Genomic DNA, 123,531 nt, shown 5'->3' with positions numbered 1-123,531 from the left:
CTGGCTCACACATTTTTGTTTTAGCTCAGGAAAAATGGCCCCAGAGCAAACTAATTTCTGCAGCAGTTCACAACTCTAATGCCAGTAGCTCTCAGCTTTATTAGCAATAGCTCACAAAATAGAATTTTTGCTCACAAAACTCTGCAGCGTAAAGTCAACATCACACTTTTAAAATTACTTTCACCTATGTGGCCACAGTGGCATGAGAAAGATTTCCATCTGTCTGCTTTAGCTGTTTGGGTTATTTCCCCATTTTTTGTGGGGGGAAATATTAGAAAGTTTGTGAAATCTTAAGAGTTCAGCAAAATTCTCACAGGGGGTTTGAACAATGGAGCCCAAAAGCAAGTATATGGTTTTTTTTTTTGGGGGGGGGGGGGTTAAAAAAAAGAAAGAGCACAATAAAATTTACAGGTTCCGGTGCTCTGCTCCTGTGAGCTCCTGCCCAAAATGAGCCCATTTGCAGCAATCCATTGGCGCTTTCAAGGCAATCCACAAGGGGAGCTCGTTTGCCATTGCCTGTCTCTGCGTAGCGACCTTGGGCTTCTTTGGTGGTCTCCCATCCAAGTGCTATTCAGGGCGACCCTGCTTAGTTTCCGAGATCTGACGAGACCGACCTAGTCTGGCCCATCTAGGGCAAGGCGGGCCGCACAGCTTTTCATTAAAAAGTGGTACTCCAAACTTGCCAAACTTGCTTAATGTAAGAGCCGCACAGAATAAATGTCAGATGTTTTTTAGAGCCACAAGACATGAACGTCAGATGTCTGAGAGAGGAAGGGAGCGAGGGAGGGAGGGTGGAAATGAGATGAGGGGAGAGGTGGAAAAAAAGCAACTTTAACTTCAAATGCATTTTCCAAGCTGCCAGCTGGCTTGGCTTGGCGAAGTGATTTAAAGAGAGAAATGGGGCGGAGGCTTCAAGAGCAGCACAATATGTGTGAAAGAGCCACACGCGGCTCCCCAGCTGCAATTTTGGCCACCCTTGAAACAGAGCATACCCACAGGCGGCGTTTTGCAAGCACCCAAGAACTCCCCGTACCCCCAACTCAAGGCAACACAATTGGGGTATTCCTCGGCTGCCAAACGCAGCCCCCCAACAACAACAAAAAATCTGAGGTTTTGCAAAAGAAATCTGGAAGCAAGAACAACTCTGGTTGATCGTCAGCTTCAGAAAACCCCCCTAGGCGTTTTTTTCTCTCTCCCACAGGCCGGAGGGAGGGGGGGGCGGCTAGCGTGCAAGCAGAAATCAACAGCCGTTTCCCAGAAATTCTAGTAAGGCTAAACCCCTCCGCCTCCCTTCTTGGCTCTGCGCCTTTAACAGTTTCATTGGCAAAAAAACCTGAACTGTTCCCGGCAAGATCGGAGACTGGGAGGGGGGAGGCGGGGAAGCTTCACCCCCGCCTTACAAAAAACCCCCAAAACCCTGCAATCTTGCTAGGACTTGGGGATGGAAACGCGAAAGGAATTGGGGAGGGAATAGGGATCTGACCCCGGCTGCATTGAGCCAAAAGTCCCAGCCACCCACGCCAAACGCCAAGCCCGGTTCGCCCAGAAAGCCCGCAAGAAGCGAGTCAGGGCGCACGTGTGAACGTCCGCCTGCTCTTCCTAGGAGCTCTTAAGCGCCTTCCACAAATGCCTCCCGGGCGTGCAAGGTCGGGGGACGTGGCAAGAGAAGCATCTGGAGATTGGGGGTCGTGGGGGGGGGGAGATCCTACCCCTAGGAATGGCGACCTGCAGCCTCCGCTCCTTCGGGGACGGGCAGAGGGGCTCTTCGTGGGGAAGCCCCTTCCAGACGACCGCGCGTCTCTGCCGCCGCTTCCTCTTCCATCGGGGCGGTGGGTGGGGAGAGGCGGCGAGGCGGGTCCTGGGCCGGCAGAAGAAGCAGGAAGGCGCCGGCGGAGAGGCCAGGGGGGCGGCCCTTTCCTGCCCAGCCGGCGGGGGCTGGCTTCACACGTGCAAGCAGGGGCGGAGAGCCGCTTGCGCGTGGAGGCGGGGGCGCTTCGGAATGCCCTGCAAGTAGAGAGCCCGCGGGGGTGCAAAGTTGCTGCCTGCTGCTCTGCTCTTCTGTGCGCAGGCGGGGTAGGGTTGCCAATCCCCAGGTGGGGGCAGGGGACTCCCCGGTTTGGAGGCTCTCCCCCCCCCCCTCCAGGGTCATCAGAAAGCGGGGGATGTCTGCTGAGCACTCCGTTACACCCTATGGAGAAAAGATTCCCGTAGAGTATAATGGTGACTTGATGTGCGGGTATCTGCAGCTCTGGAGGGGCTGTTTTTTGAGGTAGAAACACCACATTTTCAGCACAGCATTCAGTGCCCCTCCCCAAAATACCCTCCAAGTTTCAAAAGGATTGGAGCAGGGGTCCAATTCCATGAGCCCCTCAAAGAAGGTTCCCCTATCCTTCATTCTTTCCAATGGAGGGAAGGCATATAAAAGGAGTGTGGTCCCTTTAGACGTGATGGCCAGAACTCCCTTTGGAGTTCAATCGTGCTTGTCACACCCTGGCTGCACCCCCAATGTCTCCTGGCTCCACCCCCAAAGTCCCCCGACATTTCTTGAATTGGACTTGGCAACCCTGAGGCAGGGTTTTTTTTTAACGTGATAGGACAGCAAAAATGGGGACTTCCACTACTCTTCCCAACTTCCAGGTAGGCCCTGGAGATCTCCTGGATTACAACTGATCTCCAGGTGATACCTTGGGGAAAAGTGATTGTTTGGCATGTGGACTCTGTGGCATACCTCATTGTGGTTCTTCCCTTCCCCGAGCACCACTTTCTCAAGGCTCCACCCCCAAATATCCAGGAATTCCCCAGCGCAGAGTTGGCAACTGTAAATCCCCCAACCCACTCATCCATCTGCATTTTTAGGATTACGTTTTTCAAAGTTCTTCAATAATTATTCCTTGCGAAGTCACTCTCTTTGAGTTATTGTGCAGGCTATGAAACATTTTTTTAAATTTTTTTTAATATTGGATTTAGGAAATTGGTTGTTGTAATATTATAATGTTGTGGTGTGAAGACTGGTTATTTACGTTTGCTGGGGTGGCCAACGGTAGCTCTCCAGATGTTTTTTGCCTACAACTCCCATCAGCCCCAGCCAGCATGGCCAATGGCTGGGGCTGATGGGAGCTGTAGGCAAAAAACATCTGGAGAGCTACCCTTGGCCACCCCTGGATATCAGTCATGATTTAATGAATGGTTATATACAGTGAACTTCTCTCACAGACTTCTGCATTTGAGATATATCAAGGCATCTAAATGAGCTTTAGAAAAGAGCATGATTCCGGTAGTACCGTAAAAACTAACAAAGTTTGAGACAGAGGGTGAGCTTTCATGAGTCATCGGTCACTTATTCAGATTCATCATGCTCTCTAGCAAAAGCGCTTGATACTGTATTGACTAGGGATGGCCAAACTTGCTTAACCTAAGAGCCACGCAGAATAAATTTCAGATGTTTGAGAGCTGCAAGACACAAATGTCAGATGTTTGAGAGCCGCAAGACAAGGAAGGAAGGGAGGTAGGCAGGCAGGCAGGCAAATAAATGGGAAGGAGGGAGGGAGAGGTGGAAAGAAAGCAACTTTAAATGCATTCTCCAAGATACCAGCTGGTTTGGCTCGGAGAAGTGATTTAAAGAGAGAAATGCGTTCTCCAAGTCAGCTAATGGGGTGGTGGGAAAGCCGCACAATATGTGTGAAAAAGCCACATGTAGCTCCTGAGCCACAGTTTCGCCACCCCTGGTATTGACTGTAAAACAAAGCAAATTGATAATAAAACTCTTATGTTTAAAAAAAAAATCCCTTGTGTCTGGGGAAACTGCCCCACCCTGTCAAAGGAAGACATAAAAGTTTCCCTCCAGTGGAGCTATCTTTTGTTTATTGTAGGGAGTTCTTAATGCATGGTATAGTTAGAATTGCCAGCCTGTGGGTGGGGCCTGGAGAGCTCCAGAAATTACAACTGGTCTCCAGGCTACAGAAAGTTCGCCTTGAGGACCTGGCCGCTTTGAAAGGTGGGCTCTGGCATGATACCAAATGCCCCGCCTAGGGTTGCCGTCCAATTCAAGAAATATCGGGGGACTTTGGGGGTGAAGCCAGGAGACTTTGGGGGCAGAGCCAGGAAACTTTGGGAGTGGAGACAGGAGCGAGGGCGGGACAAGCATAAATGAACTCTGAAGGGAGTTCTGGCCATCACGATTAAAGGGACCACACACCTTTTTAATGCCTTCCTTCCATAGGAAATAATGAGGGATAGGGGCACCTTCTTTCGGGGCCCATAAAATTGGACCCCCTGGTCCAATCGTTTTGAAACTTGGAGGGTATTTGGGGGAGAGGCACTGGATGCTATGCTGCAAATTTTGGTGCCTCTATCTCAAAAAACAGCTCCCCCAGAGCCCCAGATACCCGTGGATCAATTCTTCATTATTTCCTATGGGAATAAGTCTCCACAGGGAATAATAGAGGGCCTAGCAGACATTCCCCTCCCCTCCCCCTGCTTTCTGATGACCCTGATGCTGGGGGAGGGCCTCTGAACCAGGGGATCCCCTGCCCCACCTGGGGACTGGCAATCCTAGCCCCTCCCCAAATGCCACGCTCCCTAGCTCCATCCCCAAATCGCCAGGAATTTTGCAACCTGGTATTGGCAACCCTAAGTATATTTTTAAAAATGCAACTCTCTCGGAGTGATTCTGTCCACCTGACTGCTTTATTTTGCAGCTTGTATAGAAAAGGCCCAACATCACAGCTGGGGCAGAAACTTCAAGGAGACCTTCAGTGCTTGTGGGCCGTCCTCAACAGGTGGCGAAGGGGTAAAGGAAGAGGAACATGTTACCCCCTTCGCTGTGGCTCCTACTTTGTAGAGTGGCCTGCCTGAAGCTTGTCTTAACAACTGGAGAGCGCTCAGAATTGCAGCTCATCTCCAGATGAAAGAGGTCAGTTCCCCAGGAGCAAATGACTGCTTTAGAGCAGGGGTGTCAAACATGCGGCCTGGGGGACGAATCAGACCCCAGGAGGGCTCCTATCAGCTCCCCTGCAGCAACTGGCTGTCCTCTGCTTCCTTCTCCCCCTCTCTTCTGCATCACAGCTTGCTTTGCCAGGCTTGCACAATTGCACAGGCGCTACAGAGCAAAGCCTCCATTTTCCCTATTGCCTGAGGCTCCTCCAGTTTGGTGTAGTGGTTAAGTGCGTGGACTTATCTGGGAGAACTGGGTCTGATTCCCCATTCCTCCACCTGCAGCTCCTGGAATGGCCTTGGGTCAGCCATAGCTCTTGCAGAGTTGTCCTTGAAAGGGCAGCTGCTGTCAGAGCTCTCTCAGCCCCACCTGCCTCACAGGGTGTATGTTGGGGGTGGTGGTAAAGGAGATTGTAAGCTGCTCTGAGACTCTGAGATTCAGAGTATAGGGTGGGATATAAATCCAATATCTTCTTCATCTTCTTCCTTGGGGAGGAAGGGGGGGAGGAAGGAGATGGCAGCTAAATAAAAAGACAGCACAAGTCTAAAGCTACGTTGGGTGGAAAGGCTTTCCATGAATAAAATTAACACATAAAAATAAGCTGGAGGCACCGGGGATTGCACTGGGTTCTTTCTGCATGCCAAGGGGATGCTATTGCACTGCCCTGTGAAGACAATCAAGGAGTGGGAGGAAGTAGCAGAGCAGGGGTGTCAAAGTTATGGCCTTTGGGATGCAACTGGCCCGACCAGGGCTTTGACCAGTCCCATGCACTTTTCTCCCCTTCCTGTCTTCACCCTTTGAAGCTCTGAGGCTGCTGAACTTCCCAGCTCCTTCTGCCTTCTCTTTTCCTGCTTCATCAGGAAGCTCTTCTAGGCTTGCAAAGCTGCAAAGAAAATATGGCATGGATTTTCCGTTAAGGTCTCTGTACCCAGATAAACTGCTCTGGGATTAAAATGTGCTTTGGTGTAGTGAAGCAGAGAAATAACGAGGTCCGCACACATTGCTGGTATGAAACGAGATATACTTTGGCACCAAAGCAGGACTTAGCTGGCCATAAGCCCCCAAAATGACTAAGTTAAAATCATTCCCCATACAGCCAGTTTTTATTCAGACAGGCGCAGGCTTATCTGACTCAACATTCCCCACCCCCTTGTAACTTCTAGTACTTTTCCATACCTCCTGTCTCCATGCATTATCAGCTTCAGCAGGAAGCTTCTCTGAAGCCCCTTTGTTATCTAATACACACCCAGAGGCCTCAATGAAGTCACTGTCTCTTTATCTAATATATAACCTTGAATTAACACCCACTTGGGCTGTGCGCCCTCTAACAAAGGGTTGCATCAGACATCTTCATTTTACAGGCAGAAGTATGCTTTTATTCATTATTATAGGGGTATTCATTAATTATTCAGGGGTCCCCCTTCTGTAGTGGTTAGTTTGGTGTAGTGGTGTAGTGGGGAGTTTGGTGTAGTGGCTGTGGACTCTTATCTGAGAGAACCGGGTTTGATTCCCCACTCCTCCACTTGCAGCTGCTGGAATGGCCTTGGGTCAGCCATAGCTCTGGCAGAGGTTGTCCTTGAAAGGGCAGCTGCTGTGAGAGCCCTCTCAGAACTGGGTCTGATTCCCCATTCCTCCACCTGCAGCTCCTGGAATGGGCTTGGGTCAGCCATAGCTCTTGCAGAGTTGTCCTTGAAAGTGCAGCTTCTGTCAGAGCCCTCTCAGCCCCATCCACCTCACAGGGTGTCTGTTGTGGGGGAGGAAGATAAAGGAAATTGTGAGCCACTCTGAGATTGGGAGTGGAGGGCGGGATATAAATCCAATATCATCATCATCTTCTTCTTTTATATTGTAACTTCCAATGGCCATGCACAATAAACTGTTCATTAATCTACTCTGGAAGTAGTCTATCTTGGCCCAGAGACCTTAATGGAAAATCCAAAATCCATTCTGTATTTTTTTTTTTTTTTGCAACGTTGCCTGTAACTGCAATGTATTTTAATGGTGTGGAGCTCAGGTAGTTTCACTTTCCAGCGTTTGTATGGCCAGTTGAAGCTGCTGCTTCCTGGAGTTGTCTCTTTGCAAATAAAGGGTTGATGCTTTGAGCCAGGTTGTCTCTGCTGAATGAATCTGAGAACTGGTGCCTAGTGAGTACTCTAATCTGGGAACCCACAGCCAAGGGGGGATATCACACTGAAGAGCCATTGCTCATCTGAGTAAAGTAGGGGGTGGGAGGAGAAGCTTGCATTGCCCAGCCATTTCATGTTTTCCTAGGCTCAGAGCATTTTATATTTTTAGTTTCTGCTGTGATCCTTGTGCATTTTCTTGATGTTATATTTTAGAAATCGCATTGGCAACTCCCACTATTCTCCCACCTTTCCATTTTAAACAAAACATTGGAAGGGTTTTAAGTGTGCATGTATTTTAAGTAAAAAAAACCCCTGCGCGTTTGTCTGAATCCTTTATAAAGTTTATATCTCCGCTACCTGGCATTACATTTTATGACACACACGGCCTGGTCCTACAAAGTCCCATTTATGTTGGATCCAGCCCTCGTAACAAATGGGTTTGACACCCTTGCAGCAAAAAGTTCCCTCTTTCCCTCCTCTGCTCCCAGCCTCCTCTCTTTTGGTGAATGATAACATCCTTGTTGCCAGATGGCGAGCTGAAACTAAAAGGGGGGCTTTTCCCTAGAGGCGCAAGCATCCTGTTTTGCTCTCATCCACAGCCAGTGATCAAAGGCTGGCAATGTCCACCCAGGGCCCCAAAAATTGAGGTTGGCCTTGGAAGCCGGTCAAAAATTTGCAACTGCTGCAAACTTGTAGAAGAAGAAGACTGCAGATTTATACCCCGCCCTTCTCTCTAAAAGAGCCCCGTGGCACAGAGTGATAAAGCTGCAGTACTGCAGTCCGAACTCTCTGCTCACGACCTGATTTAGATCCCGGTGGAAGCTGGGTTTTCAGGTAGCCAGCTCTAGGTTGAATCAGCCTTCCATCCTTCCGAGGTCGGTCAAAGGAGTACCCAGCTTGCTGGGGGGAAAGTGTAGATGACTGGGGAAGGCAATGGCAAACCACCCCGTAAAAAGTCTGCTGTGAAAATGTCGTGATGTGACGTCACCCCAGAGTCGGAAACAACTGGTGCTTGCACAGAGAACCTTTCCTTCTCTCTGAATCAGAGACTCAGAGTGGCTTACAATCTCCCATATCTTCTCCCCCCCACAACAGACAACCTGCGAGGTGGGTGGGGTTGAGAGAGCTCTCCCAGAAGCTGCCCTTTGAGGACAACTCCTGAGATAGTTATAGCTAACCCAAGGCCATTCCAGCAGCTGTAAGTGGAGGAATGGGGAATCAAACCCGGTTCTCCCAGATAAGAGTCCACGCCCTTAACCACAACACCAAACTGGCTCTAGAAGGGCATGGATCGAAAAAGGTGCTTCTGTGCGCAGGATGATTTTTGCCTTTGAAGTCTACGGTTCCCAACTGTGGTATACAGAAATTCCTGGAGATTTTGAGTATGGCCTGGGGAGGGCAGGGGATGAGGAGGGGATGGGCCCCTCATAGGGTATAAACCCACAGAGGTCTCCCTTCCAAGCAGCCATTTCTTCTAGGAAAGATGATCTCTAGAGATCAGTTATAATCCCAGATCTCCAGACCTCACCAGGATGTTGGCAACCCTCCATCACCTCCCTCTCCTGCTCATGTTCCAGTGTCCCCCAAAATGTTACATTGGACAGAAACAGCATTTCAGGTTGGGGGAGAGAAAAAGCCACACTCCATTGGTGGAAATGCTTCTGAAAGATTCTGAAAAGACATCCGTTTCATATCCAAAAGTTTCCTGTACAGTATTGAAGAGCCGTATCGCAAAAATGAGGAGTTTTATTAAGAATCAAGGCACTAATATTACAACAGTATGCCTTTTGTAAAAAAAAAAAAAGTATAACATTTCCACATACCACCAGTGATAAAAAATAGATTAATTGCTTTCTAGTTTATAAATATATTTATATTCATATATTTCAACAATTTTAAAGTAATATTTCATTATTTAAAAAAAAAAAAACCTGCTAACATGCAATAGAATATAAAAGCTCTACAGGGTTTTATTTTACAATTAGTGCCTAATGCTATTTGAATATAAAAATGTAGAAAAAATTCAGTGTATACAAAAACAATTAGCCTCTGTTACATCAAGCAGTTACAAGACGGCGGCTTCAGACGTAACATCAAACTGTGGTTAAGTTTAAAAACAACTGTGGCTTGCCTGATTGTCTGAATGCGTGGACCATGCCATTTAACCAGGGTTAATTAGAGTGTGTCAAATCAGGATCCAAAATTGTGATTGGAAGACTTAACGATGGCTGGTCTTGAGGTATAAAGATGGATGTTTTGGCGCAGTCCTATCCCGTTCTTCAGCGCTGTTCTCATGTGTTTCCACAACTACAAAGTATGCTGGTCAGGGAGATCCAAGGGGGCAGCCATGTTGCTCTGAAGCAGTAGAACAAAGCAGGAGTCAAGTGAACCTTAAGAGAATAAAACTTTGTTGGTCTTAAAGGTGCACTCGACTCTTACTCTGTTATCCTGGTCAGAGTTAAAGCAAACAAAACCTGCATTGGTCAAGGTAGACCGATCACCCAGGAGCCAAATCCAGTTTCACAAACTAATCTGAGTTTCAAATAAACCACGGTTTCACCTTGCGTCTGAAGGGAGCCATGACAGAACTCGGCAGGAAGGGATAACACTTATGAAAAATTGATTTTAGAACGGCAGCCGCTGAGGAATATAGACCATTCCAGTGATCTTTTCCGTAGGGGTTATTTGACCCAGGTTCAATACGGTTGGGAGGTGGATTTCTCTCCCCCAGCACTGTGGGGCATCCGTGACCTTCCTAGGGTTTCCCCAACTTCCCCCTGATCTTACCGAAGCCTGCTGTGCTGCAAAATTTGGGGACAGATCACAGCAAAACTTGGACAGTTGCTGTGTGGGTGGGAGAATCTGGATTAGTCTCACCCAGAGGCAGCCATTTTCCTTACCTCCATCCTCCACCACAGCTAGGGTGGGCTTTTTAAAAATATACAACTGAATAATCATTTGTGTATGAAGGTCTCTGAATTTATTTCATTCATTTGTACCCAGCTTTCTCCTCAACGGGAACCCAAAGCAGCTTAGGTCAGGCTCCTCTTGTCCATTTTATCCTCACAGCAGCCCTGCGAGGTAGGTTAGGCTGAGAGAGTGTGACTGACCCAGCAAGCTTCCAGGGCAGAACAGAGATTCAGACTTGAGTCTTCCAAATACCAGACAGATGCTCTTAACCACCACACCGGCTCACATTTTCCCAGCTTGGATTTTTAAAAGTCTCTGGCCTCTTTCTACATCAAAAGGGGAAGCAGAGACTTACTTTTAAAACATGAAACCTAGACATTTGAGAACAAGATGAGGAGCTGTGTTAGTCTGTTTGTGCGTATAGTCAAAGCGATGGTATTTCCAGTAGCAATGTATGGCTGTGAGAGTTGGACCATAAGGAAGGCCGAGCGCAGAAGGATAGATGCTTTCGAGCTGTGAGAGTTGGACCATAAGGAAGGCCGAGTGCAGAAGATAGATGCTTTCGAGCTGTGAGAGTTGGACCATAAGGAAGGCCGAGTGCAGAAGGATAGATGCTTTCGAGCTGTGAGAGTTGGACCATAAGGAAGGCCGAGTGCAGAAGGATAGATGCTTTCGAGCTGTGAGAGTTGGACCATAAGGAAGGCCGAGTGCAGAAGATAGATGCTTTCGAGCTGTGAGAGTTGGACCATAAGGAAGGCCGAGTGCAGAAGATAGATGCTTTCGAGCTGTGAGAGTTGGACCATAAGGAAGGCCGAGTGCAGAAGATAGATGCTTTTGAGCTGTTAAGAGTTGGACCATAAGGAAGGCCGAGCGCAGAAGGATAGATGCTTTCGAGCTGTGAGAGTTGGACACAAGGAAGGCCGAGCACAGAAGGATAGATGCTTTCGAGCTGTGAGAGTTGGACCATAAGGAAGGCTGAGTGCAGAAGGATAGATGCTTTCGAGCTGTGAGAGTTGGACCATAAGGAAGGCTGAGTGCAGAAGGATAGATGCTTTCGAGCTGTGAGAGTTGGACCATAAGGAAGGCTGAGTGCAGAAGGATAGATGCTTTCGAGCTGTGAGAGTTGGACCATAAGGAAGGCTGAGTGCAGAAGGATAGATGCTTTCGAGCTGTGAGAGTTGGACCATAAGGAAGGCCGAGCACAGAAGGATAGATGCTTTTGAGCTGTTAGAGTTGGACCATAAGGAAGGCCGAGCGCAGAAGGATAGATGCTTTCGAGCTGTGGTGCTGGAGAAGAATCTTGAGAGTCCTTTGGACTTCAAGAAGATCAAATCAGTCAGTCCTAAGGGAAATCAACCCTGACTGTTGCCTGAAAGGTCAGATGCTAAAGCTGAAGCTCAAATACTTTGGCCACCCAATGAGAAGGGAGCACTCCCTGGAGAAGACCCTGATGCTGGGAAAGACAAGGCAAAAGAAGAAGGGGACAGCAAAAGAGGAGATGGCTGGGCAGCGTTACTGATGTACCTATCATGAATTGGAGCAGATTTCAAAGGATGGTGGAAGACGAGGGCCTGGCGTGACTTGGTCCAGGGGGTTGCAAAGAGTCAGACTCGGCTGTGCGGCTGAACAACAGCGAAGCAGCAGACTGTCTGAAGAAGAGAGCGGTGACTCACACAAGCTCCTACCCTACCGCAAATTTTGTTCGTCTTTCAGGTGCTACTGGACTTTTTCCTTTTTTCCTACTGTACAGACAGACTAACGCAGCTACCCCCATCTTCATCTGTAGCAGCAGTAAAGAGCAAGAATCCGGTAGTGAAGACTAAATTCGTGGCAAAGGACATACCTGCCACAAATGTAGTAAAGCTTTAAGGTTGTACTGGACTCTTGCTCTTTTCTAGTGCTGCAGATTTTCAGAATATTCAGCTGCCAATTGAAAAAGTTCAAAAGCTCCCCCTGCTGGTGAGGAGGGGTACGGCTGCTGCTGAGGACCTGAGAGGGGAAACCAGCCATGTGGGCACCATAGAACAAGGGGGGAACCACACGAACCTGTCCCCCCATGTGGAAAACAGCACCAGTAGGATTGTGTTGATTTAAAATAAGACAACAGGCCCCCACGGCCTGGCTTTGCAGTTTGACGCTCTTCCTTGTGTGCGGTCCGTAGAGAAGCATTCTGTACACGCTGCACTGAAACGAATGAAACCTGTGCAAAAGTCACGGTGCAAGACAGCGAACCGGGGCGTTCCATGCCTTCACACTTCATTCAGCATTTTTTTTTTAAAAAAAGAGCACAATGTCTCGCAGCAGGAAAACTGAGAAGCAGAGCTCCTTTACTAAAATTGACTGCAAAAATAGAAAATTTACATTTAAAAAAAATATGTACGGTACACAGGTTTCACAATGGAGGATGGGGAGAGAAAGAGACTTCTCTGAGTCGGGGATATTTCCTTTGTGGGGGAAAAAGGACGACTGGTTCTCCAGGTGGGGGTCGGGACCTCAAAGTGGGTTGGGACTTTTGTAGATCGCTCACGAGGCCAAGCAGAGGAAGAACGGGTAAGATGAAGGAGGTCTGGTGGGAAATGTTGGGCTTGCCTCTACAGAAGGTGCAAAATAGCCAACGGCCTTGATTGTTCAGTAACGCTACCAATACTACATGTGAAAGAGCGAGACAGGATTTGGACAAAGTGCTTTGTGTATCGGGGTTTTAAAACGGGACACAGATTTTTAAGAGGGTCAGGAAAAAGCGTGTGAGATTTGAGGGGGTTATTGCCACGGTTAGAAAGCATGGCTTCCGGGTCAGGGGGGCTTATTGGCCTGTGGAGCAAAGTCGGGGCTACATCTTCAGCAACGACTGTGGTCCATACACATGGATCTATCTGCAGGTTTAAATTACAGATCCACGTGCAGTTAATGTAAGACCATCATTTGTGCAGTTAATCGATTTGAGAATTGACAACACAGGTTTCTAACACAAGGTACTAAAAAGATAAAATAATATCTCGTGTTTGGTTTCCTCTCCCCTCTAGTTTTGTTTAAAGAGTTTACTTTTGTTCTCTCTGGAAACTTTAGCACATTTCCCCCCCCTCCTCCAGTCCATATATCAACATTCAGAGTGTCAGAATTTTAGGTCTCCTGGCGTTCTGGCATTCAGTGAGTCTTCTGTGATAGTTTTATAGTCACTGTTTTCACTTCTGTGTATTCTGCCAGAGCGTATTCACCGCTGCAAGAGAAAAATGGAAAGAATCTTAAGTTGTGGACGTAAGTGTTCCTACAGGTCAAGGGGAGAAGGATAATGAAGCTCCTGGGGCCTCTCTACCCACTGAAGCACGGCTGTCCTGGAGGACTGATCTGTCACCAAACCTGATGCTGAAATACATGTGGAATCCTTGAAAACAAAGGTAGACCCATCGTGATTGTGACAAAGCGACTGTGGACCTCTGCAGTGAATCAAAACTCACTTGGGGTGTTCTAGTGAAACATTACCTGTATAACACTGCCATTGCTGTAAGGCTTTTTTCCTTCTACAATTTTATATCCTGTCAACAAGCCAGAAATGGCAGCACTGTACAAGACGGCTGCCAACTCCATGTTGGGAAATTCCTAGAGATTTGGGGGTAGAGGGTGGGAAGGGCAGGGTTTGGGGGTATAATGCTACAAAGCCCACTCTCCAAAGCGGCCGTTTTCTCCAGGGGAACTGCTCTGCCTGGTGTAATTCCAGCTCTCTGCTTCCCCTAACCACAATTTAGAAAGAAACACACAAAACAGTAACGATTGTGCAATACAAATCGCATTTGCCAAAACACCTTGAATCAAAGATACACGAATGCAGTTACGGAACCGTCCGACGCACAACGTGGCTAGTCTCCACCAGCATTCTGTTGCTGAGGAATACAAACTGGTAGAGGCGTTCCATGAATAAAAATAGAAAATAAGAACTTAAGGAAGCCAGGAAATTTTGGCACTTCAAGTCTACTGTTCCGATGTATATGACAAGACAGTCCCTTGAGGAAGGACAGCACATCCGTAACGAAATTGGACCGGTTCTGTTTTTTTCATTGGGCTCATTATAAACCAGGGGTGGCCAACGGTAGCTCTCCAGATGTTTTTTGCCTACAACTCCCATCAGCCCCAGCCAGCATGCTGGCTGGGGCTGATGGGAGTTGTAGGCAAAAAACATCTGGAGAGCTACCGTCGATCACCCCTGTTATAAACTATTATGAATTCTGGACAGTAGCCACGTTGTACATGGGATGGTTCTGTAACTGGATTCGTGCACTGTTTATCCAAGGTGTTTTGGTGAATGCAGTTTGTATTACACATTGTTACTATTTTGTAAACGGAGAGTGTGTTTCTTTCTAAGTTTCTGTACCTCCGTGGTCCCGCTCATTTCTGACGTCCCGTAACCTCAAGGCTGGTAAGCCTGGCCAGCTACCAACACTGGCAAGCATTTGAAGCAGTGCTTCTGAAAGGCACGCAGCAAAGTCGGTCCACGTTGCCCATCCTGCCAGCCCCCAGAAGGCCTCGGAAGAGGCCTCCCTTCCTCACCAAGACGTTCTGCAGGCAGGGCATCACCACTGAGCAGTAGGCCCTGTCCTCAGAATATACTCAAAGCAGAGAATCCTTGAAGGTTTCATGGTTTTGTACCCTGCTTTCATTTGCAAAGCAGGGTACAAAACAGCATGCCCACTTGTTTCAAATATTCCCTGGTCCCCTGAAGTCAGCCAGAAAGTGTTTTGGAGACAAGAAACTCGAAGTGGCCGTGCTGTCCTAAGATGAACTTAGTTGGATTCAAGTGTCATTTAGGGTCCCCATCGGTGTTCCCTCTAAGCCAGGGGTGTCAAACATGCATCCTGGGGGCCGAATCAGGCCCCTGAAAGGCTCCTATCAGGCCCCCGAGCAACTGGCTGTCAACTGCTTCCTTCTCCCTCTCTCTTGCTTCCTTCTGCATCACAGCTTGTTTTGCAATGCTTGCTCAATTGCACAGGAACTGCAGAGCAAAACCTCTGTTTTCTCCATTGGCTGAGGCTCCTCCCTTGGGGAGGAATAGCTTGTTTTTCCAGGCTCTCTCAATTGCACAACAGAGCTACTAAACCAAGCCCCTCTCCCTTCTATTGGCTGAGGCTCCTCCCTCCTAGTCCTCTGGGGAAGGAGGGAAAGAGCCACAGCCTCCTTTGCCCAGTTCCCTGGATCCCAGGGGAGAAATACAAAGAAAGCATCTTTAAGACCAATGAGCGCTAACATTTTAAGCACAGTTTACGTTTTTAAAAAATATATAATTAATGGTGTTTGTGTCCTTTATAAAGTTTATATCTCTGCTACCTAATCTTAAATAGGTACAACATGGCCTGGCCCGACATGGCCCGGCCCAACAAGGTCTCATTTATGTCAGATCCGGCCTTCATAACAAATAATAATAATAATAATAATAATAATAATAATAATAATAATAATAATAATAATAATAATAATAATAATAATAATAATAATAATAATAATAATAATAATTTTATTTATATCCCACCCTCCCCGCCGAGGCAGGCTCAGGGTGGCTCACAGACATGGAAAATACCATGATTACAACAACACATTATACAGTAAAATCCATTAAATTAATTAATTAATTAATTAATTAAAAACCATTACAATTAAGGTGCTATAATACAAGACCTATTGGATGTATGTCAGATGGCTGGATGTCATTTCAAGATTCAGTCTTGAAGGCCATTTGAAAAAGGATGGTTTTGCAGGCCCTGTGGAACTGATTGTAGTCCCGCATGGCTCGAACCTCCGCTGGTAATTGGTTCCACCAGTGAGGAGCCGTTACTGAGAAGGCCTGCTCTCGGGTTGTTTTCAATTTGGCCTCCCTTGGTCCAGGGATTTTTTAAAAATTTTGGGAGCTAGATCTCAGTGCTCTCTGGGGAATGTATGGAGAGAGGCGGTCCCTAAGGTAGGCAGGTCCTCAGCCATATAGGGCTTTAAAGGTAATAACCAGCACCTTGTAACGGACTTGGAACACAAATGAGTTCGACACCCCTGCTCCAAGTGTTGGTCTGAAGCCACAGAACAAAGTGGGAGTCCAGTAGCACCTTTTAAGACCAATGAAGTTTTATTCAGAACGTAAGCTTTTTTGCGCATGCGCACTTCATCAGACAATGACATTTCATTGTCTGACTAAGTGTACATGCACACGAAAGCTTATATTCTCAATAAAACTTTGTTGGTCTTAAAGTTGCTACTGGACTCCAAATTTCCTCTAAGCTGAGTTAGTGTGAACCAGTTTTTTAGCCTCTGGCTCACACGTTTCTGTTTTGGCTCAGGAAAAATGGCCCCAGAGCAAACTAATTTATGCAGTCGCTCGCAGCTTTAATGGCAGCAGCTCACAAAGTAGAATTTTTGCTCACAAGACTCCGCAGCTTAGAGGCAATTACTAAATGAAAGCCCAACTTACAGTTCTCTGCCGTTTCCTGACATTTTGAAGCCACCAAAGGGAGCTTGTGCGTAGAGGGCAGTGTAACAGTTCACCCTGTGAAAGAAAGAAAAGGGGAGAAACACTTCAGAGTACGAGAAAAACGCCCAATGGGAAGCGATGCCAGTCTGCAGCAGTAAAATAAAGCAGAGAACGCCTGTGGCCATCTTCAAAAAAGATTAACATGCTTGAGTACCACCCTTTCTCAAGGCTACATATCGACTGCCAGTTAAGCTAATCTCTGTGATATATTCAATTTATGCCAGTTTTGATGGGAGGAAGACTCAACCACTCAACTCCTTTAAGATCAGCTTTTCAAATGCTGTAATGCAGGGGTCACGGACATTCGGCATGTAAGCAGATTTAGGGCAAAAAAGTCCAGCTGTTCTTCTCCTGTGCCCCTCCAAAAACTTTCCTTAACTTAATCTGTCTTAACTAGTTTTTTTTTTTAAAAATTAACACACGTTCTAAAAGCACTGTGTATTTAGTTGTAGAGATGTAACCCAGGCCAAGGTTTAAGACTTCATTTTCCACATTCAAGAGTAGCCAGGAAGATAAATTAACCACTACATTAACCATTATGTTGAACTATGTTACCTGAAATCTTATTATTGGGCAAATGGTCTGATCCTATTGATGACTGAATTAAAACTGAGACTGTTCATGTATTACTGTCCATTGCATGATCAGTGATAGCTTCACTCTGGATCTCTGAGTCCACACCTTCTATTAGAACTTGGCAATACAAATTATGGGTCTATTTCATTATGTATAAAATCACGTCCTAGGTTGCACTGCTATCTCAGTCCCTCAAGAAGCTAAACTGATTGCAATTTGATATCTCATTATTACTTACCTTATTGAAAATGAGTTATTCCAAATAACTATATATAACTATATATATACACACACACACACATATATAGTTATAGTTATGTATAGTTATATATAAATGTTATACTTCTATTTTAATTACTACTATTTTAATTAATTTTGCTCTGTTTCTGATCATTTACTTTATGCAAGCAGTGAACTGTGACCCTCCCCTAATGTTTTGATTGGACTGTATATATTATGATTTATTTATTTATTTCCCAGTATTGTGATAATTCTGATGGATGTATTATTGGGTTTTATCCCTTTTATTGTGGCTTATGTTATATTTAAGGTTCTAATTTGTATCCTGTTTTATATTCAATAAAAACTTTGTTCTTTTGACAAAAAAAACCCTGATAATATTTTCTACCTGATTTTGTACTTGACTAATGAAGAGTATAGTATCTGGGAAAACAATAATATGAGAAATATATAGGAATTTTGTTATAAGTTTCTGTCTTATAGCTGTTTTGCTTTAAGAGGTTGAACGGTATTTAGTGGTTACTTTTCTCTTTTCAAACGTTGGTTTGTTAATACTTCACAGACTTTTGTCCCTTATTGCTTCTTACTGTGGCACTCTAGGGTAGCTGATCCCCAGCTGGGGGCAGGGAATCCCCTGGTTTGGAGGCCCTCTCCCTGCTTCAGGGTCTTCAGAAAGTGGGGGAAGGAAGTTTCTGCTGGGTGTGCCATTATTCCCTATGGAGACCTATTTCCATAGGGTATAATGGGGAATTGATCCATAGGTATCTGGGGCTCTGGGGGGGGGGCGGCTTTTATGAGAAAGAGGTACCAAATTTGCAGCATAGCATCCAGTGCCTCTGCTCAAAACACCCTCCAAGTTTCAAAAAGATTGGACCAGGGGTTCCAATTCTAGGAGCCCCAAAAGAAGGTGCCCCTATCCATTATTTCCAATGAATGGAAGGCATTTAAAAAGGTGTGTGGTCCCTTTAAATGTGATGGCCAGAACTCCCTTTGGAGTTCAATTATGCTTGTCACACCCTTGCTTCTGGCTCCACCCCCAATGTCTCCTGGCTCCACCCCCAAAGTCCCCAGATATTTCTTGAATTGGACCTGGCAACCGTAGGTGACAGACATAGGCTTGCTGGCAAAAAGGTGGAAGGCTACGGCTACAGCCATCATCATTCACAGGGTCCAAGCAGAGCAGTCCTTGTTGGACAATCCAATGGAAAGCAGCCCTCCTGGAATTCTCCCAGTAAATCAGGCAGTCGATCCATCCCTGGCCAGTTGTATCACTCTTTAATTGCATACTGGCAAGAACTTAGAATGCCCCCAGACATGCAAACACCTGGCCCACAGGGAAATGATCTCTTTTGCTACTTTATGCTTCTACAAGTGGCAAGTTTGGATCGAAGGCAAGACAGACTGCATCGGCCAGTCTTTTGCAGAGAAAAGGAACGTTACCAGACTGTCCCGGACTGCAACGCCGAAGCTAACGTCAGGGCTCTGTCCAAGTTCTTTGTAAACACGGCGGCGGTGAGTCCGTATTCCGTGTTGTTGGCTCTCTGAATGACTTCTTCGAGGTTTTTAAACTTCATGATGGGTTGCACCGGTCCAAAAATCTGTCAATATCACAAAGGGGAGCAACTGATTAATTACCCGCCTTTTACACTGATTATTTCAGCTCGCGGGTTACCTCATTCCGGATGCCAGTGTGTTTAGCAGACACATGAGCTCAGTAAAAGTTACCCCCCCCCCCCGCTTTGGTTAAGGAAAAGGCATTTGTTAAAATTTGTCACTTAGAAGCGTGTTTTTATTTAGCGCTATTCAAAATACAAAAGGAGAGCAATTAATGAGACACAAATGCTGAGTAATCAAAGCACAGCTATTTAGAGTTTGCAAATACCATGAGCATTACAAAAAAAAAATACACTTTTTTGCAGAGGGACTTCTGCTGTCAAAACAAAATCGGCCAAGTTCTGCATTCTCTCCATGCTGCTGTCGCTAAGCAAGCAATCCATGTTTTAACAAGTTCTTTAATCACAAGCAGGCCTCAAATTCAGCAGGAGCTCACAGGCACACAGCTCCTGAACCTTTCTGATGCTCCCCCCCCCCCCCCGCCTATCTACCTTTGTCCACTGAATAGTAGGTGCAGGCTGCATAAGAATCCCTGGATTAGGAAAATGGGCAGCCAGCCAGCCACCAGGAGCTTTGCCACACCCCCAGCAACCCTTGTTAACCCCTGGAGAAGCCTGTGCCACCCTTTCTCCACTTCTTATGTGATTTTGGGTTGCGGGTGGCTTGCTGGCCTTTTGACTGGGGAGTGGGGAAGCAGCCAAGGAGAGTCCCAGGTGAGCGAGGCCTGCTTGGCCTCGTTAGATCTCTAAGGTAACCCAAGCAGGCCTCACTCGCCCGGGGCTCTCCTTTCTTGCGTTGGGTTGCTTTTGGCTGGGGGGGGGGCAGCATATGCTAATGAGCTCCACCACCTATTTTTCTACAACAACCCCTGATCGCAAGTAATGCACTAGAACGGAAACAGCTGAAGACAAGCCTGGTCTTAACCTTTGCAGAATAAAACGGGGCCACGTTGATAGGGAGCGGTGGGATAACCTGATCTTGTCAGATCTCTGAAGCGGAGCTTTAGAAGCACTCAAAGATTTCAGGTTTTCACAGCTGGCATCATCATTAGGGTTTGTAGAATCTTTCGGGCTCAAGTGCCGTGTTCTGCTGGAGAAAGTTTTTCTTCCAGACGTTTCGTTCTCAGCTGCGGAGAACATTCTCAGCGGCGTTGCAGCCAGAGCAGGCGCTCTGACCTTCTTGGCTGCTGTGCATTGAGTGAGCTACTGTGCATTGAATGGGCTGGCTGGCTGCCCATTCTCCTAAGGGATTCTTATGCAGCCTGCACCTACTATTCAACAACAACAACAACAACAACAAATTTTATTTGTATCCCGCCCTCCCCGCCGGAGCAGGCTCAGGGCGGCTAACAACATGGCTCAGAGCCAAATTATACAGGTGAATAAAACTACATCAAACATCAAACATTTAATTAAAATCTGGTTAGGCTTTAAAATTAAGTTAATTTTTTAAAAGTGCTAGTGCTACATTTACTTATTCTGATGGCGGTTTCCTTCGTAATTTCCATTTCGATCAGGGAAAGCCAGTCTGAAGAGGAAGGTCTTGCAGGCCCTGCGGAACTGTTCTAGGTCCCGCAGGGCCCGCATTTCCTCTGGAAGTTGGTTCCATAGGCTCGGGGCTACAGAGGAGGAGGCCCGGTTACGGGTGCTTTGCAGCTTCACCTCTCTCGGTCCGGGGACAGTCAGCAGGTTTTTCCCGGCTGACCTCAGTGCTCTCTGGGGTTCATATGAGGAGAGACGGTCCCTAAGGTAGACAGGTCCTCGACCATATAGGGCTTTAAAGGTAATGACCAGCACTTTGTAACGGACCCGGTATGTAACTGGCAGCCAGTGCAGTTCGCGCAGCCCAGGCTGTATGTGCTCCCATTTAGGGAGTCCCAGCAACAGTCTAGCCGCTGCGTTCTGCACCAGTTGCAGCTTCCGGGTTCGGCACAGAGGCAGCCCCATGTAGAGGGCATTACAGTAATCCAGTCTCGAGGTGACCGTTGCATGAAGCACCATTGCCAGATCTTGGCGCTCTAGGAAGGGAGCCAACTGCTTTGCCCGCCTTAGATGGAAAAAGGCTGACTTGGCAGTGGCTGCAATCTGGGCCTCCATTGATAATGCAGGCTCCAGTAAAACTCCCAGGCTCTTAACTCGGTGCGCCGCTTTCAACGGCGCCCCGTCGAAGACCGGGAGAAGTATTTCCCCTCCCCGAGCGCCCCGACCCAGACAAAGGACTTCTGTCTTCGCTGGATTCAGTTTCAGCCCGCTCTTCCTCAACCAGGTTGCCAAATCCTGCAGGGCCCGGTCTAAATTCTCTGGGACGCAGTCAGGCCGGCCGTCCATTAGCAGATAGAGTTGGGTGTCATCTGCGTATTGATGGCACCCAAGTCCGTGTCTCCTGGCAATCTGGGCAAGGGGGCGCATGTAGATGTTAAATAACATCGGTGAGAGAACTGCCCCCTGAGGCACTCCGCAATCCAGTGTGCGCCTCTGGGACAGCTCGCCCCCAATTGCCACCCTTTGTCCCCGATCCTCGAGGAAGGAGGCAAGCCATTGTAAGGCAGACCCCCTCACCCCTACATCGGCGAGGCGGCGGGTCAGTAGCCGATGGTCGACCGTGTCGAACGCAGCCGACAGGTCCAACAACATCAGCACCGGCACACCGCCCCGATCCAGGTGCCGTTGGAGATCATCTACCAGGGCGACCAGTACTGTCTCCGTCCCGTAACCCGGGCGAAAGCCGGACTGGCAAGGGTCTAGGATGGAAGCGTCATCCAGAAAGCTCTGCAACTGCGACGCCACTGCCCTCTCTATAATTTTACCTAAAAATGGTAAATTAGAGACCGGTCGGTAGTTTGCCAATTCGACCGGATCCGCTGTACTTTTTTTCAAGAGGGGACGGACCAAAGCCTCTTTTAGAGATGATGGAAAGCGCCCCTCTGTGAGGGATCTATTTATGATGTCCCGTAAAGGACATTCAAGCTCCCTCAGGCAGGACTTAATTAGCCAGGAGGGGCATGGGTCCAAATCGCAAGTTGTAGGGCGTGCAGAGGAGAGAATTCCGTCAACTTCCTCCAGGCTGAGCGGGCTGAAGTGATCCAGGATTAAATCCGAAGACAGGCACGGGGCCTCGGGCTCACATACTGTATCCAAGGTGATGGGCAGGTCCTGGCGGAGCGACGTGATTTTGTCTGCAAAAAATTTCGCAAAAGCCTCACAGCCGATTTCCAATTCTCTAACGTTTGGTCTGCCTTGGGGCAGTGTGGTTAACTGTCCAATTATTTTAAACAATTGTGCTGGGCGCGAATTTGCAGACGCAATCTTGGCCGCGAAATACTTCAGTGGACAAAGGTAGGTAGGCGGGGGGGGGGGAGCATCAGAAAGGTTCAGGAGCTGTGCGCCTGTGAGCTCCTGCTGAATTTGAGGCCTGCTTGTGATTAAAGAACTTGTTAAAACATGGATTGCTTGCTTAGCGACAGCAACATGGAGAGAATGCAGAACTTGGCCGATTTTGTTTTGACAGCAGCACTCAATGCACAGCAGCCAAGAAGGTCAGAGCGCCTGCTCCAGCTGCAATGCCACTGAGGATGTTCTCCGCAGCTGAGAACGAAACGGCTGGAAGGAAAACTTTCTCCAGTAGAACACGCCACTTGAGCCCGAAAGATTCTACAAACCCTAATTTAGAAGCACTGACCGCTGCTTGGATGGGAGGCCACCAAGAGGAAGGCGCTGGCAAACCACCTCTCCTTCTCACTTGCCCTGAAAGCCCCTGTCTGGGGTTGCCGTAAATCGGTTATTTTATTTATGTTAATTTCTAGTCCACCCTATCCTGCGGGTGGGGCTCAGGGCAGATCACAACAGACTTAAATAATAAAAAAGCAGGCAATAAAATCAAATAAATAAAACATTAAGACGATACAATTACTCCATTTCAGGTGGAAGACGACTAATCAGAGCTGGAACCAATGATGTTCCAATAGGCCCAACAGACCAGGGGTGGCAACCTGACAGCACGTACCTATGCCGATAGAGGAACCTATGCTGATTGAGGCCTGCAGCTGCACCCTCCTAATGCTGGGTCACTGACCCCCCTCCCCATCCACTCTAAATGAGCTATGGATCTCAAAGCACATGGGATGGCATGGGAGCACACATGTTGGTTGAGACTTTCCTCTCCAAAGCCAAGGGGAGGAAAGGGGGATTGGACAAATTATTATTTTTTCTTTTTTTGGTATTTTTGTATTTGTGCGTGTACACCTGAAAGTCATGACAACTTCTGGTGACTGGCCCCTACTCGGGAGGGGAGCTGGAGGGAGATGGCTGAATGAAGCCTGTCCCTGCCTCCTGACTGCTGGTATTCCTTGGAGGTCTCCCATCCAAGGACGGGCCAGAGTTGACCCTGCTTAGTTTCTGAAATCTGATGAGATCGGGCTTGCGTGGGCTATCCAGGGCAGAGCGGGATTAGACAAATTCTTGAGCACTACGTGAACACCTGGAACCGTTCAGTCAACATCAGTCTCACCTACTCAGACCGGCAAGGGTCTCAAGAGAATGTCTTTCACATCACCTGATCTTCTTAACTGGGAGATGTCGGGGATTGAACCTGGGACCTTCTGCATGCAAAGCAGATGCTCTCCCACTGAGCCGCAGCCCTTCCCCATCAATAGATGCCAAGTATCATCTCTAAATGGAACCTCCAAGTTAATGCAGAACCTCTGAATGCCACCTGTTGAGGGAGGCCACTGCTTAACTTGAAGCATTTTTTTCTGGCCACTGTTGCCAGCTGGGTGCTGGATTTGAGGAACAGTTGGCCTAATCCAGCCAGACTCTTACATTTTCAGCCAAATGAGTTGATCCAATGAAGTCACAACCAACTCTCCCTCTAAGCTGCGGAGTCTTGTGAGCAAAAATTCTACTTTGTGAGCTCCTAGCATTAAAGTTGTGAGCTACTGCATCAGTTAGTGGGCTCTGGAGCCATTTTTCCTGAGACAAGATAAAAACGTTTGAGCCAGAGACTAAAAAAAAACAGGTTGCTTACCTGTAACTGATGATCTTCGAGTGGTCATCTGTGCAGTCACACACATGGGTCTTGCCGCAGGCAACGGATCCATTCCTCGGAGCTCCAATAGCTCGTTTATAACGTCTTTTGGCGCGCTTTCCTCCCGCTCTGGGGAGCAGGCAGCGACCGCGCATGCCTGGAGCGGGGGGAGAGCGCCCCTTCCACTCAGTTTCTTCCAGCCGCCGCCGCCGGCAATGACACTGTAAGTTTACGGAAGAATCACAAGAGGCCAGCAGCGGGGAAGGCTGGGTGGGCGTGTGTGACTGCACAGATGACCACTCGAAGATCATCAGTTACAGGTAAGCAACCTGTTTATCTTCTTCGTGGTCTCTGTGCAGTCCCACACATGGGTGACTAGCCAGCTGGATGGACTGGAGGAGGGTGCTGGTAAAGAAAAAGGTTAGTCACAGGAAAAATCAAATCACATGCAATCACGCAATCAACCATCATGTGACGTGGTCTGCAGTGTAAAGATGGAAGCGGATGCACTCACCCCTGGCTTCAGAGGAAGATGGATCTGAGGACCGCTTGGCCGAAGGAGGCGTCACGTCTCGCACGAACGTCCATCGCATAGTGGGAGACGAACGTGGATGGAGAGGACCAGGATGCAGCCGCACAAATGTCCTCTAGAGACACGCCTTGTAGAAAGGCCGAAGACGTGGAGACCGCTCTAGTAGAGTGGCCCTTAAGGCCGTCGGGCAAAGGCTGCTTAGCCAGTTCGTAGCACAACCTGATGGCACTGACTACCCACTTTGACAGACGTTGGGTAGAAATTTTAAGACCCCTGTGGGGGTTTCCGTAGGCCACAAACAGATTAGGGTCCTTACGGAAAGGTTGTGTACGATCAAGGTAGAAGGATAACGCCCTTCTAACGTCCAAGGAATGCAGGGCTCGTTGTCCCTGGTCGGATGGGTTGGAGAAGAACGTTGGTAGAGAAGTTGAGGTTGATAAGTGGAACTGGGAGACAACCTTAGGCAGGAACGCAGGGTCCGGTCGCAAAACAACTTTGTCCTTGTGGAAAATGGTGTAGGGAGGATCGTAGCGGAAAGCGCATAAGTCACTTGCCCGTTTGCCCGAGGTGAGGGCTACGAGTAATGCTGTCTTCCAGGAAAGGAGATTGAGGTCTATGGTAGCCATAGGTTCAAAAGGGGCTTTCATCAAGCAGGAAAGGACTAACGATAAACTCCATGTCGGAACAAATGGTTTAACCGGTGGGTTGAGGTGCAACAAGCCCTTGAGAAAGGACTTTGATAAGGGATGGGAGAACACAGTCTTGCCATCGATCGGCTTGTGGAAAGCAGAAACCGCAGAAAGGTGAACCTTCACAGAGGAATAACAGAGTCCGGATTTCTGTAGGGAAAGTAGGTAGTCCAGAATTAGGGGAAGTGGAGCCGTTTCCGGCTGCAGCTGAGAAGATGTTGCAAAGGAACAGAAGCGCTTCCATTTACGCTGATAAGAAAGTCTGGTGGAAGGCTTTCTTGCGTTGAGGATGACATTGGCTACTTCTGTAGAGAGGAAGGTGGCCGTATTCTCCAGGCGGTCAGGGCCAGGACCCGAGGGTTGTGATGAAGAACCTGACCGTTGGCTTGAGAGAGGAGGTCGCCCGCAGGAGGAAGCCGGCAGTAAGTGTGGCGTGACAGTTGAAGCAGCCTCGTGAACCACGGTTGCCGAGGCCACCATGGCGCAATGAGGATGCAGTCTGTGCCATCCCGAGTTATTTTCACCAGCACACGTGTCAGAAGGGGGGTCGGTGGAAAGAAGTAGTGAAGGGGACCTGTCCAATCGTGCAGAAAGGCGTCGTTGCCCCTCCTGCAATAAAACTGAGGACACTTGGCATTGTTCCTGGATGCAAAGGCGTCCACCTCGGGTGTTCCGAAGCAGCGGAAGATGCTGCGAAGGTAGGTCGGAGTGATGGACCATTCGTGGTCGTCTATCCGAAACCTGCTGAGGGAATCGGCCAAGGTATTCTCCACACCGGGGAGATGAATGGCAGTCATAAATATGTTGTGTTTGACACACCATTCCCAGAGCAGTACGGCTATACGACAGAGACGGAGGGATCTGGTGCCCCCTTGCTTGTTTATATAATAAACAGTCGCCATGTTGTCCGTAGAGATCTGGACATGCTGGCCCTTTATTAATGGGAGAAATGATTGAAGAGCTCTGTGCACCGCGATCAGTTCTAAGCAGTTTATGTGCATGAGTCTCTCGGTGGTCGTCCAAAGCCCTCTGACAGTTTTGTCCTCTAGGTGGGCTCCCCATCCCCACTTGGAGGCATCTGTTGTTATAGTGGTCGTAGGGGAAGTCGGTAGAAACGGCTTGCCCTCTAGTAGATTGTTGGGCACAGTCCACCACGTGAGAGATAGAAGCGCTCTCTGTGGGATAGTGAGCAGAGCAGCTTGCGGTTGCGTTTGAGGGTTGTAGGCTCGAACAAACCAGATCTGCAGTTGTCGCATTCGCAGTCTGGCAAATCGAAGGACAGATGTCGTTGCAGCCATAAGGCCCAGCAGGCGTTGGATTGTGAACGCAGACTGACGGGGTTGCTGTTGAACTGCCTTGGCTAGGGCAATAATAGTGCATGCCCGATCCTCTGGGAGAAAAGCTCGATGCGGGGAGCTGCAGAGAAGGGCGCCTATAAACTTGAGGTCCTGGGTAGGTGTGAGGTGCGACTTTGATGTATTCACGCGGAGACCCAGGGAGCTCAGCAGAGTGAGAGCTGTGTCGAGGTTGTGCTCCAATTGCTGTTGTGTCGGGGCCACCAGGAGCCAGTCGTCGATGTACGGGAAGACTGGAATGTTCCGAGTGCGAAGTGCAGCTGCCACAACCGCCATGCACTTGGTGAACACGCGGGGCGCAGTGGAGAGGCCGAAAGGTAGGGACACATATTGGTAGTGGTCCCGGCCCATGGCAAATCGTAGATACTTCCGATGTTGAGGTCGGATTGTCACATGGAAGTAAGCGTCCTGAAGGTCTAGGGAAGCCATCCAGGAATTCCTGGGGATAAGAGGCAGAATGGACTGCAGGGAGATCATTCTGAACTTCCTGTATGCGATGTGCTTGTTGAGCTTCCTTAGATCTAGAATGGGACGCCTTCCTCCATCCCTCTTGGGAACAAGGAAGTATCTTGAATAGAAGCCTGTCCCCCGATGGAGGGGGGGAACGGGCTCTATGGCTTCCTTGTGGAGCAAGTCCAGGATCTCCTGACGGAGGAGGGGAGAGGGGGGGGTAGCTGTGAAATAGTGGTGGCGAGGTGGAGAAATGAACTCGATTGCGTAACCTAGACGCACGATGGTCAGCACCCAGGAGTCGGTTGTTATCGAGTTCCAAGTCGGAAGGAACGGTGACAGACGTGTGTTGAAGAACGGTACGGGGGAGTCAAAGAGACTGTTTAGAAGGAAGGGAGGGTTTTTTGGCCTGTTGTGACCGCGGTCTTTGTTGGAACTGCGGTTTCTGCTGGCCAGTCTTCCTCTTCCAGAAGTCGGTACGCTTAGGTGACCCTTGGCGTCTTTGAAATGATGGTCTCCAGGGCTTTGCACGGTTGGGACGCTGGGAAAACGGTTGGGAAACTCCCAAGCGCTTGGCACGTTTGCGGCCATCATCCACCGAGGCTAAGACTTCGTCAGTAGAAGCATGGAAAAGGCCGAGGCCATCGAAGGGAAGGTCTTCTATTTTTTGTTTAATGTCCGGTTGTAGATTTGTGGACCTCAGCCAGGCGTGGCGTCGTAAGGCAACAGAGGATGCAAAAACCCTGGACGAGCAAGAAACAGCATGGCGTATGGTGTTGATCTGTTGCTTGGACACTCTAGATAGCTCTGATACCAAGCCGGAGGCCGTTCTTTGGGGGGGTTCAGGAAGGGCGGAAATAAGAGGCGTAAATTGGTTAGCCAAGTTGTAGACATAGGCTGAAAAGTAGGCTAAATAATTGTTTAGTTTAGAATTTGTAGAGGCAAGGCCGAAAATTTTTCTTGCCAGGGTGTCCAATTTCCTGCCTTCACGGTCAGGAGGTGTCGGATGTCTGGATGGTTTAGCCTTAGTGGCTGAGTGCACGATAATGGAGTTGGGCGCCGGATGAGAAGCAAGAAATTTAGCCTCAGGAGCGTGAACTCTGTAGAGAGAGTCAAAGCGTTTCGCGGTAGGTGGAACCGAGGCAGGTTTGTCCCAGGTTTTGCGGAGGCCTTCGAGGTGTACCGGGAGCATGGGAAGAAGCGAGCCCGGTGGAAAGTCCGTTTGCACGAGGTCGTGTACAAGGTCAGAGACCTTAGGTGAGTCCGACGGAAGAGTAATGTTGAGGGCTTCGGCCATGGTTGTAATTAGGTGGAGATAGGCCTTGGACGCATCAGATGGAGATAGTCGGGGCTGTGGTACCGAATCCGAGGCTACCGAGTCAGGACGGTCCTCGGAGTCTGAGGATGCTGACGATTCCGGGTCGGAGTGGGAATCCTCACCCGAGGGAGAGTGCGGGGGTCGGATCGGGTCCGAAGGAACAGGTTGAGATTTCATCGTCTGAGCAGGTTGGTCTGTAGGAGTGGAGACCGGAGGAGCAATCGCGGCCGAGGCTGATGGAGTGCGCGGTCTAGCGTCCTCTGTCTGGTAGTGGTCCCGGGGTCGCTGTAGATCAGAGTGACGAACAGATTCCCGAAGCCTTTCGCGGAGTCGAGGGGAATAGCGAGAGTAGTCCGGCTCTCGGATCCGATCCCGAGGATAGGCATGTTCACGGGTCCGATCTTGGTCACGGGGTGGAGAAGAGAGGTCATGGTCGAAGCCGCGGGGGCGTGGCTCTCGGGTCCGATCCCGGGAGTAATCACGGCGTGGAGAATCGCGGAGTCGTCGAGAAAAGTCACGGAGTCGATCACGGGGTCTAGGAGAGTCCTCGTATTGGTACGGGGAATAACCTGAGCCCTCAAGAGAAGGAGAACGAGAAGGACGATGAAAGCGAGAGTGGTGCCGGTCGTATCTGGGGGCATAATAGTCCCGATAATAATCAGAGGAGTCGGAGTCTCGGCGCCGGCGCGGTGATCTGGAGCGAGCCTTGAGCGGTGACCGGGATCGTAGTCGACGTGAGGGTGAGCGAGAGCGCCCCTTGTTTGAGGCCTGAACGGCCGAGTCCTTGTACAGGGGAGAAATCCCGACGTCTCGGAGGTCCTTATACAGGGGAGAAATCCCGATATCGCGGAAGGATCCGATTCGAAGCGGGGGTTTCAGGTAGGTCTGGGTAGACTCACTAGTAAGATCGGGTTCAAGGAAGTCGGTCGGGACCACGCTGTGCACCGAGGGCGAACGAGAGTGGACCGGTATGACCTCAACTGCTGTAGATGTGTGAGGCGTCAGTTGGGGCATGTCGGTGATGACGTCCGACGGAGTCGTCAACTCAAGCGGAAGAGCAGGCTGAGTTGGAGTCACAGGATCCATGGAGGTCGATGTCGAAATTGGAGGCTGAGGCTTCTTGGGAGCCAAGTGCGCGTGGAGTTTCCTCGGACCCGAATCGGCCGATCCGGGATGACGAGACTTTTTGTGCGCCGGACCCGTGGGTTCCAGGTGGCGCGATTTCTTCGAAGCCTTATGGCCGGTCTCGGCGTGCTTCGAAGATTTTTTATCGGACTTGTGTTTCTGTTTAGCGAGAGACACGTCCGTAGAAGCCGAATCTCCCGCTTGTTGTTGGGGAGGCGGCGAGCCCGATGTGGGCATAGCCCTTAAGGACAACTCGATCAGGAAACTCCGGAGCCTTGCCGCGCGGTTTTTTCGGGCCTGCTTTCCGAAATTCGCACAATGAGGGCAGGAGTCGACTCGGTGAGATTCCCCCAAGCAAAAAAGGCAGTGGCTGTGGCCGTCTGTAGTAGGGATTTTGGTCCCACAGCGCGTGCACTTTTTGAAGGTAACTTTCCCTTCCATGCGCCCCGGACAAGGGAGGGGGGGGAAGGGAGAAAAGGGGAAAGAAAGCGCAGAACGGGTTTTTTTTTTTTTTGGGACGAAAGAGAAGATATAAGAGATAGAAATACGATACCAGTGAAGGAGGAAAGAAGCGGATGAAGTAACAGACGAGCTAAGGAGGAACGCAGCGAGGGAGGTGTTGTCCGGGCGGCGGTAGGAAAGAAACTGAGTGGAAGGGGCGCTCTCCCCCCGCTCCAGGCATGCGCGGTCGCTGCCTGCTCCCCAGAGCGGGAGGAAAGCGCGCCAAAAGACGTTATAAACGAGCTATTGGAGCTCCGAGGAATGGATCCGTTGCCTGCGGCAAGACCCATGTGTGGGACTGCACAGAGACCACGAAGAAGATCTGTGAGCTAGCTCACATTAACTCAGCTTAGAGGGGACAATGGTCGCAACTGACTCATGGAGATCCAGGGGTGGAACTCTAGCAGGAGCTCCTTTGCATATTAGGCCACACACCCCTGATGTAGCCAATCCTCCTAGCGCTTACAAAAAAAGAGCCTTGTAAGCTCTTGGAGGATTGGCTATATCAGGGGTGTGTGGCCTAGTATGCAAATTCTAGCTCCTGCTGGAATTCCACCCCTTGGAGATCCCATCCATGGGGTGTTCCAAGCAAGAGATAAGCAGAGTTGCTTTGCCACTCCCTTCCTTCATGGAGCAACCCCAGTCTTCCTTGGTGGTCTCTCATGCAAGGGTTGACTATGGCCCGCCCTGCTTAGCTTCCAAGCTCCGACCGAGCCATTCAGGCTGCTGTGATCCAATGCGAGTGATTTCTAGTTTAGCTTTATACTGTTTCAAGCAACATTTATCGCTAGCAAATGTAATATATACATTATCCCAGTTCTGAAGATTTCTGTTGGGCCATACCTCCTCTTTGGCAATGCGCATGTTGTCCGTGACCTCTGAAAAAACGGTGGGCTTTATGAACAGGCCTCGATCTCCCATCGCCAAGCCACCACACTCCAGCTTGGCTCCTTCCTTCTTCCCACTTTCGATGAGCTCCAAGATTTTATTGAACTGTTTTTGGTCAATCTGTTACAATACAAGAGGGGAGGAGACAGAGAATGCGGCTACTGTTGGTACCAGATCGCTCCTGTTTGCAGAGCTCTGCAGTTTCAGCCTTGTTCTATAACACTAGGGAGCAGAAGCCAATCTTTGATCGCCAACAAATGTACCTCTACAACCAAGGTGTTGTTTCCCCTTTGCACGCTGGCTCAGTTCAAACTGAAACGCCAAGCAGTGGTTTAATTAGACAAGCTATCGTTCGTGTGGTCGTATGAGTATGGTCCATTAACTATAGTTAGTGAGTGTCTGGTCATTTTCCCACAGAGCTTACCTCGGAGTGACGTCCCTCTTCACCGCGCAGCGTCTGCGCGGATTTCCCACCAACTGCTCCACATAACCAGGAAGTGCCAGACCTTTTGCATCGCAGATGTAAACCGCTAAAAACCAGTTTACGTTAGTGACGCAAAAGCCGCGGCTCTTCCTGGTTATGCGGAGCAGTTGTTGGGAAATCCGCGCAGACGCTGCGCGGTGAAGAGGGACGTCGCTCCGAGGTAAACTCTGTGGGAAAACACCCTCTGTCAAACCAGGTTCAGGCAGGAAGGGTTGCCTCAGTGCTTAGTTCTCCTGGCCCCTTCTTACACGGCCAAGGAAATGCTGTTCACCACTTTGGGGTCAGGCAGCAATTTTTCTCCAGGCCAGTTTGGCCAGGGATCCTGGAGGGGTGGTGTTGTGTTTTGGGGGTTTTTTTGCCATCTTCTGGGCTTGGAGCAGCAGTCACTGGGGCTGTGTGTGTCAGGGTGGGGTGGAAGTACTTCATGGATTGTTCAGGGGTCGGACTAGATGACCCTGGAGGTCCCTTCCAACTCTGTGATTCTTAAACCATCATTTGAAGCTGCAATTTATTAAACCCACATTGGGTGATAACAGATGGGCGTTTTAAGCCGCCCTGGGGACGGGAGGCAGGCGGATCAAAAAAGCGCATCCACATGTGCACATCTGCCTGACCTCCCCGTCCTGACCGCAGCCCGCCTGGGGCCAGATGAAGCCACCTCAGAAAGGTGGCTAATTTCCGAGGCAGCTTCCCCGGCTGTCTGGAAGGCCAGGAAGCGCCTGGGGCGCAACCAACGGAAGCACAAGTGCTCTAGAAGCTCCTCCAGGATGCATGCAGCCCGTCCCTCTTTCGGGGTGGGCCGCACACCATATGGAAGCTTCCGGTCCATTCCTTATCTGGCCCACTCTCTTCAGGGCAGCTTGATGCCACCCTGAGCTGGCTGTCTGTAATCACCCATTTAGTCTTAACTGTGGTTCACACGACATACAGATATATATGCCTTGGTACAATCCTGGCTTGCTCACAGAGATTCCAGTTTCAGACTGGGAAATTCCTGGAGATTTGAGGACAAAGTGTGGGAAGAGCAGGGTATTATGTCATAGTCTACTCTCCAAAGCAGCCATTTTCTTCAGGGAAATGAATCTTTGTAGTCCGGAGATTAGCTGTCACTCTGGACAATCTCCAGGCCCTGCGGAGACAGTTAACTCTCCTTGTCTTGGCCCCCCACTTCTGTTCAACAGGGCGCTGAAGGGAAAAGGGCGAAGCAAAATGGCCTCCTATGGTTCTTCCGCCTGCATAACTGGAAATGATGTCACCACATCATGAGGCACTCTAGGATTCCTTTGAAACTCTACAATGTACTGCGGTGCAGTGGTGTCACTTCCAGTTATGCAGCTGGAAGTGATGTTTGCAGTGTTGCAGACACCACTTCAGTAAGCCCCCTTCCCAATATCCTGCCTACCAGTGTTGCTTTTACCAGATGGCAGGCTGGGACCATGAGCCAGGGTTCAGGAGGAGGGAGCAAAAAAGGCAATGAAACCAACATTTGTCAAAGCAGACGTGCTCAGTGACCATCTGTGAAATGTCCTAGTTTCACAAACTATCTGTAATGTTTAAAGAAAGTTGTCTCAATCTAGCTATGAAAGTTCAGTTCAGACATAATGTAGCTCTACAGTTTATTTAAATAGTTAGCTTGTGAAAGCTGAATTCAATTTGCAGACGATCGCTCAGATCCTTGTTTGCCCTCAACATACACTGGTTCCTCATTTGTTTCCTTCTCTCTGTTGCCAGGGTATGTGTTGCTGAAGCTAGGATTAAACCAGAATGCCTGCATTCAGATATTACACGAAACCAAGGGTGGAATTCTAGCAGGAACTCCTTTGAATATTATGCCACACACGGTGTGTGACACACCCCTGATGTAGCCAATCCTCCAAGAGCTTACAAGGCTCTTTTTTGTAAGCTCTTGGAGGATTGGCTACATCAGGGGTGTGTGGCCTAATATACAAAGGAGCTAGGGTTGCCAATCCCCAGGTGGGGGCAGGGGATCCCCCAGTTTGGAGGCCCTCCCCCCGCTTCAGGGTTATCAGAAAGCGGGGGGAGGGGAGGGAAATGTCTGCTGGGAACTCTATTATTCCCTATGGAGATTTATTCCCATAGAACATCATGGAGAATTGATCTGCAGGTATCTGGGGCTCTGGGGGGGCTGTTTTTTGGGGTAGGGGCACCAAATTTTCAGTATAGCATCTAGTGCCTCTCCCCAAAATACCCACCAAGTTTCAAAAAGATTGGACCAGGGGGTCCAATTCTATGAGCCCCAAAAGAAGGTTCCTCTATCCTTCATTATTTCCTATGGAAGAAAGGAATTGAAAAGGTGTGCTGTCCCTTTAAATGTGATGGCCAGAACTCCCTTTGGAGTTCAATTATGCTTGTCACAGCCTTGATCTTGGCTCCAACCCTAATGTCTCCTGGCTCCACCCCCAAAGTCTCCTGGCTCCACCCCCAAAGTCCCCAGATATTTCTTGAATTGGACTTGGCAACCCTAAAAGGAGCTCCTACTAGAATTCCACCCCTGCACAAAACCATTAAAAGGTCAAGGTGAAGGCAGCCCCCTGTACAAGCACCAGTTGTTTCCGACTCTGGGGTGACGTCACATCACGACATTTTCATGGCAGACTTTTTACGGGGTGGTTTGCCATTGCCTTCCCCAGTTATCTACACTTTCCCCCCAGCAAGCTGGGAACTCATTTTACTGACTTTGGAAGGACGGGAGGCTGAGTCAGCCTTGAGCCGGCTACCTGAACCTGGCTTCCGCTGGGATTGAACTCAGGCTGTGAACAGAGCTCGGACTGCAGTACTGCAGCTTACCATTCTGCGCCATGGGGCTTTTACACACAAAACCATAAGGATTAATAAATCAACTTCAGAGCTTGGCTAGATCATGGTTCCTAATGAACCACGATTAATGGAGTGTCTTGCATTCACACAATTATGCACAGCATAATTCATTTAATTCAAAACTTGAGCCAATGTGCGTGTCATGATCTGAGGCCTAGAGGGCAGGGAGAAGCCTGCCTAGGAGTTGCTAGTGAGCCTACAACTCCTAGGATTCCTTTTTTCCCTCCAATCGGGCAGCAGAGATTTGGAGGGAAAATTAGCCAAGAGGAGGTGGGACCTGGGAGGAAAGTGTAAAAGGAAACCCCTGGAAAGGAAGTTTGTTCTCTCTGCTGAGGCTGCAGACGGAGAGAGAGAGAGGTTCTCTATGGAGGCAGGTTGCAGCCAAAGAGAGATCCCTCATCCAAGGAGGGCGAGTTGCTTTGAAGTTATAGCAAGAGAATGTCTAATCAGACACATCAGGGCTTTTACTTCTTTGTACCAACCTTTACTGTTTATATATTCACTGTACAAAGTCTCTGTGACCCACTTATTGTTTTGAGCACTTATAACAAATTTCTTTAAACTCCAATTAGATTATCTTCCGTCAGATAGGAACCACCAAATAACAAGACAGGTGGCTAGGTTCTGTTCTCAGGTTTATAAAACACACAAAAAGCGAGACAAATAGGCCAAACTGTAAATCTTTAAACAAATCTTCAAGTGACTTTTTAAATTGGTTTAAAGGGGTTACATAATAATATTTTAAATTCTTTTTTTTTTTACTGTTATAATCCCCAAGTCATCAAATTTTAACATGCAGATTCGTTATGGGACTTTTTTATAAGGAATTTTTAAGGTTGTTCTAGATGACTAAAATGTTCTGGTCAGTAATAACAAACTGAACTGAACTGTGAAACTGGCTGGGTCCTCACATCTCTTCAGTCACAGATAAGATGTTTTGCTAACAAGGAAGATACAGTGGTTTTGTGGATGCTCTGGGCCCTCCCAGACCGACCCTGGCCCAGAGTGGCAGCCAGTAGAAGGCCCTTTCTGATCCCCTGCTGTGTGACAGTGCCCCTGGAAGCACTGCTAGAAAATAAGGGCAGAGCACCCTCTAGTGAACAATGTGAAGAACACTAGGTGCGTATACCATTTTGCCATAGATTCTACCTTTGTACTATTTTGCATGCTTAACCACTGCCCGCCAGCTATATGTAACTATGCTCAATGTATCCCATTTCATCATCTGATGAAGTGTGCATGCATACAAAAGCTTACATTCTGAAAAAAACTTTGTTGGTCTTAAAGGCGCTACTGGACTCCAACTTTGTTCTACTGCTTCAGACCAACACGGCTGCCCCCTGGATCTAACTGAGTGCTTAACAGTTTCATCCAAAGTAGGTTTAAGCCTTTCCAAGTCCACTGAGGTCAAACATCTAACGAGAGGCGTCTCTCAGCCTAGGATGGCATCATAAAACTTCATGCAAAAACCTAACTATGATGTTACACAGGTGCAGCTTTACAACATAGGCTTCAACTGCAAAGAGCTGCATGTTGCAAGGACACAAACTTGGAACCAATGAGCTTGCTGATGTGGTTGCTTTCACCTGTGGCCCTTGGTCGGTTTTGGCATCAAACGGGTCCCCCACGAGCCGCTTCTTGGCAAATTCCACGCTGCGCTTGACGAATTCTGCGTAGATCGGCTCTTCCACAAAGACCCGCGAGGCGGCTGTGCAACACTGTCCTTGATTGAAGAAGACCCCTTGGTGGGCGCAGTCGACTGCTAAGTCCACTACGAGAGGCCAAAAACACAGGGCAAAGGTAAAGAAAACAGTGTCTACAATGACAGGGGCCTTGTCTTGTTGCTACGGCAACACGAGGCCTGCAGCAGTCAATGCTTCCCAGCAGGGGCCGAGAACTACTCCAATTGGCAGCAGATCTTCAGGTGGAGGACTTTCACATCACCTGCCACCTGGTCCTTTTAACAGGAGATGCCAGAGACTGAACAGAGGACCACTAATCATTGAATGCTGGCCGCCTCATAACACAGTGTGCTACATAAAATGGATAGTATACTGGGCTGGGACAAGGAAGAACCTGGGACTTGTTATCTGGGAACCCGAAGAGAGCAAGTGCAGGCTAGCCAGTGGAAAAGTCAGATCTTAAGAGTCCAAGATCCATCTTGCTGTAGTCTTAGGGTTCATATACACATCATAAAGTCCTCGTGTTTCTGTAGAACACTAAAAGCAGGCCTCATTTGGTGCAGGAGCTCACAGGAGCAGAGCTCCAGAACCTCTAAATTTTATTGTGCTCTTTCTTTCTTACCCTCCTCCCCCAAATACTTGCTTCTGGCCTTTACTATTCAACCCCCCCGCGAGAATTTTGCTGAACCCTAAGACAAACTTTCTAGTATTTCCCCCCCACAAAAAAATTGGGAAAATAACCAAAATATATAAAGCAGACAGACTGAAATCTTCATCATGCCACTATGGCCACATGGGAGAAAGTAATTTAAAAAGTATGATGGGACGCAATGTTCCCTCTAAGTCTTGTGAGCAAAAATTCTACGTTGTGAGCTGCTGGCATTAAAGTTGTGAGCTACTGCAAAAATTCTACGTTGTGAGCTGCTGGCATTAAAGTTGTGAGCTACTGCATAATTTATTGTGCTCCGGGGTCATCCTTCCTGAGCTATGACAAAAATGTGTGAGCTGGAGGCTAAAAATCTGTGAGTTAGCTCACGCTAATTCAGCTTAGAGGGAACACTGGATGGGAGAAAGGTTTTATTATGACAATTCTAATTCAAGAAGCATTTGAAGGTAGATGCTGAGTTCCTATAATTGAGTACGCCTTCCGGTGATGTCAGGGTGTGTGTGGCATATGCAAATGAGTTGTGCTAATGAGCTCTGGCATCTTTTTCTACGAAATGGCCCCTTACTGAAAGAACTTTGGCTCACATGTGCCTCACAGGTGCACAATGGCTCTTTTCTGTTTCCTAACATATAGCCCGCCCACACACTCTTTTTGTAACCTCACATCACACCACTGAGCTGCTACTGGCACAGCTGTGATATTCACACCCCAGAGTGTGTGTCAGGGAGATGGGGATGAATTGTAATTCCAGGAGTTCTCCAGACCCCAGCTGGAGGTTCAAGACTCGGTGCTGTCGCAGGAAAAAGTTTATTACTTCTGCTACAATCCCCGCCCCAGACTCACGGTCGGCATCTGCACAGACGATGCACGGATTCTTCCCACCAAGTTCCAGAGTCACCCTCTTGAGGTTACTTTTCGACGCAGCTTCTTTGATCAACTTCCCAACCTGAATTGGGAAGATTAAAATAAAACCCCAGACCTTTAACTGGTATAACTACCCTTCAGGGCTGAGAAATACATACAGCAGCGGAGGCTTTTATTCTAGAAGATCTCAGCTTTTCCTGTAAAAGGAGGTGATCTGCCCGCCTTGTGTGGTACACGGTTGGTGTGATCCAGAGCCACATGAAGCACTGAAACACCTGCAACTTCTCAGGTAGATGAACTATCTGGTGTACTACATAGAGACTAAAAAACAACACCTTAGGGTTTTTCAGACTGCCTTTTGCATTTTCACATGTGTTGCCCTGCTTCTGATGATGGTGCTATCAAAGAATCATAGACTTGGAAGGAACCTCCAGGGTCATCCAGTCCAACTCCCTGCACAATGCAGGAAACTCACAAATACCTCCCCCTAAATTCATAGGATCTTCATTGCTGTCAGATGGGCATCTAGTCAAGGAAGGAGAGCTCCTGAGGAAGCCTGTTCCACTGAGGAACAGCTCTAACGGTCAGGAAGTTCTTCCTAATGTTGAGCAGAAACTCTTTTGATTTAATTTCAACCCACTGGTTCTGGTCCTACCTTCTGGGGCCACAGAAAACAATTCAACACCATCCTCTATATGACAGCCCTTCAAGGACTTGAAGATGGTGATCTTATCACCCCTCAGCCGCCTCCTCTCCAGGCTAAACATGCCCAGCTCCTTCAACCTTTCCTCATTAGACTTGGTCTCCAGACCCCTCACCATCTTCGTCGCCCTCCTCTGGACCCGTTCCAGCTTGTCTATATCCTTCTCAAAATGTGGTGCCCAAAACTGAACACAATACTCCAGGTGAGGTCGTACCAAAGCAGAGTAAAGTGATACCATCACTTCACGTGATCTGGACACTATACTTCTGTTGATACAGCCCAAAATTGCATTTGCCTTTTTAGCCATTGTTTACTCATGTTCAGCAAATAGTCCACTAAGACCCCTAGATCCTTTTCACACAGACTACTGCTAAGACAAATCCCCTTTCAACCAGCTTCAAAGAGGTGAGGAAATATTATACCTTTCTTGATTCTGTCACTGTGCTTTTCTTTTTTTTAAAAAAAAAATCAGTACTTGCTTTTTATGTACACTTAGTGGTGGCTTTTTTCCAGATGAATATATGAAGCGGCCTTATCAAAGATAGACCTTACGGGACCGTTTAATGTAATACCTTCTACTCCGGTGAGCAACATTATATTTCCTAACAACATCAACTTGCTTCTTTTCCAAAACAAGAGGCCAGTCTTGGTTTTCCTCCACCTCTCTAGAACAGAAGGGGTTTGAGACTAGTTTTTATCTGTATGTGATTTGCCCTGAGCCCGTATGAGAAAGGGCAGAATATAAATGGACCAAATAAAAAATAAATAAAATAAGAAAGGAAACATACAAATTATTATTTCTCCCCTGCTGTGGCTTGTAGCACCTTCACCTAATCATCACTCTGTTTCTATCAGTGAAATAGTTTGAGGGGTGAGTGGAGGGGTCTTACCCACACAATCCTTACCCCACCATTGTGGGCCTGATTTACTCCCTTTCCCCATGATCTCTTCTCAGTAAAGGTCATTGGGCTATATAGCAGAAGACGAAGATATTGGATTTATATCCTGCCCTCCATTCTGAATCCCAGAGAGGTCACAATCTCCTTTCCCTTCCTCTACCCCAACAGACACCCTGTGAGGTGGGTGGGGCTGAGAGAGCTCTCCCAGCAGCTGCCCTTTCAAGGACAACCTCTGAAAGAGCTATGGCTGACCCAAGCCCATGCCAGCAGCTGCAAGTGGAGGAGTGGGGAATCAAACCCGGTTCTCCCAGTTAAGAGTCTGCACACTTAACCAACTACACCAAAATTGGTTCTCTAATAATATAATATTATATGAATATAAAACAGAAATGGTTTAAGAAGATGCTTTTATAAAAGGAGAGAGACAGTGGACGTGCTACTGTGTATCATATGGATTTTCTTTTTGCTATTATCTTACCCTCCACCTTATTGTTTTCTACTTATGTAAAACTTTTGCATTGTTTAACATATCAGGTCTTTCTTTCAGATTTCTGTTGTTTTAATTATATTTATTGGTTTTATTATATGTGCAAGCACCAGTCATTTCTGACTCTGGGGTGACATTGCTTTCACAATGTTTTCACAGCAGACTTTTTACAGGGTGGTTTGCCATTGCCTTCCCCAGTCTTCTACCCTTCCCCCCCAGCAATACTGGGGACTCATTTGACCGACCTCTGAAGGATGGAAGGCTGAGTCAACCTGGAGCCGGCTACCTGAAAACCCAGCTTCCACCGGGGATTGAACTCAGGTCATGAGTAGAGAGCACTGCAGCTTTAACACTCTGTGCCACGGGGCTCTTCCAGATTTCTGAAATTCTAGTCTTATTAGACGCCTCATCCTATTAATTGCATTAATTTCCCCTGTGTAATCCACCTTGAGCCTCAAGGAGGAAGGCAGTCTCTAAAGTAAAGAGAACAAAATAAATACATTTTTGCAATAACTGAACAGCTACCCCTGACCTGGATAGCCCCGGCTAGTCCCATCTCATCAGACCTCAGAAGCTCAGCAGGGTCAGCCCTGGCTGGTAAGAACATAAGAACATAAGAGAAGCCAAGTTAGATCAGGCCAATGGCCCATCCAGTCCAACATTCTGTGTCACACAGCGGCCAAATATATATATATATACACACACACACACATACACACTGTGGCTAATAGCCACTGATGGACCTCTGCTCCATATTTTTATCTAACCCCCTCTTGAAGGTGGCTATGCTTGTGGCTGCCACCACCTCCTGTGGCAGTGAATTCCACATGTTAATCACCCTTTGGGTGAAGAAGTACTTCCTTTTATCCGTTTTAACCTGTCTGCTCAGCAATTTCATCGAATGCCCATGAGTTCTTGTATTGTGAGAAAGGGAGAAAAGTACTTCTTTTTCTACTTTCTCCATCCCATGCATTATCTTGTAAACCTCTATCATGTCACCCCTCAGTCGACGTTTCTCCAAGCTAAAGAGCCCTAAGCGTTTCAACCTTTCTTCATAGGGAAGGTGTTCCAGCCCTTTAATCATTCTAGTTGCCCTTTTCTGAACTTTCTCCAATGCTATAATATCCTTTTTGAGGTGCGGCGACCAGAACTGCACACAGTACTCCAAATGAGACCGCACCATCGATTTATACAGGGGCATTATGATACTGGCTGATGTGTTTTCAATTCCCTTCCTAATAATTCCCAGCATGGCGTTGGCCTTTTTTATTGCAAACGCACACTGTCTTGACATTTTCAGTGAGTTATCTACCACGACCCCAAGATCTCTCTCTTTGTCAGTCTCTGCCAGTTCACACCCCATCAGCTTGTATTTGTAGCTGGGATTCTTGGCCCCAATGTGCATTACTTTGCACTTGGCCACATTGAACCGCATCTGCCACGTTGACGCCCACTCACCCAGCCTCAACAGATCCCTTTGGAGTTCCTCACAATCCTCTCTGGTTCTCACCACCCTGAACAATTTAGTGTCATCCACAAATTTGGCCACTTCACTGCTCACTCCCAACTCTAAATCATTTATGAACAAGTTAAAGAGCATGGGACCCAGTACCGAGCCCTGCGGCACCCCACTGCTTACCGTCCTCCACTGCGAAGACTGCCCATTTATACTCACTCTCTGCTTCCTATTACTCAGCCAGTTTTTGATCCACAAGAGGACCTGTCCTTTTACTCCATGACTCTCAAGCTTTCTAAGGAGCCTTTGATGAGGTACTTTATCAAAAGCTTTCTGGAAGTCAAGGTAAACAACATCTATCGGGTCTCCTTTGTCCACATGTTTGTTCACCCCCTCAAAGAAATGTAACAGGTTAGTGAGGCAAGATCTTCCCTTGCAGAACCCATGCTGAGTCTTCCTCAATAACCCGTGTCCATCAATGTGCCTACTCATTCTGTCCTTGATAATGGTTTCTACCAACTTTCCCGGTATTGAAGTCAGACTGACTGGCCTGTAATTTCCCGGATCACCTCTGGAACCCTTTTTAAAGATGGGGGTGACATTTGCTACCTTCCAGTCCTCAGGAACAGAGGCAGATTTCAATGAAAGATTACAGATTTTTGTTAGAAGATCCACAAGTTCAACTTTGAGTTGGTTGTGTATTTGGTTGTGAGACCTCCCAAGAATACAGAGGCTGTGATGTGGAGGCAGGCAATGGCACACCACCTCTGGATGTCTCTTGCCTTAGAAGCAGAGAATCACAGAGTTGGAAGGGACCTCCAAGGTCCTCTAGTCCAACCCCCTGCACAATGCAGGAAACTCACAAACACCTCCCCCTAAACTCACAGGATTTTAGAATAGAATAGAATCATAGAGTTGGAAGGGACCTCTAGGGTCATCTAGTCCAACCTCCTGCACAATGCAGGAAACTCAAAAATACGTCCCCCTAAATTCACAGGATCCTCATTGCTGTCAGAGGCCATCTAGCCTCTGTTTAAAAACCTCCAAGGAAGGAAAGCCCACCACCTCCTGAGGAAGCCTGTTCCACTGAGGAACCGCTCTGTCAGAAAGTTCTTCCTAATGTTGAGCCGGAAATTCTTTTGATTTAATTTCAACCTGCTGGTTCTGGTCCTACCTTCTGAGGCCACAGGAAACAATTCCACACCATCTTCTATATGACAGCCCTTCAAGGACTTGAAGATGGTGATCCTATCACCCCTCAGCCGCCTCCTCTCCAGGCTAAACATGCCCAGCTCCTTCAACCCTTCCTCATAGGACTTGGTCTGCAGACCCCTCACCATCTTTGTTGCCCTCCTCTGGACCCGTTCCAGCTTGTCTGTATCCTTCTTAAAATGTGGTGCCCAAAACTGAACACAAGACTCCAGCTGAAAAGCCTATGGGGTCACCATAAATCAGCTGTGACCTGACAGCACTTCCCACCACCACATGAAAGGATAATGCAGGACACAACCTGTAGATGGCAGTCTTACATGCAGAAAGTTTCAGTGTTTTGGACTTTGAGAGCACAAAGTGTGAGCGAGTCCAGCAGCACCTTTAAGACAACAAAGTTTTATTCAAGGTGTGAGCTTTTGTGCACGCACATTTCCTCAGACACATTGGAATGGAAGTTAGCACTTCATATATATATATATATATAGAGAGAGAGAGAGAGAGAGAGAGAGAGACAGATACCACTACATTGGTGAAGAAGAAGATATTAAATTTATACCCTGCCCTATACTATGAATCTCAGAGCAGTCACAATCTCCTTTACCTTCCTCCCCCACAACAGACACCCTGTGAGGTGGGTGGGGCTGGAGAGGGCTCTCACAGCAGCTGCCCTTTCAAGGACAACTGCAAGAGCTATGGCTGACCCAAGGCCATTCCAGCAGCTGCAAGTGGAGGAGTGGGGAATCAAACCCAGTTCTTCCAGATAAGAGCCCGCCCACTTAACCACTGCACCAAACCGGCTCTCTAGATTTCCTAAACAGATTTGCTGTCTAAATGTATGAACTGTCAACCACCGATGTGTCCGATGAAGTGGGCGTGCACATGAAGGCTCATACCTTGAATAAAACTCTGTTGGTCTTAAAGGTGCCACTGGACTCAAGCTTTGTTCTCTTGTTTCAGAACAACATGGCTGCCCACCTGGACTTTGAGAAAGTTCTTCAGTGGCCAGTAGCTGTTCATCACAGTTATGAAAAGTCTTGTCAAGCGCATGGAGGATGAACTGGCCATAAACAAATAAACTAATAAATAAACTAATAAACAAACAAACAAATTAATTAATCAATCAATTAATTAAATTACTAAATATGCCAATTAGAACATCAAGTGATCAAGTGCAAACCTAGCATGCTCAGGGGGAGACAGAGAAGAAGAAGAAGAAGAAGAAGAAGATGATGATATTGGATTTATATCCCGCCCTCCACTCCGAAGAGTCTCAGAGTGGCTCACAATCTCCTTTACCTTCCTCCCCCACAACAGACACCCTGTGAGGTGGGTGGGGCTGGAGAGGGCTCTCACAGCAGCTGCCCTTTCAAGGACAACCTCTGCCAGAGCTATGGCTGACCCAAGGCCATGCCAGCAGGTGCAAGTGGAGGAGTGGGGAATCAAACCCGGTTCTCCCAGATAAGAGTCCGCACACTTAACCACTACACCAAAGTGGGAAAAATTGCAGACGGGGTTGCCGAGAGCATCCACCATGAAGACTGTTCTGTAGCCAAGACTGGCTTCTCCCAGGATGCCGGCAGCCATCGCGCAAGCGTCACCATGCAAAGATGGAACGTGTAGCAACCTTAGAGAATGCAGGTGAATAAAGGGAGGAGCATTTATCTGGGGAAAGACACAGGAAATGTGAAGGAGGAAAAATCAGCTGAGAACAGCAGGAGAAAAGACCCAAGTCAGCTACATTTCCTAAAGAAGAGAAAAAAACCAGACACTGTAGAACTAAGACTGAAAGGGATTTGGGATGACAGATTAAGACTCAACTTGCAACAGAAATGAGGTCTCTCCAAATGTTACAGTGAGTGCACATAAGATCCTGCCCATCTAGATAAGTGGCTGGCTGTGTGGGTAAGCAGTAGAAGCGCAAGATTTGAATCAGCAGCACCTTAAGGACCAGCCAGATTTCGAGATGATGATGAGAGCTCTGCCTGGAAATTTTGTTGGTCTTTGAGGTTGTCATGATCTGGGCTGTGCCTTAGAGGCCTGCGGGCCCAGGAAAGCCTGAGTGGTAGTAGTGGGAAGGGCCTACAATTCCCAGAAGCCCTAAAAGGTTTTGGCTCCATTTTGGGCCATTCAGAGAAAGAGGAGAGCTTGGATAAAAGGTCTGGGAGGTGGAAGCCTTGGTTCTTTTCCTAGGAGGCAAAGCTAAGGAAGGGCTACCGCAGGGAAGAGACCCTTGCCCTGAGAGGAAGGGTGAGTGGGCCCAGATCTGACTGAGACAGTCTAGGGAAAGTAAGTCCAGATGCACTAGGGCATTTGTTTATTTTCCCTTCACCCCTTTTACTGTTTAATGCACCTTGTTAGTTTATATTTAGAGAGCCCCGTGGCGCAGAGTGGTAAAGCTGCAGTACTGCAGTCGGAGCCCTCTGCCCACGACCTGAGTTCGATCCCAGCGGAAGCTGGTTCAGGTAGCCGTCTCCAGGTTGACTCAGCCTTCCATCCTTCCGAGGTTGGTAAAATGAGGACCCAGCTTGCTGGGGGAAAGTGTAGAGGACTGGGGAAGGCAATGGCAAACCACCCTATAAAAAAGTCTGCCGTGAAAACGTTGTGAAAGCAACGGCACCCCAGAGTCAAAAATGACTGGTGCTTACACAGTGGACTACCTTTACCTTTTTTTTTTTTTAGTTTATGTAACGTACTCGAAGCGGAGACGAGAGTAGGGCAACATGGTTTATTAGGAGCACGTTGCAAGAGACGGAACACGCGGGCCGGGTCCCGCTTATGTACAATCCCGGGTACAGCCTACTGGGTTGGTTGGGCCAATCCAGCCCCGTTGAACTTCCCGCCACAGCTGGAGATAGGCGGGGACAGTTGCCCCCCCCGTCGGGTCGCATGACATTTCTTGATACACTACACCCCTCCCCCCCTGGTTAATGTACAAAGTCCTGTAAGTATGCGGGGGGCCGGCGCTCCCGAGTGGACCGTCTGGGGGGTCCCGGTGGCGGCGGCGCGGCCGCCGAGGATGGTGCCTCGGTAGGTCCTGGAGTGGACGGGGGCGGCCCGTCCGGTTCCGCGGATCCCTCGGTTTCGGTCGGTTCCGGTACCTCCGGCGCCCGCATCACGGATGTTGGGATCGCGTCATCTAGGCGGTCTCCGTTAGGCTCCTCGCTGGATATAGCCTCGTCCGTGTCCGTGGGGGCCTCCGGAAGGGTGCGGCGCCTCAACTGATCAATGTGCCGCCGTAGTACCTGGCCCCCCTCCGTTGATATGTCGTAGTGGCGGGACCCGGTTACCCTCAGTACCCGCCCCGCCACCCAATCGGGGCCCCTTGCATAGTTTCGGGCGAAAACTGGGTCGCCCGCGAAGAAGCCCCGGGCGGCGTCTCGGACTTCGGGGCTCCCGCGGGTGTCTGAAGCCCGGTCGGGATGCAGCCGGTCCAGCCGGGTTATGAGTTTGCGTCCCATGAGGAGCTCAGCCGGGCTGACTCCTGTGACCGGGTTAGGGGTGATCCGATTATCGAAGAGGAACGCGGCCAGCCTGTGGTCCCAGTCCCCCTGTACAATTCGGCCGAGGGCCTCCTTTGTTGTGCGGACCATCCGCTCCGCCTGGCCGTTGGTGGCCGGATGGAAGGGAGCCGACCTTATGTGCCTGATCAGGTATCTTTGTAGGAACGCCTGGAAGTCGGCTGAGGTGAAGGCGGCCCCGTTATCAGAGACTATGGTGTCCGGGATGCCATGTGTGCATAGGACCCTGCGCAGAGCTCTGATCGCGGCTGTGGACGAGGTGGACCCTACGGGGATGACCTCCAGCCATTTGGTGTAGGAGTCCACTATTATGATGAAGGTCTGCCCCTGGAATGGGCCCGCAAAGTCGATATGGAGTCTCGACCATGGTTTCCGGGTGGACTCCCACCTAGTGACGGGGGCGCTGGGCGGCTCGGGCCGGGATTCCTGGCAGGTCTGGCACCCGCGGACCCAGCCCTCGATCTCCCCGTCCATTCCCGGCCACCAGACGTAGCTCCTGGCCAGAGCCTTCATTCGCACTATGCCAGGATGAGTCTCGTGTAGGGATTCTAGAACACGCTTTTGGAGCGGAGGTGGAATCACTACCCTACTGCCCCAAAGTATGCAGCCCTTGTGTGCGGCTAATTCCTCCCTCCTCGCCTTGTAAGGCTTGAATTCTTCCCCCATGTTTCCCTCTGGCCACCCCCTCACCACCCAGTCGAGCACCCGTGCCAGTGTCTTGTGTTTCTGGGTGGCCTTGGCCACCTCCGTTGCGTGGAGGGGCGGCTCTGGGAGGCTCTCTATCATCATGACCTGGTGTGCGGGTGCGGGGTCCGGACCCGTCTCCGGAAGCGGCAAACGGCTAAGCGCATCCGCGTGTCCCATAGCCTTGCCGGCCCTATGAACCAGTGTGTACGTGTATGAGTTGAGGAATTGGTTCCACCTCAACACGCGCTGTGAGAGTATTTGGGGGGTTTGTCGGTCTGGGGCCAGTAGACCTAAGAGGGGCTTGTGGTCCGTGGCAATGGTGAACCTTCTCCCATATAGATACTCGTGGAACTTTCGGACCCCTGCCACGATTGCCAGGGCCTCTTTATCTATCTGCGCGTAGTTGCGCTCGGCTGAAGTGAGCGTGCGGGAGTAATATGCGACCGGTACCTCCCTCCCGTCCGGAAGCTGGTGCCCCAGGACTGCTCCCACCCCATACGGCGACGCATCGCAGGCCAGGATGACGGGGAGGGCCTCGTCAAAATGGTGGAGCACCGCATTGGACACCAGGACGTCCTTGACCGCCTGGAACGCCGCGGCCTGTCGTTTGCCCCAAACCCAAGGGGCTTTTTTGTCCAGCAGCCGGTGAAGGGGCTCCGCCAGGGCTGCCTTGTGGGGGAGGAAGGAGTGGTAAAAGTTGAGCACCCCCAAGAAGCTTTGGAGCTCCGCTTTACAAGTGGGAGCCGGGGCTTGCACGATGGCTCGGGTCTTTTCTTCCGTGGGGTGGATTCCTGCTGCGTCAACGGCGAACCCCAGAAACTCTACCCGTGGAACCCCCAGCAAGCATTTCTCTCTCTTGACCTTGAGCCCCGCTGCCTGAAACCGGCGGAGCACCTCTCGAAGGCGGTTGCCGAATTCCTCGGGGTCCGGGGCGGCGACTAAAACGTCGTCGAAAAACGGCTGGACTCCTGGGATCCCTTTAAGGAGAGCGTCCATTAGGCTCTGGAAAATCCCCGGAGCGACGCTAACCCCAAACTGAAGCCTCTTTACCCGGAAAGCCCCCCTGTGGGTCACGATCGTTTGGGCCTCCGCCGTCTTATTGTCTACTGGGAGCTGCTGGTAGGCCTGGGCCAGGTCTAGCTTCCCAAATATCCTAGCCCCCGCTAGGGCGGCCAGGACATGGCTCACCACCGGCACTGGATAGGGGTTGTCCTGTAGTGCCTTGTTTATGGTGCATTTATAATCGGCACAGATCCGCACCTCCCCGTTTGGCTTGATGGGGGTAACGATGGGGGTTTCCCAGGTGGCGTAGTCCACCGGCTCCAGGACACCTTGTGCCGTGAGGCGGTCTAACTCTGCCTCGATCTTAGGTTTCAAGGCGAACGGAACCCTCCTGGCCTTGAGCCGAATCGGTCTGACCGTGGGGTCTAGGGGCAGGGAGATGGGCGGCCCCCGGTAGCTCCCTAGGGACCCATCGAATACCTCGGGGAATTCCTTGCAAATCTCCCCGAACCCCCGGGGCGTTATGGTCTGACCCACCCCCTCCACGCGGATTCCCAAGGGTTTGAACCAGGCTAGACCTAGCAGGGTGGCCAGCTGGCGCTTAACCACCAGGATGTCCAGCGGGCCGTGGAAGGACCCCCGCTCGACTTGTACCCGCGCCCACCCCGCAATTTGCACCGGGTTCTTCTGGAAGTCCCGGAGTATGAAGTCTGCCGGCCGAAGTTGCAGCCGCTGGCGGGGACACAGTTCTCTTAGGGTTTCTTCCGCAATAAGGGAAATGGAGGACCCTGAGTCCACCTCCATTTGGCAGGGGTTCCCCTCTATAAGGACCGCCACTTTGATTTTATCGGGGGAATCGTGGGGCAAGTTCAGTACCTGTAGGGACGTGGAGTCTACCGCGTGGGACTCCGCGGACTCGTGGTACGTGGTCGGCTTCCTGCGGTTGGGCTTGGCTCGGCAAGCCCTGGCAATGTGGCCGGTCTTTCCGCAGCTCCTGCAGTCCCAGGTCCGGTATTGGCAGTCTCTCCGCTCGTGGGGGCCGCCGCAGCTGGCGCACTTGGTGGCCGGGGCTCTCTCCGACGCTGGTGGTCGGTCGGTCGCTCGGGGGCGCTGGGTCGCTCTGTTGGGTGGCCCGGCTGGGCGGCGTAGCTGATGGGCTTCCTCCTCCTCGGGGCCGTCTTGGTCCAGCTCTCCGTGGTGGGCAGCTTCCATCTTGGCCCGGGGAAACGTTCGTGCGGTTCGTTCCCATGCCACCGCTTCGCTGAAGGCGGCCTGGAGAGTAAGCTCTTCTTTGGCGAAGAGCTTCTGCTGGAGCCTCTCGTCGCGGAGGCCCCACGTGAATCTGTCCGCCAGGGCTTCCTCCAGTTGGGGGAGGTTGCAGTTCCCGGCGAGTTTACGGAGGGCCGCCAGGTAGTCTGCGGCGGACTCGCCCGCGATCTGGTCCCGTTTGTGGAACAGGAACCTGCGAGCCACCCGCGAAGGCTGTGGTGAGAAGTGTCCCGTGAGGAGTCGGATGATCTCGTCGTAGGATTTCTCTGCCAGACGGGCGGGTGCCGAGAGACCCTTGGCGATCTCGAATGTGGCAGGCCCGCAGACGCTCATGAGAACGTCCCTCTTCGCTCCGGCGTCAGTGATCTTGTTGGCCCGGAGGTAGAACTCGACCCGCTCCGCGTAGGACTCCCATCCCTCTGGATTGGTTGGGTCGAAGGGCTCGAGGTAGCCGGTGATTCCGCTTTGGTTGGCCATGATGGCGGCGACAGTCGCTTGTTGCCCAGATCTCCGTCGTAGCCGCTGCGGCTAGGATCCCACCTTCGTCGCCAGTGTAACGTACTCGAAGCGGAGACGAGAGTAGGGCAACATGGTTTATTAGGAGCACGTTGCAAGAGACGGAACACGCGGGCCGGGTCCCGCTTATGTACAATCCCGGGTACAGCCTACTGGGTTGGTTGGGCCAATCCAGCCCCGTTGAACTTCCCGCCACAGCTGGAGATAGGCGGGGACAGTTGCCCCCCCCGTCGGGTCGCATGACATTTCTTGATACACTACAGTTTATATTGCACTGAACTGATCTTTTAAATAAACCATTTTTTCCCCTGTTGTTCACTCTGCCTGGTCCTCACGTCTATTACTCGGCCTAAGCTAAAGGAGGCCTGAAGAGCTTGGGAGGGCACTCTGGGCCTTCTCAAGGGGAACCCTTAACCCAGAGTCGTGGCAGCGATTGGTAACACCCCCCCGAGTTGTGACAGAGGTGCTACTAAACTCTATTTTTGCTCTTCTGTTTGAAAGAAACAGTCAACATGTGCTCACTTTACCAGTGAAATCAGGGCCAGTAACTTACAATCAGTACATCCAAAAACACTGTTCATTAATTTTGACTAAGATGGAGTCTCTTCATTGACAAATGTTGGCATTGGGAGTTATTCCTTGAGAGACGACGGGTTTTTAAATAGCCTCACGGGTGCTCTATGACCAGCTGGTTGGCATAAAGAGAGCCAGTGTGGTGTAGCGCCTGATTAAGATGCGCGAGAGACCCAAGTTCAGATTCCCACCCTGCCTTGGAAGCTCACTGGGTATCCGTGGGACAGTCATACCATCTCAGCCTCTCCTACCTCACAAGGTTGTTGTGAAGATAAAATGGAGGCATGGAGAAGGATCCCCGCTGGATCTCCATCTGGATCTCCACTGGGGAGAAAGGTAGGATATAAATGAAGTAAACGGATAAATGTTGACTTATGCTTAGGTTTTGTGCATTGCACACGCTCCAAAGTAAAGCCATACGGAACGTGCCCAAGCACACGGCCAGCCAGAACGGAATATTCAACAACACTTGTAAAATGTGCAGGTTTGAGCTATGGACGGGAAGCACAATTCATATAGATGTTGCATTTACAGCATTTGCTATGAAGGACACGCACAGGAAGAGTTTTGCTCCAAGAAGTCAGTTTACCTACCTCCGTGGATCCGGTAAAAGCTATTTTGTCAACGTCGGGATGGTTGGAAATGGCAGCGCCTGCAGTGGGGCCGTACCCTGGCACAATGTTCACCACACCTGGAGGGAAACCTGCCTGGAAAGACATTTGAATACTTTATTCCGGCATTGGAATAAGTGGGGGAATAGAGCAGATCAGGCCTGCAGCTAGCTAGCCGAGGAGCCACAGGGCTCAGCCCCTCAACAGTTTCTGGTGGCCCCTCATCACCCCAGGGCCAACCCTCCTGTGTGATTTAAATCATGGGAGGGGTCCGCAGGACCAGCTGCTGCCCCTCCCAATCAGCTGGTCGGCAGGCTCTTTAAATCATGCAGGACAGACAAGGACTCCCCCACCACTCCAGCTTTCTGCACTCACCCCCACCCACGGGCCCCTTCCCAGTGGCTCCCTGCAGCCCTCTTCCACCATGCCTCCTAGCTATGCAGCTGGAGCAGACCCGCAATGCACTTTAGGATAGATGGCCACTGCGTTTCAACAAGGCCGGATGAAGGGCTGGGATCAGTGAGAACGTAAGAGAAGCCATGTTGGATCAGGCCAATGGCCCATCTAGTCCAACACTCTGCGTCACACAGTGGCCAAAAACCCCAAGTGCCATCAGGAGGTCCATCAGTGGGGCCAGGACACTAGAAGTCCTCCCATTGTGCCGCTCCCAAGCACCAAGAATGCAGAGCATCACTGCCCCAGACAGAGAGTTCCAACAATACATGTGGCTAATAGCCACTGATGGACCTCTGCTCCATATGTTTATCCAATCCCCTCTTGAAGCTGTCTATGCTTATAGCTGCCGCCACCTCCTGCAGCAGTGAATTCCATGTGTTAATCACCCTTTAGGTGAAGAAGAACTTCCTTTTATCAGTTCTAACCTGACTGCTCAGCAATTTCATTGAATGTCAACGCGTTCTCATATTGTGAGAAAGGGAGAAAAGTATTTCTTTCTCTACCTTCTCCATCCCATGCATAATCTTGTAAACCTCAAACATGTCACCCCTCAGTCGACATTTCTCCAAGCTAAACAGCCCCAAGCGCTTTAACCTTTCTTCATAGGGGAAGTGTTCCAACCCTTTAATCCTTCCAGTTGCCCTTTTCTGCACTTTTCCCAATGCTATAATATCTTCTTTGAGGTGCTGTGACCAGAAGTGTACACAGTATTCCAAATGAGGCCGCACCATCGATTTATACAGGGACATTATGATACTGGATGATTTGTTTTCAATTCCCTTGGTTGGCATCTGTTTTGCATGCAGAAAGTCTCAGGTTCAGTCCCCAGCATCTCAAAGCATCCGTTAGCAGGTGATGCCTGAGACCCCGGAAAACTGCTTCCAGTCAGAGTAGTTAATATTGACCTTGATAGGAGACAGCTTCATCTAAGAAGACTGCTTAGCACAGCAGTAGAATACCTGCTTTGCATGCAGAAGGTCCCAGGTTCAATCCCCGCCATAGGCCATTAAAAGGATCAGGTAGGAATCGATGTGAATGACTCTACCTGAGACTCTGGAGAGTGTCTGCCAATCAGAGTAGACAATATTGGCAAATATTGTCTACTCTGTCTTCAGTATAATGAGTTCAACCTACCTCCTTGACTAAAGAGCCAATGTAGAGGGACGTGAGGGGTGTCTGCTCAGCGGGCTTGACCACCAGGGTGTTTCCACAGCACAGGGCTGGTGCCATCTTCCAGATCAGCATGAGCAACGGGAAGTTCCACTAGAAGAGAACATCATTATGGACACCCCGTGAATATAATTTCCATTCAACAATCTCTTGCACTCCAACTTGTCCCTCATTTACTAGGGACAATTCTGTGTCCAAACACTAGGCTGCTTCCCTCAATGAAACAGACAGATGATGTCTTTTTGGGATGTAATCAGGGTTTGTTCGTTTGTTTTTTTAAGCAGGAATGCACAGGAAAGCAGTTCCTGCTGGCTTGGCGTCAAGGGGTGTGGCCTAGTATGTAAATGAGTTCCTGGGAAACAATGGTGACATCAGGGAGTGTGGCCTAATAGGCAAATGAGTTCCTGCTGGGCTTTTTTCTACCAAAAAAAGCACTGGATGTAATACTTTATTCTGTCCCTACGTGCCACTGTAGCAATGCTTGTCTCCACAACTGCTGCGGCAGCAAACAGTATTATACAGCACCTCTCATCTTAAGACACACAAGAACAACAGTGTCCTTGAGAGAAAAAAAGCTCAGTCATACAGCGAACACTTATGAAACCCTCATCCAAGGCAGAGAAGGAAGAGTTCAATTAACCGGCGACTTTGGCTTTCACATCAGACATTATAGAAAAAGGCTTATTTATTTATTTTAGTATATTTCTATTCCGCCCATTTCCCATAGGGCTCAGGGCGGAGTACAACATATTTAGAGGTATTTTCGACCACAATAAAGCCAGACCAATCTGTGTGGGCCTCTGATCGTGTAAATTTACATTTAGCGACGACAACAGAAGTGGACACAGGCCTGACTCCAGCGACCCACTAGTGAAAACATAAACGGACTTTAGCGCAAGCAGCTGTTAAGGTCTTTTCCTTGCATTTCTCCTTGTGCAAGAGAAAATTCTGCACAGGATCCAACATGGGGTCATTAGGATTTTTTAAAAGCTCCAAATCCTTTGGGAAGGCCAGTAACGAACATGCAGGCGTCCCTTGCAGGGTGAGCCTTTGCAGAGCTCCCAGGATCTAAGCCTGCTGACTGTTAATGACATAGGTGTCCTGTTTGAACAGCTGGGTCCTGAAATTGGCTGCGATCTCCTCCAGAGAATGGACCCAAAGAGTTGCTGGAAGCTGGGGACTGCCCATTAGAGCCCAGGTAACAATCTAGGGCAGGGATGTCAAACATGCAGCCCAGGGGCTGCAACTCGCTTTGCCTTTTGCCTGCGGCAAACGCAAACTGGGGTTTAGAGGATCTTGTCTGCTGCACAAAAGAGGCAGAGTGACTTGCAGCCTGGGGGGCAGATAGTGTGAAATCTGACAGATGCCCTGTGGAGGAGATGAGAGTGAGAGCGGCATAGGCTTGCCAATCCCCAGGTCCCAGCGGGGGTTCTTCTGCTTTCCCAGACTCCTTCCCACCCCCAGTCAGCTGGCCGGTGGGGGGAAGCCCCGCCCCCAGAGGACCATGTGCCTTTCCACCTCCGGAGGCTTCAGTCTCCGATTGAAAGGCTTCCTCTTGGGATGGGGTGTCTGTGTTGCTGTGAAGAAGTTGGCAGCAACTCGTGAGTAGAGAGGCCAATCCCCCTTCAGAGTCGACAGAAACGGGGTAGGGGGGGAGGGAAAGGGGAGGGAAACGTCTGCTGAGCATTTCATTATTCCCTATGTGGAGATCGATTCTCATAGGGTATAATGGGGAATCAATCTGGAGGTTTCGGGGGCTCTGGGGGAGCTGTTTTTTTTGAGGTAGAGGCACCATATTTTCAGTATAGTATCTAGTGCCTCTCCCCAAAGAACTCCCCAAGTTTCAAAATGATTGGACCAGGGGGTTCAATTCTATGAGCCCCAAAAGAAGGTGCCCCTATCTTTCATTATTTCCTATGGAAGGAAGACATTTTAAAAAGGTGTGCTGTCCCTTTAAATGTGATGGCCAGAACTCCCTTGGAGTTCAATTATGCTTGTCACACCCTTGTTCCTGGCTCCGCCCCCAATGTCTCCTGGCTCCACCCCCAAAGTCCCCAGATATTTCTTGAATTGGACTTGGCAACCCTGGAGCGGCATAAAGCTAGTGGGAAATCGGCCTAGGGCTGTGCAGTCACTTAAGGCATCCTGAAAGTTATTTAAAGGGTCTCCAAAAAGGCTGGGAGAGGTCCACTCTGACCAGCAAGACAGCGCAGGCCTCGGTTTCTCCGAGCGCTTCCCCATTTGTTGTGCAGACAAGAGGAAAACAAAAGGACATGTTTGCTTTCAAACATACTCCCCACCCAAATCAGTGTTGGGTTGCTATTTTCTTAGGGACATCAAATGTCAGACTTTGTCTACTCTAACACAATGTTGGCCGCGGCCCAGCCACAGTAAGGAAATACCCGGAGTGGTATTTTACTCCAACAGCTGTGTAAACATTCTCAGCCTAGTTACAATCATCTTTTGCCAACAAAAATACCTGCTGTCAATTAAGCGGAGTTAATTGCTCACCGTGATCTTCCCTCGCGGCGTAATCAGAGGGGACCCACAATACACTGGACCAAGGGTGGCCAAAATTGCTTAATGTAAGAGCCATGTAGAATAAATGTTAAATGTCTAAGAGCTGCAAGGAAGGAAGGAAGGAAGGAAGGAAGGATGGATGGATGGATGGATATGGGGAGGGAGAGGTGGGAAAAAACAACTTTAACTTTAAATGACTTCTCCAAGCTACCAGCTGGCTTGGCTTGGAAAAGAGACAAAGTTGGCAAGTGGGGCAATGGAGGCTTCAAGAGCCACACAATATGTGTGAAAGAGCCACATGTGGCCTCCGAGGCACAGTTTGGCCACCCCTGCACTGGACTAACCCCGATATTAAATATGCACTAGAAAAGCGATCCAACCATACTGAAGTCCCTGCAGCATAGTTAGTTGTTAGGGGTCCCATTCCCCCATGAGGGTAGTGGAGATCCCTTCCTCCCTGTTCCTGTCGCTCACTGACATTCCAAGTGGCAGCAGAGGAATTTAACAACAGGGCCAACATCACTTTTGGTCAAACAACCATAGGTAAAAGAAAGGTAAAGGTAGTCCCCTGTGCAAGCACCAGTCGTTTCCGACTCTGGGGTGATGTTGCTTTCACATTTTCATGGCAGACTTTTTACGGGGTGGTTTGCCATTGCCTTCCCCAGTCATCTACACTTTCCTCCTAGCAAGCTGGGGACTCATTTAACCGACCTCGGAAGGATGGAAGGCTGAGTCAACCTAGAGCCAGCTACCTGAACCCAGCTTCCACTGGGATCAAACTTAGGTTGTGAGCAGAGCTTAGGACTGCAGTACTGCAGCTTTACCATTCTGCACCACGGGGCTCTTATCAAACAACCATAGAGTTTCCAGCAATTCCTAAACAGTGTTTCCTCCAAGCTGAGTTAGTATGAGCCAGCTCACAGGGTTTTTTTAGCCTCCAGCTTGCACATTTTTTCTTAGTTCAGGAAGGACGGCCCCAGAGCAAATTAATTTACACAGCAGCTCAGAACTTTAATGCCGGTAGCTCACAAAGTAGAATTTTTGCTCACAAGAGTCCACAGCTTAGAGACAGTATAGTTCCTAGAGCTACCTTTTTTTACTGGAACCGATGTGACACCGCAGCTAGCATCACACCCACCCTCCATTCCAGCCCACAACACACCCACCAGTCGCCAGGTGCTGTCTAGCCACCCAGTTTAGGTAGGAGGTGTCCAGTGCTGAGAGAATGGCTGATCAGCTCCTTGCCCTGAGCTCTTCAGAATGTTTCCTATGGTTCTCAGTTGCTCCACGGATCAACATCTGCTGGTAATCCCTGATCCAAAACAAGCCCACTTAGTCTCAATCCACTCCAGGGCCTTCTCTGTCCTGGCCCCTACCTGCTGGAACAAGCTCCCACTGGAGATTAGGGCCCTGCAGGCACTGTTGCAGTTCCGCAGGGCCTGTAAGACAGAGCTGTTCCACCAGGCATTCAATTGAGGCGGTGGACATTTTGTTATTCCGTGGCCTCCCTGCTGCAGGGACCCTGATGATACAACTCTGCTGACCCATTTATCTTGCACCAGCTGGAGGATGTATGGAAGGAGTGGAGGCAACTGATATCACCAGCTGCAGAATTGGAGTTTGTTTTTAGATTGTTATATTGCTTTTAGATTGTATATTGTTTTATTATATGTATTTGATTTTAATCTTGTATTATTGACAGCTGTTATCTGTCCAGAGCCAGTTTGGTGTAGTGGTTAAGTGTGCAGACTCTTATCTGGGAGAAACGGGTTTGATTCCCCACTCCTCCACTTGCAGCTGCTGGAATGGCCTTGGGTCAGCCATAGCTCTCTTATCTGGGAAAACCAGGTTTGATTCCCCACTCCTCCACTTGCACCTGCTGGAATGGCTTTGGGTCAGCCATAGCTCTTTTATCTGGGAGAACCGGTTTGATTCCCCACTCCTCCACTTGCACCTGCTGGAATGGCCTTGGGTCAGCCATAGCTCTCTTATCTGGGAGAACCAGGTTTGATTCCCCACTCCTACACTTGCACCTGCTGGAATGGCCTTGGGTCAGCCATAGCTCTCTTATCTGGGAGAACCAGGTTTGATTCCCCACTCCTACACTTGCACCTGCTGGAATGGCCTTGGGTCAGCCAGAGCTCTCTTATCTGCGAGAACCAGGTTTGATTCCCCACTCCTACACTTGCAGCTGCTGGAATGGCCTTGGGTCAGCCAGAGCTCTCTTATCTGGGAGAACCAGGTTTGATTCCCCACTCCTACACTTGCACCTGCTGGAATGGCCTTGGGTCAGCCATAGCTCTCTTATCTGCGAGAACCAGGTTTGATTCCCCACTCCTACACTTGCACCTGCTGGAATGGCCTTGTGTCAGCCAGAGCTCTCTTATCTGGGAGAACCAGGTTTGATTCCCCACTCCTACACTTGCAGCTGCTGGAATGGCCTTGGGTCTGCCATAGCTATTGCAGGAGTTGTCCTTGAAAGGGCAGCTACTATGAGAGCCCTCTCCAGCCCCACCCACCTCACAGGGTGTCTGCTGTGGGGGAGGAAGGGAAAGGAGATTGTGAGCCGCTCAATTCGGAGTGGAGGGCGGGATATAAATCCAATATCATCATCATCAGAGCCCATCTGGGAAAGGATGGGCTATAAATTGAAAATATTAAACAAACAAATAAATAATGATACGGCTCAGAAAGCGGGGGGAAGTAGCCTTACGCCCCGCAGTTGCAAACAGGACACATACTTGTGTAGTTATCGCCCACCATTTCTCAAACCGAGGACTGCCACTCAAGCGCATTTCTGTTACAACACCAAATAACTTCACCCATCTGCCGTGCGTGGTTTTCATTTTACATTTTGTACTCTGCACTGGCTTCAAAAACCAAGTGGATAAATCAACAGGCTATACCTTTCTAGAACTAAAGCATGAAAATGGAATGTTGGACTCTCGCATCAGATCTGGTTTTGTTTAGTAGAGCACTGGGGTATGGAATTGCTGCAGCTCATAAGAACGTAAGGAGAGCCCAGCTGGATCAGACTGGTGGTTCGTCTAGTCCAGGATACTGTTTCATACGGTGACCAACCAGTTGCCCTGAAGGGCCAACCAACAGGGCATACAGGCCAAGGCCAGTTTAGTGTAGTGGTTTGGAGAGCCAATTTGGTGTAGTGGTTAAGTGTGTGGGCTCTTATCTGGGAGAACCAGGTTTGATTCCCCACTCCTCCTCTTCCAACTGCTGGAATGGCCTTGGGTTAGCCATAGCTCTCACAGAGCTGTCCTTGAAAGGGCAGCTTCTGGGAGAGCTCTCTCAGCCCCACCCACCTCACAGGGTGTCTGTTGTGGGAGAAGATATAGGAGATTGTAAGCTGTTCTGATTCAGAGAGAAGGGCGGGTTATAAATCTGCAGTCGTCTTCTTCACTGGCTGTTGCCTCCTAACACTGAGTTTCAGAAGTTTACTGTCTTTGAGTATGGAGGTTCTCTTTATTCAGCATGGCTAGTAGCCAATGATAGACCACTCCTTCATGAATATAAGAGCAACTTAGAGCAGGAAGCGGTAAGTGGTTATAGGATAGCGGAAGAGAAGCAGTGTGCTGGCACTATGCACCCAGGGGTTTGCATACATACACATAAAGACCGCTTCTCCTCAGACATGAACTGGTGCCATTTAGGTGGAAGGAGCTGAAACTTGGCTCTCACAACATTTGTCAAGAAAGATCTCCTAAAAAGCCAACAAAGGGACCTGATGATTTATTAGAACAAAAAAGACCAGAGCTGTCCTTAGAGCACAGAGACATGGGAGAATTCCTAGAGCGTTTCCACAGGGGCCATTTTATAGCTGCTTCTCCCTCCCCTCCATTTCATGAGAGGGGGGATTGGGGCCAGGGGCAGGCAGGCAAACCTTACATCACCTTCCTTCTAAATTAGGAAAGGAGGAGTAAATTGCGACAGAGCAGAGGACCTTCAAAATGGCGGCAAAGCCTGCCTTCAACATACTAGACCAGCAACTCAGGCATTCTACTCACCGGTGTTATTGCCCCACAAACACCCACAGGCTCGTGTCTGGTGAAGCAGACAAAATTCTCATCTGCAAAACATTTTTAGAAGAAAACTAAGTCATGTTCCAGTCATGAATTTAACAGGTATCAGAATACCAGGACAAAAAAGACAGAGAAATGAACAGCATGTAGTTGGGCAGCTTCTTCAAAGGACTAAGAATACTTTTCAAATCCAGGGGGGAGTCCAAAGCAGCTTATATTGTTCTCCTTGCCTCCATTTTACCCTCCAAACAACAACCCTCTGAGGTAGGCTAGGTCAATCCGAAGGTACCCAGTGAGCATTTGTGGCAGAGTGGGGCTATGAGACCAGCTTTCACAGACCACCAACCACTAGAGCACCCTGGCCCATGCAGCATTTGACCCCTTGAACGGTGTCATCAAGTGATAAGTGCTCAAGAGCACGGGCTTTTGGATTCTGTATTCCAAACCCAACCCCATCATCTCCTTGAGAGCAGCTTTGTTAGAAGCAGACGGGACTTCTATGAAATGCCATTTAAGACAGACTTGTAAGAGGAAGGAGAGGTTCACACGCTGGTTCTATCAAAACTTTTTTAGAAGATTGGTCGCACCTTAACTCCCACGGTGCCCATGGGCAAGAAGCCCCATGAATTCAACAGGATATCTCATTGATACATTTTCCTCCAAAAGCTCAAGATGGCTGATGCAATTTATGCCTCCGCATTTCAACCTTCCAACAACCCTGAGAGGCTTTGGCAGAGCGAGAAGAATTGACCCAAAGTCACCAACGAGAGCCTCATGGACCAGGGGAGATTTCAAACCTGGTCTTCCAAATCTCACCTGGATATCCTAACCACTGCACAGCTCCCAAGTGCACTGCCCAGGACAGGAGACTGACAGTGGCCCCCTCAGTGGAGCGACACCCTGAAGTCAATGATCCCTGATCGCCAGATGCCTTCCTCCTGTGGGCTGCTGTTCTGGGGTGGGTGGGGATATTGGCAAGGCCCCGATGTCACTTCCGGAAGTGACGTCACTATATCGCCTGCTTTAGGGTGACACTCTACATTATTTTGGCAAACCTCTATGGTAAAAATGGCTACAAACCATAGAGGTTTTATCTAAAAAGTAGAACGTTGCCCCCAACATCACCAACATAGAATCATAGAGTTGGAAGGGACCTCCAGGGTCATCTAGTCTAACCCCCTGCACAATGCAGGAAACTCACAAATACCTCCCCCTAAATTCACAGGATCTTCATTGCTGTCCGATGGCCATCTAGCCTCTGTTTAAGAACGTCCAAGGAAGGAGAGCCCACCACCTCCCGAGGAAGCCTGTTCCACTGAGGAATAGCTCTAATGGTCAGGAAGTTCTTCCTAATGTTGAGCCGGAAACTCTTTTGATTTAATTTCAACCCACTGTTTAGGGTTGCCAAGTCCAATTCAAGAAATATCTGGGGACTTTGGGGGTGGAGACAGGAGACATTAGGGACGGAGCCAAGATCAAGGCTGTGACAAGCATCATTGAACTCCAAAGGGAGTTCTGGCCATCACATTTAAAGGGATGGCACACCTTTTCAATTCCTTCCTTCCATAGGAAATAATGAAGGACAAGGGCACCTTCTTTTGGGGCTCATAGAATTGGACCCCCTGGTCCAATCTTTTTGAAACTTGGCGGGTATTTTTGGGAGAGGCACTAGATGCTATACTGAAAATTTGGTGCCTCTACCCCAAAAAACAGCCCCCCCAGAGCCCCAGATACCCACAGATCAATTCTCCATGATTTTCTACGGGAATAAATTTCCATAGGGAATAACAGAGTTCCCAGCAGACATTTCTCTCCCCTCCCCCCGCTTTCTGATGACCCTGAAGTAGGCGGAGGGCCTCCAAACCAGGGGATCCCCTGCCCCCACCTGGGGATTGGCAACCCTACCACTGGTTCTGGTCCTACCTTCCGGGGCCACAGAAAACAATTCCACACCATCCTCTATATGACAGCCCTTCAAGTACTTGAAGATGGTGGTCATATCACCTCTCAGCCGCCTCCTCTCCAGGCTAAACATGCCCAGCTCCTTCAACCTTTCTTCACAGGAGTTGGTCTCCAGATTCCTCACCATCTTCTGGATGTCACTGATGTCCTGAGGGGATGTCCGTTTGGGGGGAGAGTTTCCCCTGCAGGTCAGCTGGCCGGTGAGGGACTGGAGCCCACAAAAGCAGCAGGGAGATCCCCCCGTCCCCACTGGTGGACTGGCAAGGCTAATGGACTTGCTAGGGTGTAACTCCACCTACTGTAGTTATGTTCATTCCCACTAATTCATTTTGGTTGATTGAAGGAACCCCTCCCCCCACAAAAGCACACCAGCTCTGACTCCAGCTTACCCACAGGTATGGTTTTCCCCTGGATTTTGTCAGCCCAGCCGGCGTAATATCGGAGTGTCTTTATGCATCCTTCCAAGTCAATGAAAAAAGCCTGGAGGAACGGTTTCCCTGTGTCCATCGTTTCCAAGGTCTGGAGGGGAATATTTACAAAGACACACACACATCAAAAGGTTTTTTAAAAAAATGTTTCTCAAAATGACACAAGGCACAGAGGAGTCCCAGACCGATTTCCCACTACCCCTGTTCCTTGTTCCAGTCTCATTCAGTTTATTATTACAGTCATTGACCAGAACATTTTAGTCATCTAAAAGGTAAAGGTAGTCCCCTGTGGAAGCACCAGTCGTTTTCAATTCTGGGGAGACGTTGCTTTCACAACGTTTTTACAACAGACTTTTTATGGGGTGGTTTAATCACCCCGTAAAACGTCTGCCATGAAAACGTTGTGAAAGCAACGTCACCTCAGAGTCAGAAACGACTGGTGCTTGCACAGGGAACCTTTCCTTTCTTTCCATTGCCTTCCCCAGTCATCTATACTTTCCCCCCAGCAAGCTGGGTACTCATTTTACGGACCTCGGAAGGATGGAAGGTCGAGTCAACCTGGAGCCAGCTACCTGAACCAGCTTCCGCTGGGATCGAACTCAAGTCGTGAACAGAGGGCTTCAACTGCAGTACTGCAGCTTTACCACTCTGTGCCACGGGGCTCTTTTAGTCATCTAGAACAACCTTAAAAGTACCTAATTAAAAAGTCCCACAGAGAATCTGCATGTTGAAATTTGATGACTTGAGGGTTATAACAGTAAAAAAAAGAATGTAAAAGATTATTATTTAACCCTTTAAATCATTTTAAAAAGTCACTGTAAAATTTGTTAAAAGATTTACAGTTTGGCCTATTTGTCTCGCTTTTTGCATTCTTTATAAACCTGGGAACAGAACCTAGCCACCTGTCTTGTTGTCTGGTGGTTTTTTAAAAAAAAATATTTCTCAATATTTCTCAAGATTACACGAGGCGCCGAGAAGACCCAGACCGATTCCCCACTAGCCTTGTTCTGGTCTTGCTTCTTTTCCCGCTGGCGCTTCTGCTGGATTTTTCACAAGCTGCCCCAGGGCCCCAAGTTACCCCGCCTCTTTTCACGTTCCCTCCATAGCAGGCAGAATCCTCTGAAAACCGGTTTTGCCTGCCACCGAGGGAACTTGAAAAGAGGTGGGGCAACTCACCACGACGGGGCAGCTTGTGTGAAATCCAGCAAAAGAGCCGTGGGAAAAAGAGCAACGAGACGGGAACAAGGCGAGTGGGAATCGCTCCCAGATTATCTCCAGCTGATTTCCAACTTGTCTTTGGCAAAGGGAACTTTGACTCACAAAAGCTGATAGCCCCAAAATCTTGTTGGCCTTTAAAGTGCTGCTGGACTCATAGAATCACAGAGTTGGAAGGAACCTCCAGGGTCATCTAGTCCAACCCCCTGCACAATGCAGGAAACTCACAAACACCTCCCCCTAAATTCATGGGATCAGCATTACTGTCAGATGGCCATCTCGCCTCTGTTTAAAAACCTCCAAGGAAGGAGAGCCCACCACCTCCCGAGGAAGCCTGTTCCACTGAGGAACAGGGCCGTCGCCAGGATTTTACAAGTGGGGGGGGGGCTTTTTAAAAAACCAGGGGGCACCCTTTCCCATCCACTGCGGGGCTTGACGCTTCTCAGCAGCTTTCCGGGGTAGGGGCAAAAGCTGGAGGCTCTGAATGTGGCCAAATCGAGGCAGCCAACCCTAAAACTTTGTAGTGAAGAAGAGACTGCACCTTGGGTGCCAGCAGGCGGGTTTCCTTCCACCTCCCTCTCCCCTACCCCCAGCACTTTGCAGCCAGCAGCTCCATCCGTCCCCCCTCTCTGGTCCAGTCCACGCAGCTTCCTCTGCCTCCTTACTCTCCGCCTGCTGCTTCTGCTGCTGCAGTGCACTGCGCCCTGCTCAGCTCTCCTGGCTCTGGCTGCCACTAGCAACACTTTGCTGGCTTAGCCATGGCAAAAAGAAAATGAAAAAAGACGACTGCGTGCCGGAAGCCCCCTGGGAGTCAGGGGGCCCTGCCTGGAAGTCAGGGGGTGGTGTCCCCACAGGCCCCCCCTCCCCTGTGGCTACAGGCCTGCTGAGGAACCGCTCTAACGGTCAGGAAGTTCTTCCTGATGTTGAGCCAGAAACTCAAATCTAGCAGTTCTCCTGCAGACTAGTGCTCCCTCTAAGCTGAGTTAGTGTAAACTCACAGTTTTATAGCCTCTCGCTCACACATTTTTGTCTTAGCTCAGGAAGGATGGGCCCAGAGAAAACTTAATTTATGCAGTAGCCAAATCGCTCGCTCAACAGCTTTCATGCCAGTAGCTCACGAAGCTGAATTTTCATTCACAAGGCTTCACCACATGGAGGGAGCATCGCTTGCCTCGAAAACCAGGTTATCTCAGTGTTTTAAGATTTCTAACAAGAGAGGCAGCAGGGAGAAAGATTTGGATCACGGCTACACAGGGAAGGGAGGCGGAATGCATTCATTCCACCCCTGCAGACCGTCAACCTCTCCATTCCTGCAATGCCATTCACCTTAGGAAAAGGAAAGGTCCCCTATACAAGCACCAGTCGTTTGCAACTCTGGGGTGACGCTGCTTTCACAACGTTTTCACGGCAGACTTTTTACGGGGTGGTTTGCCATTGCCTTTCCCGGTCATTACACTTTCCCCCCAGCAAGCTGGGTACTCATTTTACTGACCTCGGAAGGATGGAAGGCTGAGTCAACCTGGAGCCGGCTACCTGAACCAGCTTCCACTGGAATCGAACTCAGGTCGTGAGCGGAGGGTTCCGACTGCAGTACTGCAGCTTTACCACTCTGCGCCACGGGGCTCATTAACCTTAGACGGGGAAGCAATTTGTGATGGGAAGTGCCATCTAGCTGCAGGTGACCCTATGGGGTTTTTCCAGGCAAGAGAGGAGCAGAGGTGGTTTGCCACTGTCTTCTTCTGCGCAGCAACCCTGGATTTCTTCTGAGATCGGATGAGGGTGGGGACTAGCCCAGGTCATCCGGGGGTAGAAACAATTAAACACTCTAGTTTGCTGGGGCTGCCAATTTCCAGGTCGGACCTGGAGACAATGCTCCCTCTAAGCTCTGGAGCCTCGTGAGCAAAAATTCTAGTTCATGAGCTGCTGGTATTAAACTTGCCTTCTGACCCGGGAAAGCACTTTCACTAGTGGAACTCATTCACGGGACAGATCTCCCAGATTCTGGAACATCATCCTGCACATGTTCATCAAGCAGCTTCTCTATGCCAGTTAAAAACATCTTTATTCATTCAGGGGCTTTTGGCAGCATCCAATTTATTTGGTAAGAGCCCTAACCAAGTTGCTAGGTTTAAACACCTGGGTGTAGTTATACAGGCCTCCGGTTCTAGGGTTAAGCACAGTAAATATGTTGACGATCAAGGGAGGAAGGGGGAACCAGTAAATGCCTGTGGAGAAATGCCATTTTAGGCTATGGTTATGTGGGAGTTGGCAGGAAGAGGCCATAAAACTCTAGGCAAGGCTTTGGCCTAGTGTATTCCTCATTCCTCCTTCTCTTCCGGTCTGGAAGCAGCACTTCTGAGGAGGCCTCCTAGAGAGACAAGGAAGTCTTTCAGGCTGGTCTCCCAGAAGGCTGCAGAAGGAAAACCAGTTCCTGGGCAGAAACTGGGGTTTATATTAGATTTTGGGAGGGAAAGTTGGAGTTTTTGATTTGAGTCTTGGAGGCTGGTGAGTCGGTTCTGGATGGTACGGTCAGGGCCAGTTGTATATTAGGGAGAGAAGGAGTGTTTTATATTTTTATATTTATATATTTGGGAAGGGATGGTGGCTCAGTGGTAGAACATCTGCTTGGAAAGCAGAAGGTCCCAGGTTCAATCCCTGGCATCTCCAACTAAAAAGGGTCCAGGCAAAAAACCTCAGCTTGAGACCCTGGAGAGCCACTGCCGGTCTGAGTAGACAATACTGACATTGATGGACTGAGGGTCTGATTCAGTATAAGGCAGCTTCATATGTTTATCCCTACTTTCATTTATTACTTCTGTTCACCCTGTATTTAAAAATGCCTGTAAATAGTTGCTTGTTTTAAATAAATGTTTTATTTGTTTAAATAACTGGCTAGAGGTTTCGCTCTCCCCCCCTGCAGTTATTGAAGGTAGGTATAACAAAATCCCTGACTCAGAAAGTTTGTGTTCATGCCTCTTAGGGCAGGTCAATTCTGTAGAGCACATGTTCTTTAGCTACCCATTTTACAGGGAGGCTTGTCTTAGAATTATTACCCTGCTCACGTAAATACAAGCAATTATATGATTCCTGCTCACATAAATACAAGCAAAGCAAGCCTTCACTGGTTTTTATCTGATAAAAATTCTAAGATTACATGTCTACTTGCTAAATTCTGTGCACTGATTCTTAAATTCAGGGCTTTTTTGTAGAAAAAGCCCAGCAGGGACTTATTTGCGTATTAGACCACACACCCCTGACACCAAGCCAGCCAGAACTGAGTTCCTGTGTGTTCCTGCTGAAAAATAAACCCCTGCTTAAAGTACAGCAATCATATTTTCAATTTGAATTTTTTTCTATTGTACTTTGATCAAACTGTATGCTGGTCTTAAGAACGTAACAAACAAACAAGAGTTCTTATTGCAGAGGCTGACATTTTTATTTTATTCTAAATTTTAATAAAAATCTGTTGTGGATTGGTGTAAAATTTGGGCAGCAAGCCATGGTGGAGACCTAGATTAGGTGGCCAGAGCACGGTATGAATTCCACACACACACACACACACACACACACACACACACCGGGCCAATAAATAAGATTTTAAAGTGTTTTCAGTTTGGGAAAAAAAAACATGAATAACATTCTTTATCACTTAAAAAAAATGTTTTAAATTATTTTACTTGGTTGATTTCTTCAGATTCTCTGCCTCAGTCCTCCACCCCCTCACCTCTTAAAAGCCTAGCTTTTATCCTCTGGGTCATGCCAAGAAAAGAAGCCAAAAAGCTTCACAACTAATTTTCTCTCTCTTTGAAACAGAGCCACAGACTAATGGATCTACTCTGGACCAAACCCCTTGCAGATTCCAGCCCAAGTCAAATTGGTCAACACTTCTGGCTCACCATACTGTGAGCCCACCCGCCTCCGCTCTGGCTCCCTTCTGCGATGGTTCGCACGCCAGCCCCCCCCCCCCACTTACCGCCAACACAACTCTGTCACGCTCCATGAGATCGGCCAGCTTGTGTAACAGTCTCCCTCGGCTGGTGGCGTCCATTTGCCTCCACACCGACCCTCTTTGGAAGGCAGTTTTGGCCGCCTCCACGGCTTTATCTACATCAGCCTACAAAACCAACAAAAGAAACTTAGGCTAGAAAAGGATGACAGAAGCACAGATTTGTACTCAAGTACAATGACGAGTTACCAATGAGCGTTTGCAGTGATAATATTCAGGCTTCTCGGGGTGATGGAAAGACCTGGGATTCCCATGTCTAGGCCTCAGATTCAGCAGGAGCTCACAGGAGCACAGCTCCTGAACCTTTCTGAGGGTTCCCCCTTCTCCTCCCCACCTACCTTGTCCATTGAATAGTAGGTGCAGCTGCATAACAATCCCTGGATTAGGAGAGAGGGCAGCCAGCCAGCCCCCAGGAGCTCTGCCACGCCCCCAGCAGCCCTCATTAACCCCTGGAAAAGCCCACACCACCCTTTCTCCACTTCCTATGTGATTTTGGGCAACAGGTGGCTTGCTGGCCTTTTGACTGGGGAGGAGCAGCCAAGGAGAGCCCCAGGTGAGTGAGGCCTGCTTGGGCTGGCTGGATCTCTAGCCATCTGAAGCAGGCCTCGCTCGCCCAGGGCTCTCCTTTCTTGCATCAGGTATTTTTGGCTGGGTGGGTGGTATATGCTAATGAGTTATTCTAATGACCTCCACCACCTATTTTTCTACAAAACAACTAGGGTTGCCAATCCCCAGGTGGGGGCAGGGGATCCCCCGGTTTGGAGACCCTCCCCCCGCTTCAGGATCGTCAGAAAGCGGGGGGAGGGGAGGGAAATGTCTGCTGGGAACTCTATTATTCCCTATGGAGATTTATTTCCCTAGAAAATCATGGAGAATTGATCTGCGGGTATCTGGGGCTCTGGGGGGGCTGATTTTTGGGGTAGAGGCACCAAATTTTCAGTATAGCATCTAGTGCCTCTCCCCAAAATACCCCCCAAGTTTCAAAAAGATTGGACCAGGGGGTACAATTCTATGAGCCCCAAAAGAAGGTACCCCTATCCATTATTTCCTATGGAAGGAAGGCATTGAAAAGGTGTGCCATCCCTTTAAATGTGATGGCCAGAACTCCCTTTGGAGTTCAATGATGCTTGTCATAGCCTTGATCTTGGCTCCACCCCCAAAGTCCCCAGATATTTCTTGAATTGGACTTGGCAACCCTAAAAACAACCCCTGCCCATATCTATGTGCCATGTGGGAGCTGCCCTCTCTCATCCTTGCCAACAAAAAGACTTTGGTTAAGATGATCTCAAGGGCAGAGAAAGCTTAGCTGTAAGATCCATTCCTGGATGAATGCAAAAATAACAGAACTATATTTATTTATTTATTTATTTATTTCTATTTGTATCCCACCCTCCCTGCAAACAGGCAGCTAATGGTATATTAACATCATAAAATACAACCATCTATTATAAAACAATATTAGTATAAAACATTAAGCAATTATTAAAACCATAATATTTAAAATTAAACTTCTTTGGTGCTATATCTGCTGATATGTAATATATAAGATAAACAGATAAATGGACAACGTTCCATAGTTCTTCATGGTTTCTCATAGTTTCCAGATGTGCCGATGGCCTAGGTTGATGTCTCACAAAAGTGCTTGATAGTAAAATAAATATACCTGGCTTCTAGGTGGTTGGCAATACTCTCCCCTTAGTTCTTAAAAGCATGCTTTACAGGCCTTATGGAACTGGATGAGATCTTGTAAGGCCCTGATGTCATTTGGGAGGTTATTCCATAATGTTGGTGCTGCCACCAAGAAGGCCCTGGCCCTGTTTGAATTTAGTTTAGGCACCTTCAGTCCAGGGATTGACAAAAGATTTAGGGTCCCTGAATGCAGTGCTCTCTGGGGTGGAATTCTAGGGGTGGAATTCTAGCAGGAGTTCCTTTGCATATTAGGCCACACCCTCTGATGTAGTCAATCCTCCAAGAGCTTACAATAAAGAGTCTTCTACCCCTGGGTATATACAGGTAAAAACTGTGGGGCTATGCCACCAGACCTACCAAAAACCACTGCTTGCTTTCATCTTACTCCCAGGGTTATCCACTGCAGGTTCAGAAATCCCATTTATTTATATATATAACAAAGTTTATTAGTTACAAAAAAAGAGGGAAAGAAAACAGAAATCACCACCACTCTACAAGCCAAACAAAAGCAAACATAGAAAAAGGAACCTTCTAAATTACTGACATTAAAAAACTGATGATAAGAAAAATACATTAAATTCAAAGAAATATTGTTGAATCAAAGAGGGCTTAATATTCATGATCTTACGGGCATCTTAAAATTTATCTTACATGTATAGCTGAGAGAGAGAAAAATATTGATGGCCTTAAGGATTGTTATTTTCTTAATAATTATTCTTTATGTATTTTGTATTTAAACCCCCCCCCCCCAAAAAAAAAAAAAATGTGAGGAAGGGCTTGGATAATGTTGAGTGCCTCTCTGATGTGTAAATAAGATAAAAAAGCTTGCCACATTTTGTAAAAGTCTGACATTTCGGCTTTAGCTTTGGTTACTCTTAAGCTGATATGCCAATTTTTCTGCCATAGCTATTTGCCATAACTCAAGATACCAAAATAAAAAGTCATGTTAAAAACTCTGCGGATTTTTAACTGTTTGCTATTATCCTGCAGGCTGCCATCCATGTAAATACTGTTAATTGTTTAGATCAGGGATGGCCAAACTTGCTTAACGTAACAGCCATGTAGAATAAACGTCAGATGTTTGAGAGCCACAAGACATGAACGTCGGATGTTTGAGAGCCGCAAGGAAGGAAGGCAGGCAGGCAAATAGATGGAGGCGGGAGGGAGAGTTGAAAAGAAAGCAACTTTTTAAAAGTATTTTCCAAGTCACCAGCTGGCTTGGCTTGGAGAAGTGATTTAAAGAGAGAAATACCTTCTCCAAGCCGGCTTTTTTTTGGGGGGGGGGGAGGGGGCTTTGAGAACTACACAACGTGTGAAAGAACCACATGAAATGCCTTCTCCAAGCTGGCTGATGGGGCAGTGGGGCTTTGAGAGCCGCACGTGGTTCCGGAGCCGCAGTTTGGCCGCCCCTGCTTTAGATGTCACTTTTTCATTTTGTTCTCACCAGACTGGTTGGGAAATTCCTTGAGACTCGTGGGAAGGGAAGGTCTGGAGATGGAAGGGACTTCAGCAGGGCATAATGCCACAGAGTCCACCCTCCAAAGCAGCCATTTCCTCCAGGAGAACTCATCTCTGTTGTATGGAAATCTCCAGTTCCCACCTGAAGACTGGCAACCCTAAGGCGATTAGAGACCGGCACTTTGAGTCAACTCAGGGATGCCTCTGAAATCGACCCAAAAAATCCCTCCACACACCAACATCTGCCACCTGTCCCGGTCGCGTCCTCACCCTGTCCTCCAGGCGCCTGAGTGGCTCAAAAAGCTACCACTTCCAAAGTGGTAGCAAATATTTGAGTCGGCCGCCATTCGCCTCCCCGTCGTCTGGATGGGGAAGGGCGCAAGCGGTGTGAAACTGCCAAGCTGCCCCAAGCCAATTCCGAATTCTTTTTCTGACAAAACCATTCAGACTGCTTGAGTGCAGGAGCTCTTGACCTGCAGAGGAAAAGAAGAAGAATCTGGCTTCTGAGGCGCCTTCCCGTGTGGAGAAACCCGGCTGCCTCAGGCAGCATGGGGATGGCTTGTGGAGGGCTGCCTGGAGGTTTCAGGGTGGCTCAAAAAGAGCCGTCCCAATTTGAGACGCCTCCCAACCGCCCCACACTGCCCGTCTGTTATCAGCCCTATAGTCCACTCCCAGATCCACTCCAGCCTTTGCCAACAAGCTTTCCAGTTGCCAGGGATTTATTTATTTTTCATTTCAATAACTACTGATGATCCCTTATTCTATATAGATCTTTGGTCTCATTTATATAAATATTTTTTTTTTGGGGGGGGGACCCTCCTCTCTGCTAGGAATGGCCAATTCCATCAGCACCTCTCTGTATTTAGAGTTGTTAAACTGGCTTGATTATTTTACTTCATCTATATCCTACTCTTTTCCCCAGTGGAACCCAAACTAATGTAATCTTTCATCTCCCCAACAATCTCGCGGGGGTAGGTTAGGCTGTAAGCGTGTCACTAGTTCCAGGTCACCCAGGAAGCTTCCAAGGCACAGTGGGGATTCGAACCTGGGTCTCCCAGATCATACTTCTGGTTAATAGGTGGAATCGGTGGCAGACTGTGACCAGGCAGTAGAGAGGACCTGGTGGTGAGTTTTTGGCAAAGCCAGGGGGAAACACCAGAAGCTCCAGAATACAATAGTTGGTTTATTCAGCAACCATCCAGTATCAAACTTGAAGCAAACAAACCAAAACCATATGGATGGGTCAGCCACCAACATTTCAAACTTTTAAAAAAAGGAGGTAAAGACGTTGCAAACACCAAGTTGTTACTGACTCATAGGGTGATGTCACATTATGACGTTTTCTCGGCAGACATTTGTACGGGGTGGTTTGCCATTGCCTTCCCCAGTCATCTACACTTTCCCCCGAGCAAGCTGGGTACACATTTTACCAACCTTGGAAGGATGGAAGGCTGAGTCAACCTTGAGCTGGCTATCTGAACCCAGCTTCCGCCGGGATTGAACTCAGGTCATGAGCAGAGCTTGGACTGCAGTATGCAGCTTACCGCTCTGAGCCACGGGGCTCAGTACTCAAACATCCAAACCTCTGCCTAATTCATGTCACTTTTCTCAAATTACTCAGGGTACCATACACAGACAAACTTGCTGCTCAATAAGAAGCAGTAAACTTGGACTGATTTCCCGCTGGCCTTACCTCGCTCTCACTCTCCTCTTCTCAGCGGGGCTTCCATCGGATTTCACACCATCTGCCCTGAGCCTGCAACTCGCTTTGCCTCTTTTGCGCAGCAAACAAGATCCTCTAAAAACCAGTTTCTGTTTGCTGTGCAAAAAAGGCGAAGTTAGTTGCAGCCCCAGGGCAGATAGCTTGAAATCCGACAGAAGCTCCGCGGAGAAGTGAGAGTGGCATAAAGCTAGTGGGGAATCGGTCTTTTTCTTCTCTGCTTCCAAAGAGGTTGTGGAGTTTGAACTGGGATGGACTCAACATTGTGGTTCATCTCTTCACCAGAGACAGCTAACTGACTGGCAGCCTGTGAGACTGGATGTGTGTCTCCACCACCACCACCCCCCCCGCAAAAAAAAAATTACACCTGACCTCTTAGGGGGGACTGCCAACTCTAGACTGGGAAATTCCTGGAGATCTGAGGGTGGAATTTTGAAGGTTCAAGCACTTTCATGCTTTAACACAGCATCTCTCCTTTAGTGTTGTTTTTCTAAAGCGCAATACGAAAGCGAACTGGAGCTGCCACTGGAGAAAAGGACTCTTCTATCAGTTGGGCAGCAAAATACACTCGCAGATTAGGAGGCAAACGATGGACATAATTCTAGAATAAGGACCCTACAAGGTTAATGTACAATTTCAGGGCCAAAGATCAAAAGCACAAAACTCTTGGCACACTGGCTCTGATCTGACATTGACCAATTCTGGACCATTTTGGTGAGGCATACAATAAAACATGATGCAACGTGTCTGCCCTTGACTAGGACATAAGGCTGCATTATAAAAGGCCTCAATTAGATCTTTAAGCCTTTGTCATTTTATTAAAGTGACAAAGGGCCTTCTCAGCGGCAGCACCAATGCTGTGGAATGCTCTCCCTGAGGCCATAAGTGCCCTGCAGGATCTCTCCCAATTTCACAGGGCTTGTAAAACCAAACTTTTCCAACAGGCCTATAGCAACTAGTGGGAGAAGGCTGCCGCTTCTGTGCTGCGGGGCAATTCCACCAGAAGGACCACCGACAGATAAATAGAAGGTCTAATAAAATCTGATCCGCCTATGCTTTAAGGTTCTGTATAGCTCCACTGTTTTGTCTTAAATTGTAAATTATGTTTTATCCTTTTATACCCGTAACTGAGATTGTTGGTTTTATTATGACTATTAGCCACCCTGAGTCCATTTTGGAATGAGCGGGATATAAATAGAAGGTAAATAAGTAAATAACCTTTCGGTCCAGCACTGATTTATTGATTTATTTGTATTTTGTATCCTGAGCTTGTATGTGCATGTACTTGCTTGACCTCCAAAGAAGACCACTCTAGGTCAAAACACGTCCGATCAAGCCGTTTCCCATTGTTGCTTCATGATTTTACAAAGGAGACTAACGATGGGCTCCCAAATGCTTTTAACTTCCTGTAATAAATACATGTTTATGATTTAATTGGAAATTTGCTTTGAATTTTTTGCCCTTAAGTTGCATATTAACCTTGTAGTTTCCTTATTCCAGTTTCTGGGTTAAGTTTCTTTCCCCTCTCTGCTTTTCCTTGGGACATAATTCTAGACCAGAACAGAGAAGAGGGACATAATTCCAGACCAGAACAGACTCCTTTCCTCTGGTCCTATGCCACCAAAACTCCTTTCCCTTGGCCAGAGTCACACGCCACCAAGATCTAGATAGACCTTTGCGGCATTCAGATTATTTAAATACCTTCGATGTGGTTTGGAACGCAGTGCAGTCATTATTACGCAAGCGGACAAGAGTCAGCTGGAACCTTTCAATTGAAATGTCAGGCCGGGCCCACATAACCGCTCAGTTACAAGAATAATATTTTTCTTTTTTTAAAAAAAGAGGTCCGAACTGGAACCCTCAAGAACAGGGAAACTCTCTGGGCAAGGCTGAAATTCCATTCTAAATCCACCCAGCTCTTAATCAGTGTTGGATTACACGGATGTTGCAATACTGAGGCTTAATATGCAATTATAGTTCACGGCTGGCAGGGGAACGGGAGATCAGATCCATCGCAGCTATCAACTGGGACAAAATTCTCATGGGAGTGGGGGTTGGGAGTGGGGGGGGGGAGGAGAAAAGCTTCCTGTGTGATTCTGATTCAGGTAAAAGCAATTGTTTTATTAATGTTGTGGAATGTATTTTGTAAGAGATTTCGTAAGAGTGCCAGCATGATGGAGTGGCTAGAGCAGGGGTGGCCAAACTGTGGCTCGGGAGCTCTTTCACACATATTGTGTGGCTCTCGAAGCCACACACGCCCCATCCCAATCAGCCAGCATGGAGAAGGCATTTATCTCTTTAAATCACCTCTCCAATACAAGCCAGCCAGAAGCTTGGATAATGCATTTAAAGTTAAAGCTGCTTTCTTTCCACCTTCCCTCCTTCCTTAGAACATAAGAGAAGCCGTGCTGGATCAGGCCAATGGCCCATCCAAACCAACACTCTGTGTCACACAGTGGCCAAAAAACCCAGGCACCATCAGGAGGTCCACCAGTGGGGTAGACGCCCTCCCACTGTGCCCCAAGAATACAGAGCATCGCTGCCCCAGAGAATTCCAACAACTTCCGTCTTTCCTTCCTGCAGCTCTCAAACATCTGATGTGTAGTCTATGTGGCTCTTAAGTTAAGCAAGTTTGGCCACCCCTGGGCCAGAGAGTCAGACTAGGGGCTAGGAGACCAAGGTTCGAATCCCCACGCTGCTAGGGGAGCTTGTTGAGTGAACTTGGGTCAGCCCCACCCCCCAACTCAGCCTACCCTAACTCAAAGGGTAGTTGTAAGAATTAACTGGAGGAGTTATATAAGAAGAAGAAGAATTGCAGATTTATATCCCACCCTTCTCTCTGAATCAGAGACTCAGAGCGGCTTACAATCTCCTTTATCTTCTCCCCTCTGCAACAGACACCCTGTGAGGTGGGTGGGGCTGAGAGGGCTCTCACAGCAGCTGCCCTTTCAAGGACAACTTCTGCCAGAGCTATGGCTGACCCAAGGCCATTCCAGCAGCTGCAAGTGGAGGAGTGGGGAATCAAACCCGGTTCTCCCAGATAAGAGTCCGCACACTTTAACCACTACACCAAACTGGCTCTGGGTTCCCACTAAGGACAAGAAGGGATACAAATGGTTTTTTTTTTTTTAAGATTCAGAATGAAGTCCTAAGGAGAACAGCAACCTTCTAAGCCCACTGACTTTAATTGTCTTATGGGAGTGTAACTTTGTTTAGGATTGTGGCATCACTGTGGTAAGGAGCTGGACCCAAACAGCTTTTGGGGGGGGTGGAGGGGAGGAAGGTGAACCCCCTCAGAGTACAAAGAAAGGCTGTGATCACGCACATGAAATAACTTTCAATGCACTTTTCCAACTGGATTTTGCCAGTTCACACAGTAAAATCCAGTTGGAAAGTGGACTGAAAGTGGATTGTTTCATGTACCCGATTGCAGCGTATGACTTTGGCAGCCTCCTTTTTTCAATAGAGAGAAAAGTGACAGGTCTAGAAGGAATGTTTTACTAGGCATCCAAACTACGAAGTGTCAAAAGAAAACCAGGCAAGTTCTTCAAAAGTCCTCCAAGTTCCATCACGGCAACTCTGAAAGACCAGCGTCAACAGAGATGGAGATTCTAGAACCAGTGAACACCAAGCTCTCCTCGGCTTCTTGACACCCCTCAAAACCCAGCAGCTCAGCTCAGCATAACCCGAGGTCTTCTGAGCTTGGGAAGAAAGCAGGGTCAGCCATGACCAATATTTCCGTGGAAGACCCCCAAGGAAGACTGGGGTTGCCTCCGTTCACCTTTTTTCCTGAAATGCCTTGTGGATGGGGTCTCCATGAGACTGAGCTGGTGACTCAATGGCACATTTGTTTCTTCTTCAAAATCTGGCACCCTAGGGGATCAGCTAGGTTTGCCTAGAACATGTAGCCTACGGCATTTTGTGGAAGTGGGACAACTGCTGGACCGCCCCATGTTCTGTTCTGCACGCAATCGGTTGTGGAGTCAGAGCATTGGTTAGTCACAATCCACGCACAGACTGTACCAAATCCTTACAAGTCCAGATACAATAGGGGTGGCCAAACTTGCTTAACATAAAAGCCACACAGAATTAATGTCAGATGTCTGAGACATAAAAACATAACAGAAGTCATGTTGGATCAGGCCAATGGCCCATCCAGTCCAACACTCTGTGTCACACAGTGGCCAAAAAAACCCAAGTGCCATCAAGAGGTCCACCAGTGGGGCTAGAAGCCCTCCCACTGTGCCCCCCACCCCAAGCACAAGAATACAGAGCATCACTGCCCCAGACAAGTGACAGAGCATCACTGCCCCAGAAAAGTGACAGGTCTAGAAGGAATGTTTTACTAGGCATCCAAACTACGAAGTCTGGATGCCTAGGCATCCAACAATAAGCTGTGGCTAATAGCCACTGATGGACCTCTGCTCCATATGCTTTCCATTCCCCTCTTGAAGCTGTCTATGCTTGTAGCCACCACCACCTGCTCCTGTGGCAGTGAATTCCACATGTTAATCACATTAATGCATGGATGGATGGATGGAAGGGAGGAAGATAAATAGATGGGGGAAGAAGAGGTGGAAAGAAAGCAACTTTAAATGCGTTCATTCAAGCTGCGGGTTGGCTTGGAGAAGTGATTTAAAGAGAGAACTGCCTTCTCCAAGTCAGCTGACAAGGCAGTGGCGGCTTCAAATGCCACACAATATGTGTGAAAGAGCCACATGTGGCTCTCGAGCTGCAGTTTGGCCACCCCTGAGATACAACAATCAGCTGGTGGGGAGGTATGGAGAACTGCAGTTTAAGGAACCATATTGGTAGAGGTGAAAAGTGCAGTCAAGTCCCAATTGACTTACGTCAACCCCTCATGGAGTTTTCAAGGCAAGAAACATTCAAAGGTGGTGTAACATTGCCATCCTCTGCGTAGCTACCCGGGACTGCCTTGCTGGTCTCTCATCCAAGTATTAATCAGGGCTGACACTGTTTAGTTTCGAAGATCAGACAAGATTGGGGTAATCTGATCTCCGTGTGAACAAGCACCACTCTTTAATAAAAGGCATTCCCAGACCTTGATTCCAGACATTGGGGCATTCATTAAGCCCAAATAATCACCTCTATGGCACCGTTTAAAAAAATATATTAACCAAATAATGGCATCATGTTTAGGACACCAGGCCGAAGATCAGTTCAGACTTTAACTGGGACTATCAGAACCCAGGTCCAGTTACTAGGGCTGCCAATCCCCCGTTGGGGGCAGGGGATCCCCTAGTTTGGAGGTCCCCACTTCAGGATTTTCCGGGAGGGTTGAATGTCTGCTGGGCACTCCACTATACCCTATGAAGACCAGTCCCCGTAGAGCAGGGGTGGTCAAACTGTGGCTCTTTCACATGTATTGTGTGGCTCTCAAAGCCCCCACGGCCCCTTCGGCCAGCTTGGAGAAAGTGTTTCTCTTTAAAACACTTCTCCAAGCCGAGCCAGCCAGCAGTTTGGAGAATGCATTTAAAGTTAAAGTTGCCTTCTTTCCACCTCCCCCTCCCCCCCAACTATTTATCTTCCTTCCTTCCTTCCTTCCTTCCTCCCCTTCCCTCAAACATCTGACATTCATGTCTTGCGACTCTCAAACATCTGATGTTTATTCTATGTGGCGCGTGCATTAAGCAAGTTTGGCCACCCCTGCCGTAGGGTATAATGGAGAATATCTGGGGCTCTGGGAGGGCTGTTTTTTGAGGTACAAGCATAGCATCTAATGCGTCTCCCCCCCCCCCCCCAAATCCAAGTTTCAAAAAGATTAGACCAGAGAGTCCAATTCTATGAGGCCCCCCTCCCAAAAAAGGTGGCCCCATCCTGCACTATTTCCAGGGAAGGAATGCCTTTTAAAAGGAGTGTGGTCCCTTTAAATGCAATGGCCAGAACTCCCTTCAGAGTTCAATTGTGCTTGTCACACCCTTGCTCCTGGCTCCACCCCCAAAGTCTCCTGACTCCACCCCCAAAGCCCCCAGATATTTCCTGAGTCGGACCTGGCAACCCTACAAGCTACTCTATGGCCGTTTTCACACTAGCGTTTACTCCGGCGTAGCACCCCATTTACCTCCGGATCTTTTCCTGGTTTTCGCACCTGTTGCTCCGGCGCTGTGGTTTGCTCCGGTGCTGCAGGGGTTTCACGCCGGAGTATCTTGATCCACCTGCTTCCGGAGTTTTTGAAAACCTCCGGATCCACTCCGGATCCACTCCGCGGAGTTTGCTGTGGGAGATCCATCCACGCCGGATCGACTGCTTTGTGGGCGTCACCCTCTCCCTTTCTGTCCTCCCACCCCATCCACCCCCTTGGCCAATCATCAGCCCTTCGCGGCGCTTCCCAAAAGTGCCCGCAGGGCCATTTTTTTTTAAACTTCATATTTCTTGCGTAATAGCGATATTATTGCTTTTCCGCTGTTGCGTTATTTCGTTAGTTCGTTAGGTCCCCGTTGCAGCTGCAAGCGCCAGCCGGGGAGGGGGAAGAGCGCGGAGGAAATCCCAGCTTCACCACCCGGGAGGGAGCGAGGCTGGGAAGGGAAGAACCTGCCACACACACACACACTAGTGCTGGGAGGCTTAAATGTAAAAGCTTTCTCCAGTTTGAACAACGTGTAGTGTATCGCCATAACCATTTCGTTATAACGCAACCATTTCATTATGGCGCAACCATTTCGTTAGTTCGTTAGGTCGCCATTGCAGCTGCAAGCGCCAGCCGGGGAAAGGGCAGAGCGCGGAGGAAATCCCAGCTTCGCCACCTGGGAGGGAGCGAGGCTGGGAAGGGAAGAACCTGCCAAACACACACACACTAGTGCTGGGAGGCTTAAATGTAAAAGCTTTCTCCAGTTTGAACAACGTGTAGTGTGTCGCCATAACCATTTCGTTATGGCGCAACCATTTCGTTATAACGAAATAGTGTTAGTCCACGCAGCCAGCGGAGGCGACTGGGGACACCCAGATGACTCCGCGGAGCGCGCTGAGCACCCGCCAATCACCATCAGTGGCGGGAAGTTGACATCCAGATTCTCCACTGTGAATGCTTCTGTTAACACATAAAGGGCTGTGGAGGATGCTACAGCTGCAGCCAATCCATAAGCAGAAGCGGCACACGTGACGCTCTTGTTACGTTGTTACGTAGTTATGCAACCAGACTTGCGCTTAAAAAAAAAATGATTGACAGGGCATCGAACTCAAGTCGATGCTAGTGTGAAAACGATTTGAGCCGGGGCTTCATGGAAAGCGACTCCACTAAAGAGGCAATGTGCGAAAACGAGAAAAATGATCCGGACATAATTGCGCCGCGGAATAAGGGGAGCAAACGCTAAGTGCGAAAACGACCTATGCCAACTCCACCTCACAGGGGTTGTTGTGAGACTAAAACAATGGGAAATAAACAAACCACTCTGTCTCTGGCAAAATTCTTGGCAAGCTGTTGTTAAGTTACGTGACAACTAACTTTTAGGTTCTCCTCCGGTGGGATGACGGTTTGCTGTTCATGACTTAGGTCGTAAAAAGAGTAAGAAGTAAAGTAAAGAGTAAACAGAAGGGAGCCTCTCTATCCCAGAGAAACCGTGTCAGGTAGAAACCAGCAGAAGAACAGACCGGCTATCAACAAAAGCTGTCTCCCCTTCTTTATTTGAGAGGATGTGCGATTTGAGCTGCCAAGTCCACAGCCGGCCTCCTTCCATTTCTGCCCCTCCCGCCCCCCTCTGCGAGAACTTCCCGTGGAGAAGAAACTAACCAGACCTTGTCTCCTTCTTCCACGTCACAGATCTTCTCGACCCTTGAAGGGCTGTAGGTTGAGAATTTCTTTCCGCTCTTGGATTCGTGCCACTCGTTGTCAATAAATATCTGGAGAGGAAAGGGGGGGAAGAGAGAAAGGGGTCAGCATTACGTGAAGAACTGAAGAAAGCCCTTCTTCACGATATGATCATTCCCTATAAGCAGGGATTTCTCTCCCCCTGCCACAACTCATACTGACTATTTATTTGTTTAAAACATCTATTAGCCGCCTTTTTTCCTTACAAAAACCCCAGGCAGCTAACAATGTAAACAAAAATAATCCAGGGGTGAAATTCTAGCAGGAGCTCTTTTGCATATTAGGCCACATACCCCTGATGTAGCCAATCCTCCAATACAAAAAAGAGCCTTGTGAACTCTTGGAGGATTGGCTGCATCAGGGGTGTGTGGCCTAATATGCAAAGGAGCTCCTGCTAGAATTCCACCCCTGAATAGAACACAATAAAATACATAAATCCATGAGTTAGAATCAAAAATTTAAAACTGCAAGTAGAACGAATCCAATGCCATCATGAAGAAAACGTATCTTCAACTGCCTCCAAAAGATGAAGAGGGAGGGAGCCTGGTTTTCCCGCCCTCCCGGTAGGGTTGCCGGGTCTGTGTTGGAAAATTCCTGGAGACTTTGGGGGTGGATCTGGGAGAGGGTGGGGTTTGGGGAGGGAAGGGGCCTCAGCATGGTCCAGTGCCCTACAGTCCACCCTTCAAAAAGCTGGGTGCAGAGATCAGAAGGGTGTGCATTGATCCGAACAGATTATTCTTCATGGCTCTGTGAAGAATTGTTTTGTTGGAAGAGGGACAGAGCTGATAAAGACATTCGAAACCGCCCGTTAATTCCAGATAAGGTGAGTCCTCTCTCTCGGTTGGAGATTCTATTTTTCAGTTCCATGGATTTCTTCGTTTGCTACAGTTAAGCCTCAACCCAAGGTCACTCCGACACAAGCACTGACTGTTTTGGAAGCGAATACGGTAAACGTGTCAGCTAGAGCATGGGGAAGCATAACAACATTTACAAATCTCCCTGTAGCAGCTTGGAAGGTGATTTGAAGAGATAATATTTACTTTGGAATCCAGGACTGCGGCTATTGTGAATTGAAACACTGGCTATTATAAGATTGTGTAAGTAAATATAAGCAGTATATTTGGTTGCATATGAGTACTGAAATTCAGAATATAAATTTGGTATACATTTAGGGGAGGGACGGTGGCTCAGTGGTAGAGCATCTGCTTGGTAAGCAGAAGGCCCCAGGTTCAATCCCCAGCATCTCCAACTAAAAAGGGTTTAGGCAAATAGGTGTGAAAAACCTCAGCTTGAGAACCTGGAGAGCCGCTGCCAGTCTGAGTAGACAAGACTGACTTTGATGGACGAAGGAGGGTCTGATTCAGTATAAGGCAGCTTCATATGTATTGTGTATAACATTGTTCCTTTGGTGCCTGCGTCGTCAGTCATATTCACACCGAAGCTAGTATAGTGCAGGATATTTTCTCCAGGGGAGCTGATCTCTGCCAGCTGGCGATCAGTCATAAAAGTGGGAGATCTCCAGGCCCCACCTGGAGGCTGGCAACCCTACCCACTGGAGAGGTGTTCCATAACCGTGGGGCTGTTACTGAAAAAGCCTCTCTCTTGTGCCCATCAGATGAACTTCTTTGATCGATGGTACAGTGGAGAGGGCGTCCCCCTGTAATTTTAGTTCCCAGGCAGGAACAAACGGGAGAAAGACAGCCCTTCCAATACCCTGGTGCCAAAGCATTGAAATCGTGCATGTCTTCACCTGAAGTCTGAAATGGTACCACCCAGGCACACACTCTATCATCTTACAAGATTATGCATGGGATAGAGAAGGTAGAGAAAGAAGTACTTTTCTCCCTTTCTCACAATACGAGAACTCGTGGGCACTCAATGAAATTGCTGAGCTTAAAATGGATAAAAGGAAGTACTTCTTCACCCAAAGGGTGATTAACTCATGGAATTCACTGCCACAGGAGGTGGTGGCAGCTGCAAGCATGGCCAGCTTCAAGAGGGGATTGGATAAACATATGGAGCAGAGGTCCATCAGTGGCTATTAGCCACACCGTATAGTTGGAACTCTCTGTCTGAGGCAGTGATGCTCTGTATTCTTGGTGCTTGGGGGGGGGCACAGTGGGAGGACTTCTAGTATCCTGGCCCCACTGATGGACCTCCTGATGGCACCTGGGGTTTTTTGGCCACTGTGTGACACAGAGTGTTGGACTGGATGGGCCACTGGCCTGATCCAACATGGCTTCTCTTACGTTCTTATGAGATAATCCTGGCCACAATCACTAGGGAGTTACTTTTGAATAAGCATACTGGAGCTTAGGTGCCTGGTATGACCAAAGCATTTCACGGTATTACAGATGCCAGCCTCCAGGTGGGCCCTGGAGATCCCCTGGAATTAGGGCTCATCTCCAGAATACAGAGATCAGTTCCCCTGGAGAAAAGGGATGCTTTGGAAGGTGAACTCTGTGGCGTTATACCTCAATGAAGCCTCTGTCCTCCCCAGGCTCCACCCCCAAATCTCCAGCAGTTTCCCAACCTGGACCTGATGATCCTGCCTCCCCCCCCCCCCACAAGCCACCGGCAGGGACCTGGCAACCCCACACCGTATGCCTATGGAAGCTTGCACCACACACCTGTGGAAATGCACACTTTCACAGACCACAGGGAACAAGAAAAACTGAACTCCATGAAACCTGCTCACAATCGGCTAGGATTCAATTCCAAACCTTATTCATATTCAAAACCTTAGAGCAGGGGTGTCAAACATGCGGCCCACGGACCAAATCAGGCCCCCAGAGGGCTCCTATCAGGCTCCTGAGCCACTGGCTCTTGTCGGCTTCCTCCTCCCTCTCTCTTGCTTCCTTCTGCATCACAGCTTGCTTCGCCAGGCTTGCTCAACCGCACAGGAGCTACAGAGCAAAGCCTCTATTTTCTCCACTGGCTGAGGCTCCTCCCCCTCCTGGTCCCCTGGGGAAGGAAGGAAAGAGTCAGAGCTTCCGTTGCCCAGTTCATTGGATCTCATGGGAGAAATACAAAGAAAGCACCTTTAAGACCAACAAGTGCTAATGTTTTAAGCATGTTTCATTATGGTTTTTTTTTTAAAAAAAAAATCTTTAATTGAGTTTGCCCGTGTCCTTTAAAAAGTTTCTCTCTGCTACCTAATCTTAAATAGGTACACACATGGTCCGGCCTGAAAAGGTCTCATTTATGTCAGATCTGGCCCTCATAACAAATGAGTTTGACACCCCTGTCTTAGAGAGCAACTAGGCTTGGGGGGAGAAGCTTTTGAGAGTCAAAACTCCCTTCGCCAGATACCAAATCAATTTGCACAGGGTTGTCTCTTTACAGGAAAGAGTTTCTTTATAGTGAAAGATACACTTGAGTTTGGGCACCGCTATTAATCTTGGCTGCAAATTTCTGTAACTGCTGGAGTCAGTTATAGGAATTTGCAGCAAACTCAAGTGTATCTTTCACCATAAAGGAGGGAAAAAACCCTCTTTAACATCACAAGTAGCATATTTAATTACCGAAAACGTTTCATTTCTACGCCAGATTTCCACCCAAATAAGACCCCCAAGGTAGTGAACAGCAAAACATTGGTGGTTTTTTTTTCAAATTTAAAACAGTATTTAAAATAAAAAATATATAAAGTAATTAAATATAAACATATAAGCATATGTGAAGCCTCACAGTGAATACCTCTTTTCATATGCAAACATGATCTCGCCATCAATTTGATCCTCACAAAGACAGATGATGGTGGGGGGCGGGGTTGTTCTTGCAGATTGTTTTGGATAATGTCGATAAGATAGGACATTACTAACCAAAAATGGAACATTCCCTGTAAGTAAACCTCCAGTTCACCGAGAACTGACCCTTAGCCAGGGATTGTGAAGAACTATTCTATATTTGATTGATGACTGGCTTGCATTTCTTGTTTGGGTAGTAATTCCACGTTACCTGTTCTTGATTTCATGGTAAAATGTTGTGGGTTTTTTTTAAAAACTGCCCAAAAAAGCAAGAAAGGAGATGTAGGTCTCTAAGAACAAAGATCAACATATCAGCATGAGGGCCCAATTATCTTCAAAATATGATTTGTGTCAAGATCCCCTGCCATTTTTATTTCTCTTACGTGCTGTTTCACGTATGCTTTGATGTTGCTGTATTCTTACTCCGGGAATCCAGAGGGAGTGTGGAGGAACCTGCTTTGCTATTTCTGTATAACAGGGGTGGCCAAACTGTGGTTCGGAAGCCACATGTGGCTCTTTCCCACATACTCTGTGGCTCCTGGAGGTCAAGGAGGAACTTAATGCAGGCTTACTCTCAAGTAAGCGTGCTTAGGATCAGATGTCTGTCATCCTCTGAGCGCGGACCCATAGGTAGGGCAACTATTTTTGCCATGTGTGAAGTGGGGAGGAGGGCAAAATAGGCAAGCTTGCAAGCTCTTCTAATCCACCACAGAGGTTACCTGGAGACCTAGGTGGGGAAAGACAGTGCAAGAGCGGAGGGAGGAGCGGAATTGAAGGTGGCGGCACAGGGTTCCCCTTTAGTTTCATAGCTCTTGTAGGAGCTGTATTTACTAACCTTGGTGTCAAGGCAAAGAGGGATGTATAAGGATGCAAATAGTGGTCAGTGATTCACATGGTACATGTGTGTCTCCTCCCACTGGTGCCAAAAAAATAATTCCCTAATATTTCCCTATGCTGGTCTTATGGGAACTGTTATTCCCAGCTTTTGTTTGTTAAAAAAGTATCCTTCTATTGTGGTCGTGTTGTAAAGTGCATACATGTGTATTTTATCTTTCTGTGCAAGGAAAGTATTAAGAGTTTAATAAAGATTAAGAGTTTAATTAAGAGTTTAATAAACATCTGACATTTATTCTATGTGGCTCTTATATTAAGCAAGTTTGGCCACCCCAGTTCTATGGAACGAAAGAACATTAGTGAGCTTTGAATGCCACCATTTGCTTCCGAAGTCCTGAAGTCTTTTCAGACTATCTAAGCAGGCAGAATAGATGAGCCCTGTGGCGCAAAGTGGTAACGCTGCAGTACTGCAGTCCAAGCTCTCTGCTCACGACCTGGGTTTAAGTAGTTGGCTCAAGGTTGAGTCAGCCTTCCATCCTTCTGAGGACAGTAAAATGAGTCCCCAGCTTGCTGGGGGGGAAGTGTAGCTGACTGGGGAAGGCAATGGCAAACCATCCCGTAAAAAAGTCTGCCATAAAAACGTCGTGATGTGACATCACCAGTGTTCCCTCTAAGCTGAGTTAGCATGAGCTAGCTCACAGGTTTTTAGCCTCCAGTTCACACATTTTTGTCTGAGCTCAGGAAGGATGACCCCAGAGCACACTAATTGATGCAGTAGCCCACAACTTTTAATGCCAGTAGCTCACAAAGTGGAATTTTTGCTCACAAGACTCTAGCTTAGAGGGAACATTGGAGGTCACCCCAGAGTTGGAAATGACTGGTGCTTGCACAGGGGACTCCCTTTACCTTTTTAAGCAGGCAGAATAGGGTTGCCAACCTCCTGGTGCTGGATGGAGATCTCTCACTATTACAACTGAGTACTGGGCAATCGAGATCAGTTCGCCTAGAGAATGTGGCCACTTTGGAGGGGGGCCCCTGTGGCATTGTGCCCCACTGAAGCCCTTCCCCTCCCCAAGCCCCAGCCTCCCTAGGTTCCACCCCCAAAATCTCCAGGTATTTTCCAAACCAGAGCTGGCAACCCTGAACATGTGTATGTGTGAGAAAGCAGTGAAAGAGATCATGGGGCAAGCTGCGTCCTAGCCAAAGAGTTTTCACCCAGAACGTATTGGAGTCCATACAGTACAAAACTTTCTGTGCACAATTGGCAGCTCAGGACACAGGTAAAAATGGTACCTCTGTTGTCCAAATTGTCAGCTCTGGGACTATCTTCAATATAAGCAGACCTCTTGTTTGCAAAAAGAAGGTTAACTTTATTGACAGACAGGAAACAGTGACATGAAAGGTTCGTTTCAGATCCGGTTCACCTCGGGCTGACCAGATCTTTGTACCCCTTCTAGCCCCATGGTGCAGAGTGGTAAGATGCTGTATAGCAGTCCAAGCTCTGCTCACGACCTGAGTTCGATCCCAGAAGAAGCTGGGTTCAGGTAGCCGGCTCAAGGTTGACTCAGACTTTCATCCTTCTGAGGCTGGTAAAATGAGTACCTAGCTTGCTGGGGGGAAAGTGTAGATGACCGGGGAAGGCAATGGCAAACCACCCCGTAAAAAGTCTGCCGTGAAAACGTCACGATGCGACGTCACCCCAGAGTCGGAAACGACTGGTGCTTGCACAGGGGACTAGCTTTACCGTTTGGGCTGTTACCTGGCCCACCAAAAGTATCAGTAAAAAAACCATGAAAAGCAATACAAACTGGTTCATACACACCCCTCTGGCACCAGACAGCGAGCAGCTGAAGCTAGCTCTGTAAAAAGATAAGACGGGCTTGAGACACAAACTCCAGTCTCCTTCACGGGGTAGAAATGGCTACCGATAACATTATACAGCAGGGGTGGCCAAACCTGCTTAATGTAAGAGCCACACAGAATAAACATCAGATGTTTTGAGAGCCGCAAGACACGAACGTCAGATGTCTGAGAATAGGAAGGAAGGAAAATAGATAGGAGGTGGAGGTAGAAAGAAAGCAACTTTGAATGCCTTCTCTAAGCCACTGACAAATGTCTTCGCAAATCCAGCCAACAGTGGCCACGCAGTATGTATGAAGCCTCTGCTTCAAGACTGCCACCCACCGCCTCTCTAGGGAGCTGATTCCACTTTCGAACAACGCACACTGTGAAAACAAAGTTTTTCCAAATATCCGGCCGGTACCTCCCAGCCCTTAATTTAAACCCATTATCGCAAGTCCTCTCCTCTGCTGCCAACGGAAACAGCTCCCCGCTCTCCTCTAAGTGGCAGCCCTTCAAAGACTTCAATATTTTCAAATATTTTCACCAAGAGAACTGATCTCTGTAGTCTGGATATCAGGTGTAATTATTGGAGACGCCCAGGTGCCTCTTGAAGGCTGGCAACCCTATATTTTGCCCTACTGTAGAGCTCCACATACTGATGTCATCATGACGATCTCTAAACATGTCAGGGAACCCCCAATCTTATCCCCAGGAGACCAATGTTCCCTCTCAGCTGAGTTAGCGTGAGCTAGCTCACAGATCTTTAACCTCCAGCTCACACATTTTTGTCTTAGTTCAGGAAGGATGACTCCAGAGCACACTAATTGATGCGGGAGCTCACAACTTTAATGCCAGCAGCTCACAAAGTAGAATTTTTGCTCACAAGACTGCAGCTTAGAGGGAACACTGCAGAAGACATAACATCCTAGGGCAGGGGTCCCCAAACCGATCCATGGCTTGTCAGCAACCGGGCCGTGAGTTGTATAATTATTTCACTATATATTACAATGTTGTAGTAGTAGTAATAATAATACAACATTGGATTTATATGCTGCCCTCCACTCCAAATTTCAGAGTCTCAGAGCGGCTCACAATCTCCTTTGCCTTTCTCCCCCACAACAGACACCCTGTGAGGTAGATGAAGATATTGGCTTTCTATCCCGCCCTCCACTCCGAAGAGTCTCAGAGCGGCTCACAATCTCCTTTGCCTTTCTCCCCCACAACAGACACCCTGTGAGGTAGGTGGGGCTGAGAGAGCTCTCCCAGAAGCTGCCCTTTCAAGGACAAGCTCTGCGAGAGCTATGGCTGACCCAAGGCCATTTCAGCAGCTGCATGTGGAGGAGTGGGGAAAAAAACCCAGTTCTCCCAGATAAGAGTCCCGACCCCGCACTTAACCACCACACCAAACTAATAGAAATAAAGCACACAATTATATCATCCCAAAACCATCCCACCCCCTGGTCCGTGGAAAAATTGTCTTCTACAAAACCGGTCGCTGGTGCCACAAAGGTTGGGGACGGCTGCTCTCGAGAGATCAGTCACAAAACGGTCCTTCGTAGACCACAAGAGATGCTCGTGGTGATTTCAGAGTCATCATCTAAACTGGCCCCAATTGCAGCTGAAAATACTATTCTGAATGTTATAAATTTCACGGGGGTTCCTAGAGATCAGCGTTCCTTCTAAGCTGAGTTAGCGTGAGCGAGCTCACAGATCTTTCGCCTCCAGCTCACACATTTTTGTCTTCGCTCAGGAAGGATGCTCCCAGAGCACACTAATTGATGCAGGAGCTTTAATGCCAGCCGCTCACAAAGTAGAATTTTTGCTCACAAGACTCCTCAGATATTAACCAAGTAGGGTTGGGAAGTACCCGGAGATTTTGTGGGGGGAGGCGGGGAGCCTGCAGAGGGATGGTTCTCAGTAGAGTATAATGCCATACAGCCCACTTTCCAAAGCAGCCGTTTTCTCCAGAGGAACTGATCTCTGTAATCTGGCAACCGGTTGTAATTCTGGAAGATCTCCAGCCCACACACCTGATGGTTGGCAACCGTAAACCCAAGTCAAGAACCTGCTTGTTATGAGTGAATGTTTAGGCCATCGTATCTTGCAAGGATGTCTTCTCCAAGGAAAGATGTCAGACCAGCCTTCACTAAAGGAAGGATATGCCAGGTTAGCTTTTAAGACTTATTTTCAAGTTAGCTTTTAAGGAAGGGGTTTTTTTTGACAGCACAACATACAACAGTGAACGTGCGCATGGAGGTTTTCAGAGCTGCCTCAAAGAGGATTCTTCCCCAAAAATGCACAGGTTACAACACATCCTGGTTTCCATAAGCCGCTGAGTCTTTCCCTCCCTGCTTCTTCATATCAGGCTTAGGTTTATTATTAGATTTATATCCCACCCTCCCCGCTGGGGCAGGCTCATAGGTACTTCTCTTTGCACTTTTCACTTTCTGGTAGAAATCATTAATAATTTTATTTATTTATTTATTATTTATATCCCGCCCTTCCCACAAAGATGGCTCAGGGCGGCTCACAACAGATAATAAAACAAAAATTAAATTAACATTTAAATATATAAGCAATTAAAACAGTCAAAACATTTAAAACCTTAAAACATCAAACCTTATAACAGTATGAGTAGCAAGAATCTGGTAAAGCTACATTAGTTCCCATATCAGTTAGGTGTAAGCTAGCCGGAAGAGGGTTGTCTTACAGGCCCTGCGGAACTGAATAAGGTCCTGCAGGGCCCTCACCTCCTCCGGTAGCTGGTTCCACCATGTAGGGGCCATGACAGAGAAGGCCCTGTCCCTAGTCGATTTAAGGCGGGCTTCTTTTGGCCCAGGGATAGAGAGAAGGTTTTGGGTTCCCGACCTCAGTACTCTCTGGGGAACATGTGGGGAGAGACGGTCCTTCAGGTAGGCAGGTCCCAGGCCATATAGGGCTTTAAAGGTAATAACCAGCACCTTGTACCGAACTCGGTATATTATTGGAAGCCAGTGCAGAGCCCGAAGACCCGGCCGAATGTGCCCCCATCTTGGGAGGCCCAATAACAGCCGGGCCGCGGCCTTCTGCACCAGCTGCAGTTTCCGAGTTCGGCACAGGGGCAGCCCCATGTAGAGGGCATTGCAGTAGTCCAACCTCGAGGTGACCGTAGCATGGATCACTGTTGCTAGGTCGTCGCGATCCAGGAAGGGAGCCAACTGCCTTGCCCGCCTTAGATGAAAAAACTAATGTAGCTTTACCAGATTCTTGCTACTCATACTGTTATAAGGACTTGGCAGTGGCTGCTATCTGAGCCTCCATCTTTAGGGAAGGCTCCAATAGTACCCCCAGGCTCTTGACCCTGTCCGCCACCATCAGCGGCGCACCGTCAAAAACTGGCAAGGGGATTCCCCCCCCCCTCGACCTCCCTGCCAGTTTTGAGACAGTTAGCGAAACCGAGGCCCTGAGCCTGTCTTCGGATCACATTCTGGATGGTTTTAGCCCCCTCAGCCTGGAGGAAGTTGACAGGATTCTCTTATCTGCTCGCCCAACAACTTGTAAACTGGACCCATGCCCCTCCTGGCTTATTAAATCTTGCCAGAGGGATCTTAGATATCTTGTACGGGATATCATAAATAGATCCCTGACGGAAGGGCATTTTCCAACGCCACTTAAAGAGGCAGTGGTCCGCCCCCTCCTTAAAAAAACATCTTTAGACCTGGCCCAATTGGCACACTATCGGCCGGTTTCAAAGGACCCGCTTTAATTGCCGCAGCTCCTGGTTAAACCAGGGTGACGGCTTCAGGCAGGGGCGCAGAGGGCACCTAGGTGCGATCACCTCGATGGCTCTGGAGAGTCCATCGTTCCAATTTCAGAGTCCAACGTTCCAATTTCAGAAGGCTACAGACTGGAGCTTATAGAAATGAAGCAAACGCTGGATTCCAAACAAACTTAAATGGGATCTCTCTTGACCCACTCAAGAAAAAAAGTTGGTTTACTTCAGACGGTCCCCCGAAGTCAGGCCTGGCAGATTTAGAGGATATCTTTGTGGACTATTTATTTTTTGGGGATCTTTTTATTATTTGAACGTCCTAAGTGCACAAATGACACAGCCCACTTTTATCTTCTAAGTAGGAACTCCAAGCAGTTCTCCTGCACAAAGCCCGTCACAGTCCTATCCAGAACCAGAAAAGAATTGCTTTTTTTTTTTTTATTGAAAAGCAAAATAGGTTTCAGGAGTTTCAATGCAATGAACCTAAGTAAGTAAAGGAGAAAATTTCTCTCTTTTCGAACTTGCCAGCAAGCATGCTGAAGTTTTCACATTAAGTACAAGTGAATTTTTGTTCCTTGGGGAACCATAAGATGGCTGAAGGAATTAAGGACAATGTGCATTTTTTTTTTAATCTTGCAAAAGGATTTTTTTTTAACGGCATTTAGAAAGTATTAGCCCCAAAGAATGGCACACAGGTGCGACTGATCACAATTCAACCTGTTCACAAGTTATAACGGACAATCTTCGTGTGCACGCATCCTCCTGTTCATAAGAAAGAACTAATTCTCATGCCCTTTGGCAATGAAACCAGGGAACAGAACCTGGACACGGGTGTGGTTTCAGTCACATGCTGAGCTGTACATGTGTTGACTGCAACAGGAGGATTACTCAGTGCGCATAAAGAAAAATCAAGTACACGCAACACTGTCCCATTCGGAAGTTAAAATAAATGCATGTGTAGTCAGCGCCAATGTTCCCTCTAAGCTGCAGAGTCCTGTGAGCAAAAATGCTACTTTGTGAACTCCTGACATTAAAGTTGTGAACTACTGCAGAAATCAGTGTGCTCTGGGGTCATCCTTCCTGAGCTAAGACAAAAACGTGTGAGCTGGAGGCTAAGAATCGGTGAGCTAGCTCACCCTCACTCAGCTTAGAGGGAACACTGGTCAACGCATGCTTTTTCTTTATACATATGTTGAGTAATTTACATGTTACATTCAATGCACACACAGCTGAACGTGTCATACAACCCCCACACATATTCATCCAGATACTGATCCCTGGTTTCACTTCTAAAGTGATATAGCATTGGCTTTTTTGCACACACTGGCGTGTGCACGTGTCCAGGCAGGACACGTTTACACATCCATTCACTGTAACATGTATACCAAAAAGAACCAAAATTTGCAACACTTTGAATCTCAGTAAGAAAGGCAGGCTATAAATGATTGGTGATGATGACGATGATGATGAACCTTCACCATAGATGGAAATCAAGCAATCACTGAATTCTATCTATCTATCTATCTATCTATCTATCTATCTATCTATCTATCTGTCTGTCTGTCTGTCTGTCTGTCTGTCTGTCTGTCTGTCTGTCTGTCTGTCTGTCTGTCTGTCTGTCTGTCTGTCTGTCTGTCTGTCCGTCCGTCCGTCCGTCCGTCCATCCATCCATCAGAGGATAAAATTGATCTTTTTGAGTAATCAGTAGTATAAATAGCCGCCAAAAATGAATCTAGATTTGCATTATCTTCCAGTGTTCTTAAAACACACACAACCCAACCTCTTTTTAAATTAACACATCTATTCCCATCCCCCCCAAAAAAATCTGCAAAAAATTAAGTTTAAAAATCAGGAGTTGGATTGTGCACAGATAAAGAACTAATTAACCCTCTAAAACCATTTTAACAGGGGATAATCCAGAAAGCCCTTTAAATAAGGGATACATAAATAACCCAATTTTTTACAAGCGCCCAGTTGTCTAAGGCACTTTCTACCATGTCTGAGCTCAGGTCTTTTCGGTGGCTGCGTCGGGGCCTCTGTAACCCCCTCCCTCCCACAGAGAAGAGGCTGGTGCTCTTGCCCTCTTGGCTTTGTGGAAAGTCTGCAAAACAGAACTGTTCTGGAAGGCTCTGGGGCAGTCTGAGCCTGGACCAAGGTGGGAATAGTCCGCCACAAAGAGCGTAAGTTGTTTTTTTAATTTTTAATGTTGGTTTTATAAAATTGCTTGTAATGAGTCTAAAACTTCTGCTTCTTGACCAAGTGGAAACACAATTTAATCTTTTTTAAAAAAGTGGTAGCTGTTTGCTACGCTAACTCAAATGTACTGTGTCCCTACTTGCATTTCTGCTTGTGCAAGGTCTTGTGCAATCAGTTTCAAGACTCCATAGTAGAAAGGCGGAAAGCACCAACTGTTGCACAATGTCTTGTGCAAGTGAAATTCCACTATGCCTGTTTATGTTTCCACTTGTGCACTGCTCAATCCAAGCCACCGTTTGCTACATTCACTGTTACCCACCTTGGGTCCCAGACTGCTGCTCTGCAAATGTTTTAAATCAGTCAGAGGTTCTCGCTGCTTTATCCTTTCCATGGGTACCGGATTTACTGGAATACTGAACAACGTCCACTAAATCCAGTTGGGTTTACTCCTAAGTAAGTGTCCCTAGGATTGCAAGGCAATAGTATCTCACCCTTACTGGGAATCTCTTGATTCTCCTTCAGGTTAGCGATGGTAAAAAGTACAGCAAAAGGCGCTTGTAAGCAGAGGGCATCCTCCCTCTTCAAGCACTGTATTCATGAGTCCTCCCAGTTCCTCTCCTGGCTACATTCTACTCTGTTTCCCCATCCTTCTTCCCTCCCATTTTCTTCTGTTATGTTTACTTTTTTATATCACTCAACCTTCCTTTCTTTCCCACCCTCCCTTGCTCCCGCCACCAAATTTTCTGCTGACTAGACCGGTTCCTTGCTACACTCCAGACAGGTAACTCATAGTTTCAATTTTCCTGGAAAGATAACCACTGCTCCAGTTTTATCGCAGGATAATCGTAGCGTTTTGAAATAGACATTTCTGAGAAGGCTGTACTCGTATATGCATTTTACGTGAAGTCTGACTTTACTTGAAGATGAGTGTTTAGGGCAATGCTCTATTCTTGAATGGTCAGCTACTGTATAAACTGTTCCTGATGAAAGAGAAACTTAAAAAAATCTTTTTTGTTTGTTTGTTTTTTCTTGTGTAGGAGGCTAGCAAAGAGAAGGAGGAAGAACCTTCACCCACAGACAAATTTCCCTCTTCTTCAAAGAACCAGAAGAAATCCAGTGCTATCAGAATTTATTTACCACCCCTGTCATTTTTAAAAAATGAAATCTTATTTTTGTTTTTTTATACCCCTTCTTTTTAGGTCTTCAGAACGTTACCCAAGCCAAGATTCTGCATTTCGTAAATGTCTCAAACTTTTTTAAAGCTCACTGGTAAATCCAAAGCAGCCAGTATTTTTTTTTTCTAAAAATAAATCTCTAGTCATTAAGTATTACAGAATTCCGACTTCCTCATACAGTTCTGGTATGACTACTGCTTTATTTCGCGTAATACTTCATTTGGCACTGGTTTGTGTTTGCATGGCCTCTTCATCCTTTTTTTTACTTCTCCGGTATCCCTCAATGTTTCTGGATGCATTTCTTATCATATCGGATGGCTCCCAACACTATCAATGCATTTTAAAATCAAATTTCAAATTGATTTGTGTGTGTGTGCATAAATAAAGACCCACAGGCATTTGATTTTTTTGGCTGGAAGAATGTCTCCTTAAACAGACCAAGAACACACATTCAGCCCTTCAGGAACTGCTGTATCCTTCCTTATACTGCAGACATATTTTACACATAATTTCTCCCTTCTTTTCTTCCATAGGCTAACTTTAATCTCAGGCATTGTTTTATTATGTGAATCTAGGTTTAGATACCCCACTAAACCCTAGAGTTCTCATTATCATTTGAGATGAGAACATGGGGGGGGGGGGGGAGAAGAAAAATTTTAATCACACCTCGATTTGTTTTGGGGTTTTTTTGCAATCTCTCCATTTAGTAAGTCAATTTTTTTTTAAAAAAAAAAATGGTTCCTTCGTGAATTCCAAGAAGAACAAAAAGTGTTGCTGTTCATGGAGAGGAAATCTGAAGACACAGGTTTAATTGAAAATGGCCATGAGATGCTGGGCTTTAATAGGGCTAAACTTTCAGTGTTTTTCGTCTCTCACCAAAGCATCTTCTGCCACACATAATCCCCAAGTGGAACATTCTGCCCATTTTATTTTTTTAAAATACTACAACTATATATATCTGATGAACTGAGCTGTGACCCACAAAAACTCATACTGAAATAAACTCTGTCAGTCTTCAAGGGACCGCTGGACTTACCCCCCCCCCCTTTCCTATGGAAAAAGGCCGAGTTTTACAGTTCTAGCTTTTCCACCAAGCTCAGGACAAGATTCTAAGCCCTGACTTAATATTGCATTGCCTCCCTGTTATTTTAAGTAATCCCTCACACAAGGTGGCCCTTTTCTCTTTCCCACACTAGCTACAGGACAGTTTTTCAAGAAAATATTTAGATAACAAACAGCAAACCTGCATGTGGATCGTGCTCATTTCTACCCATCATGCATACTCCATAATTTTCTTGTACATGAAACTCCTGCAGTCATTCACTCACTCCTCCTGTGTAGTAAAGAGGGCTGCAGCTGCTATTACTCTTATTTTTTTTTGTGAAGGAACAGCATGACATTACTACAGAAGCCACCCAGGTGACAGGAAATAATCTGTTTCAAGCCACTAGAATTCTAGTTTTTGCTCTGTGACGCTCAGTCAAGTCCATGTTTCTTTATAAGATGCTGAAGAATAGATTTTGTTTAGTGAGAACTGGTATACAGCCGTGAAGGGGTGGGGGCGGGAGCTCAAGAAGTCAGCCAAGATGCCCCGAGTTCAAATCTTAACACAGTCACCCTATGGGGATGGAGCTGTGGCTTTCTTTGGAATTACGGGAAGGATAACACAATAAAGCTTTGTCAGCGGATGCTCTTGAAGGTGTGCTGACCTCTTTTTAAATATCACATATGGAGCACATGGAGAATTTTTCATTCAAAAATGACCCTGGGGGGATGGGGGGGGTGCGGTTTAGCACAAATCAGCAAAGACAGAGCCAGTTTGATATCAGGAAAACTGGATTTGATATTCCCACTCTGCCAGAAACTCACTAAGGGCCTGTCTTATCTTTCCATGTTTCCTCACTTATACAATCAAAACAACACAGAAATAACCAACCAGGATTGTCAACTATACATCTGAGACGTGAGGTCTTTAGAAAGAGAACCCTATAATGAGGAATGCGGCCCAGAAACAAAACACGGGTGCCAAAAGTTGCGTTGCACATCGTTTGGAGGTAACTCCAGAAGGGTTGGAGCAACATTGTACCCTCACACAGACATGAGTCCAACCGCACCTTAAAAACTAACAAAACTTCTTCAGACAGAAGCTTATATGAGCCACAGTTCAGATGCACGGAGCACTTTGGATAACAGAAGGGCTAACTCACCAAAGCTTATGCCAAAGGAGTAATTCTTGCAGGGACCTCTGGACTATTGTTTAATTTTAGAACCAGTAGCAGCTCAAAACCCTTGACTCGGAAAGTCCAGGCTCTAAGCAGGGTTGACTCTGGTTTGGTTAGTACTTAGACGGGAGACCACCAAGGAATACCAGGGTTGCAATGCAGAGGCAGGTTACGGCAAACCACTTCGGAGACTCTAAGCTGTGGAGTCTTGTGAGCAAAAATTCTACTTTGTAAGCTACTGGCATTAAAATTGTGAGCCTGCTACTGCATACGTTAGTTTGCTTGGGGGTCATTTTTCCTGAGCCAAGACAGATATGTGTGAGCCGGAGGCTAAGGGACTGTCAACTAGCTCACACTCGCTCAGCTTCAAGGGAACCCTACTTTGGAGCATGTCTTGCCTTGAAAACCCCATGGGAGGTCACCATAAATTGGCTGTAGCTTGGCAAAGGGGGTGGGGAAATCAGTTCACTTTCTGTTCTGCGTTGGAGAATTCACCATGGAGAGGATTTTTTCCCCCCTTTACAGGTCTGTGATTACACACACTAAACCAGGGGTAGCCAAACTTGCTTAATGCAAGAGCCACAAGACAGGAATGTCAGATGTTTGAGAGACCACAAGGGAAGGAGGAAGGAAAGCAAATTTAATGCATCAATGGCTATTAGCCACAGCATATATTGGCCACTGTGTGAGTGGATCCGGTGTGGATCCGCAGGTTTTCAAAAACTCCGGAAGCAGGTGGATCAAGATACTCCGGCGTGAAACCCCTGCAGCGCCGGAGCAGACCGCAGCGCCGGAGCAACAGGTGCGAAAACCAGGAAAAGATCCAGAGGTAAATGGGGGTGCTACGCCGGAGTAAACGCTAGTGCGAAAACGCTCAGAGTGTTGGACTGGATGGGCCATTGGCCTGATCCAACATGGCTGCTCTTATGTTCTTATTCTCCAATTCGGCCAGCAAGGTGGTGGGGGCTTCGAGAGCCGCACAATATGTGTGAAAGAGCCACAGTTTGGCCAGCCCTGCGCTAAACAATCCACTTTCAAATTGGATTTTGCCAGCTGACACAGTAGAATCCAATTGGAAAGAACACTGAATTTCAGTGACTGAATCCACTTTCAATCCACTTTCAGCGACTGAAAGCGGCTGGAAAGTGCATTGTTGTGTGTGTGTGCGCAGCCCAGGGAAGGCAAGAACATAATGAGGACTAGAAACTTACTTTCTTTACTATAAGGAAGTATAAGGGCTACCTCTACCTGCTCCTGCTGCATCTCCCGGAGCAAGCGCAGGTGGCTCCCCAAGGCGAGCAGGCAGCCTCCCCACCCCTTACCTTGGTGTACTGGACCTCCAGGTTCTTGACGGGCCGGGGAAGCGGCGGCGGCGGCGGGGCGCCCTTCTTCTCCGGCTGCCCGTTCTGCAGCGTCCCGTTGAGCGCGGCCATCCTGCCTCCTTCGCCTCGCCGGCCCCGCTGACAGGCACGTTGCCTTTATGCCCCTGCGCCGCCTCGCCCCGCCCCACGCCCCCCTGGCCAAAGGCGGCAGCTCCGCCGGGGAGGGAGGGAGGCAGGGAGGGAGGCGGCGGGGCGGCGCTGCTGCGAGGCGGGCGGGCGGGCGGGGAGCTGCCTCTTGGGCCGGCCAGTGTTGGGGAGGGGAGGGGAGGGGAACCGCCGGGACACCTGAGGGCTGCAGGGGGCGGGAACAGCCGGGGAAGGAGCTCCGCTCCAGGCAGCAGCAGCGCAAATCGGGAGACGCCGCAGATACCTAAAGTGGACGTGTCTGTGTCCGTCTGTCCATCCATCTATCATATGCCTGTCTGTCTCTCTGTCTGTCTGTCTCTCTGTCTATCTAATGCCTGTCTCTCTGTCCATCCATCTGTCTTTGGCTATTTATCCATCCATCCATCATATGCCTGTCTGTCTCTGTCTGTCTGTCTGTCTGTCTAATGCCTGTCTCTCTGTCCATCCATCTGTCTTTGGCTATTTATCCATCCATCCATCATATGCCTGTCTGTCTCTGTCTGTCTGTCTGTCTGTCTAATGCCTGTCTCTCTGTCCATCCATCTGTCTCTGGCTATTTATCCATCCATCCATCATATGCCTGTCTTTCTGTCTGTCCATCCATCCATTCGGATGTCTGTCTATCTAATGCCTGTCTCGCTGTCTGTCCACCCATCTATCTTTGTCTATTTATCCATCCATCCATCACATGCCTGCCTTTCTGTCTATCCATCCATCCGCATGCCTGCCTACCTACCTACCTACCTACCTACCTACCTACCTATCTATCCATCCATCCATCCATCTATCTATCCATCCATCTATCCATCCATCCACCCACCCACCCACCCATCCGTCCATGCAGGGGTCATTTTGTAGAAAAATAGGTGGTGGAGCTCATCCAGGGATTGTTATGCAGCTGCACCTACTATTCAATGGGCAAGGTGAAAAGGAGGAAGTGGAACCCTCAGAAAGGTTCAGGAGCTGTGCTCCTATGAGCTTCTGCTAAATCCTATCTATCTATCTATCTATCTATCTATCTATCTATCTATCTATCTATCTATCTATCTATCTATCTATCTATCTATCTATCTATCTATCTATCTATCTATCATCTATCTATCTATCATCTATCTATCTATCTATCTATCTATCTATCTATCTATCTATCTATCTATCTATGCCTGTCTGTCTGTCTGTCTCTCTCTCTTGCTAGCTATCTCACACCTTTATATCTTGGGGGTGTTTATATAGAGGATAGAAACATATAGATGGCAATGAACACATGTATGGCTAATATATATATTTGGCAAATGTTTTAATCTTCCGTACATTGCCCAAAGCCCTGCAGTGACAGGCCCTGAGCGATTCACAACAATAATGGCACTGATCTGGATGGCCCAGGCAACATGTCTCAGAATTCCCATAGGGTCTGCCCTGGCTAGTATTTGGAGGGGAGACCACCAAGGAAGCCCAGGGCTGCTGTGTAGAGGAAGGCAAGGGCAAAGCCACCTCTGCTTGTCTCCTGCCTTGAAAGCCCTGGGGGTCCCCATAAGTTGACTGCAACTTGATGGTGCTTTCCTTCAGATTACACACACACACACACACACACACACACACACACACACACACCTTTTTGTCCTGCCTGTAACTTTTCCTAGCATGATTGTCTGTTCTGATGAGCCTTGTCTTCTCAATGTGACCAATGTCCAACAGCCTCAGTTTAGTCCTTTTAGCTTCTAGGCTTGATCTGATCCAGAACCCTCTTATTTGTCTTTTTGGCAGTCCGCATTATCCATAAAACTCTCCTCACTGGACTGAATGTTATTTAGTGGCTTTCAGCCACATAAGGACAGTAGGAGCATTGAGTAACGTATGAGGTTTTAACTTGGTGATGTGTACTGATATTGTTTGTTTTGTATTTTGATACTTATTCACAACAAGTTAAAATTACATTTTACACGGAGAGTTTTTTTCTTTCTTTCTGTTGTGGCTTCGTCTTTCCTCCGTGGCCCCGTCGGTTGATAATGGAGCAGCAAATCTTGAACAATTTATATATGTCTATAAGCTCAAGTACCTTAAGTACGCATATATGGCAGCTTTATATACTGCGTGTGTGTATGAGCAGCAGATATCTTTTTGGGGAGGGTGGTATTTGAATGTGGTTGTTTTATTTTGGCTTTTAATGTGGGGGGGGGGGCAAACTTGCTTAATGTAAGAGCCGCATAGAATAAACGTCAGATGTTTGAGAGCCACAAGACATGAATGTCAGATGCTTGAGAGCTGCAGGACAGGACAGAAGGAAGGAAGGAAGGAAGGAAGGAAGGAAGGAAGGAAGGAAGGAAGGAAGGAAGGAAGGAAGGAAGGAAACTAGATGTCGGGAGGGAGGGAAAGGTAGAAAGAAAGCAACTTTAACTTTAAATGCATTATCCAAGCTGCCTGCTGGCTTGGCTTGGAGAAGTGATTTAAAAAGAGAAATGCCTTCTCCAAGCCGGCCGATGGGGCAGCAGGGGCTTCAAGAACCACACAATATGTGTGAAAGGGCCACATGTTCTAATATTTTGATAGTATTGTAAGCCCCCTGAAATAAAGAATTATAATTGAACGGGGAGGGGGTTACTGTAAGCCCCTCGGAGTCAAGAAGAAGAGGTATAAACATTTTAATAAAACAAATAAACAATAAATTAAATGTATGCAGCTGTGCATAAAAGGTGGACTTCCATCATCGATATGTGTGTGTTTTATATCTTATTTACTTCATTTATACCCTGCCTCTCTTTCCAACGGCTGACCGCAGTCTCTGCTCCTCCATTTTGTACTCACAACAGGTCAGCTGGGCTGAGAGCATGTGACTGACCCACGGTCACCCAGTGAACTGCCATGGCAGAGCTCGGCTTCGAACCTGAGTACCCCAGATCCCTCTCTGATGCCGCACCACGTACCTCGATGCTTATACCACGTACATATCTTCTGTGTAGGCGCTTATGCAGCACTGATGAGACGCAGGCTTATGATTGCCTTAAAAATGAGCATGTACGTCCCACTTCTCCACCCCCCCCCCCCAAAGAACAAACCTCAGAGGAAATCACCTGCATTGTAGCATGTGTGTGTTTCCCCCCTTGACACGCAACAGGATGATTTCATATCAGATTAACCCCTCCTAATCAAAACCGTGCGCGCCCCCCAGCCCCGTCCCAGGCTGCCTGCTCCATCCCACCCCCACACTGCATCGATCAACGGGAAGACATTGTCTTTTGGCTCCCTTCTCTCTGGCCTCCTGCCCACCAGCTGGGTTGCTTCGCCTGCCTCCGAAGGGACCTTCTGCGTGTCTCAGAATTCCAGCCGGAGCCTTCCGCCACCGTCTGCAGTGCCGTTGGAATGAAGGCCCTGGATTTCGTTTCAGCCTTTGTGATCCCAGAGGAACCAGAGGCAAGCCTTCGTTTCTGTCGGGCAGAGTAATAGACCCAGGAGCCTCAAACGTGCTTGAAAAGAACAATGTCTGATTTGGAAGCCGTTCCTCTCATTCACTGCTGAGGAGAATCTGGACTGAGGTTTCCAGATCTTCTGAGAGGTGACACATACCTGTTTGGTGTAGTGGTGCAGTGAGAGCCAGTTTGGTGTAGTAAAGCGTGTGGACTCTTATCTGGGAGAACCAGGTTTGAATCTCCACTCCTCCACATACACCTGCTGATGTGACCTTGAGTCAGTCAGTCACAAGTTCTAGCACAGCTGTCCCTCTCAAGAGCAGTTTCTGTCATAGCTCTCTCAGCCCCACCTATCCCACAGGACGTCTGTTGTGGGGAGGGGAAGGGAAAAGAAATGAGATTGTAAGCCGCTCCGAGACTCCTTCAGGGAGTGAAGGGTGGGTTATAAAGCCAATTTCCTGCTCCTCCTCCTCCCCCTCATCCCAGTGACTTAAAGATGGGGCAAATTTCAACCGAAGGCTGGCTTTCAAAGTGCGATGTGTGCACCTGAAGCAGTCCATCTGCTGTGTTTCTGCATGAGTCAGTGATTTCAAGTGAAAAGGGGAAGTATAGCGGTAAGTTATTCAGAGACACCAAATGGCCTTCTTGGGGCAAGTCATTTGGTTGCCGTAGGCAATGCCTGTGGATGAGAGATGGGGGAACCTCAGAACAGTGAATCGGACAGAGAGGCAGTAGGCAGCATCACCCGCAATTGGGGTTTCTCATAAGAACCTTTTGTTATTTAATGGGTGGGTCTTTTCACCTTTTGTTATTTAATGGGTGGGTCTTTTCACCGCACACTAGCAATTCTCCTTTGGTCCTGTCCTGTCATATAGTTTGAGAGTGACTGCTCTAGTTTCTCAGTGCTTAGATGGAATGGCACTTTGCACCTGCTCAGGAGCATTTTCCTCTAATGTTATATCAGCTGTTCATTAAAAAAAAACAAACCTGGTAGAGCTGAGCACCAGTGGATCACACCACCGATGAGGCCCTGCTATCCTCACCACAGAAATACTTAGCATCCTTGCTTGAAAATAAATCCCACTGGCACACTTTCCGAACTAAGGTGGATACAATTGTCGAGTTGTGTCGGCAGTGAGGCAGCCAGATGAACGAAGCACCATTTCCCCAGATCTCCACGAAGCATACCTTGTCCTATTTATAGGGAATTTTAAAAACAAAACATATCCCGACATTTTGCAAAAGGAAAACAAGCCTCTAAAAGATCAGAATCGCAAGGTGTGCTAATCAGAAACAAAACTGTGAGATCCGGATGCCAATTAGATGATCCTGGCTTCATTAGAACTGTATAGGAGCTCTGACCCGTAGGATGAAAATATGGGGGAGGTAAGATCACGTTTGTGTAACCCATGCAACTCCAAAATGGAATTATACCTTTCTAAGCTCATTGACTTCAACAGATGTTGGCAGGTGTAACTCCCTTTAGGATCGTACTACCTGTGTTCCCCAAACCGTATGCGTTTATCTGAGGCTGTAAATATGTGTGTGTACCATGCATATGTTCCATTAATATGGATGGACGCATGCATAGGAAGCAGAAGAAGGTGTGATCTCACTTTAGCAGGCGTGACCTCACTTCCCCACAAGTGTGATCTCACTTGCCCCTCCATGCAGTGAGCATACATAGATAAACCCATGAACAGTCCTAGAATGCTGACTACCAAAAGGTCTCTTTGGAAAATAAGACTTCCTGGGAACAGATTTCTTCACGATACATCAGGAGGCAGTCATAAGCAAGCACTGGGTCCTATTTAATCAAGAGCATACAGGAAGAGCATCGCTTTCATTTTGGATTGTTTATTTGTGGTAATTTTTCAGTTTCTCGGAATCTCAGTCATTCCAACCCTTGCTCCAATCGCGACCTGGAAGTTACCGAACTCTTCCTTCCATCTGGAGGTGTTTAGGCATTTCCTGATTATGCGACCACTCTCACAAATGACAACTTTCATTTTACATCATAGGCAATGATAATATGTGAATATTTCTTCTAAGCTTTCTTTTTGCTTCGGATAGTCAGGATAGCTCTCAGCGCTTAAGAACATAAGAGAAGCCATGTTGGATCGGGCCAGCGGTCCATCCAGTCCAACACTCTGTGTCACACAGTGGCCAAAAAAACTAAGTGGGGCTAGAAGCCCTCCCACTGTCCACCCCCCAAGCACCAAGAATACAGAGCATCACTGCCCCAGACAGAGAGTTCCAACAATATGCTGTGGCTAATAGCCACTGATGGACCTCTGCTCCATATGCTTATCCATTCCCCTCTTAAAGCTGTCTATGCTTGTAGCCACCACCATCTCCTTTGGCAATAAATTCCACATGTTTATCACCATTTGGGTGAAAAAGTACCTCCTTTTATCAGTTCTAACTTGACTGCTCAGCAATTTCATTGAGTGCCCACGAGTTCTTGTATTGTGAGAAAGGGAGAAAAGTACTTCTTTCTCTGCCTTCTCTATCCCACGCATAATCTTGTAAACCTCGATCATGTCACCCCGCAGTCCACGTTTCTCCTCTATCCCATGCATAATCTTGCTTTTTTCATAGCAAGGACCCCTTTGCCTATTAGGCCACACACCCCTGATGCAGCCAGTCCTCCAAGAGCTTGCACAGTAGGGCCTGTAAGAAGAATCCTGTAGGCTCTTGGAGGATTGGCTACAAAAGAGGGGTGTGGCCTAATCAGGACCAGATCTACATATTTTTTGAGAGGGGGGCAAAATTAAAAAATGACACTCCCTTATGAGCCCATTCTATCTTATTAGCCCAAAGAATCGAATGGAGTCTATACCCAATTTGGCGCCCCCCCCCCTCCAGCGGCACCCTGGGCAGGCACCCCCTCTGCCCCTCCCTAGATCCAGCCCTGGGCCTAACGTGCAAAAGAGTTCCTGCTACAAAAAAAGCCCTGGCTCTCAGAGCTGAGATTGAGAAGGCGATTGTACTTCTTTTGTAGTCGGCAACAGGGGCAGAAGGGAGGCTTTCTACTACCAAGGTGTCTGCAAATCCAACGTTTTTCTTCAGATGCTCGCTGGCAATTCAAGGCAGGTATCTGGTCCCCCTGGAGGACGGATTTGGCCCTATGATTTCCAGCTCTTGATTGGTATTCCAGCTCGAGGAGGTGTAAGATGTTAATTGATGATGCAGCTTCATTTGTATAGGTCTAGTCACCATATCTCAAAAAAGATATTAAAAGGTAAAGGTAGTCCCCTCTGCAAGCACCTGTCCTTTCTGACTCTGGGGTGACAATTGCAGAGCTGGAAAAGGTACAGAAGCAGACAACAAAGATAATTAGCGAGTTGCAGCATCCTTCCTACGAGGGAAGGCGGCTGACATGTCCGGGACTTTCCAATTTAGGAAAGAGACATCTAACGAGGGACAGAATAGAGGTTTATAAAACCATCCTCTGCATAGAAAGTATCGACAGTTCTCTCTCTCCCGGGACACTAGACGTCAAAGGCAACCAAATAAGTTGATGGGCAACAGATTCAAGAACAGATACAGAAGTCTTTCTTTACGCAGTGAATGATTAAATTGTGGGATTCACTGCCAGATGATGTAGTGATGGCCACAGGGCAAGATGGCTTCAAAAGGGGACTGGGGCTGATTTATGGAGGAAAGGTCCATCAGTAGCTAGTACCATGGTGTGAAACAGGATGCTGGGCTTGATGGACCACTGGCCTGATCCAGCAGAGCATCTCTTAGGTTCTTGACAATCAAAGCAATGGGACAAATCCTTTCTTTCCCTTTGTACCTCTCCCCCCCTCTCTCTCTCTGTCCCATCCTTGCGAGTTTTTATTATCTCCTTTCCCACTCTGACTGGTATTTCAAGGTGACTTCGGGGTTAGATGGAATCAGGTTGGAACCAGACAAAACCCTACCATATAGCAGGAGACTCAGCAACCCTATGTCATGAAGACACACAAAGGCTTAGCGAGTCGGGTTGCCAAGTCCAGTTCAAGAAATATCTGGGGACTTTGGGGGTGGAGCCAGGAGACTTTGGGGGTGGAGCCAAGAGACTTTGGGGGTGGAGCCAGGAGCAAGGGTGTGAAAAGTATGTCTGAACTCCAAAGGGAGTTCAGGCAATCACATTTAAAGGAAGGACATATATTTTAAATGACTTCCCTCCATTTGGAAATACTGGATAGGGGTGCCTTCTTTTGGGGTTCATAGAATTGGACCCCCTGCTCCAAAGTTTTTGAAACTTGGAGGGGGGTGTTTTGAGGAGAGGCACCAGATACTATGATGCAAATTTGGTGCATCTACCTCAAAAAACAGCCTCCACAGAGCCCTGGGTACTCACAGATCAATTCTTCATTACACCGTATGGCAATTGGTCTAGTAGTAGTAGTAGTAGTAAAATTTATTGTATAACGCCATTGGCCATTACAATTACAGTAGCTTTGTGATGACTCTGAAGCGGGGGGGGGGAGGGCCTCCAAAGCAGGGGATCCCTTGCCCTCAACTGGGGATTGGCAATCCTATTAGCAAATCTGAGGCCTTCCTCCAGCCAGAGACTTCCTCCAACTGAAGCAGCTTTTCCACCAGAAGAAGAAAAATACTTCTTTCTAGAGGAAGGCTTTTCAAGTTGAATGAAGGCTTCGCGTTGGCTGAGTGGATTTTTAGAACACAATGTTGTGGAAGAAGAAGAGAATCGGGCACAAGGCAGCAGTTTTTAGCAGCAGCCCATATGTTTGCGATGTATAATTCTGCCTTTAACAAGGAGCGCATTTCGGCTGTTCAGCACGAGGACTGTGTTGGTTTTGATTGTTCTGCTCTCCCGGGCTTTGTTCTGCTTCTTCAACAAAACCAGTGTAGTGCAGTGGTTATGGAATCAGACTAGGATTTGAAAGGCCCTGGTTCAAATCTCCGTTCTGCCCTGGAAGTCATTCTACCTTGGGCCAGCTGCATGCTCTCAGCCTAACTTGGCAGCTATACGCATAGATGGCTTCAAGGGGGATTGGATAAACATCTGGAGCAGAGGTCCATCAGTAGCTATTAGCCACAGGGTATAGATGGAACTCTCTGTCTGGGGCAGTGATGCTCTGTAGTCTTGGTGCTTGGGGGTGGGCAGCAGTGGGAGGCCTTCTAGCATCCTGGCCCCACTGGTGGACCTCCTGATGGCACCTGGATTTTTTGGCAGCTGTGTGACACAGAGTGTTGGACTGGATGAGCCATTGGACTGATCCAACATGGCTTCTCTTATGTTCTAACCTACTTCGTAGGGTTGTTGTGAAGATAAAATGAAGAGCAATGTGAAGAAGAAGAAGATATTGGATTTATATTCCATCCTATACTCCGAATCTCAGAGCAGTCACAATCTCCTTTACCTCCACCCCCCACAACAGACACCCTGTGAGGTAGGTAGGGCTGAGAGAGCTCTTACAGCAGCTGCCCTTTCACTCCTATGAGAGCTATGGCTGACCCAAGGTGCAACATTGGACATTCCAGCAGGTGCAAGTGGAGGAGTGGGGAATCAAACCCGGTTCTCCCAGATAAGAGTCCGCACACTTAACCACTACACCAAACTGGCTTTCAGTGACACACTGTTGTGGGTTCTCACTGTTGGGGAGGGGGCGGGGAGCAGAACAAATAAAATATACAAATCAGCATGCAAAAGAGGATCTAGGAAGTAGCAAGCCGACCTCTTTTTCAGACAAGTACAAAAGGATGTGTGTGTGTTGTGGGGGGGGGGAAGCCCTGTAGAGGGCTTGCCGATGCAGAGCATAGATACACCCTCATGCACACACACACAAGATCTACATCTCCTAGCCACTCCGTTTTCAATGATTACATTACTCCCATGTTAATGAAGTTTTGCCCTCCCTCTCTCCTCATTAACAAAGCCTTCTGGGCCGAAGCCTGACGAAAACAGCAACAACACATTATTGTCAATAATTCATTTCAGAGCAAAATATTGACATTGCTAGGGAGTCACTTTGATGTGGGCCTGGAAGGGGGGAAATAGCTGTGCCCCCCACCTCCGCTCCTGACACCCCGAGTCAGGGGCCTTGAGCTCCTGGAAGGTGGGAAGGACCGTCAGGGGGAAGTGAGGGGGCTAGGGGAAGGGGGTGGGCGTTTGCACCTGGGCCTGATGAAGTTTAATAGACTTTAACACATGCAAACAAGTGCTTTTGTTCGGGGGGGACAAAGGTCTTCCCAGCTTAGGGCTGATTCCCAAACAGTGTGGCCGTTGTTTCCCCTCCGATGCCTCTTGTCACTCTCCTTGTCAAAGTTTAATCAGGACAACGAGCTTTTGCGGGGCTCATTTCGCACTTCAGCAACTTCCTAACACTTCCTAACGAGGAGCAGAGGGGGCTCGGGGAACCTTTGGGGTGGGAGAGGTGGGACAGGAGAGGGGACCCGGCCACAGCAGAATCCGGGGCGGATGGGGAGGGGGAGACAGAGCAAAGTTAGTTGGTATGAAAATCACAGTGATGTGTTCATCAAGAGATATTTTTTTTTTTTTTTGCTTTCTCTAATCGGCGAGAAAGCTGCTTCCATTGGGCGTGGCAAGAATTTTGGAATCCCAAGCTTTAAGGAAAGCACAAATACGTACATCACACTTCAGTGTGCCCTGCAAAGCACATACCTGGAAGCAGGAGTGGAATTCTAGCAGGAGCTCCTTTGCATATTAGGCCACACACCCCTGATGTAGCCAATCCTCCAAGGGCTTACAGGGCTCTTTTTTGTAAGCTCTTGGAGGATTGGCTACATCAGAGCAGTTTGGCCTAATATGCATAGGAGCTCCTGCTAGAATTCCACCCCCGTCTGGAAGAACAGCCATTAGCAGAACAGCTCAGTTCGAGCAGAAGCACCTTAGAGACCAACAAGATTTTCGGCGAACGAACTTTCGAGAATCAAAGCTTTGACTCCCAAATATTTGTCGCCTGGAAATTCTGCTTGTCTCAAAGGTTCTCTTGGACTTGAATCTAGCTGTTCTCCTGCAGACCAACATGGCTACCCATTAGCAGATTTGGCAAAAGGCTTGGGTCACTAGGACATTTCTAGCGGTCTCAACTTTCTGGACTAAAAGCGCAAGTCTCGGAGTGCTTTCTTGACAAGAAAAGGTTTAGAAAAAATTGTGGGCGTGTGCTTGATTTAAGACAGACCAATATAATCTAGAGAGCCCCGTGGCGCAGAGTGGTAAAGCCGCAGTACTGCAGTCGTAAGCTCTGCTCACAACCTGAGTTCGATCCCAGCGGAAGCTGGGTTCAGGTAGCCGACTCCAGGTTGACTCAGCCTTCCATCCTTCCGAGGTCAGTAAAATGATGCGACATCACCCCAGAGTCAAAAACGACTGGTGCTTGCACAGGGGACTACCTTTACCTTTTAATATAATCTAGGGGACATGACTGTTGATAAAATTATGAACAGGGTAGGGGGGAAATGGTTCACCCCAGGGCTTCTTTCTGTTTTTGTAACAGGAACTCCTTTGCATATTAAGCCTGATATGTGGACCCACATATTACACCTCTGATGTAGCCAATCCTCCAAGAGCTTACAGAGCTCTTACTACATGGTCAACTGTAATAATAGGGGATGGACGGTGGCTCAGTGGTAGAGCATCTGCTTGGTAAGCAGAAGGTCCCAGGCTCAATCCCTGGCATCTCCAACTAAAAGGGTCCAGGCAAACAGGTGTGAAAAACCTTACCTTGAGACGCTGGAGAGCCGCTGCCAGACTGAGTACACAAGACTGACTTTGATGGACCGAGGGTCTGATTCAGTATAAGGCAGCTTCATATGTTCATACGTAAGCTCCAAGAGGATTGGCTGCATCACGGGTGTGTGGCCTAATATGCAAAGGAGTTCCTGCTACAAAAAAAGCCCTGGTTCTCCTAGAAGATGTGATAGTGGGACGTCCACAAATGGATGTCCTGTGCTCCGATTACTATTATTATTATTATTACTACCCATCTTTCTCATTTGAACCCAAGGAAGCTCAAAATGATAAAAACTTATAGTCAGTCAGTAATGAGATTACAAAATATGATAACAATTGAATCTAACAGCCAAGATTCTTACAAAGACAAAATTTTGCAGTGGAACTGGGAATATAGAACAGGTAGGGGAGGGATAACTAGAAGAATATGTGCAAACGTATCTGTTTTAAGGCAAAAATACAATCAGCGTAGGAAAGATTTCATCCCTAATAAAAGCCACCTCCCGATCTGATGCATTATGCCACAAAGATTTCAGGTTTTCACGGCTGGTAACATCATTAGGGTTTGTAGAATCTTTCGGGATCAAGTGCCGTGTTCTACTGGAGAAAGTTTTCCTTCCAGACGTTTCGTTCTCAGCTGCGGAGAACATCCTCAGTGGCGTTGCAGCCGGAGCAGGCGCTCAGACCTTCTTGGCTGCTGTGCATTGAGTGCACTTTGCTTTTTCTATGAGAATCCCCTCTCTGTACAATTCTGTTTTGCATGTTTTGAGAATTTTTTTTTATTATTATTATTTTTAATTTCAAGAGAAAAACATACAACCAAACTATAAAACATAATAGCCAATAATACCATCAACACTCTGTTACAAACCCTGTGTTCACAGTTACCAACCATCTAGCTTTAGTTGCATCGAGGGAATTATATTCTTATTGCACAAAAACTCTAAAACTGGTTTGCATGTTTCAACATACTTTGATAAGGGAACTACCACACGAGAGTCCCCCCAAAATGGATTATGCATAATCCTGCCCATCAAAAATTGTTCCCAGAGTTTCTGGTACCCTTATCTAAGAAAAGAACTTGTGGGGGACTTCCAATTCCTGGCAATAACCAAGCGAGCAGAAGCAACCAATGTTGAAACAAAAGTTTTGATGGTTTTATCTATCATTGAATCAGCCCAAAGATCTAATAATAAGAATTCCGGGGAATAAGATTTTGCATGTTTTGAGAAATGACACAAGCGGGAGGTTGGGGGGGGGGGCTTCCTGATAGACCATTCCACAAAGTAGGAGCCACTTCAGAGAATGTGTGTGGTTGAGCTGCCAATTTCACCTGCTTGAGAGGCAGGCACCGTCAGAAGGCTCTGCTGCGATGCGTGAAGCTGTGTCGGAAAATACTTGGAAACTTTGGGGGTGGATCTGGGAAGAGGAAGAAGATTTTGGATTTATATCCTGCCCTTCACTCTGAAGGGGAGGGACAGTGGCTGAGTGGAAGAACATTGGTTTGGTACGCAGAAGGTCTCAGGTTCAACCCCCAGCATCTCCAACGAAAAAGGGTCCAGGCAAAATAAGCATGAAAAACCTCAGCTTAAGACCCTGGAGAGCCACTGCCAGTCTGAGTAGACAATACTGACTTTGATGGACCGAGAGTCTGATTCAGTATAAGGCAGCTTCATATATTCATATATATATTCCTATAATCTCAGAGCAGTTTACAATCTCCTTTATCTTTTCCCCCCACAACAGACACCCTGTGAGGTGGGTGGGGCCAAGAGAGCTCTCAAAGAAGCTGCCCTTTCAAGGACAACTCTGAGAGAGCAATGGCTGACCCAAGACCATCCCAGCAGCTGCAAGTAGAACTGTGGGGAATCAAACCCAGTTCTCCCAGATAAGAGTCTGCCCATTTAACCACTATACCACACTGGCTCTCCACTACAGCAAACTGGGAGATGGTGGCATTTGGGAAGGAGAGGGACCTCGTCATGGTATAATGCCATAGATTCCACCCCTCGAAAGGGGAGCTGATCTCTGCCAGCTGGAGATCAATTGTAAAAGCAGGAGATCTCCAGGCTGCACCTGGAGGCTGGCAACCCTATCCCCCACCCAAACCAGGATCTGGCAAGCTTACTACCAGCGTCAAAAGTTATCAAATATTTATTAAAAAGAAAATGTCCACAAGCATATTTTTAGCACAGCACCAGACTAAGCAAGGATTTCCAAAAGAAATGGGGGCAAATGCTAATCTTCTGTGAGAGCCAGTTTGGTGTAGTGGTTAAGTGCGTGGACTCTTATCTGGGAGAGCCGGGTTTGATTCCCCACTCCTCCACTTGCAGCTGCTGGGATGGCCTTGGGTCAGCCATAGCTCTCACAGGAGTTGTCCTTGAAAGGGCAGCTGCTGTGAGAACCTTCTCAGCCCCACCCACCTCACAGGGTGTCTGTTGTGGGGGGAGAAGATATAGGAGATTGTAAGCCGCTCTGAGACTCTGATTCAGAGAGAAGGGTGGGGTATAAATCTGCAATTCTTCTTCTTCCTATACATCCTCTATCAGATGTTAAGGCAGGCGCCTTTAGCTTAGGATGTTACAGATTCCTATATAGTTGTCATTACTTTGAAGCTTGTTCCAGCTCTTTAGTCGAACACATGGTCAGTGGCTGCCTTTCCAGTGGAGAGGTCTGTGTGCACTCATGGACTCAGCACCCAAGGAAAGGAGACCTCCTTTCTGCTACAAAGAGTTTTTCTTTTATTGTATCTCTTTCTCCACCTACTGACTGGGTCATGCCAGGTCAAAGAGGTTTTTCCTGGAGATCTTCAGGACATTTCCTTCCTGGAGTCCCTCTAGCATTTCTTTCCTCCAAATCTCTGTTCCCTTCTAGGAGGAAAGGGGAGATCTTGTCCCACCCATTGTTTCTCCTGATACATCCATTTGTATGAAGGTGAGCTCAGGTACGTCTGGGAAGCAATTGAACTGCCTTCCCCCACCTCCAGCTCTCTGCTCAGAGGGGAAAAAAAACTTTTAAAAATGCACAGCGGAGGTTTCGCTCCTTTCAAACCTCCTAGGAAAGAAATGCATTGCTTTCTATGAGGTATTCACTTTCGTGTGCATGCACTGGACCTGGAAAAGTGTGCTTTCACACAAAAGCTTGAATAAAACTTTTGTTGGTCGCAAAGTTTGACCAACTTGTTCTTTTGGTAACTTAGATAGGTTATCTCTTTCTATTCTACCATCTTTGTAATAGCCGCCTGCTCCCACTTTTCTATGGCTTGTTACTTTGAATATAAATCTCTCTGTTAAGGATGTACACACGATGCATCTGATGAAGTGACTGAGCTCTGGCTTATGGAAGTTCATGCTAGCATCGATTTTGTTCATCTTTTAAGGCGCCAGTAGATTTTCCTTGAATTCTACTCAGTCACAAAGCTTTTCTGCTGAGCTTGGGAGAGTCGGACTGACCTACGTCCCTGGGATGTTGTGAGGAGAAAACAGAAGGGGTGAATCACACACGTGCCAGAGGTCCTTGAAGAAAAGGCAGAATTTTAAAGTGGTAACATAAAGGCTGGTAAACAGATGTCAGAGTTAGGCCCATGTTCTAAAGCAGGGGTCCTCAAACTTTTTAAATAGGGGGCCAGTTCACTGTCCCTCAGACTGTTGGAGGGCCGGACTGCCGTTACTGTACAAGGCCGCGGGCCGTCAGTTCTCCGTCTTCTGCATCTCTCTCCCTTCCCCACACCTGGGAACTCACCTCACCTCAGTAACACCTCACACTCTGTCTCCGCTGCCTCAGCCCAGTACCGGAAGTGTGCGTTGCTAATGTGAGTTTAGGTCGAACGTCACTTCCGGTCTGATTTTGCCATAACCCGGCGGGCCGCATAAACGTCCTCAGCGGGCCGCATCTGGCCCGCGGGCCATAGTTTGTTCTAAAGAATCAAGGCTGGTACAGAAGAGGGTATAACCAACATTCCCTCTAAGCTGTAGAGTCTTGTGAGCAAAAATTCTACTTTGTGAGCTACTGGCATTAAAGTTGCGAGCTCCTGCATAAACGGAACGGAAGGAAGACGTTCAATGGAAGCTTCAAGCCCTATGCCCCTGGATGGAAGAAAAAGTTTAGGCTGAGGGGGGGAGGGATGGGAAAGAAAAATGTATAATGGAACAATGAGACAATGAAAAATTGTATATTTTAATTAATAAACAATAAAAGTATGGGAAAAAATTATTGTGCTCTGGGGTCATCCTTCCTGAGCTAAGACAAAAAACGTGTGAGCTGGAGGCTAAAAATCTGTGAGCTCACTCACACTAACTCAGCTTAGAGGGAACCCTGGGTATAACAAGAGGAATTCATTCTCTTTTGTTTTCATTTGCTCCAGGGTTGAGTTTTAAAGCCTCAGTTTTCATTGTATGCCCGTCTTCTTCCACACGCTGATCGGATCAAATTCCAGCCAAATAAAGATGAAGTTATATTTCACGCATTAGTTCTTGCGGATTGGGTGGCAGCCGCGGTCACCTAGTCGCAGTTGCCTGACAGCCCCTCGATTAAATTCCAATTAACTAATCATCAGCTGAGAATAAGAATGAAATCATATCCAACATCAAAAAACCAAGACAGGGATGGTGATGGAGTAGGGGTGGGAAGGATGGGAAAAGAGTGAGGAAAGATTCTGGAGAGTTCAAAAAGCAGAACGAGAGAAAAGTAAATTATATAAAAAAAGAATCGAGGCAACCGAGAGCCAGTTTGGTGTTGTGGTTAAGTGCGAGGACTCTTAACTGGGAGAACCGGGTTTGATTCCCCACTCCTCCACTTCCACCTGCTGGAATGGCCTTGGGTCAGCCATAGCTCTGGCAGAGGTTGTCCTTGAAAAGGGCAGCTGTTGTGAGAGCCCTCTCACCCCCACTCACCTCACAGGGTGCCTGTTGTGGGAGAAGATACAGGAGATTGTAAGCCGCTCTGAGACTCTGATTCAGAGAGAAGGGTGGGGTATAAATCTGCAATTCTTCTTCTTCAATAAAAGAAAGGATTAGAAGAATTAAGGAAGGTTAAACTGAATGGCAAACATTAGAAACCATGACTAAATAGAACCTCATATTCAGAGGCAGTCCATCTAGGTACCAGATGGTGGGGGAGGGGGAAGGTTGTTGGTTTTGTGCTTCATTTGTGAGCTTCTAGAGCAGAGGTCTGAAACCTTACTGAACTATGGCCACATCTGGGATCTGGAGAACAGGGAGCGGGAACCACAACAAAATGGCTACCATGGCTGGTGGTACCACTCATAAATGGCTGCTGCGTAGATAATGACACAATGGCTGATTTGAGGACTCAGTAGGGTTGCCAAGTCTCCTGTATCCCAGAGCGGGGGGGGGGGGGGGACTTTCACACACGTGCAAAGTGCACGCTCGATGAAATGATGTCACCCGGAAGTGACTATAGAGTTTTCCCAGATGCTCTAGCCATTTGGGAGGGGAAAACTCTATGGTACCTATTGTACCATAGAGTTTTCCTTACCAAATGCCTAGAGCATCTGGGGAAAACCATAGAGTTTTCTCGGAAACGCCTAGAGCGGCCGCTGCAGGCCATTTCTGGTATGATGATGTCACTTCCGGTCATGTCATCGCAACGGTGATGTAGGGGGAGGTTCCCTCCACTAGTCCAATGTGGGCCGGTGGGTTGGTAACCCCCCAGGTGGGGGAGTCCCTGCCCAGACCAGGGGCTTGGTAGCCCTAGGACTCAGTCCAATCACAAAACACTGGGAGGATTCACAAAATATTAGGAGGTTACAAGCCAAGCATCCTTCTGTGATTGAGGCAGCTGTTTCTGAATGTCCCCCTGCCCCCAGTCACCAGTGGGGGTTGGGGAGGTAAGGTTGCCAACTTAAGGTGGAGCTTGCAGAGGACAAGGACTTCAGTGAGCTATGATGGCACAGAGTCTCCCCCCCCCCCCGCTCTAGGAATTTCTCCCAATCTCTGTGGTAAAGATGATAGAGAGATGGGCAAATGCTTCACCTATTTTTTCTCCTGTTTCTTGAGGGTGGGGGACTGGGCCCAAGAGTGGGAGTTGTTTTACTTGTTCAAATCACCTTGTATTACTATTGTTGTTCTTTCTGTCCCGAATGATTGAAATCTGGAATTTATCTCCGTGATGGAGAATGGGAGGTAAGAAAGACCGGGGAAAAACAGGCATGCATTTTTCTTTGGGTGTAGCCAGTTTATATAAAAATATCCTTATTTCAGCGAATTTGGGGTGGCGTTGGTGTTTCATTTTTTTTTTCCTGAAGAAAACCACATTTTCAGGTTTACAATTTAGCTTTGAAAAAAGTTGGCTGGGTTTGAGGAGCAGAGCTGAGGAGGGGTGGGGGGAGGAACAGTTTTCTTTGTAGACACAACGATGAGCAATTTTAGTCCATGAGTTCCAGATTTGCCTAATTTTTCAAAGCTTTGGTTTAAAATAGGACTCTTTGGCAGCAAGTGTTGCCTTCAGTGGATTTTAATTAGTTTTCATGGAGTAAAATGTAATTGAACTATAATTAGAAAATAAGCATCATTTTGGAATGGCAATGCGCAGGAGCGGCCACAAGCCAACTCCTGCACATCTTGGTGGAGATTTTTGCGCATAGCTCTGGTTGCAGTGATCCAACAAACATCTTTAAATGTTTAGACGTACATGTGCATCAGGAGAGTTTCCAGCTCATCCCCTTCCCCTGGCTGTATGCAATGGGGTTGCCAGGTCCAACTCAGGAAATATCTGGGGACTTTGGGGGTGGAGCCAGGAGCAAGGTTGTGACAAGCACGAATGAACTCCAAAAGGAGTTCTGACCATCACATTTAAAGGGGCTGCATGCCTTTTAAATGCCTCCCCTCCATTTGGAAATAATGAAGGATAGGGGCATCTTCTTTTGGGGCTCATAGAATTGGACCCCCTCATCCAATATTTTCGAAACTTGGAGGGTATTTTGAGGAGAGGCACTGGACGCTATGCTGAAAATTTGGTGCCTCTACCACAAAAAAATAGCCTCCCCCCATTGGAGCCCCAGATACCCACAGATCAATTCTCCATTATGGGAAGTGTGGGACTGTATAATCAAACCTATTCTGTCTAATCTTTATGGATTACTTGAGGCGAAGTTAGTTTTCTTACTACTGTCTGCCCAATGCTCCCATATCACAAAGCTTTTTGCAAAGTACCTTTTGGCTGCCACAACAATTAGGGAGCAAAAGACTAACTCCCTTTCTTGATGTTTTTATAGCTGAAACTCTATGTAAATTTGTTACGCTGTACTTTATATTTCTATGCCAATAAAGCTATTTGGAAATTCTCCATTATACCCTATGGAGACCAATTTCCATAGGGAATAATGAAGTGCCCAGCAGATAATTCCCCCTGCCCTACTTTCTGATGCACCGAAGCAGGGGAGGAAGACCTCCAAACCTGGGAATCCCCTGCCCCCACCTGGGGACTGGGCAAACCGGAAACTGCAGTGTACTGATTAGCAAACACTAGAAATAAACCACTGTGTTTTTATAATAATAATATAATAATTTTTTATTTCTATCCCGCCCTCCCCGCCGGAGCAGGCTCAGGGCGGCTCACAACATAAAACATACATTACATCAATTATACTTATAAAACATGGTTAAAACAATTACAGAGTATTAAAATTAACATAACAGTATGGCGTTATAAACAGGTTTCAATAAATTTCAGAAGTAAAAACATTTCAAGAATAAAAGCATTTCTAGCAGCATATCTAGATTTGTCACAGTTTCCCGCTAGTTGAAGGCCATCTTGAAAAGGTGGGTCTTACAGGCCCTACGGAATCCCTCTAAACATCGTAGGGCCCTCACCTCCTCAGGGAGTTGGTTCCACAGTAATGGAGCAGTAATAGAGAAGGCCCGGTCCCGGGTGGCTTTCAGTCTGGCCTTATGTTGCAAATAAATGCTTAAGCAACTTCTTTCATAATGATGCAATTATATTATTATCATCACAAACCAAAATTCATTAAATGTCCATAAAAAAATCAGAAAGTTATTTCACACCACTCTTGTCAGGTAGTACTTTACAGTCCACTGTCTCAGTTCTCCTTGTTTGAAAGATGTAGACAGTACCACGCTTGTATATGATTCCTCCTATGGGTAGCAGACCGAAGTCTGACAGGTACGGCGGCTACACAGGTCCTAGGTTCAGTCCTGTGTTTCGTTCACCTTCTACTGGCAGCTTTTTTAAAGCTTTGGAACCAATGCTAAAGGCAATTGCTCACACATTACAATACAATGCTACTTTGCAGCTTGCATGAATGGAACAATTGCCTTTAGCAATCCCAGCTGGGGATTGGCATCCCTAAAACAGATCCTTCCCTCTCATAGGCTGTTGTTTACACATTGTTGGATAATACACTCTCACTATAGCAGGGGTGGCCAACGATAGCGCTCCAGATGTTTTTTTTGCCTACAACTCCCATCAGCCCCAGCCAGCATGGCCAATGGCTGGGGCTGATGGGAGTTGTAGGCAAAAAAACATCTGGAGAGCTACCGTTGGCCACCCCTGCACTATAGCAATCTTTGGCAACTCAACTCTGCTGCTTTTCTTTGTTCACTGATTGATTTGTTTATTTTATCGTTTGCTTTTCTACCCAATGTGGGCCCAAAGAAGCCTAAAACCTCATTCTCTTTCTCTCCATTTTATCCTCACAACAGCAGTTCTGGGAGATGGGATAGGCTGAATGTGATTGGCCCAAGGTCACCCAGCAAACTTCCATGGCAGAGTGGGGTTTTGAACCTGGGACTCCCAGATCTTAATTCACCCCTCGAACCACTATGCCACTGATTACATCTTTGGTTGAAAAGTGCTATTTGTAGGGGTGGGGGTTAACCCCTGCTATTTGATGTTCTTCTTAGTAGCTCGCAGCAATAATCTGTGTGGATCAGCATTTTCATACACATGCTTTTAAAAAGATATAACAATACAAATTTGCTTGGCAGGTATTCAAGCCATTCAAGGCTGAACCAAAGAGACCCAGTGATTGGCTCGTGTATGGACTGCAGCCAGGAATGGAATTCTAGCAGGAGCTCTTCTGCATATTAGACCAAACACCACTGATGTAGCCAATCCTCCAAGAGTTACAAAAAAGAGCCTTGTAAGCTCTTGGAGGATTGGCTACATCAGGGGTGTGTGGCCTAATATGCAAAGGAGCTCCTGCTAGAATTCCACCCCTGCTTGTAGCGTTCAAACAAGGTAAGTTCGCCTGTTGAGCATGTTCCATTCAAAATCAGCAGCATCCCTTTTTGTCATAGCTTTCAGTTTTTCTGAGATAATTAAAGATGACTCAAGCTGCATTCCTGAAATCTTATCAGCATCAAAACTCTCCCTTTTTTTAACAATTTAGGGAAGAATCTGGATGGTTTTCCCCCCACCTCATCATGTCTGATCTGCATCCTGTGTCTCTTCTTTAAGAAAAGAAAACAAATATATGAGAAAGTTTCCTTTTGCATCATTCAGTGCTCCGCATTAAAGCTTCCCCAATGCTTGCTGGTGCCTCTCAATATATCTGAATTGCTTTCATTGTTTCATTTGGATCCAGAGTCTAACAGAACCAAGGACTGCGAGACAATCATGGGGGTTTTCAGTGCCGGATTAAACCCTGTGGAGGCCCCTAGGCAGTCGAAATCTTGGGGGGGCCCTCACAAATTATCTCAGAGTCTGAGTGCCCACCCGCCACCCATGGCCCCTGCTGCAGCCTTCAGGCACCTTCTTAAAAGCCCCTTTTACTAAGCTGCGGGGGAGAGACAGAGAGAGGTAAACTTGGTGACAACACCAGCAGCAGCCGCACCAGGCAAGTCGGGCAAAGAGCAGCTCAGTTGCTGGCTTCTCGTGCAGGCTGGGAGGGCTGCAAGCAGGGGGGAAACCGGGGTGTAGTGGGGAGCCAGCCTGGGGTCCCTAAAGGTGTGGGGGCTCATAGGCCAGTGACTACTTGGCCTAATCGTTAATCCAGCTCTGGGGGTTTTCTTTTGAAACAAAATAGACTATTACCATTTTTAGCACACAGCTTACCCCACGGTCATGTTCCTCTTCTCTGCGCAGCGTCCATCGGATTTCCCACTATCTGCGCCGGAGTTACAGGAAGTGTCGCGGCTTTCACGTAGCAACGTAAACCGCTAAATCCCAGTTTACGTTTGCTATGCAAAAGCCGCGGCACTTCCTGTAACTCCGGCGCAGATAGTGGGAAATCCGACAGACGCTGCGCAGAGAAGAGGAACGTGACCACGGGGTAAGCTGTGTGCGAAATCGGTCTGTGTGTTCCTCTGTCGATCTTGAACATACATGAAACTGCCTGCTACTGAGTCTGACCATTGGTCCATCGCGTTCAGACGGCCAGTGGCTGTCCATGAGAAGGTCTTTCAAACCACCAACTATCTGACCCTTTTAACTGGAAGCGTGTCAAACTCATTTATTATGAGGGCCAGATATGACATAAATGAGAACTTGTCGGGCCGGGTCATGTGTGTACCTATTTAAGATTAGGTAGCAGGGATATAACCTTTATAAAGGATACAGACAAAATATGCTTAAAACATTAGCACTTGTTGGTCTTAAAGGTGCTTTCTTTGTTTCTCTCCCGTGGGATCCGGGGAACCGAGCAAAGGAAGGTCTGGCTCTTTTCTTCCTTCCCCAGGGGACTAGGAGGGGAAGGAGGAAGAGAGACTTGGGTCAGTAGCTCTGCTGTGTGATTGAGAGAGCCTGGCAAAGCAAGTTCTGCTTCCCCCGCTTCCTCCCCAATGGAGGAGCCTCAGCCAATGGAGAAAATAAGAGTTTTTGCTCTGTCGCTCCTGTGCGATTGAGCAAGCCTTGCAAAGCAACTGTGATGCAGAAGGAAGCAAGAGAGAGGGAGAAGAAAGCAGATGATAGCCAGTTGCGTAGGGGCCTGATAGGAGTCCTCCGGGGAGGGGGGGCTGATTTGGCCCCCGGGCCGCATGTTTGACACTTCTAAGTTAGAGCCAGTTTGGTGTAGTGGTTAAGTGTGCGGACTCTTATCTGGGAGAACCAGGTTTGATTCCCCACTCCTCCACTTGCACCTGCTGGAATGGCCTTGGGTCAGCCATAGCTCTGGCAGAGGTTGTCCTTGAAAGGGCAGCTGCTGGGAGAGCCCTCTCCAGCCCCACCCACCTCACAGGGTGTCTGTTGTGGGGGGAGAAGATATAGGAGATTGTAAGCCGCTCTGAGTCTCTGATTCAGGGAGAAGGGCGGGATATAAATCTGCAATTCTTCTTCTTCTTCTTCTAAGTTAGGGATTGAACCCAGGACTTTTTGTATGTCAAGTAGATTCTCTTCCACTGAGACATGGCCGCTCCCAGACTTTTATTTCAGGGTTATGTTTGTTCATTTGTTTTGGATTTTACATAGTATCCAGTATCAGAATCTGGCAGTCAACAAGGCAGAGAGACCTGGGGAGTGTTTGGTTGTTCTAGATACACCGCATAGCATTCCCCCCCCCCACCCAAAAGCCAAGCCAGATCTATTTCTTCTGTCCGTGACCAAGTTTGATTCCTTTGTCTCTTTTATACCCAGTGGCTTTGGAATACAGCTGACCCAAACAGAACTATTTGTCAGCTGTCCAAATTTCCAGGTTTGTCATGCCACATTAGAAACATGAATTCATAGTTTATCTCTAAGTTTAGACAACTTTAGACTAGCTGCCATCTGTGGATCGTTTTGATTTTGGCAGGCATCGAACAGGAAACTTAAACTGTCACATCGTTCATAAAAGTGCATTTACTTTATTCCACCCTTTTCCCAAGGAGTTTTGGGCAGCATAACATGAGAGCCAGTTTGGTGTAGTGGTTAAGTGTGCGGACTCATATCTGAGAGAACCGGGTTTGATTCCCTACTCCTCCACTGGCAGCTGCTGGGTGACCTTGGGTCAGTCCCAGTTCTCTCAGAGCTCTCTCAGCCTCACATACCTCACAAAGGTGTCTGTTGTGGAGAGAGGAAGGGAAGGAGTTTGTAAGCCACTCTGAGACTCCTTCAGGTAGTAAAGGGTAGGGTATAAATCCAATTCTCCTCCTCCTCCTTCCTTGTTTTATCCTCACAATGATCTCTTCAGATAGATCCAGGGGGGCAGCAGTGGTGATCTGAAGCAGCAGAACAAAGTTTGAATCTAGTGGCACCTTTAAGACCAAAAAAGTTGGTCTTTGTCGGTCTTAGAGCCAGTTTGGTGTAGTGGTTAAGTGTGCGGACTCCTATCTGGGAGAACCGGGTTTGATTCCCCACTCCTCCACTTGCACCTGCTGGAATTGACCTTGGGTCAGCCATAGCTCTTGCAGGAGTTGTCCTTGAAAGGGCAGCTTCTGGGAGAGCCCTCTAAGCCCCACCCACCTCACAGGATGTCTGTTGTGGGGGGGAGAACTCAGAGAACGTCGCTCTGAGTCTCTGATTCAGAGAGAAGGGTGGGGTATAAATCTGCAGTCGTCTTCTTCTTCTTCAAGGTCCCAGTGGACTCAAAATTTGTCCCATCAAGGTAGGTTAGGCTGAGAGAGAGTGACTGATCCAAGGTCACTCAGTGAACTATGTGGCAGAGGGGAGATTTAAACCAGCATCTCCCCAATCATACTCTGACACTCCAACCATACAGCCACAGCGGCTGTCAGCCTGTGAAATATCACTGTGCATTGTCCACCCTATGCTAACACTATTTATTTGGGATATATTGTGTGTTATCAAAGGATTTATTTAAATTGGGTGTTAATTGTTGTGATATTTTAAATATTGTAGTATGTATTTCTTGTTTGTTGCAACCCGCCCTGAGCCTGCTTGCAGGAAGGACAGGCTAAAAGTGATAAATAAATAAATAAAACTATTGATGTATTTACTTCATTTATATCCCACTTCTCTCCTCACTGGGAACCCAAACTGACTCGTGGATGAATTTCCCACAGGAAACTCCGCGGAGTGGATCCGGTGTGGATCCGCAGATTTTCGGAAACTCCGGAAGCCTGTGGATCAAGAAACTCCGGGGTGAAACCCCTGAAGCCCCGGAGCAAACCGCGACCGCGGAGCAACATGTGCAAAATCCAGGAAAAGAATCCGGAGGTAAACGGGATGCCACCCCGGAGTAAATGCTAATGCGAAAACGGCCCTGTTGTTCTCCTCTCTTCCATTTTATCCACACAAGAGCCTCATGATAGATCAAGATGGTCGCCATGAGAGTCTGTCTGTAGCAGTAGAAGAGAGCAAGGGTGGAATTCTAGCAGGAGCTCCTTTGCATATTAGGTCACACCCCCTGATGCAGCCAATCCTTCAAGAGCTTACAAAAAAGAGCCTTGTAAGCTCTTGGAGGATTGGCTGCATCAGGGGTGTGTGGCCTAATGTGCAAAGGAGCTCCTGCTAGAATTCCACCCCTGGAAAAGAGCCAGAGTTCAGTAGCACCTGAAAATCTAACACAATTTGTGGCAGGGGGAGGAGCTTTTGTGAGCTGCTGCTCACTTCTTCAGAGAACAACCCCGTGAGGTCAGTTAGGTGGAGAGCGTCTGCACATTTGGCCCAGGGTCACCCAGCAATCTTCCAGGGCAGAGTGGGGGGATTCAGGTCTGGGTCTCCCAGACCCTAGTCCAGAATTTGTCCCACCACACCGCATTGGCTCTTACCCATTTGACAGCAGCTGTGGCAGAAGCCTTGCCTAACCCCTGATAGCAGAGATCCTTCTAGGGCTTTTTTTTTTGTAGCAGGGGCTCCTTTGCATATTAGGCCACGCACCCCTTATGTAACCAATCCTCCAAGAGCTTACAGAGCTTTTAGTATAAGGCCTACTGTAAGCTCCAGTAGGATTGGCTACATTGGCGTGTGTGTGGCCTAATATGCAAAGGAGTTCCTGCTACAAAAAAAGCCCTGCTAAGCAAAGATGCCTATGGCTGAACCCCAGGGCCTTTTGCAAACACAACACGGGCTCTCATTTGCTATCTGATGTATGCCAATAAAGGCTTGTGTGTGTGTGTGTGAGTTCTTATTTCCCTGATGAAAATAAAAGCCGCTGTTTGATTTCACCTCTTGGGGTAGCTTTTTTGCTTGTCTCCTTGCCTTGCCCTCACAGACGGTTCAACCTGATATGGCTCCCTGCCTGTATTGTAATCTCAACATCAAGATAGATGGCCGGATCCCGCAAAACCAGCAGGCTGCCACTTGGCAGGTGCTCAAACCTTGCGAGCGTGTGCGTGCGACCGAGTAGCAGATGGCAGACAGGAAAGCCAGGGACGGGCAGATAGCTTGGAGGTTCTGAAGGCCCTCTGGAAGACGGTGTGGGAGCTTCCCTGATTGAGGGTACGATGTAGATATGCAGAGCTTTGTAGCTGCAGGTAGTGGCATGGAATTGGCTCACTGGGATCACCTGGCCTGCCTGCCAGGGAGGTCTTCTATTCACCACCACCCCCCCGGTGGGGAATTACTAGCCCACATGATCACCGCTGACCCTAGGGCATGTGGTGCCCCAGGCAGACTCACTGCCCACCGCCCTGAGCCCCTGGGGGCCCTAGGCGCCTGCACACACATATACCCCAGGCTGGGCCACCACCCCCTCCTCCCCCTCCCTTCCGTTCTGCAGCATTGCAATGTGGCACCGCGCTCTGCCCCCCCCCGCCCCCTGGTGCACTCAGAGGAGTGCCACTATCCTCAGTCCTAGCTGCTTCGACACGGGCATCTCAGGAGTGCCACTATCCTCAGTCCTAGCTGCTTCGACATGGGCATCTTAAGAGAGCGCTGGAGGAGGCTTTGCTCCCCTTCTTTTCTGGAACTTGTCCAGCAGTCTCTTAAGAGAAAACGCTGAGATGCCTGCATCAAAGCAGGTAGAGTCGAGGCTAGTGGCGCTTCTCTGAGGATGCCCTTGGGCCGAGGGACACAGGTGACCTGCCACCAGCCCGCAGACAAATGATGAGTGTGGTGGCGGGGGGAATTAGGCATTTGTCTTGGGGATCAGGAGGGGGGGAGAGCCCAATTCGGCGCTTCCCCCTCCCGGCACCCTAGGCAAATGCCTAATTTTCCTAGTGGGTGAGCCGGCCCTGCACATGATGGTTGTGCACCCCAAACTCCCTGAACTGGAAATATAAGTGGAAACCACTGACTGGCATCAGTCTTCTGATTTCTAGAATGGCAAACACAAATCCAGAATTCTTAGACATTACAAAAAACTCCAGCCTGTGAAAAAATCTTGGATTGTTTCTCTTGTTCAGCTGTTAAGTGCCACCGGGGCTTTTTTTTGTAGAAAAAAAGCCCATCAGGAACTCATTTGCATATTAGGCCACACCCCTGACACTATAATTTTCCACACAGGGCTTTTTTCTTGAAAAAGTCTAGCGGGAACTCATTTGCATATTAGACCACATCCCCTGACACCATCATTTTCCAACACAGGCTATTTTCTGGGGAAAGCCTAGCAGGAACTCATTTGCATATTAGGCCACAGCCCCTGGCAGCATCATTTTTTACACAGGGCTTTTTCCTGGAAAAAAAAGCCCAGCAGGAACTCATTTGCATATTAGGCCGCACACCTGACAACATCATTTTTTCACACAGGATTTTTTCCTGGAAAAAGCCTAGCAGGAACTCATTTGCATATTAGGTCACACCCCTGATGCTTAGCCAGCAAGAGCTGCATTCCTGCTGTAAAAAAAGGCCCCATCATAGAGAGCAGCAAGCATCTTGTATTTCTTTGACTCTCCTGACTTTCTGGCCAGTGGTATTTCTCCCTTCCAAATGGATACTTGCAATTGAGTAGGACAGCACTCCCAGCCAATCATCACTGGAGACAAGCCCCAGAAAAGGAATACAAGGCACCCTTCACTAGGTCAGAGCAGTTTCCCTTATAACTCTCTAAATAGTAATAGTATTGTTTTGTCCGGGCTGAGTTTTCTAGGTATTCTGTGAGTTTCAGCCCTGAAGACAATAGAGCAGTAGGATTTAAGCAGTTGCACTTGCAGTCTGGTTGGATGGGCTGCACTGGACTACCTATAGGGGGCTAAAGGGCCAGTTTGAATGCACCTATGGGTCTGGAGCGGGGTAGAGTTTTACAGTATTTAACCAGGTTGAGGTCTGGGGTTTGCATACTGTATATAGCTGCTTGAAATCACTAATAAAGATGCTGATTGCTATACTTGGAGTCCTCATTCTTGCTATCGAACCCAGTATTTAACAATTATTAAGGTGCCTGTACGCAATGTTCCCTCTAAGGTGTGCAGTCTTGTGAGCAAAAATTCTACTTTGGGTGCTACTGGCATTAAAGTTGGGAGCGATTGCATACATTAGTTTGTTCTAGGGCCATTTTTCCTGAGCTGAGACAAAAATGTGTGAGCTCGAGGCTAAAAAATTGTGCGCTAGCTCACACTAACTCGACTTAGAGGGAATACTGCCTGTATGGTGTATGCCCAGCGTGAAGGCATG

General features: G+C 48.0%; 1 protein-coding gene across 1 annotated transcript; it reads right to left on the bottom strand.

Moving 5' to 3' along the window:
- Window positions 1–12,279: 12,279 nt before the first annotated feature.
- On the bottom strand, window positions 12,280–95,948 carry ALDH1A3 (aldehyde dehydrogenase 1 family member A3). Its single transcript, XM_060259810.1, has 13 exons — window positions 95,824–95,948; window positions 78,663–78,767; window positions 66,011–66,151; window positions 60,784–60,913; window positions 58,418–58,479; window positions 51,843–51,971; window positions 50,235–50,348; window positions 37,299–37,401; window positions 35,693–35,877; window positions 30,740–30,904; window positions 18,731–18,888; window positions 16,415–16,489; window positions 12,280–13,186 (listed from the first exon to the last, which is right to left on the bottom strand). Exons 1-13 carry the CDS (start codon window positions 95,932–95,934, stop codon window positions 13,114–13,116), a joined length of 1,551 nt encoding a protein of 516 aa, XP_060115793.1. The 5' UTR covers window positions 95,935–95,948; the 3' UTR covers window positions 12,280–13,113.
- Window positions 95,949–123,531: the final 27,583 nt, after the last annotated feature.

Source organism: Heteronotia binoei, chromosome 19 (assembly GCF_032191835.1).
Source record: "Heteronotia binoei isolate CCM8104 ecotype False Entrance Well chromosome 19, APGP_CSIRO_Hbin_v1, whole genome shotgun sequence".
NCBI classification, from domain to species: Eukaryota; Metazoa; Chordata; class Lepidosauria; order Squamata; family Gekkonidae; genus Heteronotia; species Heteronotia binoei.
Note: the sequence above shows the minus strand (reverse complement) of the source record. Positions and strands in the feature narration are given on the sequence as shown.

What these genes read in the sequence shown, in the direction of transcription:
- ALDH1A3 (XM_060259810.1), bottom strand. Translation starts at nt 95,934, where the DNA reads ATGGCCGCGCTCAACGGGACGCTGCAGAACGGGCAGCCGGAGAAGAAG. An exon ending in GTGACAGAGTTGTGTTGGCG is followed by an intron (nt 60,914 to 66,010) that starts GTAAGTGGGGGG and finishes ATTCCCCTCCAG; the next exon opens with ACCTTGGAAACGATGGACAC. An exon ending in TTGGCTCTTTAGTCAAGGAG is followed by an intron (nt 50,349 to 51,842) that starts GTAGGTTGAACT and finishes ATGTCTTTCCAG; the next exon opens with GCAGGTTTCCCTCCAGGTGT.